Raw genomic sequence first — 144179 nt, forward strand, 5'->3', positions numbered from 1 at the left:
GACCTTCCCTGGTGAAGTCATGCCGGCTGTCTCGGATCACACACTCATTCCTCATGTGATCAAGCATGTCATCCAGAATGATCTGTTCCATTATCTTCCCAGGTATAGAGGTGAGACTCACCGGCCTGTAGTTCCCCGGGTCCTCCTTGCTCCCTTTCTTGTAAATGGGAGTGACATGACCCTTCCTCCAGTCACCTGGGACCTCACATCTTTCCTGTATTGAGACTCCACATCTGAACAGAATACTCCAAATGAGGCATCGCCAGTGCACAGTAGAGGTGCAGGATCACCTCCCTTGACCTGCTGGCCAAGCTTCTTTACATGCAGACCAGGATATACTTAGCTCTCTGGACTGCAAGGACACATTGCTGGCTCTCGTCCAGCTTACCATGCACCATTATCTCTCAGTCCTTTTCAGCAGGGCTGTGCTCCATCCTTATATCCCCCAGCTTGCCACTGCTGAAGGCTTTTTGAGAACTGTTCTACCTTGAGTCATAGAATCACCAAGGTTGGAAAAGACTCACAGAGTCACCCAGTCATTTATGCAGCTCCTCAGAGTCCTGCACAGAGGAGAGTAGCTTAGCTCCATGCACAGTGTAATAACGCCAGCGTCAGACCTGACATTCCCTGTATCCAGTCAGGCCATGCATAGGGACTGTGATGAGCTCTTATCTCACACTCTCAAAGGTGGCTGACAAGAAGGATTTGAGGCCTAACTGCACTGCAAAACTCCTTAATTTATAATTGTGTTCTCTTCCCTAAATCCATGCCTTACAGTGGCAGAAAAACAGAAGTGCAGAAAGGCAAACATTGTGAGAAATTTAAATAATAGAATAGTTCATTTAGCTGAAGTCACTGAGGACACATTCACTTGTACCTTGCTAAGGTATGTACTGCTATGCAGAGCAATTTGGTACAAGTGGTTTCAGAGAGCTCAGAGATTAGTCCCTACATTGGGGCTCAACATGATGATAAAATACTTTTTTATTTTACTATCAAAGCAGAAAAGAAAAAAAAATATTTCACAACAACAAAACATTTATATGAAGCTATTTACACTGTTGTAAGAATTTCATAGCCGTTACACTATTATGAAGCTCAGGGAGAGCTGGGCATGGAGATGTAAGGTGGTTTAGACCAGAAAAACAGGGCAACTCTGGGAATACTGGGCAAAAACAATAGATAACTAATGGTACTGTCCTAATGGTATGAGTTGAGAAAAATCTGAAAGTATTTGTTAGCTCTATTTATTTTACCAAAAGAGGACAGTCAGTATTATATATTTAGGTAGGGAAAAACAACAACAACAACAAAAACAATAAAACCATAAGACCCTAATTTCTACACAAGTTGCTTTGAGACAAATAAGTAAATGCCAATTATCTTTTAATGTAATTACATTGATTAGAAACAGAAACAGCGCCAAATATAAATCCTTCACATAGGCAAACCCATACTCCTGTACTGATAAGAGGGCTTTCAATGCATTTCTTTGTGTATGAACATGATCTTTAGATTATAATCCAAATCTATTTTCTTTCTGTTAAGAGATCAGTGCCAGATACCCAGTGTCAGAGGGTTTCACTGTACTCTCTGAAACTGAACATTTTGACTATTTCTAATATGCAAGTTATATGAGAAACTAAAACAGAGAAGTAAATTAACAATAATCAATCATTCTGTATTAATCGCAGGACCCATATACACACAAAAACACAGTAAAGCTACAAGGAAACTGTTTTTCAAACAAATTATTTGAACTTTCAGTTATTCACTGCTTATCACTGCAACTAAAAGACATCATATCAATTTCAGAAGTCATCAGGTAGTGAATTCGAACTACTTCCCAGAGAATGTTTTTTAGCATATGAGAATAAAATATGGACCTCAAAAATAGGCACAGTGTTAACTGCTACTCCTTTTCCTTGCTTGTTTCAAATATTTCTGAGAAGTTTAATTTCAGGACAGGAAAAGATTCACTTCAGACTAAACGAATCCCTTTTGGCATTTAAATTCAGCAGCTTAAGCACTTCCTATAATTAAGTCCAAAGAAATACTTATTTTAGGCTTAAATAAATCCCCTTGGAGCTGTCAATGAATGCTAATTTCTCTGGGCTCCAGAGACATGGAGAGACCCAGGGATTTCTCTTAAGTGCCTCATTACCCATTAGCCTGCAAAACACGTTTATTTTCAACACCTGTAACATGATACTAAGTTTTAAGAGACTGAAAAATCAGTCGAGAATATAGCAGGAATGTCGCCTTATGAAATTTAATATGAAACTAACTTCAGTCCCTGGGCTTTTCTTTTCCTGACAGAGTGCAAGCTAACATGAAACACCATACAGGAAGCCTTCTTCTTTCTAAGTACACTATCCCCACCCCCACCTTTGAAAACAATATACAAAAAGGGACTCTTCTGCTGCCTTCAAGCGGTGTCTAATTACCAGCTGGAAACTCCATTCATCACCCAGGTGTTAGAAAACACATCCTGCTAATGGAGGGACATTGCACTTCACTGAACTTGCCTTCCAGGGGATTGGTCTGTTCAAGGCCAAGCCTGGGGAAACCAGTTTACAGCCATGTAGAGGAGGTCTATAGCTTTATTTATAACAGCCCTCCCTTAATTCCTGTTCTTCCTCCACTATCCCCAAAGAGATTTAACAAAGTTATTTGCAGCAAGAAACAAATGTCAGCCACCTGTCCAGCAATTCTTTTGGTATAGAAAGTCATTGCTGGATCTCATCTGCAAAAGTGAAATACTGTATGTGTGCATGAGGAGCCATCATGTATTAATGTAGAAAATGCAGAAAACAAGAGAAATGGAAGAAAAATAATTCAAAAGCAATTCTACAACTGGAAGTTTAAAAAAAAAAAAAAGTTTAATAATCTTCGTTTGAGACAGCACTGCAACTCATCTATTTTTATATTTTTTCTCTCCTTTCCCTTTCCCTTTCCCTTTCCCTCTCCCTCTCCCTCTCCCTCTCCCTTACCCATTTTTTTTTCCCTTTTTCTTCCACCCCCTTTCCTCTTCCCCTTCCCCTTTCCTTATATTTTTATTTTTATTTTTATTTTTATTTTTAATTTATTTGGGAATGGAGAATAATGGATTAAACAGACACAAAATAATGTGCACTTAGATAGTTCAAGCATCTGTGTATAATGCTCATACAAACATTCCTATATGTATTCCTGACTTTTCAATTGAGTTTTTCAACAGTTTTTAGAGTACTGACAAATACAGATCTTTCACCCAACTGGTTTGATCTTTGACCTTGCTAGAGCTTAATTTTAGTCAGTTTTTAAAAGCTTAGTGCTCTAATTCCACAAAGTGTCTGTCAAGATGCCTGCCCTGTTGGGCAAAATACCCTGGGTGTAATTATAGTTAAGTTTGAGATCAGATCAGAAATGCACTTTTGAAATTATTTTTCTTGATTATTACACAGTCATCTCCTCACAAGTCTTAAATAGTTCTCACTGGATTTGTTTTGCCAAAATTAAAATGGAAGATATCTTTCAAGAGGAAACATGATTTTCTCTAGCCACTTATGGACATTCATCCCATGGGACCAACCCAGTTAGTGAAATCTCCTAAAATGCATAGAGTGTTGACATACTAAGTCCTTAGCCTCAGTTGTTTCCCTCTCTAGATCACGATGCCTACTCATACTGGTGTTGATGTGATATGTGAGCAACTGCGGAGTAGCAAATACTCCTTAGACCAGTTCTGTTTAGTGTCTCTGCCTCTTGTTTATCTTTGAGTTGACAGAGATCTTACTGTATCAATGGCTTACAAGTAGTCCAATTAGTATGAAAAACAGAAATTTAATTTCACAAAGCAATTCATTCTTCCTGAAATAAACAGGTAAATTTAATTTCAAAATGGAGAGTTAAGAAAAAACAACCAACCAACCATGTTGAAGAAAGGTCAAATCACATTCTTACAGTGTAAGATACATTTACTTAATGTCATATTAGACAGTCCAGAAAGTTAGCATACAGAGTAAGAAAATTGTCTAGGTTTCTGATGGAGGAAAAGATTATGTAGAAATCACAGGAAGTTATTAATGTGACTGTTCTTACCTATTTATCTTAGAATGAATTTTATCTGATCAAAAATATATGAGAATAGTATAGCAATATATTAGCTGGTGTGTATAATAAAAATAGCGCTACTATCTGTGTAGCTGGAGAACAGCAAGATGTTTGTTTAAACAGAGTACTATGTTCACAGAAAGACATGATCTTTTACTTGCTTTGCTACCTGGACTAAAAATGGGCAACTCTTGTCAGCAAATTGAGAAGATATTTTTGCCTCCTGTTGTTTCTGCTTGAACCTGACAACTAAATATATCTGACTGGATGGGAATAACAAGAGATATACTCATTGTGGCACTGTGCCATAGCAATAGAGCTCATGGGTATCTAAAACAAATTTCCACTGTCCTTACACTTCAGCCACAACCCTAAAGAGCAGGAGATCATCATTATCCACACATATAGAAATTCCTAATTTTCATTTCCTGACAAGTTTCTAAATATTTTGGGAACTATCTCCTTGAGGTCTCCTAATCTTCTCTCTAAGAAGGCATATTCTTCACTTGCATTTGTATTAATTGGAAGATCCTCTAATCATTAATTGTATTCAAATTGAGTCATTGAAGGAAACAACTGGTCCTGCTTTTTAATGTACATATTTTTTGAGATTAACTATTTTCAGCTGCTGCATTTGGGAGCACGGTGGACATGACTAGATTTATTAAAACGGTGTATTTTAAATTGTTCCATCCACCATATATTGCAAGTATCTCAACCACCTCAAAAATATCCAGTTTAATTTTCACCTCTTTCTAATATTTTACCCTGTTCCTAGCTTTTCTTTTGTCCATTAATGATTTATATATTACTGATCTCTTTCTTTGTGAGACTTTGATATTTACTTTCAATTTTCCTTATAGTCAGCCAGATATTTTTTCCTGATCTTTTTTTCAAAAAATATTTAGTGCTTCTGAATGCTACAGTTTTTCAGAAGTTTAATCTGAGAAAGTTCTTGTAAACTATTCTACTTACCAAAGAAAATGTTTAATAAACTCACATTTTTCTTCTTATTTTCCGAGTAACTGCACGCTACATTTTAATTTACTGATAGTATGTGTGTTTTCTTGTCACCGGTTTTCCCAGGCCTTTACTTACTTTGTATGAAAGGCTTTTCCAACCACATTATCTACAAACTTCCACGATGAAAGATAATCATTATTTCAGTTCCCTTGGAAGGAATAATGACCCTCTTCATTATTTCAGTTCCCTTGGAAGGAATAATGACCCTCTCAATCATTTGCTGATAAGATATGATATTATATCTTTTATTCCCCATTTTTTTCCCTTTCCTCCATCAAGAAATAAAATTCCTCCTTCGAGAAATAAAATAAAATAAAATTGCCTCCCTCATGAAATAAAAGATATTTTATAATTATTTCACAATTCCACTGAATATTATATGAGTAACTACTTCTCTTGGGGTTTTGTCTGTGTCTTTACATTTTGACCATTCCAGAAGACGAGGCTTTATTTAGTGACTATCAGAGGGAAATCATGTTAGTCACTTCTTCAAGATATTCATACTTTCAACTGATGATATCCTGTAGCTCTGAGTTCCATTATTATTATTATTATTACTATTACTATTACTATTGTTATTATTGAAATTATTATATTACTGGGTCTGCATTACAGAATATCATTAAATTCTTGTTAGAAATAATTTTAAGAAAGTAAGTTTGAGATGAGTTTAGAAATCATGTCTGCCTAACTTTGACATGGCATGATCCTCATATCTGACTACAATAGACAACACAACCTTTTAAGACAGCATATGTCTTGGGCTTTACTACTACCAACTTTGTAAAATTTTCCTGACACCTAACCTGATCATTTGCTTAGAACTCTACCCAAAAAATAGTAACCTACTATCCCTCTTATCTAACATAGTCATTGGGAAATAAATTATTCTTTGGATCATTCTTTTGCATATTTGAAGGATGTTATCACAACCTCTGTAAATCTACTGTTCTTTACAGTAAGCAACTCAATTTCTTCCATTCATTCTTCACACATAATAATTTTTACACTCGTGAATATCTCTGTAGGCCACATATTGTGATTCTGAGGTACCCAGTCTTGAAATCCATATTCCAGTTGAAACTTTCATATTGCACTGTAGGGCAGATGGAACTTTACCTGTATTGAAGACTTTATTTCTATTGACACATGTGAATTTGACTTTTTTTTTTTTTTTTTTTTTTTTTTTTTTTTTTTTTTTTTTTATATATATATATATATAATAATGCAGTACAGTGAAATTCTGGTCTGATGTAATCTCGAAGTTTTTCATAGGGATTGTTCTAAAATAGTTTTTCTCAGCAGCATTTGTTCAGTTAATTACTTTATGATTGTTAGATATTAGTCTCAATTCTCAACTAATTTCCATTAACAGTATTTTGTACTCTGGTCCAATTATTCAGTTTGACAATGATTGTTGGTCACGTTCCCATTCACTTAGAATTTTAAAGACCTCTATTGTATCTATCTTGTACTTGGTTCTTGCTAAAGTTTTCTTTTCTTTTTACAACTTCATATGCATGTCAGTCCTTGTCACTGATAATCCAGTTGACCTTCAGTGTACTTTTTATAGTTCCACTATATAATCTGTTCAGTGGAATAATAAGATGTCACAAGGCTAATATACATGGGTTTCAGGCACTGTATTATTTTTAATCAAAACTGTAGTTTTGTCTTTTTCTGGAGAGCATTTTATAAAGTAAGTGCAAACATCAGAATCAATCTATAGGAGAAACAACATTGTTAGAGAATACATATTTTAAAAACATAGTATTTCAATATTGTTTAATTATAGCAATTTCATCATGATCAACACCTTCAGTTTGAAAAGAGGACAGCAGCATTCTATAATTGACACATTTTTTTGCATATTTGCTCTCATCTGAATTCCTGATTTATTATGTAGAACATAAAACACCTTTTGTTCTGAAGAATCTTTACACACATTTTGTAGTTTTGAAAGTGGAAAGTTATTTAAATTGCTTCTGTAATCATCAGTTCAGATCTCACAGAATAAAAACAGTTCTACCTGCAAATTCATTCATTTTTGCTTTTTTACACCTTATTATGTACAAAATTTAGAACTCAATGAAACCATCAGCTTCATTTAACAATTTTTTCTCTGCATTTCAGTGCTTTTTAGAAAGACTTCAGCTTTGTTGGTTACTTGTTCTGGACAGGTTGTTGAATCCTAATGGGACACTTCACAAAATCTTCAGACTTCTGATGTGGAACTGTTTGAAGAGCAAGGCCTTTACAATAAAACACTTAGTACCCTGTGGCAATTTAGTCATTATGTACATCATACACTATTTTGGTATCTTGGCAGTTATTCACAGTGATGAAATTTCAAGCAACAGGAAATAACTTCAGCTGAGCTCAGGATATTTTGTGTTTTAATTGGACAGTAATATTGGCAATAAAACATCATGAAAACTCAAAATATGGATTATTGTGTAATTTTTATTATTTAATTAAGCAAAATCTTAAAAGTGCTTATATAATGTTTGATCAAACAAAAATAACATAGTACAAAAATAACATAGTACAAAAATATGATAAACTCATAAACTGAGCAGAGAATTGAGCAATATGTTTGTGTGTGCATACCTACAACCAAATGCACAAAAATGAAGGTGTTTTTTTTTAATTCGGGGGAAAAAAAAGACATTGTCAACGGTTTACGTGCTGGTTTGGCCGAATTCCATGACCAGCGGGGCGGAGGGATTTCACAAAATCTACGCCTCTAGAAAAGGGGAACAGGGGACCCCTAAATAATTAAAAATAGTGGCAATGACCTGAGGAGAAACAAACTAATTTACTAAATATATTATCGGAATGCAAGATAACACACCATAATACAATATAATCAGAATTGAAGCTAATAAATCAAATATAATGAGAGAGAGAATGTCCGAAAGGTGCATAGGCCTCACCATAAAGCTGAGGTGAGATGCACAGTCCAGTTGAGCAGTAGGTATCTCTGATGAAGAAGAGCGGACGAAGAAAGAGCGCATCAGGTGACTTTGCCAGGAGTTATATCTCCTCTCTGACCGGAAGGTCCCCTGGGGAATGCAGTTCTCTTCTGGGCAGGTACCCAGAACTTGAGCATTAACAGTTAAAGTCCCAGTGCTCCACATGATGCTATGATGTGGAATACCAAAAACCAAAAATCACAAAAACATGACAGACATCAAGGAAACAATAATTGTCTTTTTTTTCATAAACTTTTAAAAAGAAACTTTAATACAAAGTGCTGAAAGACTTGGCATTATTTGTTGCCTTATAGCTTATTGGTGCAAAATAAATATAAAAATAAATATAAATTTAACAAATGATCTAGAGATGAACAGAGATACTTTTTTATTTTTTCTTCCTTAGGCAAAAACATTAGAAGTTGGGCCTTCAGGGGTAGCACTCACATTTGTTTAAATGTGTAAGATTGGACGTCGCCATCTGCAACGATAACATTGTACTCAATGGCTCATCAGAACAGGAATACAGTTTGTCTTATCACTAGAACTAATTTCTGAGGCTGTTCTGTTCAGTTGCCTGTTTCTCTCCGCTGATGATAAGGAAAACTATTATGATGACTTCGGACTGAAATGTTTAATTTCTACAAGTCTAAAATAATGAGAGAAATGTTCCACTCACAACTTTGAAGTTCTAAAGATATTATTCCTGTATGCCAGAGTAAAATTAGTTGTCCTGACAGAGTATTTGATTAGTCTTGGTCTTGTAATGTTTTTGAGAAAGTACATGACAAGAAGCATGTGAATAGATACAGAAACTTCTCTTACAACTTAAATTTGATGGAATTATTTGGGTTTCCTTCTACACCTAAAAATGTCCCCCTAAAACAACAAGCTAATTTCCATTCCACTTGCTGCTCATCCTAGTGTCAGAGAAGGGAGGATACTGTCTACCAGGAAAAATTTTAAGTGCTACTAAGATATTTTGTTACAGTTAAAATGATTTTATAGTTATAATAAATCTTACCTACCTTAGGAAAACACAACATGTAATGAGATTATCAGAGCTAACCATCCTTTTCTCGCTTCAAGGGGGCAAGGAAAAGTACTGTCCTTTCACAGAGATTTGTTCCTCAAAATGAATTTTCTCTTAGTTTAAAATTTAATAAAATTTTGTTTCACCTTTATCATAATGGTGTGTTTCAGGTTTGCTTCCCTTATTGCAACGCTGTTTGAGGTACATATTTCTAAAAATTTTCATAAGGATTGGATAGTAATGATAACTTGCTCGTGAATTTCAAATAAGATTAAAATCTAAGCAGCAACAATTTCAAGCATAAACCTCAGCAACTTAAACCTAGATGCATTTTTTTTTTCTGTGGCCCTCTGTTAGAATTTCAAGAAGGTCACTATGGAATAAAATAATTAAATTCAGTAGCTGAAAAGTCACATGACCAGCCCAGAGATACAGTGAAGCAAAGAAGGAAGATAATATATTTTTCTCATTTTAATTGCTTCACAATTTAACTATAATTTTATAACTATCACTGCCATGTTTATAATGCTTCTTATCCAATCTGCTGAAGCATATGAACTGGTGTATCTCTCAGGGATATTTTCAAGAATTAATATAAATTGAATTGTTTGACTACACTGCTGTGCACATGGAAAAAAAAAATCTTTAACTTTTAATTAATCTTTAATCTGTTTATTTCAATAAACATTTATATAATTAATCTGTTAATCTTTAACAGTTAATATTTTCTACTAAATTTTCGTAAAGTTTTAGTAAGTCGGTAGATTTTATATACGGGAAATATGATGAAAAGCACTGCATAAGTACTGTTTCTATCTTACTGTGAAGAGAATTGGTCAGAATTTTGCCTCTTCATAAAATGGTAGTCATAATAGGTCCTATGTAAAACAGTTTTGAAGAGGAATGTAAGCCTTGACTCGCTGAAAAGGAAAATCCTACCACTACAATAACATTAAGTCAACTATCAATGTTTCCGTAAGTAGCTGCATTCACAGTGTTGTCTAATTTACCTTTTGAACTGTATTTGTAACATTTAAAACCATTTAATAGTTAATGTTCTCTCCTTTATATGTCCTGCTGTGTGGTAATTAAGCTGCAAATTTTAGCACCTGTGCATGCTGTTTTGTTTCACATCACAGTTTCCAGATGGCATGGAGCAAATGATACAGCAACTCAGTCTCATTTACAATGGAGAAACACCTTGGAATTCACTGTGCAATGTCTCATCATATTGTCACTAGCTGCCCTCAGTAAAAGAAATACCTTCAATAACATGAAGCAGAAATCACAATTGCTAGCTAACAGGTTAGGAATATCCCTTTCCTTTTACAGAAGTGCAGAGGCAAAAAAAGTTTCCCACCTCTTTGCTTACCCCTGTGAGTTAATCACTGTGAATCAAAAAAAGTATCACAAGATTATGGCCAAAAATTCCAAACTCAACTGTCATTTCTTCCCTCTTAGCTGGAAAGAGACAGATATACATCTCTTTGCTTAGTTACGTCTATTAAGTAAAATGAGTTAGGTTTTCTTTATTTATAAATTTATTTTTAGTGTTCCATTGTTTAGCATGCTTGTGTTTATAGTTCCCCCAAGGAAGCCCAGGCCTTATTTATTATTAAAACAATGACAGTGCTGTCATTAAGCATTTTAGTACAGGGCAGAAGAACACAGTGATCCTCACACCATCTAAGATTCAATCCAATAAGTCTCTAAATATGATTAAGACAATGACTTCCATCATCCTGTACCTACATACATTGTATATACAAAACAATACTATCTTTTATTTTATCTTCCGTAATTAGATGTGTATTTTCCTTTCAGTGAAATTCCTATCTTCCCAAAAATGCTTCTTTCACCACTAGAGGGCCAGTAAATATTAGATTTCTTTTACTTGACGATTATACACTAACACTGGAAAAATACGGAGCAAGTAAAGAACAAGTACTATTTCTGTCAGTTTGGCATTGCTTTCTTTTTCTTGCCTGTCACTGGAAGGTGCTCAGATAACCTAAATGAATTCTTATGAAACATAGATATGAAGTGCACAATTCTGCTGAGGGAATCAGAAATGCCAGAATAAATATGTAAGAATCTGATCTAGGCAGTTTATTGAACAAACACTTTCTCCACACACAATGTTATGTTAAATTTGGTGCTTTTATGAATGACTACACGTGCACACATGCATTTGAACTCAACTGCAAGTTTCTGTGAAGATTTAAGAAAGCTTGCACTAGATTTTCTGAGATGACTATTACTTAGAGTGTATTCACAGCCTTTCTACCAAAAAATGGTAAAGACATTCCTATGGTATTAAATTAGCTGAAAATAACATTTCTTTAGGTTATTTTTATACTTTTCTATTTAGAGCAAGGCTGCTTTATAACAATTCAGACAGAATAAATTTCTTGCTTGAGGCCATTAAAAACTGATTCAATGCAGAAGGATGCCTGATAGAGCTTTATGAATTTACCTCAGTAATATCTGCTGTAACAATTTTCAAGTACTGGCTAAAGTGAATTCCTGTGTATTTCCACTTAAACCATCTGCCAATCTTAATACTTACTCCTGAAGGAGGAAAACTTCCAGTGCTGTTTTTCATTTAATTTGCAAGGACATCCTGTTTAGGTACTTACCAAAAGAATGGAAGAATGGATGCCAAATACCACAAGCCTCTGTATAGGAAACTTAATGTGTCAAACTAAAGTAAGAAGCTAAATTTTAAAGAGTAAAAATAGATAATAAAAAAGCTGTAGCATTCTTTCTTTATATTTATAAAATCTATGTTGTTCCTTTTAAAAGAAATATATTTATGCATGTTTCAACAGTAACTAAACTGTACTCTGTTTCATACACATTAAAGGATTTTGCTAAAAGTTGCTAAACTTCATTAGATTGATGACTAAGAACAAAATAAACAAACAAACAAACAAAACCAAAAAAAAAAACAAAAACAGAGAACTAAGCTATATACAGAAAACATGACTGACACCAGTTTGCTTAGCTTCCTAAAATGTCACTGACCACAGGCATGGAATCAATTCAGAAGCGTTCTCATAATCAGGTACGTATTTAGAGATAGTACCATTGTATTTGAGCCATAGATTTTTTTGTGTGTCTCCAGCTTCTAGCTGTCTGGATGAAACATAAGAGATTTCCCTGTACCTACCTTTCCCAAAGTGCTTATGTTGGGGGGAGAAGTGAGAGAAAAGAGGGCACATTCACGGCATCAAATAAAGCATAACTACATAACTATTGCGTGGGTAGCCATTTTAAAGTCCTGATGGAAAGAAGATGAGCGTTTGCCCTGGGCTGTTTGTGTTCATTTCTTCTTCCAGAAGGAGTACCTAACTACTATTCTGAGTGCAAAGCAGGGATTGCAGTGGGAAGAGCTTCTGTGCAAAATTAGATTGGTGAGAAAAACAAGAGAGCTGACTCATTGCCCAGTGGTTAATACACCTGCATAACCCTGTAAGTAGTAGGAGGTTTTAGGTTTCTCTATTTCCTGATTTAGAGATCTTACACTTTATTCATTAAAGAATCATTGGAATGCCTTAACCTTAATAGCAAGAACTAGAATGCAGGAAGTAAACAGAGAAAAAGACAAGCAGGGACCTGCCCCAGAGTACTAATAAAAACTGCCATAGTCTTTCCACCAGGTCGCTGAGGAGGCTGAATTCCTTCAGCTCCGCTGGCTGCACAAAATAAAATTTCCATACTGGGCAGAAAAATACAACCCAGTTCTATCTGAGTTTTGTGGTTAGCATGCTATCAATTCTATCTGCTTCCAAGTCTCCTTTTACAAGCAAAGATCTTACTGACACTAGGCATAGAAGTCACCCTTCTAGAATGTGAAATGATCCATGTTAGCTACTCATCTGGGTTTCTTTAATTGGTAATGAATGGGATTTTGAGCAGAAATTCATCTTAGGTTAGCTACATAAGCAAAGTTCAGTAGTTCATACCATGAAATGACCTATTTCCTTCTGCTGAATAAAAAGTAGGCTAGATGGCTACTTGGAAATATCTGCATTACAGATACACAAAATCAATATAGAAACAACGCCTTCTGTTTCAGGGGGAAGTTATCCTGCATAGAGTAGTGTATTGAGACATTCATTTTGTTCATTTTAGCTGAACAGAAAAACAATCAGTGAAGTTCTAAACTTTTTTTTTTTTCACCAATCATGTAAAAACTCTGAGAACATATCCTGAATTTTATCTTCATAGTAATTAAAACTTGACTCAGTGGAACAGACAGTTTTGAAATATTTTTCTGCTAACAAGGAACAGAGTTAGACTAGAGACAGTCTAGTTACTGTAACTAATAAGATGTAGACCAATTGCTTTAAAAAACAGATTACATTAACAGTATTAATGTGAAGCTATGGCAAGATGCAGTCAGGTAAGCGGCTGGAAAAGGGAAGGAGAAAATCCGTGCCAAAGAATCCACCAAAAATTGGCATCTGAAATTACTGTTGCATGACAGAGGGGCAGGGTGGAAATGATTTTACAGTATTAAATTTTCTGGCCCTACATCAGTCTCGGCCTTCTAGTGCCTTTCTGCTCCTAGACAGGCAGCTTGCATAAAGTTAAGCTTTATGCCTTGCTGGGAGTATTGACCTTGTTTACTTCTCCTCCTGGTCTCCAGATCCAAAGCAAGAAAATATTAGATTGCCTGCCAAGAGCCCATATGGGGCTAAAGAGTAATTGGTTGGACTCATTTACTAATGAAGACCAAACCAATTTCAAACCTGGAAAAAAAAATGCATTTTTAATATATTGGTGGAGCATATTTCAAGAAGTTATATAAGACAGAGAAACTGTTGCTAAAACAATGGCAAAAAAAAAAAAAAAAAAAAAAAAGAGAGACAAAGAGAGAGAAAGAAAAACAGTGAAAAGATCCACAAGAAGGGAAAGGAAGGGCAAACGGAGAAGAGCAAAGGGAGAAAGAAAAAAAAAAATTAAGTTGTGACTCAGGTGAAGGACTGTCAGGAAATTCAGTTAAGGATGACATTCTATTACAAGCTCACACTGCTGTTCCTTTATCAAGTTTTTCATAGGCATTGGAGAGAGCCATATAGTCTGAATTGTCTTGGTTTTGTCCATCAGAGTTCCAACCAATGAAATGTGTCTTTCCTCCATTTGAAGATATCCCATTGATGAACTCCTGGTGTATAATGGCTCATGTTGCATTAACTGTAGGTCAAGCCAGTTTGTCACAATACCAGAACATTAGCCACTTAGTGAAACCTAGCAGCATGAAACTAAGAGGGATTTTATATATTTTTCCTGTTCATTTTTTAAAAAGGAGATTTACTACGGAAACATTTTACTAAGAAATTCTATCTGATCTGGCACTCCTAACTATTCAGCAGAGATCTCTCCCGACAAAGCAATGCTCATTTGCTCAGATGCCTAAGCTGTCATGAAGTTATTTTTAAAATCAGTAACTGTAGTACAAGGGAGTCAGTTTGACAGGGGCATCAGTTCACAGTCATGAAAGACCAACTCATCTGTAGTCTATCACCTGATGCTTTGGAGACAGAAAACTGGTTTAACACTCCTTTGACAAGGAAACAAACTAGCCCAGTGTTAGAGCCAAATGATGCTTGGCTAAGAAGCTTATCAGAGTAGAAACTTGCATCCAGTGATGGATGCATAAGAAATTAAGATCAGAAATGCCTCAATCCAAGTAAATTCCAGTAATCTTGAAAAATCATTATCATCTCAGAGCAACCAGAAACACTGTGCCAGTATACCACCACTTAGCTTTACATCAGCTCCTACCCTTTCCCCCCTCCCTTTTCCTTCTCTCTTATTCTGTTAAGACTGTTAAAGCTCAAAGAATGAATCTGTAACTGTGGAGGCATTCCTACGCATCCTGAATTTTGTTCCTATCAATTGGTTCTTTATGCCTCTCAGTAGAGGCCGGATGTTTGCAGTTGCTGGCAGCTGTTGTTCAGAACCCAGCAAACAGCTGATAGACTGGCAGTGTACATTGAAAGAGTGCAGCCCAGAGCCTGGGAAAGGTCCTAATGCTGAATACTCTCAGCTCTGATGGGTAATTAGCTTAGTAAATGGAAGATTAGAGATCTAGCACCAAAGATGGTGCATCTGTCTTCTTTTTCAAAAGTCATTTAAAATTAGAAACGGTAATTCTTTCACAAGTAATATAAAGAATTTTGTGAAAGGAACTTCTTGGCTTTCTTTACTGAAGAAATTATACTACAGTTGGGGCTTGAGTTCTTTTTTTCTTCTATGATAAATTAGTATGTTGTTTTGTTTTTAAAAAAAGGTTAAAAATTATAATCATATATTCTTGTCTCTGGAACCTGTGGGTGCTGTGAAAGTTGAAGCATAACTCTCTCTCAGTGAATCATCTTTAAGGGTGTGCATGTTGTGGTGAAGCACGTGGGGGTGGTGTCTTCAAGCAATAAAACTTTCACTTCTGCATCTGACCTGAGAAAAAAAGTGAGAAAAAAAAAATAATATTTGTAAAAGTATCTTTAGACTCCTGTTTTCACTGTTCTTTATTTTCTGTAGAATTTCCCATATTTCTGGTTTAGACAGGCAAAAACCCAAAGCCTGATGAGATTAAATGAAGTTTTATGAGTCCTAAGAGAACTTCTTCTGTAATATTTAATAATCATCTGTATGTGTGTGAGAGAGAAAGAGAAAGAGAGAGGGAGCACTTCACATCCTCTTCAATGTCCTGCAATTAAAATGAACTTCATTCAGCATCATGAAGTCCTTGGAAATTCTAATCTAAGCACAGCAAGAAAACATTCTGTCATCCAACCCTGACATGAGCTCCCTCTATATTCTGGCAATATTTTCATGAGTTTCTGGAAAAAAAATCAAAATCACTATGTGCTTCACAGATGTGGTAGGGAGAAAAGTTCATGCTTTCAACAAAATTAACAGAAAAAAAAATAATGCTTTATCATAAGTAGAAGTCCTTATTCAAAATTGAAGGGTTTTAGTGGAACATGAATTTTATACATCCTTTACAACACAAAGCATCTGGCACAATCTACAGTTCGATAAGTGCTCTGTCTGTATTTGGACCTTTGAGGCATATTACCCCCATACACAACATCTGTCCTAGTGGAAACTTCTAATGGAATAAAAGCAGGATTCGGGCTTGGGTAGAAAAAGTTTAAAGGAAGCAGTTTCAAAGGTATAAGAATCAACAGAAAGCCTGGATGAGCTTTCTCCTGTTTTATCTTAATATCCATTTACAATGACATGCGATGCTACATGAACTGCCTTAGAGGAAAAAAGTAAAAATCTTGAAGTAGAAATTCAGGTTTAGAAGAAAAGACATTAGAAACAGATGGCAGAAAAAAATAGCATTAGCAGTAATTAATTTTCACTATTCATGGGCAAATCTGCAACTTGCAAGGGAGAATCTACTGGCTTCTATACGTGGAAATCAGCTGCACATCTGAGATGGAAGAATGCATAGGTAACTACTAATTTGAAAGAGTGAGCTAAAATGTTACTTCTATAAATTGATTTTTTGGTATGGAAAACATTCATATTTCTACTTATCTCTGTTCATTCTGTCAAAAATACGTACGTAGAGCAAATTAAACACAGGACAACTGTAGGATACAGTCTGCATAAAGTCTCTTCTTGTGGCTGGAAAGAGAAAGGTAGAGCATTATGTCTTTCACTATTCATTTTCCATTTTATTCACAGTTTATTAATAATTCAAATTATTCATTTCTATTAACCACTAAAAATTACCAGTATACAGAACTAAGTTTAAAGCAAAGACAACCTTAAAGAGATTTATCATGTCAGAGAGTACCAAAAGCTACTCTGCCTTCATGTTAGGATTTCAAAGTCAGTCTTAAAAATAGTTTTTCAATTGTAAAAAGCAGTCAAGAAAAAGCAAAAGTGATAACAGAAATAAGATTGTTTCCTTTCTTTCATGCTCATTGCCTCAGTACAGAAGAGTTACAAAACACTATACCAGCTGTTTAAAGTACACAGCTTTATTAGCCCGCTTGGGAAAGAATTCAGCAGTCAAGATTGCACTACTGAGAATGTTTGCCTTTTAACTAGAGTCTGCCTGGTCACCCTGGAAATGTTGCAGTATCTAAGATGAAAGAAAGAAATTGAGAAAAGAGTTTGATCCTTTTCTAAATCGGACATCAGATACCCAATTTCACGCGTAAAATGAAAATTTGTGTATCTGAACCAACGGAGTCCAGCATGGACTAATTTATCTCATCCTAAAGCAAAAAAATACTGGGGGGGAAAAAAAAAAAAAAAAAAAAAAAATTTTACCTATTTCTCTCATCTGTATCCTGTTTCAAATGTAAACATAAACATCATGTTCATTTAGATGAATTTAGATGAGTTCTAGCAACAAGAACTTCACAGTTTACTCTACCCATCCTGTTTACATATTAGTGTGAAAGAACAAAAAAACATCTGTCATGAAAATGACATGACAGGAAAGGAAATACTCACTTCTCCTTAACAGTCCTGAAAGACAGGTCTCTGCATCAGTGCTTGGACTAGTGAGGTTTGTTTTCAAAAATCAATTACTCCCAGCAATATTTCCCAGGCAGGAGAAACTTGCATGGTAATGGTTTCTGCTGTATTGATTCATGCATTTATTCCAGGAATCTGCCTTCTAACCAAAAAAAAACAAAAAACAAAAAAAAAAACAAACTCAAAAAAAACCAACCTGTAAATAGCTAAATATGTCTATGATAACTCCAAGTTTGATTTTTCCATCATTCAGTTCACACCACCCTCCTGCATCTCTTGCATCTAAAGCAGAAGTGGAGGAAGATGCAGAAAATATTTTTTAAAAGACGGACTTAAAAGACAAATGAGTTCCAGGAAAGTAGGTATAGTAATATAGTAATATATAATATATAATAATAATATAAGAGTAATACAGTAATTACATAATATAGTAACATAATATAGTAATAACTTTTTAGTGTACTTAGATTCACAAGTCAGACTGATTTTGATATTTGATTAATAGCTGTCTCTAAACAACGTATGATTAAAATCACAAATGCCTCCATTCCAAATTTCTTTTTAAACAAAAATAAGAAAAATAAAGTCCTCCTGAAAGGCCACAAAAATACTGACCATTATTAGTTTAAGTCACTGGACACCAGGGACAATGCTGATTGGAAAAAGAGAATCAATTCATCTCTGCTTACAGGCTTAAGTGCATGAAATAAAGAAACAGAGACATTTTTATGTTATTGCCTGAATGATACTATCTTTTTGTGGTGTTTCTGATTAATTTCTAAATAATTTTGCTATGAACTGTGCTACTGGGAATGAGATCCTACAGACTATTTTAGAAACATACGCAGTGGCTAGACCTCCTAAAGAGTTAAACCAAATACTTCAATAAACGAGTAAACAAGAAATAGGAAAGGAGTCCTCTATTCTCGAGTGTACTTCTCTATAACACAAAATAGGAAGAATGCTTTTTTTTTTTTTTTTTTTTTTTTTTTTTGGAGATAACTTGGAATAAGAAGACTGAGAACAATCCAGAGTAATATACTCAAAATGAATAAACAAACAAATGAACAGTGTATTTACTACTAGATTTGAAAAAATGCACAAAACTCAGTTACTGCCCTAAGAAAAATAATGTATGGAGAAAACAAAATTACATGATTTTTGTCTAAATTGCAAAAGGTGTTTCATGTGATTTAACATTAATATCTATTAACGTAATAGGTAAATATTTTTTGTTTTACATAATCCTATTTAGATTGGAAATACTCTTTAGACTTTCCTTGGAATATTCTTTCAAAAGTTTTAATCTGCAGGTGGTCCAGAAAAAAAGTGGTTATTACTACAAATTATAACTTTTAATGAAACAGCCTACAGCAATCTAATATTATGATGGGAATATATTTTTCAAACAACACGTCACTTGAAGGTTATATTTTTATGTGCTAAGGTACATCTCCATATGCTATCACATCAGTTGGCTGTTCTAGCCAGCAATTTCTGCTGTATAATAAACTATCTCTAAAAGCTTAGGGAATATAATATAATATCAGTGGTGCAAATAAAGACCCCACAGTCAGGACACTCAAAAATTTATAGTTACATAACCACACACTCTGCTTTTATTTATTTATTTGTTTAGAAGCAGAGTATCACAGTATTAAAATAAAATGAGGACATGGTTATAAATAAAGAAACAAATCAGCAAGACTTGGTTAAAGAGAAAATCTTTAGATATTATAATAACATTTATATTTCTATTTCTATACTTTCACCATTCTTATTCCAAATCCCTCTTAACTTCTGAAGATATCTGTTCTACGATTTCCACTGAAGTAACCTCAAATGGCTAGTTTCATTGTGATTGTCTGAGAACAAAGATTAAACACTACGCAATAATAAACTCCTTTTTGTCTATGGACAATATCTCTTCAAGATAAGTAAACTTCCCCATCAGACAACTTAATCCATAGTCTATGATAGCAAAGGAGAACTTCAGCATTGTTGCTAAAATTTCTGTAGAGTCAGACACAGGGAACGCTAGAAGGAATCAGGTCTATGTCACAGGCAAACGTAGTTCAATTTACTGTTAACTTTGATCTGTAGTTACCATTATAATCCTTTCACTTCAGTTAATTGATTCCTTAAGATTTTTACCACTTGAGCTCAAATTTTCTAAAATTTATTTTCCTTATACCTGATCATGCTGTAATGATTCTCATAAACTTTTTAACACTTATCTTTATTATGTCATTATCTTTTAAAGTGTAGTTTTGCACATAATATTCTCTATATGTAAAGCTACCAACTTAATCATAGAATGGCCTGGGTTGAAAAGGACCACAAAGATCATCTAGTTTCAACTCGCCTGGTAGGGGCAGGGTCGCCAATCAGTCTGCCCAGAGCCATATCCAGCCTGGCCTTGAATGCCCCCAGGGATGGGGCATCCACAACCTCCTTGGGCAACTTTTTCCAGTGCATCACCACCCTCAGAGTGAAAAACTTCCTCCTAATATCTAACCTAAACCTCTCCTCTTAGTTTAAAACCATTTCCTCTTGTCCTGTCACTATCCACCCTCATAAACGGTCTTTCCTCCTCCTATTTATACACTTCCTTCAAGTACTGGAAGGCCACAATGAGGTCTCCCCAGAGCCTTCTCTTCTCTGAGCTAAATAAGCCCAGTTCCCTCATTCTTTCTTCGTAAGAGAGGTGCTCCAGCCCTCTGATCATCTTTGTGGCCCACCTTTGGACTCATTCCAAGAGTTCTGTAATTTTCTTATGCTGGGGAGGCCTGGATGCAATACTCCAGATGGTGCCTCACAAGAGATGAGACGGACAATCACCTCCCTCTCCCTGCTGACTACTTCTCTTTTAATGCAGCCCATTTTCTATGTCTGAGGAAGCCAGCCCTTCATTCTTATTTATCAGAGGGGGAACACTCTCCTTGGCCTGGCTCTTCCTGCCTACATACCTGTAGAACCCCTTCTTGTTATCTTTCACATCCCTCACCAAGTTCAGCTCCATCTAAGCCTTGCCTTTCCTAATCCTATCTACACACACAGACAACAGCCCTGTATCCTTCCCAGGCTACATAACCCTGCTTCCACTTCCTGTACGTTTCCCGCTTTTCTCTCAGTTTAAGCTGCAGGTCCTTGCTCAGCCACATCAGTCGCCTGCCTCCCCTGCTCAATTTCTTCTGCTGGGGGATGGAGAGCTGCTACCCTCTCAGAGGGGTGTCCTTTAAGAGCTGCCAGCTCTATTCTGTACCAGTGCCCTTAAAGACAGTTTCCTTGGAGATCCCATTCAGCAGTTTCTTGAGAAGCTGGAATTTCGCTCTTCTGAAGCTCAGGGTCCTAGCACTGCTTTTTGTCAGGCCTACATTCTTCAGGATCACAAACTCCATCCGGGCATGGTCACTGCAGCCCAGGTTGCCTTCAATCTGAACCTCTCTCATGCTCTCCTCCACAATGGTTAGCACTGGGTCCAGTAAGGCTTCACCTCAGGTTGGTCCATCTAATACCTGGACTAGGAAGTTATCCTCAGCAGACTCCAGGAATCTCCTGGATTGTCTTCCACCTGCTGTGCCACTATCCTATCAGATATCAAGGTGGTTGAAATCCCCCATCAGGCCAAGAGCCTGTGAGAGGAGCACTTCCTGCAGCTGAAGCAAGACGGCCTCACCAACAGGCTCCCCCTTATCAGGTGGCCTGTAGCAGACCCCAACCACTAGATGCCCTTTATTCGGCCAATCCTTGATTTTAACCCACAGGCTCTCGACCTGATTGTGACCGTTCCTCAGACACAGCTCTTCATAATCTATCGACTTCCTAATATTGAGGGCAGCTCTCTCACCCCTCCTACCCTGCCTATTCTTAGGCACTATGAGCTAGACTTTTTAATTCCTTGAACTGGAACAAACATGACATTTTTGCTGTCAGGTCTTAGAAGAAGGAATTAGTATAAACAATCAAATAGGGTTGAAATTAAGAATTAATCTAAACTGTGTATCTTGTTCCTTATTATATTATACAGACTAAATTATTTTACAGTGATTTCATATACTGCAAATATGCTTTTTCTTATATCTTGCATTTTTAGGAATGAAATTCCATCAGTAATCTAATTTATCCACCCTAAGTATTATCAGATTTCCTGTTTCTGCTGACTACTCCAAGAAGAATATAGATGTACCAGTGATGATACTCTGAAAAACATTCACTATTTAGGTGTGAATACATTGTGTCTCTAAAATTTAATGTCACCAGTTCAAATTGGAAGTCTGAAAAGTGTTTCTGGGTAGAAATTTAAAGCACAAAATCACAGAATCCTGGGTGTTGGAAGGGATCTCTGGAGATCATCTGGTCCAATCGCCTGCTAAAACAGCTTTCCTGCAGCAGGTCAAACAAGGAAGTGCCCACGCATGTCTCTTCCAGGGAAAGAGATTCCACATAATCTCTGGGGATCTTGTTCTAGTGTTCCATCCCTCTCACAGAAAAGAAATTCCTCCTTGTGCTGGTGTGGAACTTCTTTGTCTTGCTTGTCCAGGACTGACTTGTCCTGCTTAAAGTGCAGGTGTAGGTGTGCCTGCTAAGGGTTACCCAAATCTTCCCCTAGTATTTCCTAAAGGCTGAATCCACCCTTGTGTGTGGCATATGATGTGGTACTCTCAATATATCAATATGATATGGATAAAGAGATCTTATACTCAACCACTGGAGATAGTGGTCTTTGACATGGACCTCAAATGCAGTCATAGGAAGAAATATTTTTAAAGGTGACATTCAAGACAGCAGAATCCCAGAAATTAAGGATAGAATGGAGAGATTATGTCAATGCTATTAGATTAAAAACTCCCATAGCATTTCAATCTTTGCTAAAATAAAAATTTTTAAGTGGTACTTTCATTATGCTATCTCAGGAAAATCTGGAGCTGGACCCATTCATCTAGATACCACTTGTGTGGATCTTGTTTCTTGGAGAAAAAAAGATAATTTAATAAGAGGTATACATACTCTGTAACTCATTTGGCTACCTCTCTCAGTTAAGTTCAGCTGTTCACATCTGAAGACAAGATGTTGTTGTACTTTTGTTTCAGAAAAGCCCCAAAATGTGTGGATCTTCCATAGGTCTTGTACTGTCCCTGCCAGCCTTATGCAGCTATCCTCTGTGTTGGTGAACTGGCAAGTGAATCATGCCCTAGATTTCCACTTAAAATAATGCCAGGTTAAACTTTGAGCTGACCACTAATTTTTAGATTCCTAAACATAGATAAGTTTATAGTGATGTTGACTCTAAACATTACTGAAGTTTATCTGAAAATAGAAATTCTTTGGTTTGGAAGAATCCTCACAACATTGATAAAGGTAAATGACAACTTTCAAAATAATATTTATTTTATATCTTATATTTATTAAATATGCATATTTATGTATATCTGTATAAAATATATAGCATTAACTGATATCCTTACAGGTTTTGGACAAATTATAAGTGGCTGAAATATTTCATAGATGTGTCTATGTTTTCTAGTATTCTCTTCTTCCTATTTTTTTTTTCTTTTTTAATATATCCATTCAGAATATGAGCTCAGGCTTATATTCAGGCTGTAAATATTTATCACTAAGTATATCATATAACAACAATTTCAAAGATGGCTCTTTCTGGGTTAGGACATAACTAACTGGAGTTTCCAGTATAAAGTGTTGACAATCCTTTTTTTCACTTCCCACTAGTTTGAAAATGGTCAGCTGGTTGATGGTCAGCCCTGTTCAACTAAGAACTGACATAAAACAGCATTACAGATCCTGAAAATGTTTTTACACTGTTTGCAACTGTAAGCACAATCTCTCTCGTAAACCTTCATGCAGAACAAAGCTGCTGTGGCTGCTGCCTTTATTCAGTTCAAACTCTGATGTACCAGACTTGGCATAGGCCTATCTATTGTTAACATCAAAGACTTTCAAATAAAACAGCATTAGTATTGTTTGGGATTTTCATGAGCATTGCACATAAATACACATCTCTGATGCTGTTATAGTTGCAATATAATTGAGCATTAATGATTGCTCTGAACTACAGAATCCTGATACAAAGCTGATTTTTGAATCTTCCTTGTTAAAATCCCAGACTTTGGAAAGTGTGTTGGTGCCCACCTTTGATTTTGGATCACATTTAAAAGAAAAAAAAAAAAAAAAAAAAAGAATTGTAACTGAATTTTGCACATTACCCTAACATCTTCTATATGCAGCTCACTATTTGTCTCACCCTCCCTCTACTCTCGCCTTCCAGACTGTAGGATAGATTATGTGATAGTTTCTTTCTCAGATACAGACAGGCATCCATCCAGACATTCTGAGGGAGATCATTACTTGAATTGAAATTGTCCAGAGTGGACTTTCAAATCTCTACGTGAGGTTAAGTTGCTTAAAGTAAAAAGTTCAGATACATTTGGTCACTTAGAAGTCTTCTTCTAAATCTGCCTATCAGAAACCATCTTATATGTTTTTATATTAAGGTTGTTCGAGCAAATTTTTCTTAACTTCTGATTATAGTTCAGAACTTCCTGAAATCACTTACCTTTCTAAAACGTACTGGCCTTTTGAAGAGCTAATATTAAAGGCTATTGCACAGAGTACATGCACTACAGCCTACGAGAAATCATTACATTTAGACATCAGTTTTGAAAGACTAAAAAAACAAATTTCTTTTGTAAGATACCTTTTATTTTAATTTCTGTCTCTTCTTCCCAGTTTGAATTTATGAAGATGAAGGACAGATGAGATATGACAAACTCAGCAGATCTACAATTCTTAGAACTTACTGTTCTGGTGAAGTTTTATGCCACTAGGTCTTTCCAGATCTAACTACTGTTGTAGCCTTTGTTCTAGTGAAGACAGTTTCTTTTGAGAACACATTTACCACTGAGAATAAAAACAGCTAGTACCATAAGATAACAAGAAAAAGAAGAACATTCATATTAAAAAAGATAAAATAATCCAAAATAGCTATCAGAGAACTGAAAACATACTGAGTGCCCTTCCTCACCTTGAGAAATCTGAGGCAGGTGGTTTGATTTTAATGATAAGTAGGTTTTTCCCTAATCATGATGAACTGCTTTTGGCAAAATTTTACTACGTTATACTGTATATTTGCCAGTAAGACGCCCAGGTACACTGTGCTGTGGCAGATACATCAAATAATCTCGAGTATCTTTGAGATATTATAATTCTGGGCGATTTTTTTGCCATCATATTCTTATTACATGTTAATCTAGAATCATATGTTTGCAAAATAACACAGAATTGACTTTGAAAAGAAGAAACAAACAAACAGATTTATGCAACATTTTAAGTATTTTTGTCTTTTTCTTCTTACACTGATTGCATATTTTCAATTAAAATTAATAGAAATGCTAGTTTAATTAAAAAAAAAAAAGTTCTCTGGATACAAACAGATACACATAGAAATAGTTACTCTGTAAGAAGCTTGGCATACAGTTTTGTTTTTTTTTCTTGAATGTGTTCTTAATCCACCTTGTTTGCACTAGAATTTATTTAAAAGTATTTACTGCATGGATATCCTTACTGCATTTCTTATGCATGGCAGATGAATAAATGCTGATGCATGATATTCATTTTGTAAATGGAATGGATGCTACAATCTATATCATACTTCTATGCCCGTGCTACATATACTTTAGTTGCCTTGTATAGACAATTGCAAGTATGCTGACACTTTTAAAACTTTTTGGTGAATCAAGAATTGCTGAATTCAAATATAATTTCTAACTGTATTTGTTGACACAAAATGATTATATACAAATTTCATTTATTGATTCAGCACAGAAAATTCTGAGAAACAAATATAGTAACCTCACTGCTTTATAAAACATTATTATTGGACCATGGTAGTTCCATATATGACAGCTATTAAACTGCATGCCTGTTTCAAGTCCAATTCTGACCAAAAAAAGAAAAAAAAAAGAAAAAAAAACATTTAAACCCTAAAGTAAATGTGGGCCTTCAGTAAATCTTCTGAGAAGCACTGTGTATACAGGAAACATTGAAATTTATATGCAGTATGGATTTTTAAGAAAGCCAAATAGGCAAAGAATGACAAATAAATATTTAGACAGATTATGTCATAATCTGATCATTTCCTGTTACCAAGGAAGAGGCAGTAACCAAAATATTTCACCCTTCTGTCCATTACTGTACATCTGCTATACAGTTTTTTCCACACTAAGTTCTCTTCAAGCAAAGACTGAGTTAACATATCTTCTTCCCTAGAACACACCATCAATAACAGATGTTTGAAAATTCACATTATGTTATTCTGAGATTTTTTTTAATAACTTAGACGAAATCAAATGTGGGCTATATATATAGCCATAAGGTAATGTACATTTCTTCTGAGAATATAAAATGTTGATTTAAATGACCAAAAAAAAAAAAGCTTATCATTTTAATATTAGAAATATATTTCCCTTATTTGTAATAGATTTCATCTTGTTTAAAAAACACACAGCTAATCCCTGCAAACATATCTGTGTCACGTCACAAAACTAAATTGCCAGTATCTGTTGAGAAACCTTATCCAACAGTTGTGAATTTAGACAATGCCAAATAGATTTTGTAGTCATTGCATTAAAAAAAAATAATAATAAATATGACACAATACAAAGCTAAATGCTAAACAGAAGGTGCATCATTATCAGGTTACTGTTTGAAAGAATGTATTTTATATTATCTTTTAAAATATAAAATAAATCAGGATGCATAAAAAATCTAAAACTAAAAGTCCCCATTCTTCCTAAAATCTGTACCTTTTTTATTTCATTTTTTTTCTTTCTCTGTTCTGTAATTCTGTTTGTTTAGTGTTTGGTTTTTTTTTCCTAGAAGTGAGATGTGTTTTATCTAAGGAGATATATTATTTTAAATGGGAAAAATCTATTCTATGAGAGAATAGATTTTTGCATCAAAAGCAGTAATCATTAAAGAAAGTAAACAAATGTCATTTTTACAGGTGCATTCTCCCCTGCTACCTTCAATTTTCCTGAAAAATTGATACTTAAAATAATAGCTAATAAACTAAGAAGGAAAAATAAAAATAAAAATAGCTATCTGTTTCAAAAGTGAAATAAGTATGTCTGGCTTGCAATTCAATGAAGTCTGAAATAAAAAAAAAAAAAAAAAGATAGAAAAAAAGCTTGTAAAGAATAGGAAGCAACTTAGACAAAGGTATGTCGTTAAAATATTTTTTCTCTGCAAAGAAAGAAGTACAAAATGCTAAAGCAAACAAAACCTATAAATCAGATGATAAAAAATGCACATTATAAAATAACTACTTCCTGCTTGGGAAGGAGGAATAGCTAAAATAACATGCGCTCTGCTTTCACTACGTGTAGCATGAATGACTTCAAAGAAATAGCTTAAAAGCTTAAAAGGAAGCATCTGATTGCATTTGTCAGAATTAGTTTCAACTTTGTGGATGGAGATATGCCACATATACAATTCATTTTTGATTCCAGACAGAAAGGAAATAGCTAGAATGTTCTTCTTTACCTGTTTGTTGACTCTGGAATAAGCCAATAATCCTCCTTTCATCTCTGTGATTCTATTAACTCCTCTCTCTGCTTTGCAAACAGAAGTCACGTGAATTGTAAAAGCTTAAACTGAAATAATGTTTTTAAAAATACACCTTTATCACTTTCTCTTCTAAGGCAAATCACAGACTATTTGGACTGGAATTCAGAAGTCTGTGAACAAATATAAATAAGAATGCCAAAAACTCCATTACATAATAGTATGTAAAGGAAACTTTCCTTAGCATTATTTTATTTCTGATGCCTGAAGTAACTAGGCATTTCTTGCATGTCTATTTTCATGCGTATTACTATTTTTCTTCATTACTATCTCTCCTTCAATCTTTTGTTTTACATCCTGTCCAGCTGTGCAGATACTTCAAAGTATCGATCTGTTTTGTGGAAACTCAGACATAGTACTCCCTGACAATCAAAATATCTACCCTTTATCTAATTTGCATCATCATCAGAAATTCCTTGCCTTAAAACTGAACTTTTTCCTTTAAAGTTAGAAAATGTGTTGTTGATCTTGGTGTATGTTTATGGCAGTGTGTATGTGTATGTCTAAATATAGAGAGGTCATCTATTAAAGAAAAAAGGCCTTCTGAGCTTTTCCAGTTGACCTTTATAGACTTTGAAATCTATAAATGACTACTGTTAAAATTATACACTGGAAATACTAAGCCATATCTTGTCTTCATAGCTGACAGTCTGACTAAAATTAAACTGTTTTATTACACTTATCTGTACTTTCTTTCCTCAGAAAGGGCTAGACACTGTTCTTCAGATAGGATAAACTGTCAAAGGCAAAAGATACAGACATTTTGGATTTTCCTGAAAGTTTGATCCTAAATCTGTTCCATTATAGCTTAATGGGCTCTTTTAAAATATATCAGCATATCCGTAACCTCTATTGGTCCTGTGATTTTTATTTTTATTTTTATTTTTTTTTATTTATTTATCTATGGGTCAAGTTGAGATAAATCTAGGTCTTCCTGTAATAAACTGTACAGCAAAAATCCCATGGAATCTCCAATAGTGTCACTGTTCTTCATTACTACATCCATAAATCAAAATGCACCTCTTCCACACGCAGCCTTTGGAAATTAGAAAATTTTACTATAAACTTTGTCAATAGAAATTAAATATTTAGGAGGGAAAATGTGGAAAATAAGTTGTGTTCTTTCTGCACATCTTCAGAAATTATTGCATTTTCTAGGTTGTCTCAATATGTTTTAAGACATATCCTGATCAAATGAACAGGAAGACCATTTGCCAAGTAGTCTCTGGCTTTCTGATCATGCACAGAGCAGTTCCATTGAACACGTAGAGAACATATGCAAGAAGTAGCCGCATGACCTGAAAAATGCCTGAAGAAAATAGAGATGGAGAGGAGGCTGCTCTTGCTGCCAGAACAGTCTCATCCATCTCAGAGTTTTGCTGACAACTCCTACTATGGTGCATAAACTGTACAAAGCAAGCCAGAGTAGACTCTCAGGTAAGCTCTCAGGTAGACCAACTATGCCTGAGTCATATGCTGATGCTATATGCCATAAAGCATATTCCCTATGTATTCTGGTGATTTTTGTTAAGCATGCTAGTAACTCAAAAACAAACAAAAAATAGATTGGAGAAATATGTCTTTTAGAAGATTCTAAGCTCCAAAATTAACAAACTAATATTTAGTTTGTGAGAATTACATTAAATACATCTTTTAAGAATGCTGAACGATCATAATTTTCTGCACTATGTTCTTTATAATTCTAAACTGTGTTACTTTTCTTCAGCGATACAGTCTCCTGCAGCAGCAGTTTGGAAATAAGTGAGATGTAATCACGGACAGATGTGTCCCAGATATGTGTATTTTTGTTCAGTATTTTCAGTTGAGTGTTTGTATAATAGTTAGGGCACAGCGTAGCTTTCTTTTGGAGTATTTGGTTATCTTGTAGTCTTTCAATCAGCTGTGCTGAGACAAGTAGGTATAATTGCAAAAAGTGTACTTACAGAAAGTTTTTTTCCACTAAAAAGTCAATGGAACCTAAAAATGTGTATGATTATTTATAAGCCATCATATGTCATACAGACAGTATTTATGGGTTGTTTGAATGGTTAAAATAAGCAGCAACAGACTGCAAGAATATTAAAAATAAAATAAGTAAGTAAGTAAATAAATAAATAAAAAACAACAAATCTACCCAGCACACAGCATTCCTGTGCAAAGCAAATTGTTTTTTTTTCTCATTTTTGTTTACAACCAGCTCTTCATAGACTAAACTCCAGTAAGTTGTGGAGATTCTAATGTCCTCTCTCTATACACAAACAGTGCATTCACTATAAACACAATGAGGGTGGTAGGAAATAGAACCCCACAATAAGACCTGAACAACTGACCCCTCACATGAAGAAGTGGTTGATAAAGCAAACCAGTGAGAGTGACAAAAGGTAACGCAAGTTTAAATCACTAATGATTTAAGCAAGAAAATATCATCTTACTCTCTGATTTCTGCAATATGGATGCCTACAAAGATTTCATTTTCAACCAAAAACAGAAGCTCATTTAGAAGTGAATTCTGTAAGAAAGATTTTCTGTTTGCACATGTAATTGATAAGTGCCCTACCATACAAAACAGAATCACTTTGGTTTTAACTTAGGTTTCAGTGTTTACAAAGTTTCCAGACTATTTCCTATGAATTACAAAAGCTGTTTTATGTTCCATGACTTTCTATTGCACAAGTTTTATGAGAGGTGAGTACACAGTAACATGACTTAAAATCTTTCCAAAATGTATTAATATGCAAGACATTACTGATATGTTTTTAAATTTTCCAATTTGCAGGCAAATAAAAGAAACACATAAAAGTCACAAAATATCTATTGCTTTATAGCAGTATATACCTCTCAGATATACATAAGTTTCAGTATGTTTTACTTAAAAGTTTAGGAGTTATGTAGCCATTTAAGGCCATGTTCCAATTATAAGAATTAAATAAGATGTTAGCAGTATTTGCTTTGCTGAGTAATCAGAATTTCAGTGGTGCTATGCTAGTCACAAATAACTAACAGTCACACTAATAACAGCAGGTTTTAATTCAAAATATTTGTTTTAGTAAAAAAAGTCAGAAATATTAATTAAAATTTACAGAGAAAGGAAGATGTCAAACATTCTATCATATGACAGATTATATACCTATAGTGACAAGACTGTCTTTATTAGGAAACACATCGTAAAAATATAAAGTTGTTGTTTCTAATCTAAACCATCTCCCTAATCACTTTGTTTCCTTTGCACATTGATGTAAGAAATCCCATTAGAAGTCAGCATGTTATTTATATTACTGACTAGAACAGCTGTGAAGTTACAGAACCATTCTTTTATGCAATCAAAACTTAATGAGAATTTTCTTCAACAAAAGCAGACTATTACTGGAATATATACTTCTTAAAGATGGTAGAAATTAACATTTTCCAAGTCTGGTTGTTTTCCTCTCCTATATTAGAATAAAATGTTAGTTAAACAGAATAAGTAAGATTTCATACACTGCAGAAGAATCTTGGTGTGCAAGTCAGAGTTCATAATAAGATAATTATATTTTTTGGCTGTATCCATGTGGAAGCAAGGCCTACAGGGCCACACAGCCTGTATCATCACATCTTCCCTAACAGAGTGAACTGAAGAAAAATAAGACAAAAACAGTTATGTCTAAAATTGCCAATGCATAGTAAGCAGACTTTTCATATTCAGAGAGAAAATTTAGTCCTTGAGTTGGCAAAGGAATAAAACCACCTGACTATGATTCCTGTGTTAGTTACATGACAAGGTGTTCATCTATCTTCCACGGAAGAAGGAACACATCTCCTAGCTTTATGTCCACCTATATCCTTATACATCCAAGAAAACACGAGTAACTGATCAACACATCATTGCATGTGATTGGCTTTACCAAAAAGGCTCACTAATTTATTTGATTTTTTTTCACTGATCAAAATTAATCAGTTTCTGATGAAATATATTGAAGAAAATTGTTTTATTTTAACCAGGTAAAATTAGTAATTGAAGATTCATTTTTTGTTTGTTTTCTTGGAATCTTCTCTAAATCATTAGGAAAACAACAGTGAGGATCTTCACTACTAATCAATTTAGACGTACCCTGGCTGGACAAAATGGTTAAAACAATTGAAAATGGCAGACTTGCTTACAGTGAAAAATGGGTACCTGAAGAATCTTAATGTTTCTGTGATCAAGCATAAGATATTAAAGGAGAAGATTTTTGAAACAGTTATAAACAGGGATGTTTTGTGGAATAAGCCTGACAGTGACTAATCTATCCTACAAAATCCATAACTGAAGCATTATTTTTCAAATTAATATATTTTTTTTTCTCATCTAAGACTATTTAGATGTTGTTTTGAGAATACAAAGAACTAGAGATGGGAAAGATCCATACTTCGTTCATTTTAAGAAATATATTCTTGTTTTTTATATTCCTTTTTTTTTTTTTTTTCAATTTCTAAAAAGTAAAAAATGCAATCAAAAAGCAGTGTTAAATTGGTAAAGGTTTATTGTTCAGTTAACATTGTCATATACAACATATTTTTATACAAAGGGAAATATAGCCAGGGGAAGCCTCCTCAAAATAAAATATTGGAAACAAACTTTTTTTTTTCCTATTCTTTAGGGTATTCCCCTAATAATTACATATATGTATCACTTAAGTCTTTGTGAAAGCAAAATACTTCAGAGCTTTACACTCTAGTCACTCCAAATTTTGTGAAGTAAAAATGATTCATTTTAAAAAACCTTTCTTAAAAGCAAACGATTTCAATATTCAATGCAAATTAAAAAAAGGAGATTCTTTCTAATTTTGCATCTTTGAAATAAATATTGTTAATCTTTATAATTGTCTTTATAGATAACATTTTCATCCACGTAAAATTTGTGTTGCTCAAGCCTTTGTGTCCTTAATTCCGACTATAGCTTTGAGAGGACAGATGGATAAGAAGAGCAAAATTCTAAAGATGAATTTTCTTTATAATTATCTTATCCCTTTGTTCATCATAGTTAAATTTTGAATGCAGAGTTGAATTTTTCATGCATCTGCTAAAATATCTGATAGATATTTGGAGGGTAATTATTTAATGTTATGACTCAACATTACTGTTTTTATTATTACTATCCTTTTAACATTTAGCAGTTCAGCTTCATTATTACTATGTAAAATTTAGACAAATCAGATCTAATTTTGAAGGCCTTTACACTTCAGCACATTAGTGAAGATAATTACATCAACAGTGACAGGAAATAAATGTATAACATTTAAAATCAATGAACTGAATTATGTAATTGCTTTGTGTTCCTCATGTTTTCCTAATTATGTGCATTTTTACTAATCCTTACTAAATATTATGTTTTATTAATGCAGCATAGATATGTTGCTATTAACATAATGTATAAGAAATACTAACCTCTATATTACTTGTGATAGTTTTCCAATAATTTAAAAAGAGTAAAAACTAAATAAATAACTAAAGCATAAACAAACAAACAAAACAAAACCAAGACAACATGATTTCAGGATTTGAGAAGAATAATTTCCCATATTAATGTTCCCATTCTATTCTGGTGGAAATACTATGGAATAAACATCACTATATTTCAGTATTTGTAGGTACTCTTTTTCTAGATATCATCCAGATTTACCTTCAGGTAAATCATACCTGAAGTTGTTTCTAATCTAAACCATCTTACTTTAGAAAAGTAAGTTTAAAAGGCACATTTGTTTACTAACAATGAGGAAATGAAGTGACAGTCTTGCAAAAATAAAAACAGAAACTTCTGAGGAACCTTGATCCTAAAACAGCAATTAAGCTATTTAAATAGCCATTTAGAAGATGTGAAATGCAACACAGATGAATATGAGAATAGATAAGACCAAATGAGAGTAAATCTAAACTATTTACATTCATTTTATTACATAGTTGAGTCGATCAATTCTGCAAATAATTCACTCTGTATACTCTGTGTTTATGTAAGAGAAAAACATCCTTGCCTGCAACAATTTATAATCATTGGTTACTGCAATCCCGGTGTACAGTAGAAAGACTTCTGAAATCAGTTAAAACTTATGAAAAGGCACAGGAATAAGAACAGAATCAAGGCTCACATTAAGCAAAACATAAAGGTATATATTTGTGAAATTTATAAGGTATTATTTTCAGAGACAATAACTGTTAAAAACTCTGCATATTTATATGATTTAAATAATGCTTCTCTACTGTCTTTATTTTAAAGGAATACGAATATTATCTTTACACATATAAATTTTAGATTTTTAACTTAAATAGACCTTAACGACTTATCTCTAGCCTTATATGTTCTTTCAGTTTGTTGTCATACAGAGGCACAAAAAAGGGATCCTTTTAAAATAAGGACAGCAGCTAATATTATCTGCAACTGTGAAAAGTATGTTTACTATTTTCTGTTCCAGACTTAACCAAGACCACTGTATTAAACCCTGAACAATTCATTGGTAAATTGTGCCTTAAATCATATCTGAAATTGCAGAAAGTTGCATGAATCTTTCAGTGTTTCTTACATTCTGTAATAAATACAGACTAGAAATATGGGATATAGAGCATGTGGGCTATTCCTACAAACAAAATTATCATGATTAAATTCAGACACAGAGTTGCATTGCCTTTAAGACTGCCTACAATCATGGTATAAGCTGTGAGATTAGGCCTACTTTTTTTTTTTTTTTTTTGGCTAGAAAGCAGTGTTTCCATTCTGTAAGTCACTTCCGACAACATTTGATAACAGCATACTCTTTTTTTCCATACTTTTAAGTATTTTGAATAAACTTAGTACTCTTTTCCTAAGACCTTATTCTTTCCATTGCTAAATATGATCACTGAGGAAAACTAGCTATCTGCTTATGGTACACTTAAGACAAAGTATGTGTGGTTTGTTAGACTAAGTAAACCCCAAATGTTTGCAGATTCTGGCTTTGAGCCATGTTATTTTATAGCCAAACAAGATAACCACAGATGTTCCCAGACTCATGAAAATTGAGCTGTAGAGCAGATCAAATCCAGAAGACATGTTCCTCATCCCCTACACTGTGCAAGATCTGATTTAGCACATAGTTAAGCAGTAGAACTTGAATTTGCTCCTAGTGGCCAGGAGCTACTAGTTGGCTACAAAAACTACAAAGATTGCTCCTACAGTAATGACTCCTATTTTAGAATGTTGGCCCACAATGTCAGAGGCAGATGTTGGTGGTACAGCAGTAGAAGCTAAACCTTCCTACCAATATCTGTTACATTTTGTTGCCACGCGACCAGTGGCAGCAGAGAGGTAGCCTCACAAATTGGAGTCTGACACAGAAGCATGTATGAAGCAAAGATTTGGAACTGAATTTCTCCACGTAAAAAAAAGAAAAAAAGAAAAAAAAAAAAAGGCATTCATTGACATGCATTGGTGTTTGCTGAATGTTTATGGAGAACAAACATTGGGTGTGAGCATAGTGAGATGGTGGATGGTTCCTTTCAATAGCATGTCATGACAGTGACATGAAAGGTGAGCCACATTCCAGATGGCCACACACAGCTCTCACACTGTGAAATGGAGAGCATCTTGATCAGCTCATTTGCATGAACTGGTGGATTATGTTCAGAGAACTGTGTATGGAGCTGAATACTGGCTTCAATGCATTGGAAATGATGGTGGCAATGCAGGTATATTGTAAAGTTTGCACCAGGTGTAACCCACAGATGCTCACACAAGAACAGAAAAAAACACTTTATGCAAGGTTGTTAGGACATATTAAACCAATATGTTAAGCCAATTTGGGGATAGTAAAAGGGTGATCTTTCTGGATTTCCTGGAACCCAGACAAACCACCAACTCCAACCGCTACATTGCAACACTGATGAAGGTGAAGGCTCCAAATTCCAGAGTCGGGACAAAGACAACCTTTCTCTTGCAACAAAATAATACCGGGCACTGTGCCAGCTTGAAGACTGTGGAACAGTCTTGGCTGAACACTTGTACCACATCCACTGTCTAGTCCTGACTGCCGTGTGTTCAGGCTAATTAAATATAGACTACATAGAAAACATTTTCCTAGCACTGAAGCCATCATAGTAGCTATGAAGAAGTGAGTCATCTCCACTGGTGCAGACGTTTATGAGTGCAATATGCAGGCTCATTTTTGTCACTGCTGAAAGGCAACACTATTCATGGTGACTACACAGAAAAACTCATTTTTGTAGCTGAGAATTTGCTCTATAAATAGTGTTATTATGCTCTTTGTGTCTGTTGTAGTATCCATGGTAATAAATAGAAGAAATTACTTTCAGAACAACCTATGTAATTAAAGAAAATCCTTATGTATAGGTTAACTTCTGATTTTTGAGAATGTATTCTCATTTCTGGAGGTTGAGAAGATAGGCTGCAAAGGTTATTTTATTTCACCTTTTCTCTCTTTAATGCCTGCTACCACATACAGAATGCTGTGGGACAGGAAATATGACCTGACCACTACAGTTTTTTACATTCTTAAGATAATCTAGCTTTTAAAATTTGTATGTAATATGTATATACTATATATATATTTGTATATAATACAATGCTGTACACATAAAATAGGTTTTTGTCTTCTCAGTTTAATGTAGTAATAAACAATAAAAAAAATAATGTGGGAAGGTGGTAACTTGTCACATTCCATTTGATATAATAATAATAAGAGGTGAAATAATGTACTTCTGCATAGGAAAGGGTCCCCACTGCTGGATGAAACTCCATGTTTTATAGCTGATATATTGTAACAGAAATAAAGTCCTTAGGAGAAAGCATAACTTATAAGTTTACACAGGTCAAGCTCAAAAGATAAATTTTATACGTTTTTTCTAGAGTATCTTGTTTCACTTACTATATGCACGCCAATGTGTGCTCTCAACTGAAAAGGAAATATAAAAAGTTGGTAATTTTCCTACTGTAAAATACTTTAAAGCATGATGTTACTGGCTTCCTGTGTTATTCAAATACTGAATTGTCACTGAAATCACGGGCAGAAAAAAATGTTGGCAGCTATAAACAACATACTTTATTTCTCTGATGCGTATTTCTAAATTATAAGCAAAAACTTGAAACTAAGCTTCTTCCAACCACGGAATTATGTTAGCAGGGTTTGTTTTATTTCTGCACAATTTTGAAGATGTTATCTAGAATTACCACCAAACTACGAATAAATAAATAAATAAATAAAATTGCTGTCCAAGGGATATGCCTTGTATTTATATACCACACAATTCTCAGTCTGGAGAAGAGGAGGCTCAGGGGAGACCTCATTGCACTGTACAGCTTCCTGAAGGGAGGTTGTGGTGCAAAAGGGTCTGGCCTCTTCTCCCAGGCAAATAGTAGGACCTGAGGAAACGGCCAGAAGTTATACCAGAGGAGGTTTAGGTTGGACATTAGGAGAAACTTTTTCTCTCAAAGGGTGGTCAGGCACTGGAATGGCCTGCCCAGGGAGGTGGTGGAGTCGCCATCCCTGGCAGTGTTCAAGAGGCGCCTGGATGAGGAGCTAAGAGATATGGTTTAGTAGCTTGTGGTACTAATAGGAATGGGAGGGTGGTTGGACTGGATGATCTTGCAGGTCATTTCCAACCTTGTGATTCTGTGATTCTGTGATTCTGTGATTCAAATACAGGCCTTCAAATTTATGTGCAATTGTGGACACAGGCATGAGTTGATGGTTGAACTAAATGACCTTTGTGGCCATGATCTTTGCGGTCTTTCCTAACATCTGAACTGGGATAACATTCCTCTATTTTTCAGTAGTTTAATATTTGTGAAATTTATAAAAGCAATTGCAACTCTGTGGAGTACAAAATTACAAAATGAATAGAATAGAATAGAATAGAATAGAATAGAATAGAATAGAATAGAATAGAATAGAATAGAATAGAATAGAATAGAATAGAATAGAAATTAGGGAAAAAGTCTATTAAAAAGATTTGTAACAAGATTTAGATTATTTTCAGTTCTGATTCTGGTCTACGGTAGTATATTACTATCTGATGTCTGTTTTCCAGCCGACTTTAAATGAAATACTGGTCTCAATCAATATCTAGTTTACAAAAACCACAGTCACATTTGGTATCCATTGATACTCTTGTCTACAGGTCCAGAAAAGTGGCTAAGCAGTAAGTTAACTTGAGGTTGGAATCAAACTCTAATTCTTGTAGACAAGCTGTCAAACTGGGATCCACAAAACTGGCAGGAAAACTATGGAGCCTCAGCAATGTTTATATGATGAAAATCAAGTAACCAATTTTGTCAAGAACTGTACATATGCTTTTGTTTCTTACCTCCAAATATTAGTAAAAAAAGCAAAAATGTTTCTGAATTATCTTTCTAAGTAGATACATGCCACCCTTTTATATGTTCCACAATCTCTGGGCTCATCTAGAAATGGTATGGCTGGGAGTTATTTCAGCTACAGAAATCTAATCTCCATGTTGTGGAAACTTTGCATTATCCCCAGGAAATCTACCCTAGGTTTTTGTTTTGTTTTGGTTTGGTTTTTTGGGGATGGGTTGTTTTTTTTTGCTTTTCTGTTTGAATTTTTCTCATTATGTCTTGGCCAGATAGTCCTTACAGCAATTTAAATCCATTATTTTTTCTTCTTACCTGCAGTGAATGTGCAAACATATACTTTTTTCTCTGTAAAATCCTTTCACATGACTTTATGTTCAAATGAGTTCCACTACATCCTTCAAATCATTTTTCAAAGCCTCTTGCCATGTATTTGTTCATTCCTAAATACAGAAAATTTCTCATTTCTTTATGAGATATAACACAGAATCACGAGTTGTGTAAAGTTTATCAAAGGTAGAGATTGGAAGAGACTACTGAAGATCAGGTTGGAAAAGACCTCCAAGATCATTCAGTCCAACTGTCCACCTATCACCAACATTTCCCACTCAACCACATCTCTAAGCAGCCCGTTCCAATGCCTGACCGCTCTGTTGGAGAAGTATTTCCTAACATCCAACTGAATTTTCCCTGGCTCAACTTGAGGCCATTCCCTCTTGTCATATTGATAGTTACACAGGAGAAGACACCAGCATCCATCTTACTACAACCTCCTTTGAAGTAGTTGTAGGGAGTCATAAGATCACCCTTGAGAGCCTCCTCTTCTCCAGATGACACTATCTCAGCTCTCTCAGCCCCTCTTCATAAGGGTTGTGCCACTTGACGGGAAACACAGGAAAGCATTCAGGCAGATCTTGAAGTTCTCCAGAGGAGGAGACTTCACAATCTCTCCAGGCATCCTGTTCTAGTGCTCTGTGACAGGAATATTTTCCCTCATGTTTCTATGGAATTTTCTGTGTTTTAATTTGTGTCCATTGACCTTTATTCTGTTGCTGAGTACCACAGAAAGAAGCATGGAACCATCCTCTTTATTCATGCACATTGATGAGATCCCTCCTGAATCCCAGGTCTCTCAGCCTTTCCTCATAAAGTCTAGTACCCTAATCATCTGTGGCTCTTTGCTGGACTTTCACTAAACATTCCCTGTTTTCTTGAATTGAAGAGCCCAGAACTGGACACAGTACTCTAGATGTGGCCTCACCAGGTGTCTCACTCCAATTATCAGTGAGAGAGGAGATTCTTTGATATACCTAGGTGTGACCGAGACACAAGCGAGGTCAAATGTTGTCTGCCCAGTTTATTATCAATTAAAGTAGTGGAGAATAGAAAGGCTGGTGATTATTACAAATTAGGGTGATGGGGAAGGGAAGACAGGCAATAGGAAAGATAGAGCAAGAATCGTGTAAAGCGGGGATAGTCCAAGTATCCTTTTACCAAGGATCCAGTGGTGTCCTTTGTGTACCATTCTGATGGTCCAAGGCAGATGCAGAAGAAAAGGTGCAGAAAGAAGTAGTGGTAGAATGGCTGGCCTTAGGCAGCCAGCAGGCAAGAAGTAATCAACTGACAGTGGGTGCAGGAGAAACAGACAGGTCTCAGGTAGCAGCTCCAGGAGAATCAAGAACGTGCACAAGAGCTTCTTTACGGTGAGGGTGACGGAGCACTGGAACAGGCTGCCCAGGGGGGTTGTGGAATCTCCTTCTCTGGAGATGTTCAAATCTCGCCTGCACGCCTACCTGTGCGACCTGCTTTAGGGAACCTGCTTTGGCAGGGGGATTGGTCTCGATGATCTCTAGAGGTCCCTTCCAACCCCTACAATTCTGTAATTCTGTGATTCTGTGAATCAGGCAGCAGGCAAATACCACACCATGAAGTGTCTGAAATCAGGTACAACCCTCCTTAGTTGTAGATGCCTTGTTTTATCCTCATCTTCTGTCTGTGCGGGATTCCTGTGCACTTAGGTTAGAGTCATGTGCAGCACCTGTGGGCGTACAGGTTCTCTGGATGGTTATCTCCCTTGAGATATGCCTACACAAAGCTGCTCATCGGCCATTCAGCAGCTGCTTACCTCTCGTTGTCCCTGCCTTGCAAGTCTTCAGACAAAATATTTCCTGGACTTGTCCATCTGTTGAAGTTGTCCAACAGCAAGGTTTGAGACAAGGCTGCAGACTGTCTTGGACTTGTCCAAGACTTGCCTGGACTTGTTCATCTGCCTAACAGCAAGCTTTGAGACAAAGGTGCAAAAATAGTCTCTCACACCAGGGCAGAGTAAAGAGAGAAGATCGTATCTGTTGACCCACTGACCATGCTCTTTTTAATGCACCCCAGGATATCATTGTCCTTGGCCTCCAGGGCACACTGATGCCTCATGGCCAACCTGCTCTCCACCAGAACACCCATGCTCTTCTCCACCGAACTCATCTCCAGCAGGTCATCCCCTAACCTTTACTGATGCATACAGTTATTCCTCCCCAGGTGCAAGACTCTGCACTTGCCCTTGTTAAGCCTCATCATGTCTCCTCTCCATCCAACTTTCCAGCCTGCCCAGGTCTTCTTGAATTGTAGAACAGCCTTCTGGTGTGTCAGCTACACCTCCCAGCTTTGTATTATTAGCAAACTTGCCTAGGATGCATTCTATTCCTACATCTAGGCCATTGTTGAAGATATTGAACAGGATTGGACTCAGGACCAACCACTGAGGAACACTGCTAGGTACAGGCCTCCAACTAGACGCTTCATAGAATCACAGAATGGCCAGGGTTGGAAGGGACCTCAAAGATCATGATTATCCAACCCCCCTGCCACATACAGGGCCACCAACCTCCACATTTAATGCTAGATCAGGCCCCATCCAATCTGGCCTTGCACACTTCCAAGGACTGGGCATCCACAACATCTCCGGGCAGCCTATTCCAGTACCTCACCACTCTCTGATCACAACTCTTTGTGCTCTGCTAGTCAGCTAATTCACAATCCACCTCACTGTTCACTCATCTATCCCATACTTCCTGAGCTTACCTACAAAGCTGTTATGAGAAATAATGACAAAAGTTTTGCTGAAGGCATGGTACACAATATCAGCTACTCTCCCCTCATCAACCCAGACAGTTATGACATCACTGAAGTCTACCAGACTGGTCAAGATCAATTTCCTCTTGGTGAATCCATATTGACTATTTGTTATAGCCTTCTGCTCTTCCAGTTACTCGGAGGTAACATGCAAAATAAGTTGTTTCACCGCCTTCCCAGATTTAGGGATGCAGTTGACTGGCCTGTATTTTACTGGGTCCTTCTTTTTCCCCTTTTAAAGAGTGGAGTGACACAGGCTTTCCTCCAGTTTTCACCTCTTCTGCTCTCTATGACCTTTCAAGGATGACTTAGAGTGGCTTGGCAATCACTTCTGCCAGCTCCCTCAGCAATTATGGGTGCATTACCTCAGGGCCCATGCATTTGTGTGCATCAAATTTGCCTACATGATCTCTGACCAGATCCTCCTCTACCAAGGGGAAGTCTTTTTTTCTTCAGACTTTTTCTCTTGCTTTCAGAGATACAGGATTCTGAAATCCCAAATCTGGGACTCCTGAGGGCCAATCTTAGCAGTAAAGACTGAAGCAAAGACAGCATTCAGTAACTGCCTTCTCAGTATTTGCGGTTACCAATGAAGACAGCAATGGGCCCACATTTTCCTAGTCTTCCTTTCATTATTGTCATACTTAAGGAAGCCTTTCTTGTGTCCCTTGAACTTCCTCACCAGACTTAATTCCAAGTGGGCCTTAGCCTTCCTTGTGATGACCCTGCATGTCCTGATAGTCTTCCTATATTCCTTTCAGGTCGCTAGATCCTTTTTCTCCATTCCATAGACTTTCTTCTTCTATTTGAGATTTTTCCGTGAGCTCCTTGCTCATCTATTGTAGGTTTTCTGTCACCTAAAGAAATCACACTGATTTCTTTAGGGATTCACCAATCTTGAACTTGGAGGAAGTTGTTCTTGAATGTCAACTGTCTTGTGTCCCCTTACCTTACAGTGCTCTAACCCCTGGCATACCTCTAGGTAGGTCCTTGGTTCTCCTGCTGAATTTCAGGATTGAAATTCTGTTTATTGCCCTCTTTCTTCCATTCAGGATCCTGAACTTCACTCTGTGAAGTAGATGGAACTGTGAAGACTCAACTTTATACATTCTCCAGTTTAAACAATAAACCATTGATAAGCATGCTGGCTTCCATACACATCTGTATCACCTTATGGTAATAGGTTTCCTTACCCTACTTATAAGAATATGTGAAACTGAGTAATTTATTCAAGATATGTGACATTCTCTGCTTCTATTTAGAGTGCCTGTTAATCTATCATAGAAAATTAAATGAATCTAGTTTGTGATGATTTGTTTTGGAAAATCATCCTATATTTTACACTCTTTTCTGTAATATTCACAAATTTTGATTACTTGTTATCTGAAGGTTGAAATTATACTAGTTGGCAATTAATTTCTAACCTAACGCCCTGATCAGATGTGAAATTCTACACTTAGAAAACATCAACTCTTCTGCAAATGTTAAAATCTAAAAGATTATTTTGAAAATGATTAGGAGCAACAGCATGAACTCCATCTCCATTTCTTAACCAGAATTTATTTTAAAAAATGTAAGCAAGAAATTAGACAATTTAGTCCTTCTATATCTAAACTACTGAGATAGAAAAATGGAGACACAAAATATAAGTTTTGAAAGTATTTTCTCTAGAAAACTGAATAAGAGTAGTTAAGGATTCTTAATTCAAATAATTTATAAGTTCACATAAGCTACTATTAGGACACATAGTGCTGATATTTTGCACACACAAAAAAATTGCTAGAAATTCAAGGTTAGCATGAACAGTACCAAATACCTGCTACAGTGAAGTGCAAATATTTGTCTAAGATATGGGGAAGCAATGTGCATGCTGCACAAAGTAACACAGACTGATAGATAGTTTTGTCTGGACAATAAAATAAATAAAGGAGAAAATAATCTTTTTCTGTATTTCTTCGTTAATATTAGAATTTCATAAATAATTTATCTAAAACTAGAAAGTATTTGATCTAGTTGCACATTCTTTAGTATCCAACTAAATTAGTACACTTCTGCAAAACATTAAAGAATATCTAGAAAACAGTGTGTAATTACCTCAGAAGTCCTCTGAGTGTTGTTTGCAATAAATCACGTAATGTTTAGCATGTTTCCACCAGTTACTTAAACACTTGGCTAAAAATAATGAAGAAATAAAAGGGAGAGGATGAGTAGAGGGATCTGGAGAGAAAGGAGAAAGGAAAAACATTGAAAAAAATTTTTTAAAAAAGCTTTACATTGAATTGAAGATAGAACAATTTACCAGTGACAGTTCAAGGATCTACAAACAGCTGGAGGATATATATGTTGTAAGATCACGTTCATTCTAAGTGAGTAGTATGAAAACATCAGCAGAAAGAGCTTCCAGAGCCTGGAACCGTAGTCATTTTCCTCTAACAAATTTCCACACAATTAGGCAAGTTGTAAAATACATAAAGATTTGTAACCAGTTTGCTGGCTAAAGATCTTTGTTTGTGAATAGATGGGAAAGGCTGGGTCATTTTAAGAATTATTTTCTGCTCATATTCTTAAAGTACCATGTATGAATCACATTAAAAACGGGCTATATTGAATTACAAAATAAGTCGCTATAGAATTCCCTTACCAACTTTCAATTTATTAACATTTTTATAATATGAAATGTTATAATGATCTCGGTGGCTGCAAAGTGAAATTATACAAACATTGGATTTGTATATAGAACCTATTTTAAAATATAATGTATGATAAATAAACTGTAAGGGTTCTGGACACGACATTGTGATTATTAAGTATCTACGTTCAAAATTTATTTGGACTTCAGACAGCAGAACCACCTCACTCACAACTAAATACTAATCCTAATATTCCCTCATCTATTTCTTTTACACAAAACAAGTTACTTCTGGGGATACCTGGTTTCAGAATGGCCCATCTATATCTCTTTTTTCCATCATACTCTGCTGCCCAGACTGTTATGAATGCACTGATCTTTTTCGCTCTTTTTTTTCACTGAAGTTCTTTTTGTGTGGCTATACAGTGAAAACTTCTATAGGTACAGATACATAACAGTAAAGCACATGGTTTTATCCTGACCACTGAATTTATGACCCTCTAATTCTCTTTCTTTTTGTCTATTTGTGTCTTTTGCAGGTTCTTCTAGTTTTTCTTTTTCTGTCTCATCATTTCTCAAACTTTTTATACCTCTATGCTACCTCTACACTAATGAGAAAATACATGAAGAAAGATAAATATATCTCTTTCTTTAAATTACTTTAGAAATACTATGTGAAGACAATTTAAAATAGCTTGCTTAAATGTCACGTTTAAATTGAGGCAATGAATTCCCTTTAAACATCGGCTGAAAATCCTTGGAGCAGTAAGAATATTTTTGCTGTGCAGGAGGTAGTGAAATTACACCTGAACCAGTGTAACTACCTGATATTCATAAGATTGTTATGATTGCTCCTGAGTTTTATATTCATTAGAGGAAAATAAGTCCTCTCCAGATAAATACTAATGTCAATAAATGAAGGTTAGGAATTTCTCAAAACTTCCCAAGAGTACTTAACTCTACAGGGAACCAATAGGAAAACACTTTGTACTGCTACTAATCCAGGCTTCCTCTCCTGAACAAAGTTATGTTTGTTCCTTTTTTTAAAATCTTTCTCCATTTTTTTTTTCAACGAGTTAGAGGAATTAACCCTGTTTTAATAATTAATTGGTATTAATCCAGTTCCAAATGGCTCCAAAAGGGACAAGCTGCTGGCCAAATCTGAGCCAATGAGTTGCACCTCTGTGGTAAAGTATTTAAGAAACGATAAAAACACTGAACAGCAGCTCTGAGAGAGAAGGGGAAAAAATATGGAGATAAACAGTCATGAAGACACCAAGCTCAGTGAAGAAGAAGAAGAGATGTTCTGGGCACCAGAGCAGAACATTCCTGTGGGACTGTGATGAAATAGATTGAGCCCCTTCATCCTGTGGTGTATCATATCAGAGCAGAGATCAACACTACAGTCTGTGGAGGACTCCATACCAGAGAATGCAGACCTGCTTAGAAGTAAACTTCAGTTTATAGAGACCAGCTCATACTGAAGCAGGGGAGGAGCATTATAAGGAAGGAATAGTAGAGGCAACCCCATTCCACAACCACAGCCCCATTCCACTGTCCTCATTCCTCTGAATCACTTAAGGAAGAAGACATAGAAAATTCAAGATTGAAGTTGAGCCTAAGAGGCAGACGGAAGAAGGTAGGTTTAGTTTGTTTTACTTTGTTTTCAGTTCTCGTTGCTGTAGTAGTTTGTTATCAATGAGCAATAAATTAAATTAATCTCGCCTTCCCAAGTTAAGTTTATTTTGCCCATTACTGTAAGTAGTTAGTGATCTCCCTGACATTTTTTCAATCCATGAGATATTTAATTGTAATTTTTACACTTGTCTGCTGAGGAAGGGGAGTGAGAGGGTAGCACAGTGGGCAGCTGGCAGCCAGACAAGGTCAACACGCAATGACAATTGTCAATGGACTTGTAACAGTACATAAAGTATATATACACTGTAGTATGTATTCCAAACTACCTGATGGCCAAGCTTATTTAAGCAGCCTGAAGTTCCTTTGTCAGAAGCTGATAGGACCTGCTGGTAAGCCTGGTCCCATTTCCACTTATATCATCTTACATTTACTCTTTGTTGAAGTAGCAACTTCCTGCTTTGATTATGTCCCTTATATGGAGAAGATTCTGCTCTTAACATCTTTAAAAAGATCTTGTTTCTCTTCATGTGTTTAAACTTGTCTTCAGTCTTCATGTATACAAAAGACATTATTAGAACTCTGAGTCACTGAAGCCAATACCGTCATGTAGACAAGTAGTATTAGCAGTTCTCTTGTATTTCCTTACTTGTTTCTTGCTGTGTTTTCTCTCTGTATAGTACTTAGTATATTGACATCAGTTGCTACAAAAGAGATTCTTATCAAACCAGTAATAAAACACATAACTGCAGTTGCAAAAATATCGAACTTTTGAGGAATAAACTCAAAACAGTGAAAATGAGAGATAGCGAGATTGTTGCCCACATCCCTCTTCACTGCAGGGGAGTTGAACAAGATAACCTTTAAAGGTCCCTTTCAACTGTAAGGATTCCATGGTTCCATGAAAACACATGACTATGGTTTCATTTTGGACACAGATTTAACCAAAAATAAAAGAAATAAGTTTAAAAACTTTATAATACTGCTGACTTCAATCTCACATCAATTAGTTGCTTTAGACCTATTTTACGGTCTTATTGTCTTCCCTTTCCCTGTTCTTCATTTCATTTTTGTCCCTTTCAAAATGATTTTCCCTTCCCTTTTCGATATATTATGTTCTTTTTTCCCTCCACTATAAAGATATTTTAACCTACTCAGGCTAAGAACAGTACATTTAGTCTGTAATTTTATTTTCAGAGTTTTATACAAGTAACCTGTTTTTCTAATTTTTAAGCACGTTGTAGGTAATGTATTTCATATCTTTTTTGAAACATTAATTCAGAAGGTATTGTCTTCTAGAGAGAATCAAAGTTAGACCCTTTAAACAGGAAATAAAAATCCCATCTGTTTCATACAGGGGGTGTACAAGACATTCATGCACAGAACACTCATTTATTAGTCTTATATATGCACTCATTTAGGTTAAGAGATACTTGAAAGATTTTAAAGCATTCTGTAACCCAAACATGAGTAAAAATGAGTTTCAAATGAGATTTGTGGTGTTTATATAGTGTGATCTACTGTTTAATGCAATGTAAGAATATAGACAATTCTTACATCCTTACTTCTCCTTTGGGATTAACAAGGCTAAACCACGAAGATTTTCACAAATAAGTTTACTGAATGGAATATATACAGTTATTATTCTAATGTAAATAAACAGGCTATGATTTGGAACCATACAATGGCCGTAATTGTACAAGCCATTTACTGCTAAAGTCAATTTGAGTCATAACAGTGGTAAGCAACCATCTAAGTCTTGAACATGTCAGTAAGCTAATAAATTACATCAGTATGGAGAGAGGAAGAACTCTGTTTTTTATGGGCATCTGTTCAGCACCAGGGAATAGCTAGGTTCAATATTTGCCAACATTGATCAAACAAGTAAACTTTTTTTTTTTTTTTTTTTTTTTCCTTAAAAGTTCTTCTAAATCTTTTTAGAAATTGAGTAAAATAGTTTTTCATTTGACTTTTTCTTCTCAGTGTTTTGAAAGCATGCATACACTGAAGTGCTGAGAATTCAGTTCATATCCTAATCCTGCAGCCATTCATTTAAAGAGCCAAAGCATGCTTTGTTCCATCCTGACTACAACATATCATTACAGTAAAACCACTAATTTTAAAAGCTCCAGGATTTTATTCTTTTTATGTCAGTTAGACATCCTGAGCAACTGAATGGCACAGGACTGAGATTTTAAAGACTGTCCTTCACTGTAAACATATGACTTGCTTCACTGACTTCAGTAGCAGCTCCTCTTATTCTTTGTCCTTTTACTACAAATATTTAACTTCCTATTGCACAGGCAACAGCACAACCTGATAAATAGATGGAGCTTGGAGACCACTAATATACAATCATATATTTGCTGAATATATTCTGAATAATTCTTAGAATTAAACACTGATATACAAGTTTGAAATGTGATCTAATTAATAAATGTAATCTAATTAGGGCCGCTTGTAGAGGCCTAGAAGTTAAGAAAACCTAAGTTACTCATCTAAATGATCCCACTATATTCAAGATAATATAAAAATTAATTGGATTTAACCAATTCAATAATGGAACAGAACAGAAACTTTTAATCTGGTCTCCTCTTACTACAGAGAGGAAGCACAGAAATTGGCAAGTCTATATAGATAAGAAAGCACTAAAAATGAAGCTGCTTTTTTTTTTTTTTTTTCTTAAATTTACAGTAATGATATCCTTCTCTCATTAAGTACATCTACTCATGTTTCAGGATATTAAAAAAAAAGTCTATTTTGAGTAAAAAATATTAAAGGATAAATGTATATAGCTATTGAATTCTGAGAGAACTTTGCCCTTATTGCCATAAATTCTCAGTTCGCTTTCCTCTTAATTCTTATTAGCTTTATATTTGATTGTCATAATGTAGTCTGCTCTGCACAAGTATTTCTAGGAATTATTATGACATTATCATAAAGTCTCATAGTGATGAGATATTTTTGCATACCATAGGAGATGTGTGAGATATAAAAAGATAAATTGCATTATATTTTTTATTTGTGCAAATAAGTCAAAGAATATCAGGACCTACAGAAGTCTGTCTGACTGTAGGTAAATAAATAATAAAAATACAGCGTAGCGCTCAAAAATACTGTATTTTATAATTAATGGAATAAGACTCATGTGGCAAATTAAGACCTACTAATTTATTTTCTTTTTTGAGTAATATTTATTGACATTTTATGTACACAGAATCACACAGAATAGTGTGTTGCATAAAAAGACATCCAGACAGGTCTTGAGTATCTCCAGAGAAGGAGATTCCACAACCACTCTGAGAAGCTTATTCCAGGGCTCTGTTACTCTGAGAGTAAAGAAGTTCTTCCTTGTGTTTGTATGGAATTTCCTGTGTTCCAGTTTCTGCCCATTATCTCTTGTACTATTGCTACATGCCACTGAAAAGACTCTGTTTCCATTGACTTGATTCCTGCACTTCAGATAAACAGTTACGAGACCACCTCTCAGCAATCACTTCTCCAATCTGATCTATCCCAGGTCTTTCAGCCTTACCTCATAAGGAAATGCTGCTCTCCAAGCTCTTAATCATCTTTACAGCCCTATGCTTTTTTTGAACTGTGGAGATCAGAACTGAACACAATACTCCAGATGCAGCCTCACCAGGGTAGAGTAAACTGAGAAGATCACATCCATTGACCCACTGGCCTCCCTCTTTGTAATCACCCCAGGATATCATTGTCCTTGGCCTCCAGGGCACACTGATGCCTCATGGCCAACCTGCTCTCCTCCAGGACACCCATGCCCTTCTCTGCAGAGCTTATCTCCAGCAGGTCATCCCCTAACCTTTACTGATGCATACAGTTATTCCTCCCCAGGTGCAAGACTCTGCACTTGCCTTTGATGAACCTCATATGGTTTTTTCCACCCAACTTTCCAGCCTGTCCAGGTCTCACTGAATGTCAGCACAGCCTTCAGGTGCATTAGCTACTCCTCCCACCTTTGTATCATCAGTAAACTTACTGAGGATGCATTCTATCCCTTCATCTAAGTCACTGATCAAGATGTTAAAGAAGCGAGGACCCAGCACTGACCCCTGCTTCGGAGCTGTTCCAGTCAGAACTGCAGTGACTGACCGCGAGGTACAGGGGTGTTTCGGTCGGTTCCCTCATTCAGGGATCCCCGAGACAACTGAGCGGCCTGCTCTCGGCTGGGCAGCTCTCACAAGAGTGGCTGAGGCAGCGAAGGCATTGCCAGGGCAACAGTTCTGCATCCACCCCCTCGCCTAGAAAAAGCCTCCGGGAGGGAAGCAACATGTCCAGAGACAAAGAGGAGTTGGGGTGTGAGAATCACCTGGGCTGTTTTAATGAGGATAAACTGTAAGCTACCCATTCACGGAACTACACAGCTAGGAGGGTTGTTATCACTGTGAAATGAGTGATAAGTGCAGGGCCTCCTGTTAACGACCTGGCAATAGGGCGAGGACAGATCCAGCACAACCGGCAGCAGGGCAGGGCTGATCAGTCACACCCCATTAAGGCTATCTAGTGCTGTTAGTGTGCCTGCTGGTTTGCAATGGCTGCACCCCGGTGGAAGGCTACCGCCACAAAAATTGTGGAGACCCAGACAGAGGTCCCATGCTCATGCAGAAGGAAGACTGCAGCCAAGAAGAATGTGGAGACTCAGTCTGAGGTCCTGTGCATACATGAAAGGAGAGCTGATGCTGAGACAAGTGTGGAGACTCAGACTGAGCCCCCAACACAAGATGCTAGTACGCAGATCACTGGCTGTCAAGAGTGCCAGAGCCTGGCCTTTGCAGTGCCAGGTGATGGAGGCGGCACTTGCATAAGATGTGACCAGCTCAATGACTTACTCAGCCTTGTGGTCAACTGGAAGGAGGAGGTGGAGAGGCTGAGGACCATAAAGGAGTGTGAGAGGGAGACTGATTGATGGTGCCAGTCTCTATCGGCCCTGAGATCTTGGCAGCCAGCTGAGGCTCCACATGGAGCATGTCACCCCCTGCTGCCTTGCAAACACGTGGGAGAAAGGAACTGGCAGGCAGACAGTGCTGCAGTAAGCCTCCTGTCCTCTCCTCCCCCTAGCAACAATTTGAGAAAGGAGAAGGAGTGGAAACGGGTACTGACTCAGCAAAGTGGGCATTCCCCATCCTGACCATCCTCAGCTCTCCAGGTGCCTCTGTGCAATAGGTTTGAGGCCCTGGAATGCGAGGGAGAGGTGAATGAGGGTGTGGAGGGAGATCTACCCATGAGGTTGCCTCAGGTGAAGCAATCAGCCCCACACCTCAAGACTGCCTCCACCTGAAGGACAGAAGGGTGGTTGTCATAGAGGATTCCCTCCTGAGAGGAATGGAAGGTCCTATATGTCAGCCTGACCCTACCTGTAGGGAGGTGTGCTGCCTTCCTGGGGCACAGGTCAGGGACATTTCTAGGAAACTTCCTGGACTGATTACCCTTCTGATTATTACCCCTTATTGATAGTTCAGGCTGGCAGTGACAAAGTTGCTGAGAAAAATCTCAGGACTATTAAGAAAGACTTCAGGGGAGTGGGGTGCGTAGTTTATGGAGAGGGCATGCAGGTGGTATTTTCTTCTATACCTTCAGTGACAGAGTAGGATACTGAGAGGATCCAAAAAAACGCCTCAAAAATAATAAGTGGCTTAGAATTTGGTGCAAACACAGGAATTTTGGTTTTTTTTGATCACGGGGCAATTTACTCGGCAGCTGGCATGATGGCTGCAGATGGAAGTAGCCTGTCTCCGAGGAGTAAGAGGATCGTAGCTGGGGAAATGGTGAGACTCATTGAAAGGTCTTTAAACTAGGTGTGCAGGGGGAAGGAAACAAAATGAGGGCTGCTGGGGTTGAGCAGGTCGTTCAAGGGCTCATACCAAAATTGATTTGTGAAGAAGGTGGAGTACAAAGGGATGGACTAAGGCAGGGGGATGTGAGACAGCATGTGATCTGAGACAGCCAGCACAGCTTCACCAGGGGAAGGTCATGCTTAACCAATGTGGTGGCCTTCTATGATGGAGTGACGGCACTGGTGGACAAGGGAAAGGCGACTGATGTGATTTATCTGGACTTGAGCAAGGCCTTTGGCCTGGTCCCCCCCACACATCTTTATCTCCAAATTGGAGGGATGTGGACTTGATGGGTGGACCACTGGATGGATAAGAAATTGGTTGAAAGGCCATAGACAGCAGGTGGTCATCAATGACTCTATGTCTAGGTGGAGGCTGGTAATGAGTGGTATCCCCCAGGGGTCTGTCTTGGGACCAGTGCTCTTTAACATCTTTATCAATGACATCAACAATGGAATCGAGTGCACCCTCAGCAAGTTTTCTGATGACACCAAGCTGAGTGGTGCAGTTGACATGGTGGAAGGAAAGGATGACAATTCAGGATTGTCATCCTTTCAGGAAGGAAAGGATGACAATAAGGATTTCAGCAGGTTTGAAAGGTGGGCCCAGGTGAACCTGATGAGGTTCAACACAATGAAGTGCAAGGTTTTACACTTGGGACAGAGGAATCCCAGGCATCTATACAGACTGGAAGGAGAGGTCCTTGAGAGCAGCTCTGAAGAAAAGGACCTGGGGGTCCTGATGGATGAAATGCTTAACATGAGCCAGCAGTGTGCTCTTGCAGCTCGGAAAGCAAATGGTATCCTGGGCTCCATCAGAATAGAGGTGGCCAGCAGGGACAGGGAGGTGATTGTCCCCCTCTACTCAGCTCTTGTGAGATCCCATCTGGAGTACTCTGTCCAGGTCTGGAGCCCCCCGTACAAGAAAGATAGGGATTTGTTGAAGAGGGTCCAGAGGAGAGCCACAGAGATTATTAGAGGACTGGAGCACCTAACCTACAACGACAGGCTGAGGGAGCTGGGCTTGTTCAGCCTGGAGAAAAGAAGGCTGCAGGGTGACCTCATTGCAGCCTTTCAATACATAAAGGGAGCCTACAAACAGGAGGGGAATCAACTCTTTGAAAGGGTTGATAGCTGCAGGACAAAGGGGAAATGGTTTTAAGTTGAGGGAGGATAGATTTAGGTTGGATGTCAGGGGGAAATTCTTTACAGAGAGAGTGGTGAGGTGCTGGAACAGGCTGCCCAGAGAGGTTGTGGATGCCCCGTCCCTGGAGGTGTTCAAGGCCAGATTGTATGGGGCCCTGGGCAGCCTGGTCTACTATTAAATGTGGAGGTTGGTGGCCCTGCATGTGGAGGGGAGTTGGAGCTTCATGGTCCTTGAGGTCCCTTCCAGCCCTGGCTGTTCTGTTATTCTGTGGTTCTGATCATTATATACATGCCTCCATCCAGACTCTACACCACTGAGCACATCCTTTTAATCTCTGACAGTCAGTTCTCTATCCACCGTGCTGTCCACTTATTTGTCACCCACTTCCTAAGCTTTATTTTAGATATTTACTTATTTAAAAAATAAAAATAAAGTAGTCTCTTATATCCCTGAAAATCTATTACGTCATTCATTGGTATTTTAGTCTAGAAAAGACAAAATCCATTTGACCTTCTTTCGAAGTCATCTTCAAATAGACCATAATCATTTAAAAATATGCATGGCTATGTTGTGTATCTATTTGTGATGAGGACGCTCAAAAGGCATCTTACTGATGTCTACAAATACCTGAAGGGTGGGTACTTACAGAAGTGAGATGGATTATTTTCAGTGGTGTCCTTTGCCAGGACAAGATGCAATAGGCACAAACTGGGCCATGAGGTTCAGATTCTGGCTGAGCACTAGGAATTACTTCTTTGTGGTGTGGGTGATAGAGTATTGGAATAAGATGTGGAGTTTCCTCCCTGGAAATCTTCAGAAGCTGCCTGAATGTGGTCCTGTGCAAACTACTGTGGTTGCCCTGCTTGAGCAGGGGTCTTGAATCAGATAATCTCAAGAGTTCTTTTCCAGCTTCAACCATTTTATGATTCTGTGATCAATGCAAATTGTGAAGGCTTATGTTATGGAAACAAAAAGCAAGCAATCTTGTGTCAAATTAGGATTATTTCAATTCATTACTATCTGGATAATCCTGGTTAATTATCAAATAGGACAAATTAAACTAATCATACTTTTCTGTGAGGTGAGCACATTTGCAGTACTGCCTCAGTGGGGTTTGGATGTCAGTCTGCATAAGAAGCGCAATGTTGATGTGACCCATAAGGTAACCTGTATGACATCTAGCCTTTCCCATTTTTCATCTCCTTGTAGTAATCCCTCATCTGACTAATCCATCTCTACAGAAAACAAATTTCAGGGCTGAATGTATTTAAACAATAAATGTCAACATACCACTCAACAAGACAGCAATACGTTTCTAAGTCTTTTACCCCTTCCAAATCCCTGTGTATAACTTCAGTTTTTAGTCCCAAAACCTGTACATGAACAGAGAAATCTAGACCTTTATTATGACATTTTGAGAATTACATGAGAGTGCTTAGAGAGTGTGAATACGAGAATAGGAATTGAGCCTTCGTTTCAACAGATTCTCAGTGTATCTTTCCATACACTGTAAGAGGTATCTTCAACAGCCTAAGATAATATCAAGGTGATACTCTGAATGCCGTATTAATGACTATTTATGAGGTGTGAATTGAATCAAGAAACATAACTAAAGAGTCCTCCATTTAAGTTAAGACACATAACCATGTAAATATCACAGTCTTAACAATCCTGATAGAAAGCCTTATGTAAACGTTGTGGTTGTCTTAAGCAAGGAACAATAAGAACACAACATATATCTATAGCAGCAAGTTCAGATAAAATTTAGTATTATTTCTCTGTTGCACAAAGCAAAACCTTCAGTCAATTAAAATGCAGATTTATTTTTCATTTCAGTCAAAACACCGATACTGGCACAGTCTGTGTTAAAGAAAAGCTTAGACATTCCACTCCAGCAAAGGGCCATGGCAGTAACCTTGGTGGCAAAGAAGAAGAGACAGTCTTTACTCTAAACAGTTTATAAATAAATAAAGGGCTAAGAGGGAAAAGAATTAACATAAAAGACAGAAGGTTCATTAATGTTTTGCAGCTGTCATATTAGTTCTTCTCTATTTGTTTTTCTTTGTCTTTGCTGGGAGATGAGAGCGGGTTGTGGGACCAATGAAAGGGGAAAAAGATGAAAAGAAAGCATATATGCAGGCCAGCTCAAGTGAGGTTGAAGTGATGCAACTGTGAGGGAAGAGGCAGAAGGGGTTTGGAGCAAACAGACAAGATAAACTACAAATTAGAATATGCACATAATGCAATACATTGGTATCTTCAAAGTACATGAAAAGTATATCTGATATAACATCAGGCTTTTCTTCCATGTCAGAGTGTATACTTTAGAAAAAGCACTTATAGAGGGAAAATATAAGTAAATACTTGAGAGCACGTTGAGAAGAGATTCTGTGACTGTCAGATCTTTGTATTGTCAGTTTCTTTTTTGACCATCATACTTAGACTACTAATACTTAGAAAACACAACGTGCCACAAACATCCACTCCACTGTAACATATAAAAATCAGGTTATTCCACATTTTTCTTCAAAGAAATTAACTTCCAGGTGTGAGGAATTCTTAAGTACTGAAAACATGAATTACATGTTTGCAACAGAAGCACTTAAACTAGTCTCTGATGAAACTGACAGATGGAGAGGTAAAGCAAAAGAGCAGGTTGTCCTGTGAATCAGCCAAACTGTGATTCCAAAATTTTCGCCTTGAGAAGAATTTTGATATTTTCCAGGATAATAAATTAAAACATATTAACAGCTATGAGGAAACTGGGACAAAGTTATGGATGCTATCAAAAAAGTTGTAATGTCCCTTACTGTTGTCAGATTTTCTTGCCAGAAACATATACTTGGAATAGTTATGTACATTTTCTGCTGTCACTGTTATTTCTCTAACCATCTCAAAACACCTCCAAGGGTGTGATTGTGTAATAGTGTTTGCTGAAGGCAACATAGTTCTGAACTGTCATCATCATCACAGAAGGCCCTATTTAGCTCTGCAGAAGGTCACCATTATCAAGAAGATATAAAAGGGAATGTGTGAAAAACAAAGATGATAGAGATAACCAGACAAGAAAGGAGCATTGGAGTTTCCTCAAGAGTTAAGAAAATGTAATACAGTGAATATCTATATGTTTTTTATCAACACAGAAGACAAGAAAGAACATAAAACAGACTGACATAACAAGGTTGTTGGCAGATACTGTCCAATCCAGTAGCCTGAGGGAAGTGAGGGTGCTGCAGATTCATCCTTGCATGTCCAGTTCACAGTGATTTTGTCAAGGCATTCCCTGTTGGTACATGCACACAAAGCAGATGTATACACCACATGTATACATACATATATACACATAGAATCATTAAGCTTTGACAACCTAGGCCAACCATCCACCTATCATCAATGTTGCCCACTGAAGTATGACCCTAAGTACCACATCTACATGTTTCTTGAACACCTCCAGGGATAATGACTCAACAACTTCTCTGGGTAGCCTGTCCTAGCACACTGCTACTCTTTCAGAGAAGAAGTATTTCCTAATATCAAACCTGAATCTCCCCTAGCACAACTTGAGGCTATTTCCTCTATCTTATTGCTAGTTACCTGGGAGAAGAGGCCAACCCCCACCTCACTACCTCTTTTCAGAGAGCAACAAGGTCTCCCCTGAGCTTCCTCTCCTCCAAACTAAACAATCCCAGTTTCCTCAGCTGCTCACACAGAATCACAGAATCAAACAGAATGATCAGGGTTGGAAGGGACCTCAAGGATCATGAATCTCCAACCCCCCTACCACATGCAGGGCCACCAACCTCCCCATTTAATACTAAACCAGGCTGCCCAGGGCCCCTTCCAATCTGGCCTTGAACACCAGCCTGTAGTTCCCCTGGTCCTCCTTGCTCCCTTTCTTGTAAATGGGAGAGACGTGACCATTCCTCATGCTCCTCGTAAGACTTGTGCTCCATTTACTAGCTTCACTGCTCTTCTCTGGACATGCCCTAGGGCCTCAGTGTCCTTCTTGTAGTGAGGGGCTCAAAATTGAACACAGTACTCAAGGTGAGGCCTCACCAGTGCTGAATACAGAGGGATGGTCACTTCCCTGCTCCTGCTGATGACAATATTTCTGATACAAGCCAGGTTGCCATTGGCCATCTTGGCCACCTGGGCACATTTCTGGCTCCTGTCTAGCTAAGCATTTACCAATACCCACAGGTCTGTTTCTTCCACACTTTCTTCTACCCACTCTGCCCCAAATCTGTAGCATTGCATGGGATTGTTGTGGCCAAAATGTAGGACCCAGCACTTAGTCTTGTTGAACTTTATCCCACTGGCCTCAGCCCACTGATCTAGACCCTTTTGTACAGCCTCAGGTACATGAACATTTCTCCCCAGTTTGGTGTCATCTGCAGTGTTACTGAGGGTGCACTCAATCCCCTCATCCAGATCATCAGTAAAGATATTACACATATCAGGTCCCCAGGGAGTCGCACCTTAAAGGTAAAGAGGTCCAGGAAGCCTGGACGCTCCTCAAGATGGAGATCTTAAAGGTGCAAGAACAGGCTGTCCCTGAATGCCATGAGGTAAGTTGTAGGGGAAGAAAACCAGTGGGGATGAGCCGAGAACTATTGTTGAGACTCCGGAAGAAAAAGAGAGTCTGTGTCTTCTGGAAGAAGGGACAGACTACTTGAGGAGATTACAAGGAAGTTGCTAAGGTATGCAGGGAGGAAGTTAGGAGGGCACTTTTGCCCAACTTGAACTCAGATTGGCCACTGCAGTAAAAGAGAATAAGAACCAGGGAGAACTTCTATCCTTTACTTGATGCAGTGGGGAATGTGACCACTAAGGATAAGGAGAAGGCTGATGTCCTCAACGCCTTCTTTACATCTGCCTTTAATAGTCAGATTAGTTACCCTCAGGGCACTTTATGCCCTGATCTGTAAGTCTGGGATGTTATGCAGAAAACACCCCCGGCAATTCAAGTGAAGACAGTTAGCCAGCTCCTCCTCCATCTGGACTGTCACAAGTCCATAGGACTGGACAGGCTTCATCCGCTTCATCCTAGGGTGCTGAGAGAGCAGGCGGGGGTGATTGCCGAGCCGCTCTTGGCCATCTACCAGCACTCCTGGCTATCTGAAGAGGTCCCAGAGGACTGAAGGCTTGCCAATGTGACTCCCATGTACAAGAAGGGCCATAAGGAGGATTCAGGGAACTATAGGACTGACCTCAATACTAGGGAAAGTTATGGAACAAATCATCTTGGGTGAGATCACATGGCATGTGCATGGCATCCAGGGGATCAGACCCAGCCAGGGTTCATGAAAGGCAGGTTGTGCTTGAGCAACCTCATCTCCTTCTACGACTGGGTGACCAGACTGATAGATGATGGAAAGGCTGTTGTAGTCTACCTAGACTTCAGCAAAACCTTTGACACAGTATTCTGGGGAAATTGGCTGCCCATGGCCTAGACAGCTGTACTCTTCTTTGGGTAAGGAACTGGCTACAGGGCCGTGCCCAGTGGGTAGTGGTAAATGGAGCTAAGTCTAGCTGGTGACCTGTTACAAGTGGTGTCCCCCAGAGGTCGGTACTGGGGCCCATCCTGTTTAATATCTTTATTGATGACCTAGATGAAGGAATTGAGTGTACCCTCAGTAAGTTTGCAGATGACACCTACTTGGAAGGTAGTGTCCATCTGCCTGAGGGTATGGAAGCCCTTCAGAGGGATTTAGATAAGCTGGACCCCTGGGCTGACGTGAATGGGATGAGGTTCAACAAGGCCAAGTGCCAAGTCCTGCACTTTGAGCACAAAAACCCCATGCAGCGCTATGAGCCTGGGGACAAGTGGCTGGATGAGTGCAAAGAAGAAAGGGACCTAGGGGTGTTGGTTGATGCTTTGCTGAACATGAGCTGACAGTGTGCCCAGGTGGCCAGGAGGGCCAACAGCATCCTGACCTGCATTAGAAATCATGTGGCCAGCAGGAGCAGGGAGGTGATCATCCTTCTGTACTCAGCTCTGGTGAGGCCACACCTTGAGAACTGTGTTCAGTTTTGGGTCCCTTACTACAAAAAAGACATTGAGACCCTGGAATGTGTCCAGAGAAGGGCAATGAAACTGATGAAGGGTCTGGAGCACAAGTCTGATGAGGAGCAGCTGAAAGAACTGGGATTGTTTAGTCTGAAGAAGAGGAGGCTCAGATAAGACCTCATTGCGCTCTACAACTTCCTGAATGGAGATTGTGATGAAGAGGGATTTGGCCTCTTCTCCCAGACAACAAACAGGACATGAGGAAATGGCCGCAAGTTGTACAAGAGGAGGTTTAGGTTAGACATAAGGAAGAACTTTTTCTCTCAGAGACTTGTCAGGCACTGGAATGGCTGCCCAGAGAGGTGGTGGAGTCGCCATCCCTGGCAGTGTTCAAGAGGCGTCTGGTGAGGAGCTACAAGATGTAGTTTAGAGGCTTGTGGTAGCAATGGTAGTGGGAGGATGATTGAACTAGATGATCTTGCAGGTCATTTCCAACCTTGTGATTCTATGGTACTGTGATTCTGTATTAAATAGGACAGGCTCCAGTACTGATCCCTGGGGAACACCACTTCCAACTGGTCACCAGTTGGATTTAACTCCATTCACCACCACTCTCTGGGCCTCACCCTCAGCCAATTTGTCACCCAGCAAATATTGCTCACCTGTCTAAGTCACAGGCTGCCAGCTTCTCCAGGATAATACTGAGGGAGACAGCATTGAAGGCTTTGCTAAAGTCTAAGTAACTATATCAACAACCTTATCCTCATTCACTAAGTGAGTCACTGGGTCATAGAAAGAGATCACGTTGGTCAGGCAGGATAGGACTTTGATGAATCCATGCTAGCTGGGCCTGATCCTCATGTTGTCCCACACATGCCAAGTGATTACACTCAAGATGACCTGTTCCATAACATTCCCTAGCGCCAAAGTCATCTGACAGTCCTGCAGTTCCCCAAATCCAAACCTCAGCCTTTTTTTTATCCTTAGTAGTTGTGTTCCCCATCGCATCCAATAAATGGTGAAGATTCTCCTTGGCCTTCCTCTTACTGTTAATATATTTGTGAAAAAGTTTTTTGTTCTTTTACTACAGTGGCCACGTTGAGCTCATGCTGGGCTTTTGCCTTTCTAATTTTCTCCCCGCACATCCTAATAACTTCTTTGTATTCTCCCAAAGCTGCCCATCCCTTCCTCCACAGAAGATAGCCTCTTTATCTGCTGGAGTTTCAGCAAAAGTTCCCTGCTCAGCCACACCGATCTTCTTTGCTGCCAGGCACGGGGACAACCTCCTCCTGGCCTTTAAGACTTCCTTCTTGAGGAGCATTCAGACTTCCTGGACCCCTCTGCATTTCAGGTCTGACTCCCAAGGAGACCTCCCTACCGGTGTTCTGAGCAGTTCAGAATTTACAGAATTCCTTTACAGAATTCCATAGTAGCAGTTTTGTTGAGTCCTCTCCTGACTTAACCGAGGATTGAGAGCTGTACCACTTCATGATCACTCTGCCCAAGACGGTTCCTAGTCACCACATCTCCCACCACTCCTTCTCTGTGAACAGCAGATCTAGTGGAGCAACTCCCCTGGTAGGCTCTTTCACCACCTGTGTCAGGAAGTGCTGTATTATATTTCCAGCATATATCAGGGAAGTTGAAGTCCCTAAGAGAACAAGGGCTGCATATAAGCATGCATATACTTATATCCACATATGCATGACCAGTCACACAGATCACCAGCAGATGTACTCAGCAGTCATGTGGAGAGAAATGATAATAACAGCCTCATTCTTCCCTCACCAGTGAAGAGGTTGGAGATCTACTGGAAGAAAATATATGTGTATATATAAGCATATATAAACACAGAGAACTATGTATGTATAAATATTCACACAAACACAGATAAATATCATGTGGATCCCTCCAGCAGTTGAGCTCTGACTCCATCTGCCCAGTAGCTACCCCTGGATCTGTGTCTGTCCAGGTTATGGCACCTGGACACAGGAACCCCAAATTCACCCATATCAGTTGTTAGTACAGTTCTACACAAACACATATGCACACACACCTGGCTTGGACTATCTTGGTTCTGAATATCCAACCCTACCATGACCTTGCCCTTTGCGACACACACATCCCAGCTTCCAGGCCACTTTACCTACTCCACTAGTGGTTTGTCTTGATCTTTGCTAGTGTTCTCTCTCACTCACATAACCAAACTTGCTCCAGGTGCTGTCAGCATATAGACATGTTTCCCCTGTAACCCATGATCCCACCCTAGTTTCTTGCATTTGATTTCAATAACTCCAGTCCCTGTACCAAGGACACATGGGAAAACCAACTGATAGTCAGGACAAAAACTAGAAACGGATAAGAACACAGGATAGACTATGTCAATCAGGCATAAGGAATAGCCAGAAAACTGTACTGAACAACTATTTACATAAGTTGCTCTGAAGTAATGTCTCTTATTTATTTCCATGAAAACTACAACATGCAAAGAACACAAAAAATGCTATTTGATAGAACACATTCTCAGCTACAAAACACTATTTTTTCAACATAGTCACCATCATTAACTGTGTATTTTTGCCAGCAACGAACAAGAGCCTGCATGCTACATCTGCAAAAATCTACATTATTTAGGGTGATCCAGTTTCACAGCAGCTATGATGGTGTTGCTGCTAAAATGCACAACCTACCCCTCACTGTGCTGACATCCACTGTTTGGTTTCCACAGATATTCAGCAAACACTGATGAATGTCAGTGGCTACAATTTTTCCACATGGAGGAATTTATTTATTTATTATAAAATGTAATGGAATGTCATCAGGAGCATGCAGTCTCTACTGCCATACCACCAGCATCTTCCTCTGATGTCAAATACCAATATCTGTTCCTCCCCAAGTCATCTAAAACTATTCCTTTTCCCACCCTTTGTTCTTTCCCTAACCATGCCATAGAAAGATCCAAAATACTCTTCTTCTCTATGTCATTACAAGTTCCATATCCCCAAGAAGCACGCTACTCGGTTCAAAATGTGCTCCACCATCATCTCATCTATGTGGATTTTACTGCTGGACAATGGAGCTGAGGACCTCCTGTAGCAGATCTGAGAGTGACCTGGACAGATTTTTGTTTCCTTTGAGTCTAAGTCAGATTTCCACCTGACTTTGGACTTCTGTATTCTTCTGTGCTCATGGAGATGGACCACTGACAGGCTGATGGCTCTTGGAATGGGCCTGGGATCCTCTGCCTGCCACTGTGTTCCTTTCTAGGTGTTCAGTATATGCTGTGTCGTAATTATAAAAAATACATAAATGAAGTAATCATATAATGTAATCACTGGAAATATGCAACTTGTTTCCTGTCTGAAAGATACAGTATACATGTACAGTTCCTGAAACATGTTTTCTTCCTGCTTCTGTGTAAGAGGGCATTGCTTCAGACTCCCCCTTTTCAGCCCTGTATACAGCTCAATTAGATGAGCTGCTAAAAATGTTTTACTAATGTTTAGCCTTTGCTTCACTTAGTTCTGTTTTACATTGCTGCTGTTCACACTGGACATGGTAAATTATTTATTCCTGTCCCCTATTTTTGTCCCTTTTAGCCTGCTGTCATAGCTCCCTTCCATCTTAGCTCTAGACTAAACAAGACTAATTCCTTTATTTTTTCTTCAAAGGTTATGTTTTCTAAACCTGTAATCACTCCACTTTCTTTTGGACTTAATCCAATAGTTTTGTATCCTTCTTGGCCAAACAGAATTTAAGATCTACTTCATATATAATTTAAACAATGCATACTATGTTTATATTTCATTATTGTGTTTGTCTTTCCTGTATGCAATCTATGCAATAAACAAATTTTGTCAACTATGTTCAGTTTGTGATCTTTTATAGCTCACAGTTCCTTTCTAACAGCATGTCTGTTCTTCCTGTTATCCTCTATTTATGAAATGAAATTACAAAATATTTGATAAAACATTTCCAAAAGGTTTCAAAGAAGAAATCATCAATTGCAATTATTATTTGATGTTTCTCCTTGTTCTTGTCACTGTATTTAAAATCTTACAAAATACTGTGCTTATAATCATTAAATACAAAACTGATTTCAAAATTATTTTTCTAAGTGGATAAGCTTTCCTCCTCTCCATTTCCATTAAAATGTGGCTTGGAAAAAAACCAAAATCTATTTAAAAATTGTACACTATATTATATCTTTAGTCTCTTTCAAGTTATAAAAATTTTATTGTCTTTGAGGGAATATCTACAGATTCTAATTTTGTGCATCTAATTCGTGTAAAGAAACATTTACTGTCCTGCTCTGTAAAGAGAGTAAAGAGAGCAGATCCAAAACAATGACTTTCATATTGAGGATTAATTTTCCAAGATTTACTTTGTAATGATTGGAAAGGAAAGGACTTCTACAGCAACATAAAACATCTAAGTTTAGGTTCCTAATCAGGTTGTGAGGTTTACATTTCTTTTAACCAACCATATTGGTGAATATTGGTGAGGATGGAGATGATAATAAAAATCGTAATAAAATTAGCATTTTTTAATTATTCTCTTGGAGCTGCTTCCAGACGGACCGCAGCAATTAGTGTTTCTTTGCAAGATTAAACTTCTCCATTGCTTAAGCACTACTGTTTTACTTTAAGAAATTCAGCATTCAGGGTTTATTTCCAAATCAGTTTACTATAAAGAGGACTGTCACTAAATATTATTCTAAGTAAAAATCTGAAGACTAGAGTTATGAAGGATGTTCCCTTTCATAAGTGTCTTCATTGACTAAAGGGTAGTATAATGTTGGTGCTGGCACACAGAAAAGATAGAACTATGAGTCATTATCTTTAAACATTTTCTTCAAATAAGAAACATTTTTTCCATCATTTAAGAAACAAATTGTAGGGCATGCTTTTAAATGTTTACTTTAGATGTTCGGAATTGAATAGCAGGATCCAGTCTCCCCTAAACAATATGCAGTTAAGTTCTTAACTGAATTTAGAGGCTAAAAAGGTAATGACACTACTAATAAATGCCATATTAGATACATTTATTTCAATTTCTCTGTGCATTTTTGAGTGCTCCAGTACCCAGTTTAGTGATGCTAGAAGGCAATATGGCACCTTAGAATCATAGTATCATAGAACCACAAGGTTGGAAATGACCTACAAGATCATCTATTCCAACCGTCTCCTCATCACCATTGCCACCACTAGCACTAAACCATATCACACAGTATGTCATCCAGACACCTCTTGAACACTGCCAGGGACGGTGACTCCACCACCTACCTGGGCAGGCCATTCCAGTGCCTGACAAGTCTCTGAGAGAAAAAGTTCTTGCTTATATCCAACCTGAACCTCCTCTGATATAACTTGCGGCCATTTCCCTTGTCCTGCTCATTGCCTGGGAGAAGAGGCCAAATCCCTCTTCACCACAACCTCCCTTCAGGAGGTTGTAGAGTGCAATGAGGTCAAAGTACTTGAGGTGCAGCCTCACCAGTGCTGAGTACAGGGCGATGATTACCTCCCTGCTCCTGCTGGCCACATGATTTCTAATGCAGGTCAGGATGCTGTTGGCCCTCCTGGCCACCTGGGCACACTGTCAGCTCATGTTCAGCAAAGCATCAACCAACACCCCTAGGTCCCTTTCTTCTTTGCACTCATCCAGCCACTTGTCCCCAGGCTCATAGCGCTGCATGGGGTTTTTGTGCTCAAAGTGCAGGACTTGGCACTTGGCCTTGTTGAACCTCATCCCATTCACCTCAGCCCAGAGATCCAGCTTATCTAAATCCCTCTGAAGGGCCTCCTTACCCTCAGGCAGATCCACACCACCTCCCAAGTAGGTGTCATCTGCAAACTTACTGAGGGTACACTCAATCCCCTCATCTAGGTCATCAATAAAGATATTAAACAGGATGGGCCCCAGTACCGACCTCTGGGGGACACCATTTGTAACAGGTCGCCAGCTGGACTTCACTCCATTCACCATGACCCGCTAGGCACGGCCCTGTAGCCAGTTCCTTACCCAAAGAAGTGTATATCTGTCTAGGCCATGGGCAGCCAGTTTCCCCAGAAGAAGCCTGTGAGGGACCGTGTCAAAGGTTTTGCTGAAGTCTAGGAAGACTACATCAACAGCCCTTCCCTCATCTACCAGTCTGGTCACCCAGTCGTAGAAGGAGATGAGGTTGCTCAAGCACGACCTGCCTTTCACAAACCCGTGCTGGCTGGCTCTGATGCCCTGGACACTGCGTACATGCTGTGCAATCTCATCCAAGATGATTTGCTCCATAACCGTCCCTGGTACTGAGGTCAGGCTAACAGGCGTATAGTTCTCCAGATCCTCCTTATGGCCCTTCTTGTACATGGGAGTCACATCAGCAAGCCTCCAATCCTCTGGGACCTCACCAGTTAACCAGGAATGCTGATAGATGGCCGAGAGGAGCTCGGCAATCACCCCTGCCAGCTCCCTCAGCACCCTAGGATGCAGCCCATCCGGTCCCATGGACCTGTGACAGTCCAGATGGAGGAGGAGCTCTCTGACTGTCTCCACCGGAATCGCTGGGGGCATATTCTGTGCAGTGTCCCAGACTTCCAGATCGGGGCAAAAAAAGCCCAGAGGATAACTGATCTGGCTGTTAAAGGCAGATGTAAAGAAGGCATTGAGGACCCCAGCCCTCTCCTTGTCCTCAGTGACCACATTCCCTGCTGCATCAAGTATAGGATGAGAATTATCTTTGGTTCTTCTTTTGCCATTGATATGTTTATAAAAGGATTTTTTATTATCTTTTACTGCAGAGGCCAACCTGAGCTCAAGTTGGGCTTTCGCCTTCCTAACTTCCTCCTTGCATACCTTAGCTACTTCTTTATAATCTCCCCAAGCAGCCTGTCCCTTCTTCCAGAGGATGTAGACTATTTTTCTCCCTGAGTCTCAATAGTAGTTCCTGGCTCATCCACACCGGTCGTCTTCCCCTGCGGCTCGCCTTACAGCACTCAGGGACAGCCTGTTCTTGTGCCTTTAAGATTTCGGTCTTGAGGAGCATCCAGGCTTCCTGGGCCCCTTTGCCCTTGAGAAGTGACTCCCAAGGGAGACACGCTACACCCTGAACAGATCAAAGTCCGCCCTCTGGAAGTTCAAGAAGGTAGTTCTGCTGGCCGCTCTTTTGACATCCCCAAGAATGGAGAATTCTACAATTCTGTGGTCAGTTCTACAATTCTGCATAACAGAACAATTGAAGCTTTTCTCTGGGAGCTTAGCTAACTTTGGTCCAAAAAAAAAAAAAAAAAAAAGTTATTCTAGCTACACTGTGTACCCTATAAACAAAATAAACAAATGCAGTAATTTTGCCAAGATAAATAAGTTGGCCTAGTATTTCTCACAAGTAGAATCTCCATCACACAGAAATAACTTACAAAATAATTTTGTTTTGGGCAATGTGTTTTATGCAATTGTTCAACAGGATATGTTTGCATAAATTATTCAGTTTATTCTGTCATCCTCAAGAGAAATTGCTACTTAGAAGTGTTTTGTATCCAACTGAAGTCTAATTCTAAAATACTTGTTTAGTAAATCTGATCTTATACATCTGACTTGTCTTTTCACCATTTGCAAAGTCCTTAGAGGAATTTGCCATTTTCATCTCATAAAATGTCACCTGGGAGAGCATCACATTCTCTCCATGTTTTCTTAACTCAGGAAAAGATTTATTTAATCAGAAAGAGTAATTACTCCTAATTGTTTATGAAAAAGAAAACGATTGTCTATGGCTGTTGCAGCATAATATTTGAGACACCACAGTTATTTTTCATCCTAACTAGTGAAAACTGCGATATCACAAAGAAACCATAATATTTAACCATTTCCAAGGACTAAATATTCTTTGAGAATGGCAATATACCTGAAACTGGTAAGGGATCTGGAGCACAAGTCTAATGAAGAGTGGCTGAGGAAGCTGGGATTGTTCAGTCTGGAGAAGAGGCTCAGGGGAGACCTCAATACACTCTACAATTTCCTGGAGGGAAGTTTTGATGAGGAGGGGGTCAGCCTCTACTCCCAGGCAACAAACATGACCCAAGGAAATGGCCGCAAATTGCTCCAGGATAGATTTAGATGAGATATAAGGAAAAACTTTTTCTCTCAAAGAGGGTTCAGGCACTGGAATGGCCTGCCCAGGGAGGTGGTGGAATTGCTGTCCTTGGCAGTGCTCAAGAGGCGTCTGCATGAGGTGCTATGAGATATAGTTCAGTAGCTTGTGATAGTAATGGTGACAGGAGGACCGTTGGACTAGATCATCTTGTAGGTCATTTCCAACCTTGTGATTCCATGATTCTATGATTCTGTGATAATTAGAATGGGCGAGAATATGGAGAATATCAGATATAGAAACTAAGCTTTTGAAAAAAGCTATTTTTACGTTTCTTCATAGTATCCACCTTAAGATTTAACCTAGGATTCCCTGATGTTATAATATTTTATAATGTTTTTCTGATGGATTCAAATAAATGTTGGTTGGAAAAGATCCCTGAAAGTCACTAAGTACAACTCCCATTGAGTGAAATTGGGTAATGCCAAAAATACATCAGGCTAGCAATTAGATTTTATTTATTTATTTTTATTTTTAACTAATGAATTAAAACTAATTATCAATTCAGACTTCTAAAAATTTCATCAAATTTGATAGCAGCTTAACTTGACACCTAATATTTGCAAATATTACTGTCTCTGCATATTTAAAATATTATTTCTCAAGTTTTCAATGAATTTTTTGTTCTCCAATTGCTCACTGGATTCTTTGTAACAAAACTTTATTTTCAGTCAATCTAATTTTAAACTTAGGTCATATTTTTCTTTATCACTATAATTTTACTTGCATCTTCTCCTAACTCAATATATAAAGTGTCTCATAGCTGGATGATATTTCTTTCTAAGAAAAATCCAGCAGAAAAATTTGGATGGGAAATTCTGTGAATCTAAAGAGAATTTTGTGCAAAAAATGGAAATTACACTCTGCACGTCAAGACAGAGCAACAAAAATCTTACGGCAAAATGTTTCAGTCTGTCTTTCATTAGAATAACTTTGCAATACTTTTCTAGTTAATAGTAGACAATGTGAAATGTTTGTAACCAGGGAGATCTTTGAAATTCAAAGTTCATCTTTGCACTACACTAATAGAGTAGGGTTTTTTACGGTAATTTGCTTCTTAAAGACTACACATTATGTTATAATGTAAAGAACTAAACTGAATTTGAATGCTTGCTAAAATTGCTACAATATTTATGAAGTATTTCATATAATAGAGTTGAGTTCTCTGCTGGATCCCCTTTCATTGTATCTCCAAAGACAGCAGAGCAGGTGTCAACGGTTTAAGGGCTGGTTCGGCCCTGTTCCGTGACGAGCAGGGCGGAGGGATCCGCGGATCTGTGCCTGTGGAAAAAAGAAAACAGGGGACCCCAAAATAATTAAAAACAGTGGCAATGATCTGAGGAGAAACAAACTAATTTACTAAATATATTTTCGGAAAGCAAGATAACACACCATAATATGGTATAATCAGAATTGAAGCTAATAATCAATTGAAGCTAATAAATCAAATATAATGAGAGAGACAATGTCCAAAAGGTGGATAGGCCTCACCACAACGCTGAGGTGAGATGTGCAGTACAGTTGAGCAGCAGGGAGATGGGAGCAGCGCCCACGATGAAGGGCAGGCGAGAAAGAGCACATCAGGTGACCTTGCCAGGAATTATATCTCCTCTCCCTGACCGCAAAGTCCCCTGGGGAATGTAGTTCTTCTTCTCTTCTGGGCAAGTACCCAGGACTTGAGCACTAACAGTTAAAGTCCCAGTGCCCCACATGATGTTATGATGTGGAATACCGAAAACCAAAAATCACAAAACCATGACAGCATGGTTGCATTTCTTGGATCCTCCCTTCCAAATACATCTCACATTTGGCTTGATTTTAAGAATGGTAACACGGCAGTTTGACTGCTCATATTCAAAAGGCTGAGATTATTCTTATGTAGGGAATTGTCAACTGTTTACGGGCTGGTTCGGCCCGGTTCCGTGACCAGCAGGGCGGAGGGATCTGCAGATCTGCGCCTCCAGGAAAGGGGAAACAGGGGACCCCAAAATACTTGAAAACAACAGCAATAATCTGAGGTGGAACAAATGATTTACTAAATATAGTATTAGCAAAATACAGTGAGAGAGAGAGAGAGTCTGTCTGGATGGTAGATAGACCTCACCACAATGCTGAGGTGAGAAGTGCAGTCCAGTTGAGTAACTGAAGAAAAGCAGATGGCGAAGTGCAGACTGTGAAGCGCAGACAGCGAAGAGCAGGCGAAGAAGAACTCAGGTGACCTTGCACAGAGTTATATGTCCTTGCTGACCACAAAGCCTCCTGGGGAAATGTAGTTCTTCTCCATCGGACGAACATTCAGCAGAAGCCAACCCCCCTCCCCAGTGCATTACATGATGTTATGGTGTGGAATACTGATGACCAAAAATCATAAAACCATTACAGGAATGAATAATCTTAATGTAATATTAATGAATGATCAGAAAAGAGTGTTTCTTCAAAGAAGAATTCAAATGCCAAGGGAAAATAAGACTGTGACAACACTTCTAATTTATTATCTTGTATTTTAAAACAGCAAGTAGTGTGATATGTTATAGCTATATTCCTAAGAATCCCCAAAAATGCAAAGGGAAGAATAAAGAGTGGCTACATAAATATCAGACAATCATTATTTTTGTCTGCTTGTTAGATTAACATTATTTTAACCTCACTTTTCCTCCTGTGTAGGGTGATATAAATGATTGCTTTTTATTTATAGATTACATTTTCTTCTCATCTGTTTCTACTCTTAACAAAATAACACTCCCCTCTAGCATACAGATTAAATCATTTTAAGTTGCAGCATAAATAAATGCCTAGAAGTTGTCAACTGAAAATCTTAGTTATTTCATAAAGCTGCAGGTGCTAGAAGTGGTGTAATGAAGTACAGACAGCTGCAGCCATAGGCTCCAGCCAACTGGAATATGTCTTCAGAGTGACACAGAGCGTAACTTCACTGTGTTTACTTCCAAGAATGTTATCACTGTAGTTTTAAAAACAGAATAAATCAAGAGACATGTTCACAAAATATAGCAAAAGTCTTATTAACGTTATTGTAACCCTATATATTTTCCTCATTACAACCTGAAATATGTTGATGTAGCCATTCATATTCATCTATGAAGTAACTGATAATTACCCTGTCAGAAAGAAAAATGAGAAAAAAAGGTATTGGAAGGCTGAAAATAATCAAACAAGTGACCCATCAAGTTATGACCAAATAGAATATTTAAAATTTAAAATGTTCAAGTACAGCTGAATCCTAAAGAAATAGCAAAGAATAACAGATGAGGCATTATCATCTAAAAACCTTTTCCTTAAAAAAAAAAAGCATATTAAACTATGGGTTTTTTTTTATGTTTGCAACAGCATCCCTTTGTTAAGGAGAAGGAAAATAAATAGCTTTGAATTACAGATATTGAGTACTCCAGGTTTTGTTCTCTTTACCAGAGATTTCATGAAATATATGATTTTATTTTTATTATAGTGAATAAAAACAGCTGTAATAGTTACCACAGATATAATTAATAGCAATTAGCTGTAAGACAGTAATTTTTTTGAAGAGAACAAATCTTCACAAAAACTTCTCTGTTTTTATTTGTTTGGTTGGTTTTTTAATTGCATCCTAACCAATATCCATTAAAAAATAATTCTGCAGTCACACTTTTCAATTCAATCTTCTCATAAAGGACCTGATCATGTAAATTGCTGGGCATTCACCTTTTCACTGCTGGATAATCTGAGTGATCATAGCTGCAAATGATTAGTGAAGGACTTCTAAAGCATTTACTATTAATCTGGTATTCACTAAATTCTGTCAAGGAACAAATGGTGATTTATCTCTTATCTTTTCTGAATTTGTAAAAGATAATAGTTGCTGTTTCTTCTGCTAGATAAGAGATTCTTAAATTTATAAGATCCTTATTTGTTGCTAGAAAAATGCAATCAATATACCTAAACTCATCTTTATTTAATTTCAACCAATGTAAGCCACCACTTTTATTCTGCACAGTTCCAGCTTGATGCTTAAGTCTTTGTGATGGAGCAAGTAAAAGAATGTGTGGCCATTTTCCCCTCACCTGCTGTGGACATTTTCTGTGGATTTTGTTTCTACAGAATATTCCACATGAAGGGATTATATTCCATGGTCCTGGCAATGGTGATGCAATCAGAATTTTGACTTTAGTGTGCAATGGTGGGGAAAGGAAGGAAGGAGCTACTATAAACTGTGTGTGGTTTCTAAGTTGGAAATGGAAATATTGCAGAATCAAAGTGAAACTCTTGAAACTTCAATTCCAGGGTATAGTGCTGTGTAGACATCTTTGAATCCAAACAGAAATCTTCTGTGATTTCTCACAAGAACAAATTCACATGGAATAGAATTTTTCAGCAAAGTTTGTAGAAATTTGTGCACAGTCAAAACCAAACTTCATTCAAGAATAAAAGAACGAAATATGCAAAGACACATGAGGATTTTCTTCCTCTTACGAAGAGTTTAGGCACTGCCAGCATTGACTTTATGTAAATCCTAAAAGTAAGTGACAAGTCTTGGCCAAACAACCATTATTAACTATAACACATTGTTATATAAAGAGTTATAACTGTATTTTGGCCAGATGGGAGTTTGGAAGATAAGATATAGAAGGAAGAATTTGTACTGATGGACATCTAAGGTTTCACAGCTGTCCCTTTGCAGCCATTCAGAACATCACAAAGCACCCTCCCAAATTTCACATTACTAACAGGGATAAATAGCTACCCACTTACAATATATACTTTGGTAAGATAAACAGTAATTAATGTTACCATAGATTTTTAATTGCATATTTCTGTTCCCATTTATGAACTAACAAAATAAACTTTTGAGCAACCTATGTATTTCCTACATTCACAGGCCTTAGCACTATAAGTAGTAAAAGCTCTACGCACTATTAGATGCTTCAGTTGAAGGTGCATTTTCTAAACATGCACACATACATTTAGACATGCAGGTTACATATAAATCAGGAAAAATCTGTTTATTTGCCTATCTGAGAATCAGAATATTATCAGTAGATTTGGGGTTTCTTCCTTGGAGGAACAAGAAATATATATTTCTATGCGTATAGTATGTCCTGAAAAATTTTTTTCTCCAGATATAGAGAGCTAACATCTGGTTTTGGTAGTAGGTGCAGTAGCAGATGTTAATACTGAAATTTTTGTTATGTCCATGCATATCCAGATATTTTTGAATGTTTATGAGGCAGCGCATGGTAGAAAGATCTGGTTGGCTGGTTGCTGTTTCTTTGAATTTTCTATTACTTTATATTTTACCAAGTATGAAAGAGGAATCCTGCCAGTTGTAAAAAATACTCACAAGCACACTATTTAAGCATAAATCTGACTCATAAACCCTCCTATGACTTGCTACTAAGCCTAAAGATGTCAAGGTCTCTAGGTCAAAAGACAGCAGTGGCTGCCCCATGCAGTGGGTCATATTGCTCCTAAAGCCAGAGGAGGACCTCTAAGGCCCATACCTTCCATTGCACGGCCTCCTGCCAAGCCATCAGGCTGCTGATCCTGTAGCTTGAAAAATAACTTGAAATATTTCTTGCAGTGGATACATCTCAGGAAATCACAGTTCCCTGCAGCTAAACACTCATCAGTCTGTTTCAGCTGGTCCCAGTGCCTCATTTTCATGGGAGAGGGGACGAGAACTAATTTTTATATCACGTTTTCTGAGGAAGTAAAATTTTATTTTATTTCATTTCCAATATCCCATAGATTTTTTATCACGCATTTTAAACAATCACATGAAAAACTGACAAAACACTATCAACTGAGAATGTATTCATTTTACTAGTAAGTACATGCTTTTTTTTTTTTTTTTTTTTTTTTTTTAATCTGTCAGGTTTGTAGAATATATTACACTCAATACATCTTTTTAACCTGATAAATACAGGACTTCGGGTAAATGACCCCCATTTAAAAGAATGTATATCTATTGTCTTGTCATTATGTTCACATATACTGTGACACTTCATACACTTCTTGCTATGCACTTGGCTAGTTTTACTCTGCTCTTCACTGAATTTCCTTACGGAAACCCCCTTTTAGGAAACCAAAACTTGAAACAGTCCTGAAGGAAGCAATGTGGGAGAGCAATCTGCCCTTGAGCTACACAGGGTTATAACATTACTTTCGCTTGGAAAAAACTCATTTCCTCTTCTGATTGCCACTTTATCCTGCTATTTTATATCATGTTCTTGTATGGTAGGTTTTGTTATATGTATGTGAAATGCTGTTTAAAAAAAAAAAAAAGAGTTTAAAAAAACTATTATCAGTCACACTAGAAAAGCTGGTCAAATTTCTTTCTGTGTGTATATACATATTTGTATCAGAACTCTTCCTTTGAAGAGCACTGAAGTGTGTATGCGTGACCACGTGCATGTAACAACTAGAAGGTTTTTCATCATTAATTACACCTATAAACAATTCAGAGATGCCTGGAGGATAACAAGAATTAGATGAAATAGATGAAAAGAATAAAGGAAAACAGCAGCGAGAAAGAAACCTTTGTAATGCTCTCTCACTCATTTTTTATGTATTATAGCTCTAATTACTTCCCTGATGATAAAAATGAGAAATGGAGAAGAAAAAAATATGCACACAGTAGGAGAGGATGGTCATGAGGTACATACAAACATAACCAGAGTATTTATGGAACAGTTTAATAATCAATCCTGTGATAGCTGGAGCAATGCAGATGCCCATCCTTGAATGAGAGGGTACACAATAGGCTGATGCATATGTCTGGCCCACTAAGAAATGCCCCTTCCACAGGGGGCATGCTCTGCCATAACTGGTCAGATCAACACCTGAGTGATGGCTTACAGGGGTTGCTTCTGAACCAGGGAAACTCCAGGATAATAGACCAGCCCACCATGAGCCATTAGCTTCTACAAGAGAGATTTACAAGGTTTACTCAGTCAAACCTAATTGTACAAAGGCAGCATGAGGCAGTGCTAATAATCAGGATGTAAAAGAAGGCACAGAGAGGGCACGGTACCTTGTGTCAGGGTTTGAAAGAGAAGGGCTGCACACTCTGCTAATTGACCCTGCAAGCTCCAGTAATAGTTTGGTGGACACTCTGTCCAGATGGGCACTCAGAGTAAAGGCTGCCTCTCCATCTGGAGTGTATCTTTCACCTAACCCAGAGCTGTCTGACATTTGTAGCCAAGCAGCTGCTGACAGGGGAAGCTGCACTGTAGACCTCAAATTGTCTATTATACTATTGACCTCCATAAGTCACAGTGGGACAAACTGCATGCCTGGAATGTTGTGATAGATGGTTACATGCTCTTCAAGACAGATAGGGAAGGAGAGAAGGAATGAACTGCCTTAACTATATGGAGCTGGACAACAGTGATGAAATCATGGAAAGAATAAAATGGTTGATATTATAATCAAGATCAATCACCCATCAAGAAGGGAAATACATGAAATGTTCTGTAGACAACTAGAAGTCTCTTGTTCTAATGGGGGATTTCAATTTCCCATATATCTACTAGAAGTACAATATAGCACAGAGGAAATACGCCAGAAGAATCTTGCAGTTTGTGGAGGACAACTTTCTGGCACAGGTGGTGAGGGAGCTAACATATGGCAGTGCCCCACCTGTTATTTGCAAACACAGAAGATCTCATAGAAGATGTGTTGGCTGGAGTTTGTCTCAGGCAGAGTAATCACAGGATACATTTTCATCTTTGGTGAAGGAGTCATGGAAGGCTGGAACTTCTTCAAGAATGAAACCTTAAATGTTCAGGAGCAGGCCATCCCAATGCCGAAAGCTGAGCTGGCAGGGTAAAAGACCCTGTTCTGCAGCACAGTTGTAGAATTCACAGTTCAAGCTGTGAATTCAACTCTGATGAAGTAGCACTATTAAGCACCAGCAAGTCAGGCTGGTAGCAACGTCTTGTGGATTTTTTATTTTTTTTTATTGGTTAGAAACAGAAATATTGAGATAAAAGCAGACTGACTCCTGTTCTTACCCCTGCAATCAGAATAGTTCCAAATAATGTTTACCAATAAGGCGATGAGTGCTTTGTATATAAAGATATATATATATATATAAACTGGGAACAGTGCCCCACGTGTTGTTTACAAACAGGGAAGAACTTGAAGGTGATGTGATAGAGATTTTCTCAGGCAGAACAAACAAAAAATGACGTTTTTTTTTTAATCTTTGGCAAAGGAGTCAAAGAAGACTGGAACTTCTTCAAGAAGTCTGATCTTCTTGGCTGACCAGAGAGCTTCATTTGGAATAGAGTTATTAGCTCAGGAAGAATGGGGAGGCAGCACATGAGAGCAATGGAGATGCTGTCAAGGTGTGCAGGAAGAAAATTATAAAGGCTAAAGTCCAACTGGAACTCAGTTTGTCTAGTGCAGTAAAAGACAATAAAAAAGCTTTTATGAATACATCAAAAGAAAAAGGAGGATGAAAGTGAATCTGCACTCTTTATTAGATGTGAGGGAAAATGTAGTGATGGAAGACGAGGATAAGGCTGCGTTACTTAATTCTTTCTATTCTTTCTGTCTTCATTAGTAAGTCCAGTTGTTTCCAGGATGCCTAGGCCCCTGAATTGGAAAGTGACAAAAAGATGAAACACCTATAATCCAATGGGAACCTGTGGGTGACCTGCTGTATCATCTGAATGTTCATAAGTCTATGGGGCCAGACAGGATTCATCCAAAGGCTGCTGAGAGTGCTCACCACACCACTTCGAATAATCTACCAGCATTCCCGGTTAACTGTGGATGTCCCAGCTGACTGGACACTAATGAATGTGACTCCAATCCATAAGTAGGAATGAAGATTCAGAGCATTATAGTCCTGTCAGTCTGACCTTCGTCCCAGGGAAAGTTATTGCAAGTCATCACACAGAACATATGGAGCAACTGAGTAATCAGAAGAGGCATAGGTATATGAATATCAGAACCTGCTCATAGCCTGGACAATTGAGCAGCTTGTTGAAGTTGGCTGGGTAACTTGCTTCAACGAGTCATCAGGAATTTTAACTAGCTGCTGGTCAATGACTGGGTATGCCAATTTTGTTTAACATTTTTATCAGTAAGATAGATGAAGGGATCAAGTGTTTACTCAGTATTGAAAGACAAATCCAAGTTAAGTGTGGCTTGTTGATCTCCTTCTCCTAGGAAGACTTTGCAGAGATATCCGAATAAGCTAGAGCCAATGACATTCAACAAGGCTAAGTGTATAGGGTCACAGCAGTCAAGGAAAAATGTGCATCAGCACCCAAAGCCAAATTCAAAATGAGACATAGTGTAAGTGACAAGTGCTGTAGTAAAAATTCCCAAAGAAACCAATGATTTCTGAATTAAACAAGGTGAGTAAAAGAAAGTAGTCCTGAATATTACAACAGCAAATCAGAAATCTCCCCATACAAGAACAACAAAAATAAAAATAAACTACTTTAACTCATTTTAATTTATTTACTTTTTAATCTTATTCATTTATTTTTCAGAGAAATTTTGCTGGTAACTGAATTTGAGGTCATAGTGATCTTTTTTTTTTTTTCACGGGGTATAGCTGGAAGGGAAACTACAATCTGTCAAATGATAAATAAGCAATTATTTTTAATCAGAAAATGCTACATGATCTTCCTTTATACGAACATTCCATATAACACTCATACTAATTGCGGAACTTAGTAGAACTCCATGAAGTCTCCAACATTTTTTCTTTTTTTTCCTTGAAAAGCTGTGATTACAAAAGATGATTGCTCAATTTGGAATTTGGCCTAGGAAAAGGCAGAGTGAATTTCATTAGAAGGCAATTTATTTTTTGCAAAATCATTTTGTACAAATTCATTTTTCTATGGTCTTACTGCAAGTATTGTTGATAATGTTCCCTTAATCTATCAGTTAATTGTATGCACTTAAAAATAGGAAAAAAAGCAAGACAAGACAAACATTTTGGCTTCCTAGTAGCAATCCTCAGTTTCCACCGGCTATAAAAGATTGTTCTTCCCAGTCCATCCTTTATAATGCTTACATATCAATTGGTTCATATATGACTTATAAAAATATTTTTGTATTGAGGTGATTAACTTTTCTTCAGAAAAAGAGGCATTACTGAATAAATGTCCCTCATTAGATTGCACTGTTATTATTATCTTTATTTACTACCTCGAGGAAAAAAAGCCTGACTAGCCCAGTTTTCTTCTGGGTTATGGAAAGTATTCTCAGTGGAGAATAATACCAAAATGTTTATCTGTACAATACCTCAGTGCAATTAAAAGATGTTCATTCTAACTTCATCCCTACTTTCAGATCTAACCTCCCAGAAAGTTAAATGAAACATTTCTGGTAATTTCTGTCACAAAGCTGGAATTTCCATAATCTTTTTTTTTTTTTTTTTTTTTTTTTTTAACTTATTCACTACTTTTGAATTGAAACTTTCCTTTGCTGGAAATGTTTGCTTGTTGCCTTTGTTTTCATGTTTCCACAAACTTCTGCTAGAGAGGAGCAGACCTTTTTCTTCTTGTGAGTAGTTTTGTCCTGATGCTTCATATCACAGCTGCTCTTTGCTGGTGGTCTTTGCTGCTGCTTCTCCCTTATTTGTTTTTGGTTTCTGGAACTCCACCAACAAAGTGGGGAAAAGTTAAATGTCTATCCTTCTTTATTTTTTTTTTTCTTTTTTTGTATTATTTTGGTTTTGGTTACATAATCATTGTTCAAACTAAGTACCTTACCGATGAGTAAGAATGAACTTTAACATATATGCATCTCATGCAGCATATCAGGATTTGTGTTTTTTTGTTTTTTGTTTTTTGTTTTTGGAAGTATTTGCAATTAGATATAGCCTAGTGCATTATAAAAAAAGTTATTCTTCAGAAACACATTTTTATGAAAAATGGATTCAGGTAGAATAAGGAAATCAGACTCAAACCTGCATTAATTTGGGGTATGGCTTAGAGTTTGACTTTGAGGCAAAATTAAGGTTGTATTTCAGGCCTGCCTTCATGCATAGCAGTGGCAAACTCACATACACTTTCTTCCTTCTTGGAGCAAAATCTGATGAACACATTTTGGTTGCATCCAAATTGGAGCTGTAAAAGAGGCCCCTTCTAATTTTGGATTTGACCTGGGATAAAAGCCGCAGTGATGGGTTTAGAACTGAGTGTTTATGTCTGATCCTTTCTCCCTGATATTTGAAAGATTTGAATACAAGGTTCTGGGTTTGGCCCATCTGCATCCGGGAACAATAGTGAACCTTGCCAGTGGCAAGGCAAGTCTCTCCTCAGCCCACTTCAATTCAAACAGAATATATCCAGTAAATTAAAACCACTAAGAAACAGGAAATATTTTTAGTAAAGATATAATAGACACAGAAACATCCTGTGCCGGATCTCCAGCTAGCACAAGGGAGCATGTGAAGATCCACATCATCATTTATAGAAAATGACAGTAATCATACCACCACCTGAGTCTATCATAGAACCTTAATGGAATGAAATTGTCGACTCAAAGGTCATTAAAAATTATGGCCTCTGATTGAGATCTGAGTGCAGAAATGTTCTTGTTAGAATTGAAGTGGTCAAAACATATGCAGGGATTCTCATTTTTAGATGAAAAATGAAGAAATACAAATATTCATGTTTAAATTCTTTAGTGAAACTTTCTAAACTGTTCATCTATATAAAATTCTTTCAGTCAAAGAGAAAATAATTTTTCTTTCTTTTTTCTTTTTTTCTTCCTTTAACATATCTATATCCATTATAACTGTCCCAATATTTATTTTGAAAAATTAAGGGAAATCCAGAGCTGCAGAAAAACTGTCTATGGCCAAAGAACTAAACCTAGTTTCTGATTCTGCTAGAAATTTATTCAGCTTGCACTCTACAACATAGTGCTTAATTTCTCTGTACCTGTTTATATTTAATTCATTTTTACTTTTTAATGCTATTACAATTCCACTTAAAAGTAAATGTTTCCTAGGTTAAAGCAATAGTTTTCAGTGATAAGATAGTGCTGAGACACTTTGCTGAGATAGCTTGAGTCCAGGATAAAGTTTATTCTTAAAGCCAGGAGTTGCCAGCAGTTCAAGCATCTTCTTTGTCTTGGATTTGGAAGAAAGTTGAAGTGGTTATACATAAAGGGACTTCAATCTTGGTCTACAAGGCAATGAAGAAATACAGTATTTAATGTAATTGTGAGGCATCTTAACAAACTTTTACAAAGCTGAATGGCCTCCACAGTATTTTCCCTTCTTTACTGACTTACTGAAACTAGCTCAGCCCTCGCCACACCAGACTCTGTTCACTATTGCCAGGCTTCGCAGTGACAGCCTGTCCCCATCATCCTTCATGACCACTGTGATCATACTGCATGTAGAAACTGTCTATCCACTTCCCCTTATTCCTCTGTGTGTTTCTGGATTCAGATCTCTCACCCAAACCACTTTTCCATCTCATCATCTAGTGCTTTCTGGCCTTGGTGGTTCTTAGACAAGTAAGTTTCGAGAGAACCAGACTCCCTTCATGTCCTCATTTCATTTTATAGCTCATGGTTATACAGCTGTTCTCTCTGAGTACAAATTTTTGAAAGAACAATCTAATCTCTTCCCCATTCTCCTTTTCTCTCCTTTGTCTCAGGTTCTCTTTGTCCTGCACTGGCCACAGGATGCCATTATAATATTGAATTACTCTTGATTGCATAAGGAGAAAGGTTGTTTGTTTGTTTGTTTGTTTTCTCTGCATTCCATTGTCATAGGAGACAAAGCCATTGAGGAAGCAGGAGAAAAAACTTCTCCTCTCACTTCAGGCCTATGTCACTGCACACTGGACATGAAAATTCAGGAGACCCTTGCTCATCCCCAGGATGTACACTAATTGTACTGTAAATGTATGTATGTACTGTACTACATTCACAGAGTGAAAACCAGTATGGATTTTAGGTTAGTAAATTAGTTCCCTGACAATACTAATCATATATTTTTAATGGTAGATTCTCAGTAACAAATCATAAGGATACAAGAACATAGCAAAGCAAAGATTATCGATTTCGGGGGTAAATATGCCTATTTAAGAATTGTAGTTAGGAGTGGAGGGAGGAGAGGGGAGTTAATTAGACTTGTAGGAACAAGTAATTTACCCCATGTGATCCTCAGAAGTAAATGCTGTTGTTTCTGTTATTTCCCCAAGAGACTGATCTTAAATAATAAGTACAGAAATGTTTGTTTAAGTGTTGACACTGGAAAAATGAGAGCCATCTAAAAGCAGAGCTTTCTGACAGAAAGTCATATACAAAGACACTAAGTAAGAAGATCTGTTCAGAAAATATTTTGTTTGAGAGGTGATGTCGTCACTGTTTACAAATACCAGAAGTGCAGGAGTTAAGCAGATGAGGAAAGGCTCTTCTCAGTGGTGTGCTGCAACTAGACAAGAGGTAACAGGCAAAAACTTGAACACAGGAAGTTCTGTACAAAGATGAGTAAGAACTCCATTACCGTGAGAGTGCCAGAGCACTGGGACAAGCTACCCAGAGATGTTGTGGAGTCTCCATTTCTGGAGATATTCAAGACTTATCTGAAAGCTATCCTGTCAACTTACTGTAGGGAGTCTGCTTTAGCAGGGGATTGATACCCAGAGGTTCCTTCCAACCCCTGTGGTTCTTTGATTCTGTGATTATACATATTTGTAGCTCAGTGAAAGACATTTGGAAAGGTAGGCAGAATAATGTGATCTTTGTGGCTAACTTCATGGAACAGATTCCCAGAATCCACTGGCAACAGAATAGCTTTTTGATGATGCGTCAACAAAAGTTCTGGGCTGAAAAATAAATTTTGATTACTCTTCATTATTCAGAAATTACCTACTGAAGCACTGGAACAATTGTTATTTCCATTTTGAAGACAACGCTTGTGTGAAAATATACAGACAACACAGATTTTGAAGTATAATGAAAATAACCACTTTAGCTCCCCATCAAGTTGAAATGTATATTGAAGATCTTCCAACCCTAAACAATATTTCATGCTAAACAGGAAATATGATATCGATTAATTTTTTAATCTCCTTGAGTTTTCGGGAATTTGATCCCGCAGTCTCTATCACAAGATTGTGCTGCAGTTACCTAACTGGGTAAGGACAATACCTCTGGGTTAGATTAAAACTAAATAAACACTTTAAAAATAAGAAGATAAATACATTATTATCAATTCCTACTTTTTGGTTTGTTAAAAACAATATTCATTTATCAAAGTTTTTCTTGTGTAGTATCCAGAAAGTGAAAACATTTTAGATGATGTCATCATTCTAGTCCTTCACAATTCACCACTTATATTAATTCACTTGGATTGAAACCTATTTGAGGAGACGAAAAAACATCAACTTTTGGCTAATCTTGGGTGGTCTCTTTACCCATGTTAGATTCACAACAGGTGACTTTTTAATTGTTTTCTTATGGCAAATCATTAATTCCAGGGGTTTTTGTTTTGCTCATGTTAGTTTTCTAAGTTAATGACTGTGTGACAACATGCTGAGTACAGGTGGCAAAAGGCAATGCTAAGAATGTATTATAGCCTGTGCAGAAAGCTACTGGTGTAGATCAAGCCATGCCTATATGGGTCCTCCCTGGGATCTGTGATTCAGAAAATGGAGAACCTCAGCCTCTCCAGATTCTGTATCTTCAAGGAAAACAAGAACAAAATAGGCAATCTAAAGTTGGAGTTCACTGTGGTTCTCATGAAGATCACTTTTGTTTTCTTGAGCACCGGGACATTTTCTTCAAGTGTACATCATCTACACCAAAGTGATCATCTGGATAAACCTAATAGTTGCATTCATATAGTGAGTTGAGGGGAATTCTAGTGAAGAACTGTGAAATTATTCTTTATCACACACACAAAAAAATCATATAAATTCTACCTTTCCTATCACCATCCCAGATTCTCTGCCATTTATTGTCCATCCTAACAAAGACAACAACTAAAAATCATTTGCAATATTTAGGTTAAAGTAAACTATCGTATCAGACATAAATACCTTCATACGTTCTGGCAAACCACTTCTGGCAATAAATGAAACAGGATGGAAGCAACAGCAAAATAATAAAAGCTAGACAGCACTGACTGCACTAAACTATGTGGCAAAAGCTACCAACAGAGTATCAGCTGTAGAAGGAGCAATTAACTTGCCCAATAGGTCTGATACTTGCATACCTCCTTTCCTGACAGAGAAAACATATGGTTGTAATTAGCTGGTGTAGAGGAAATACCATCTGAAACCCTTGTTTTCCAATTGGAATGACCTCTGCCCCATTATGAAGACAGTTGGAAGTATTTGCTCAATGTTAGTTGGCTACGTCTGTTGTGGGCGGGGGCAATTTGGAAAAATACTGGAGAATTTACCAAGTATGTTCAAGATACAAAACTATGCTATACCACATGACAAGCTGCATATAAGGCATGTTGGAGATAAAATAAAGCCCATAATACTGCCAAATCTACATTTATATTAAGGAAAAAAAAAAGTCCAAAATAAATGTTCTTACTTTATTTTAATTTGGAAGTGCTAGTGGCATAACGTGTTCTCAGTTATGGAGGTGTCACATGTGTGTACAGGAGGCTTAAGTTATCAACATGTTTGGCACATAAATACTCTTGTCACAGTGTACACCTTAAAATGCAGAGATACTGTGCTAGTGCAAGATTTAATCAGAACAGACAGCCTGTCATCTGCTCCATCTCCTGCCTCTTTCTTTGATCTGTATCAGACAATTTGGATACATGAATATAGAATATCTATTCTAGGCTTTTCAAATGATTATAGTCTGTTTAGCATTCTCTTTCCTGAATCATCTTCTTTTGAGATATTAAAAACAAATAATCCCTTGAATGAAAACATACTTTCTATAAATAATTGCCACATTCTGTAGCATCTATAAAATTATGACACGGAAGAAGAATGATAAATTTCTTTTTCAAATACTAGGTGTCATTTTAACATTTTTATGAAGTGGTTAGCATTATATATATAATTTCTAAATCTGAGAAAATGAAAAGGGACTTTTATTTAAATTTTTGAAAACAAGTTGTCTTAATTCTACTAAGTTCAACTAAACTTTTCCAGCATTATAATTATTATTTGAAAATCTTGTACATGTGGAATGACTATGTTCAAGTTAACTAAAAATACATGTTTAACAAACATGAAAAATTACTCCATGGGAGTTTTGCAGTCTGATCAGCTACTGATTATGTACAGATTAATAAAAAACAGAACAGCTACCATGTAAACATGTATGTACTTACTATATTTCAGATGGAAGAAAAAGGAATCCATAGGATCCATTATACTAATGAAATATAGTAATGGAATCTCATAGTCTAAAAGCACTCTGATCTTAGGTAGTACCTGCACATCTTTTTGACCAGGCTGTACAAATAGGAGATTGTTAATTTGGTATTTTTTTTGCCAACAGAATTTTTTTTTCCATCCTCTCATGTAACAACAAACAAGAACTAACATATAACTCAGCCTTTTCCATCTTAGAGTAAAAGTCCATGGTTCTTTACTCATCAACTCCACAGCTCCAGTGTTCTCATTCATACAAATGCATTAGAGATATACTAAAAGAATGACTTGTGGCATGTTTTAGCTTTGTTACCAATGAGGTGGAGGCCATTAAGCCTGGAAGAATTCCAGACACTGATAATCATTAAGTACTTCTGGGATTGTTTCATAACTTTGCAGCTGTATTGTTGGCTATGATTTGCAGTCAGAGAGATACTGCTTAGTCTGTTTTTGTTTTTCTGTTGGATGAGATAGGATGGATGTTTCTCAAACAACAACAACAACAACAAAAAAAAACAACAACAAAACAAACAAAAAATAAATAAACAAAACAAAAAAACTGTCAGGGGAGTGAGGGAGAGGGTTGCATCTTTCAGTCACAGCAATGTCAACACCACTTAGGACAAATTTCAGGCATTCACCATTCTGAGACTTCCAGCTGCCTGAACTGTGAGTTGTTAAGAGACCAGAGCGTGAGCCATAAAATGTGTCTGTGGGTGTTAGCTAACAATTTGCAGGTACATATCATCCCAGTAAAGCTTTCAAATTATGTGCAATTTATAAAGTATGTTTGAAACTCATAATGGTTATGTCTGAGCAAATTAGTATCTTTTTTTGGCTTCAGTTTTTAAGAATCTCATCAAGTTGAAGAGGGAGGAGACAAGAAAGCAAGGGTATTGTTTAAACATGCAAAAGTCAGACAAAAAGGTTTTTCCACTTAGTTTTTCATAAATGAATTAGAAAAGGAAGAAATATTCTTCCAAATACTTTAATTTCACATTCAGTAGTGCATCTGGAAGGAGCAAAGCAAGTAACACTTCTCTGAATAAAAGCTGAAATTAGGAATGAGTAATGATTTGAAGAACAATCTACAAAATGTTCACCAATTATGAAACCATCCTTTAGTGAGATTGGTGCCTGTATTATTTTTCTTACATCTCTCTTATTTCAATCCTTAAAATTGGTTCAAGTGCAAAAATGAGGACAAACAGTTCTAATTGTTAAACTTGTCATGGGTTTGCAGTTCTCTTTAAAAAAGCAAAAATAAAAATAATTAAAAAAAAAACAAAACAATTTAACTTGCTCCTTTCTCTTTATGAAATACCCATATTATGGAGGTGTTTTTACCAATTGTTATAAATTGCACAGCTGATAGAATTCTACAGTAGAGGAACCTTGAAACTCCAGAATCTTGACATTTAGTTCTGAAATAGTAATCGGTCAAGTCTATAGGGGTAATGTTTAGAACAATCTTTAAATTACTGATGGTAAGTGCTCTCCTTGGCATACTGGGTAGGATTCATTCCGCCTATAGAAAGGGCAGATACAATGCAAGTGACTGCATCCAGGCTAGTCACTCCTTGTCTGCATGTCTTGTGTACTAAGAATGTAAAGTTAGAAGAGGTATTGACCACAGCAAAAAAAAAACAAACAAGCACTTTTAAAATAACTAATTAAAGAGGCTGAACACTTTCTAGGCTTTAGAAAGGAATCAAATGGTAATGCTGGTAGGTACACTGCACTCTACAACTTCCTCATTGCACTCTACAACCTCCTGAAGGGAGGTTGTGTTGAAGAGGTATTTGGCCTCTTCTCCTGGGCAGCAAGCAGGACATAGGGAAATGGCCGCAGGTTGTATCAGAGGAGGTTTAGATTAGACATAAGGAAGAACTATTTCTCTCAGAGAGTGGTCAGGCACTGGAATGGTCTGCCTAGGGAGGTGGTGGAGTCGCTGTCCCTGGCAGTGTTCAAGAGGCGTTTGGATGAGGAGCTGTGAGATATGGTTTAGTGGGTTGTGATAGCAATGGTAATGGGAGGACGGTTGGACTAGATGATTTTATAGGTCATTTCCAACCTTGTGATTCTATGATTCTATGATTCTATGATACAGAATACATATAAAGACAAAATGAATTTGAGATTCTTGCAGAGCAAATATGACAGACTAGGCATGCTGGCAACTTGGACTAGAGAAAACTATATTCTTAAATTAGTGAAAACTTTTTTTTTTTAAATCTAGTTTTAGATTTATATATATACATGTAACTGACTGTCTGGACACTGTTCAGTATTAAATGACAATTATATCCAGTTTAATACTATTTTATCTTGTCATGACTAGAATTATGATAATTTAATTTCTAATTGTTAGCTACTTAGGCAAGCATAGTGGGTTGCCACCATTCCTTTCAGTGTAGTATTTAAGCAACTTAAAAAGGCCTAAATAGCAAAAGGTAGGTATGCATGCATTGATATGGAACCAGAGCGTACAGGAGTATGATGATGAACTACTCATTTTGAAACATATATAACATACATTTAAACTTTGAAGATAGCCCTAAAAAAGCAAATAAAAAGAACAGGAACAGGAATTTTTTTTTTTTTTTTTTTCCCCGAAATGTTGTGCAGTTTTCTTTCTGTCTGGATATTTTTGTTTTATTTGATTTCTATTTTATTAAAATTGTTAACCTCAGAACTCCACTGAGAAGTAACCTTTGCATTTCCGACGGGGCTTGGGGACATGGAATGGAAAAGCAATGGGTAATCAATGGGTAATCTTTCTTACAAACAGTTTTATAATAAAATGAAAACACAAATAATATGCATGGGAAGCAGCTATACACAGATTTTTACCTCATTCAACAAGAAGACTGACAGGTAGGATAGTCAACCTCACCGCAGGTGTCACTGAGTGCAGCCACTCAGGATTACCCATCTCTGTAAAGTACCTGAGACCTGTGAGTAAAAAGAGAAATGCAAATGCAAAGCTCTATTTTTACATTACTGCAGAAATCTAGAAGGAAGCTCCAGGACTGTTTATTAATAGAAAAAAAAAGAAAAAAAGAAAAAAAAAGGAAAAAAAGAAAAAAAAAAAAAAAAGGAAAAAAAGAATGAAAGAAGAACTTGAAAGAGAATAATTAAAAGCAACAGAAAAACCAACAAGAAAAGAAGAAAAAAAAACCTTCAAAATCATGCACACTAAGGACTGTACGGTTTTTCTGGTGGTAGTGGTAGTGGAGTTTATTTTTGTTTTTTGTTTTTTGTTTTTAAGATGGCTTCTAATTTTATGTGTTTCTCTGAGACAGTTACATATTCAAAGTTTATGGTCTAAGACAGTTTGTCAGATTTCAAGAGGATTTTTATTAGTCTTGTCTCTCTGAGATTTGTTGGAGGTTTAGTAAATCTATGACCTACATTATTGATCACTGTTCTCCAAATAATGCTCCTTTCACTGCATTGAATATGCAGTTATTTGAGGTTTTTTGTAGGTGATATCACATTCACATCCTTCTTTCTAAATTGAAGAGGTGAGGATTTGAAGGATGGACTGTTTGAAGAATTAGGAATTGGCTGGCTGGATGCAGCCAAAGGGGTGTTATCAATGGTTCTGAGTCAGGGTGTAGGTTGGTCACAAGCAGTGCCCCACAGGGGTTGGTCTTGGAACCAGTGCTCTTTAACATCTTCATTAATGACACAGACGATGGCATCAAGTGCACCCTCAGCAAGTTTGCAGATGACACCAAGCTGGGTGGTGCAGTCAACGCATTGGAGGGAAGGGAAGCCATCCAGAGGGACCTGGGCAGGCTGGAGAAGTGGGCCTATGTGAACCTAATGAGGTTCAACAAGGCCAAGTGCAGGGTGCTGCATTTGGGCTGGGGCAATCCCAGGTGGTTATACAGACTGGGAGAGAAAGTCCTTGGGAGCAGCCTTGCAGAGAAGGACTTGAGGGTCCTGGCAGACGAGAAGCTGGACGTGAGCCAGCTGTGTGCACTTGCAGCCCAGAAGGCCAACTGTGTTCTGGGCTGCATTAAAAAAGGGGTGGCCATCAGAGAGTGAGAGGTGATTGTCCGCCTCTACTCTGCTCTTGTGAGGCCCCATCTGCAATACTGCGGCCAGGCCTGGGGCCCCAGTACAAGAAAGATGCAGAGCTCTTGGAATGAGTCCAGCACCAAGGGGTGCTAAGATGATTAGAGGGCTGGAGCACCTCTCCTATGAGGAGAGGTTGAGGGAACTGGGCTTGTTTAGCTTGGAGAAGAGAAGGCTCTGGGGAGACTTCATTGTGGCCTTCCAGTACTTAAAGGGAGCGTTATAAACAGGAGGGAGAACGGCTGTTTACGAGGGTGGATAGTGATAGGACAAGGGGGAATGGTTGATCTGTTCTAGTGGTTGATGTCCTTGCCCATGGTGGGGGCATTGAAACTAGGTGATCTTTGAGGCTCTTTTCAACCCAGGCCATTCTATGATTCTGTGACTCTAGAGAGTAGGTTGAAGGCATGTTCCTGAATGCTTTTTGCGTCTACAGGTGTGGGCATAAAACAGATGAAATATAATTAAATATACTATGAAAAAGCTGAGCAATAAACCTGTGACCCTGCACATAGCGGGGGGTTTGAAATTAGATGATCTTTGAGGCCCTTTTCAACCCAGGCCATTCTATGATTCTATGATTCTACAGTTCTATTTCTCAAGGAAAAATAAATGCATTATTATTTTCAGATATTGTTACATCTGTTTAGACCTACTGCTTTGGTAAAATTTTATGCATTTGGTATTCTTGCTTATCTCTGCAAATTCATGGTAGCTATGACATTTTAAGTACAATATAATTATTTTATTTCTTTCTGTAAAGAAGGTGTAATTTTGTCATTATTCTTGCTGTTTGCTTTGTATGTTTTCTTCTGGATTAAAATCACTTATAGTATTCCTGCCCTACTTCAGCAGTAAAATGTCACTGGGATTTAATGGTCTATCTGCTTATAGCTACTTTTTTTTACATAAAGTAAACCAATATTTTTAATTCCCAAATCATAAAACATCATTTTTTCAACACAGAATCATAGAATCAGAAGGTAGGAAAGGACCCACAAGATCATCTAGTCCAACTGCACTCCCATCACCATTACCACCCACTAAGCTACTAAACCGTATCTCATAGCACCTCATCCAGACTCCTCACCCCCCACCTGGGATGGTGACTCCCCCGCCTTCCTGGGCAGGCTATTCCAGTGCCTGACCACTCTTTGAGAGAAAAAGTTCTTCCTTATATCTAATCTAAATCTCCCTTGGCACAGTTTGTGGCCATTTCCTCGGGTCCTGTTTGTTGCTTGGGAAAAGAGACCAACTCCCTCTTCTTCACAACCTCCCTTCAAGAAGTTGTAGACTATAGTGAGGTTTCCCCTGAGCCTCCTATTCTCCAGGCTGAACAGTCTGAGCTCCCTCAGCCACTCCTCTTAAGACTTGTGCTCCAGACCCCTCACCAGTCTTGTTGCCCTTCTCTGGACAACTTGCAGGGCCTCAATGTCTTTCAACATATTACGTTCAAAACTAAATGATTTCTCTATTGATTCTCTTTTTCTCTATTGCAATCATCAAGGCTATGTTTTTTAAGTGAAGAAAAACTGGAAAGCCCCTGATTTTGGTTAGTTTATTAGAAAGCTATTTTCTTGTCTTTTACTTTTAACAAAACATAATTATATTTTCAAATTTTGCCTTCTTTTCAGGAAAAAGGATCTCCAGAAATATCTGAAAAATAAATTACTCACTTTTCAGACAATTAACACAATGTTTTCTATAACAGAAAGAAGGTCTGTTGTGATTCAAAATAGTGTTACAGCTGACCAAAGGTGTTACTTGCTCTTGTTCCTTTCTCCAAGTCCACTTCCCTATTGAGATTTCTATCACAGATAACCAAGGCACAAATATTGACAGAGAGAAAAAAAACCAGCAAAAGATATTTATGACAGGAAATATAGTGAGATAAAAAGCTCTTATGTAATAGAAGAATGAAGAACCCCAACTTCATTTTTCATTACATGAAGCATCTCAGAATTGTTTTAAATGCAAGTTTTCTACTTACTGTCTCTAGTACTTTGTAAAGAAACCAAGTGTATCTTCAGATAGCTTCATATAACTTCCCCAACCTAGTCATGTCAGTTTTCCATCAAAAGTTTGCTTTCTAGTTAAGATTCAACAGGTTTCTTTTTTAAATACATACTAGGGAGAAAGAATAATTCTACAACCTTCTTTTTCAATCAATGGCAATTACTCAGCTTTTCACATCAGTTTTTTCCTTAAATCTGATTCCCCTAGTTCCCTTAACGTTTGAAAAAAGGGGTGTAAGCACTCTAAGAAAAATAAAATGTCAAATGCAGATTAAATAAATAAAAATAGCATAGGTATCCTATCTGCTGGTAAGAAAGGGTAGGAGTGTTGGATTACTTACGTGTGTGGCAAGTCATGTTATCAAAGTGAAGATTGGTAGCGTTTTATTAACCCTCTAGAAGGTTTTGATGTCAGGAAATTTGTTCTATTCTCAAAAATATGATTTTGCATCATTTAAACCATTGTTTTTTCATATGATACATAATTGCTAAAATCTGTTTTTTTATTTGTTTGTCTAACATTTTGGGGGGGATTTAGGGAAGCCACCAATAAAGATTTTTATTTGGACTACTGGAGGGTATGTTCTATATTTTCGTAGAGAATGCCAGACATTTGCTAGAGATAAATTTACCTACAATCTCAGAAAGTTCTGAATTCTATTGTGGCTTGTAACACAAATTCTTAATTTTCTCACATTAAACATAAAGATGAGCAAATAAAAGCTGTCTCACTAGGACATGAGGGACTGGGTCCCTTGGGATCACAGGAGTCAGACGGCAAGAAAGATCCAACTCTTATTTTAGAATAAATAGGATTACCTCTGACTATAGGCACATTCATAGAAATTCATAGAAATGAAACACTGCTTTATTTGTATATGTATTGCAATGTTAGCTAGGAAACATCAGTGAGAAAGGAAAACTGTAACTGAAAAGCACGTAGGGCAACTCATTTAAAAGAAGAACATAAACAAGAAAAGAAGGAAGACAAAAGAAGAAGAAAAGAAGGAAAAGAAAAGAAGAAGAAAAGGAGGAACCTCTGTCATTCACTTTTTATCCACAGTAAAAAATGACAGTTGAAGTTCCTAGGTAAACTGGTTGATACTTATTCCATTGAATGCAGTGTTCTTCAGTAGCTTTAGTTACAGAAGGAAAAGCTTGCATATAGAGACAATAGTAATTATTTATATTATGGAACAGTTAACCTGTTGTACAGTATCAAGGAACTTCTAAGTGGATGTAAACACATTTTTTGTCATTCTTCTAATTTAGCCTTTCATTTATCTGCTTGTATCCAAAATAGGTGTCACAAGACCAGGTCATCCACCAAAGGACTGTGAAACTGATTACTGCTGAATAACCAGTTCAATGTTGTTTTTATAATGACTGATAGTTAAAAAATAGAAAATTCAGAAGATGAGTACTTTCAAGTTTACCCTGCTGTTGTATTTTCATTGCAGCTTGCTAAATTCTATTGCACTGGAAGCTGATTCAGCACGGCACCAATTATTCTATGGCCAACACCTGAGAAATAAGGGAGCTCAGCCTTAAGGAGAGTCATGTCCCAGCTCTGTCTTGGAAAAAATCTGCTATTTATTTGTATAATCCTTTAGATTTTGTCACTTTTTTTAATCCCCTGCTATTCATTTCCTGTAGTCATCACACTGGCATTAAGTGAGCATAAAGACCTGTATTCACTCTGATCATCTTAAAAATTTAATTACCGCACCAAAATTAATCCAGGCTTTAGCAACCAAGAAATAAAGTGCCTGCTGGAGGTGGCAGTCTTGACTTTGTTAAGTAGCTTGAACTCAGCTGTCCCTGTAGATCTGCAAGCCAACAGAAAGTACACTGCAAGGCCTCAGGACTGCAAGTCGTCAAGTTTGCTTTATCCAAAATTTCCTGTCCTGACTGGAACTCTGCACTTGGCTTAGATGTAACAGCAGGTTTCTCTAATGGTGAGTTGGCTATGCCTAATTTGTATATTTTGCTTTTCATATGGAATAACCAAAAATTTATATACATAGAAATAACTGGTAGCTTTTCTGTACAAGAAAAGTTATTTATGAGTTTAACAGACATATAGTGAAACATGCAGAAAGATAGGCCTTGTATGAAAGCAGATACTTGAGAAACAGGGGCATAAGAAGTAGGGTAGAGTACAGGGAAACACAGATATGGGGTGATTAGGGTATGGGCTGACACTCTAAACCCTTTAGCTCTGAACCCTCCAACAGTCACTTAAAGAAACGCATATCTGGATCTGAACAAAACTGGCTTCATTTTATGTAATTACCATAATTGTTCCACAGAAAAAGGAGCAAGTATGTAATTACGTAAAATGCATCATATACAGTAAATGTATGCCATATTGAAAGATTCGTTACGGAACTGAAGACAGGTGAAGAAAGAGCAAACTATAAAGTATTATAAGTTAACAAGCATACAAAAAGTGGACCTTGGAGTGAGGAAGATGAAAACATCAACATCCGGGTCCTCCTGATGGAATACTTAGAATGTTGCTTGACTTCTTGTGTTCCACCGAAGTCCAAAATTATCGTTATACTAGGAGAAGAAAAGGGGAACTGTACACCAACAGAAGAACTAGAAGCTAAGAAGTGTACATATAATAATTTTAACTGTGTTGCTGTTATGAATGTATTATTATAAATATATTTTCTGTATATTAGGATTTGCTTTTTTCATGTAATATTTAGATCTGAACCAATAGTAATCCTGTAATAAGACTGTTAAGATTTCCATTATACAACTGCTTGGCTTTTTATGTTTCATCTTTTGTTCATAACAAGATTTTAAGCAACAGAACGCTCTCCAGGGCTTGAGCACAGGAGAGTAAATAGGAAGGTCATGGGACTTCTTTCTGGGAATGCTTTGGCGAGTGATGAGAAATGGCAATACCTATGGAGAGGTGACATCTAATAGGTGATGAGAACTGGCTGCCTTGCTGAGACTTAAAAGCACTATGTCATAAGAGACAAAGAAATAATTATTCTCTGGTTAATTAACAGTGCAGCTGCAAAAATAAATAAATAAATACATAAAATGGGGGGGAGGGTAGAGGAAGTGATTGTTAAATGCTAGTGCATCCATAAATGGCTTCCTTGAACATAATACAGTGGAGAATCTGAATGGCATGCCTTCGGCTTTTTCAAAGGCAAATTCCATAAGAAAAAAATTTGTCATTTTAAAGCTATTTGATCACATTAAAATCCTCTCTTCTTGGTACAACATGTTACCTTTTTGTTATGAATTTAGGGAGTACATTTTAATAGCTCAATGTGAATTTCATAAGAGGATCAAATGCCTAAATATTATTTTTAATGCTCACCAGCTCATTTCCTTTTTTCCTGCTGATATTAGTAAAAAGTCTGCCAAGAACACACTGGAAAATTGTAAGTACTCAAATAATGAACATCTCATCCAATGTTTTGTGGATAATTAGGGGATTACATGTCATCAAGACTAAGGTCACCTTTTATTAATCATAAATTGTTCGCTTGTGTAGACTTTTATTACCTCAGGCTCCCATTATTTTTGAAGTTTTTAAAAGCATATAAATATTGCTAACTTTTAACATTCGGTGCTCCAATATGAGCATAAAACAACCTTCCATCAGATCTTTCCAAAATTATTTCTTATCATTCATGATCAACAGTTTAATTCCATCAACACAAATACAGCTGGTGGTTGGATGCTCACTGCTAGTGGTTGGTTTACTTCCTATTTCAGTAGAAATAAGAAAAAAAATTAAAAAAGATACATTAAGTGAATTATTTACTAGAAAAGTTTCACATTTTTCTACGGAAAATAAAGAAAAAGATCTTGAGGGATCCTGGGGGATATTGTACCGACAAAGCATAAAATCAGGAAGTTTAATTTTAGGAAAGCCAAATTCCAGCTCTTCAGGGAGTTAGTCAACAAACCCCCCTGGGAATCTGTCCTCAAAGTCAAGTGTGAAGAACAGAGTCACCAGATCTTTAAGAAAGTTTTCCTTAGGGCACAAGAGTTCTCCATCCCCAGGTGGACCAAGTCAGGAAAGGAAAGCAAGAGACTGGCATGATTGAACTGGGACCTGCTCATCAAACAGGAGAACAAGAAGAAAATGCACAGGTAGTAGACAGGGACAGGTAACCTGGAATGAGTACAGGGATGATATTTGGCTGTGTAGAGATGGGGTTAGGAAGTCCAAGGCCCAACTGGAACGGGACTTGGCATGGGGAGCAAAGGATAAGTCTTCTGTAGGTTCACCAATTGGAAAAGGAAAGTCCAGGATGGTGTTTAATCCCTAATGAGCAACACAAACAAGCTAGTAACAAAAGACAAGGAGAAGGCTGAGTTATTCAACAACTTTTTTTGCCTGAGTCTTCACTGACAACTGCTCTACACAAGGTCTTTGAGCACGTTGCTCAGAAGGTAGGAACTGGGGGAGTGATGCCCCTCCCACTCTAAGTGATGATCAAGAAATGACTGCCTGAGGAACCTGAAAATCCATAAATGCATGGGTCCCAATGACATGCACCAAGATTCCTGAGGGAACTGGCTGACCAATTCCCTCACCAGTCACTAAGCCACACTCAATGATATTTGAAAAGTAATGCTGATCAGGTGAAAACCCTGGTGATTGGAAAAAGAGCTATGTCACATACATTTTTCAGAAGGGTGGAAATGACCCACAGAGCTACACATCTGTTAGCCTCACCTCTGTGCCAGGGAAGATCATGGAACATTTATTCCTGAAAGCTATACTAAGACATACAAAAGAGAGGGACACGAAACAGGACAACCCGCATGGCTTCACCAAGGTCAGATCCCGCCTGACCAACCTTGACACACTTTATGATGGCATAACTGCATCAGTTTACAAAGGAAGAGCCATTGATGTCATTTATCTGGACTTCAGTAAGGCCTTTAACATGATCCCCCATAACATTCTTCTCTTCAAATTGGAAAGATATGGGTTTGATGGGTGAACAGTTCGATGGACAAGGAACTAGTTACAAGATCATACCCAGAGAGTGGTGGTAAATGGCTCAGGGTCTGAATCAGTGATGAATGGTATCCCTCAGGGGTCAGTCAGTACTAGGGCAAATTCTCTTTAACATCTGCATCAGTGACACTGACTGTGGAATTGACCCTCAGCAAATTTGCAGATGACAGTAAGCTGTGTGGTGTCGTTGACACTCCTGAAGGATGGGACCATCCAGAGAGACCTAGACAGGCTTGAGAAGTGGGCTCAGGATAACCTCATGAGGCTTACTAACAAATCCTAGTACAAGGTCTTTCACCTGAGTTATGGCAACTCCTTCTGTCAGTACAGAAGTTGGGGGGATGTAAGGATGGAGAATAGCACTGCCAGAAAGGTCTTGGGGACAGTGGTGGATGGGAAGCTGGACTTGAGCCAGCAATGAACCCTCACAGCTCAGAAAGCAAACAATATCCTGGGCTGCATCAAAAGCAGCATGGTAAGCAGGTTGAGGGAAGTGACCCTCCCTCTACTCTGCAGAAGTGAGACCTCACCTGGAGTACTGCATCCACATATGGAGTCCTCAGTACAGAAGAGATGTGAACCTGCTAGAGCACATCCAGAGGAGGGCCACAAAACTGATCCAAATGATGGAATATGTCTCCTATGAGGTCAGGCTGAGAGAGCTGGGGCTGTTCAGCTTGGAGAAGAGAGGGCATCAGGGAGACCTGATAGCAGCCTCTCAGTATCTAAAGGGGAGGCTGTAAGAAAGAAGTGGACAGACTCTATAGCAGGGTCTGTGGTGACAGAACAAGGGGAAATGGTTTCAGATGAAAAGAGGGGAGATTTAGATTGGATATAAGCAAGAAGTTTTTTACAATAAGAGAGGTGAGGAGCAAATAAGAAGAGCAACAAAAAAGGTGAAAGGTCTAGAGGGGAAGATGTATGAGGATCAGCCTAAGATCATTCAGTTTGTTCAGCCCAAAGCAGATGAGCTGAGGGGAGGCCTTATGGCAGCTGCAGCTGCTTCACAGGGAGCGGAGGTGACAGCACTGAGCTCTGCTCTGTGGTGACAGCGGCAGCCCGAGGGAACAGCATGGAGCTGCGTCAGGGGAGGGTCAGCTTGGGTACTAGGAAATGGTTCTTCAGTGAGAGGGTGGTCTGGCATTGGAACAGGCTCCCCGGGGAAGTGGTCATGGCACCGAGCCTGGTGGAGCTCAAGAAGCATTTGGACAGCACTCAGACATATGGTTTAACTTTTAGGTAGCCTTGAGTGGAGCCAGGAATTGGACTTGATGATCCTAGTGGGTCCCTTCCAACTTGGAATTTTTTGTCATTCTGTGATTCATAAACTGCAGTCAGTGTTTTCAGAGTAACAAGGAGGGTAGAAAAAGGGGAGTAAAGTAAGAATTGTAAGGAGAAATGTGGTGAAAATATTGAGTAGGCTAAGTCCAATCTCAGTAGCTTCAGCATAGAAATCAATTGAGGAATAACAATTATTTGAAGCTCCTTTATGACCTGTAACATTTAGAATCAAAATTGTTTACTTTCCTGGGGTGGAGAGTAACAATTGTGCCTAGAAAGTCACATAACTTATCTCTGTGGCTTACTTCCAGTTTATTCCAACTCAGATCTTTGATCCCAGATCATCTTCATTATACTGACAACTTAACTCCTGGTCTCTCTTAGAAAGAAAAAACAGTAATTTTTTCTAGGATGAAAGAAAGTGTTATCTTGTTCTGGAAAAGACTAATTCCCAGACTACTTTTGAAAAGGGAAAGGGTGTTTACCACCTCTGCTACAGCACTCGTCATCCTAAGTGGATTTTTCACACTCCAGCACCCCAGCTGTTCTCATACCATTCTGTAAAACACACAATATATGCTCTACTTAATTACAGAACATTAATCTGGTGAACCCTCACATTGTTTCAGAAACTATAAAAAATAAATATCTAATCCTAATTCAAATGAATTATTATATCTTTGAGTTCCAGGCTGCTAGGTGGGCTCAAGAGAAGGCCAATGCAGGGTAATAAAGCCCATCAGTTCCACAGTTCTATAAGACCATCACTGAGCAGTGTGTATGTGTGTATGTTGTTTTGCAATTTCTGGCAAGATAAATTGAGATGATTCTCTGAGTGGCTCTCTTTCATATCTTAGATGTAGCCAAAACACTCTCAAAGCTAAGAACATGCAATATTTTTGATCTTTAGACTGTCAAAAAAAAAAAAAAACCACCTTTTCTTCATTATTTATAGCTTCTTATGGGTTTTTATATTAACTAGTTGCAGGAAAAAATGTATATATCTATATGACAAAAAAGTTTTAAGGATTGAGTTCAGTCGATCATCTGCATTCAAATGATCAAGGATGTACTCTATGTATAGGGTTTGCATGTCATCAGCAAAATCTTTTCTACAAAAAGCTAAAGAATTAGAGGAAACTTTCTTAGATCTGCCCATACTGTTTTCTTCTTGACTTTTGTGTAAAATAAATAAACAAATAAATAAAAGAGCAAAACCAATTCTACCTGTATTTGGCTAGTCTAATTGTTTATCTACAAATAGCTCAACAAATCAATGGTACATAGAACTGTTTTTTTATGGGAGTAAGTTTGCCTAGAAGTTCATGGAAATTTTATTAATATGCATTTTCCTAGCTTCAAAATAAAACCAGGATCTTAAAAAAATGTTAACTTCCTTTTATTAAACTTGATTTTTTTTAAAAAAAAAAAAAGTAATTTATAAAAATAAATACTCTTTATTAATTTTTTTAAAAGTTCTGTGTAAGTATAATTTAGGTTACTGTTTTACATCTGTAATTATAAGAGCTTTTTTTAATGGTACCACTGAAAAAAAGGTTTTTGTATACAAGTCAGCATATAAAAAAATATGATGAATGAGGGAAATGATAATATTGATATTACTGCTTCTCTGTCACGTATTATATTCTGTCAGTAACTGAATTTTTAGTCTTGATCTTGGTAAGACATACAAATTCCTCTTCTATGGATAAAACATGTTCAGTAAGGAACAAAGAGAAGCAAAACAGACAAATCCCATCACATAAAACATTTCCTCTTGCAACCTCATAGTCGATTCAACTAAACGCTGGCCATTCAATCACTTCTATTCAGTGAAGGTGCAAATGATAACAATATATGGATAAGAACCTACAATTAGTACACCAAGAAATTAGAAATGTAAGTCTAATTCAGCATGTTCCCTCTAATAGGTAACTCAAAAAGCTAGTTCAATTCATCCTAGAAGAGAGTTTTTAAGATGTAAGATCAACCCTTGCTTGTTTCTTTCCAGTCTTTACACAGCAAACATAAGCAGAAGAGATCTATCTTCAATGCTTAGGCATCTAAATAGGAAGAAAAAAAAAAAGAAGGAAAAAAAAAAGCCCATAGATTAAAACCCACTATGGAAACATGGACTTTTGTATATGGTCTAATTTAAGAATGACTTTTTAATATCAGCAAGTACGTGTAAGATTTCTCTAAGAGTTCCACACACACTTCCACTGTTTCTATAAATTACAAAGCACAAGTGGCAAAGGACTAGAAAGTAAAATTCAAACGCATGCTCATATGGCAGATGCTTCTTAGAGTTCCTGCAGTGGAAAGCAGTCAAAAACTTCACTTTATGTGTTATTTATGGCAGTTTTATGGCTGTTCTGTATTGCTGATGTGACACAAACTATTAAGAAAATATCACCATAACAGTTAAACAGGTAGTAGATATATAAGCCACAATACTAATAGTGGTAATTCATCCAGTTCACTGTCCAGCTTCCCTCTGTACTGCTTGCAGATGACTAAAAAGTGATTACCATTCTTATTTGTAATTGATTCAAAATGTTGTTTGAATGTGATTAAGGTGCATTTGACTGGATAGCTAGAATAGTTGTTTCTGAGCAAGAAAAATATCAAGCCTAGTCTGGTACTGGATTGGGTAATAATGTTACGTACATGCTTCCAAATCAATTATATAAAAAAGATCATGCCTTATATCCAATATTGTAATAAAATCTACAGATAAATAACTTCAAAATTATGCAGACTATATTTAGAACTAAGGCTCTAGTCTTTATCAGAAACACTGAATTTTGTCAATTTGAACATCTATTTACAAAAAAAAAAAAAGTAAAAGTTTTTTGAACAATGAACCTGTGGAACTTTTCTTGGCCTCATACTTGGCACTGTCAATAATCTGTTTCATTGATGAACATGACTAAGATCCTGCTTGCAGACTAATATACCATTCTTGAAGTAATATAAAAAAAATATATGTATTAGTTTTCAAGACATGAAAAAAGCAGTCCAGTAAAGAAAAAATGGCTTATTGACAAATCTCTCTTATAAAAGAATGTCTTTGAATTATCAACCTTCAGGTAAATATCATGATAAATTATTCAACCATGTAACTGAACTTATGTCGAACCAGTTTTCTTTTCCTGTCCTTTTATGCAGAAGCTCAAGAAACGATCAAAACTTCCTTGCTCATGAATAATGAATGCAGACTGTTTCTCAGTCCAGTAAACACTGCATTTTTGTAAAGAAAGAAAACAGCTGGTGCATGAAATCAAGCTTATTCATACATTTTAAGGAATCTTCTCTCAGGATACATCTTCAGATAAACACTGAACTACAATCTTCCCTCCCCTCCCCTCACTTCCTTATCCCCCCTCCATGATTATGAGACCTTTTAACCAATAAAGGCAGGAATATTTTTTTGTATGAGTGAAATAGTGTGTTTGGCCTAGCAGAAAGACTTCTTATTTCTCTGAACTCCCATAGGCTTGTGGAATAAAAGTGAGTCATGCATCAGTGGTTTTCTGTGGGCTCCCAGACCATATCAAACATCCTATGACATGCTCTACATTCAGTATATGGGAAATACAGTTATGCAACCCAGTGCCAGGATGGGAAAGTAGCTGGGAGAAGAGAATACAGGGGCTTAAAGATGCACACAGTAAATTTACGTTCCAGAAAGTGGTTAATGGTCAAGAAAATCAGGAGTTCACTGAGGCAAAAGAGAGAGGAATGTCCAACTTCTTTTGATTGATGGTGAGCAGAATGCCAAGGATCAAGAGAAAATAAGCACAAAAAGACATTTCAGTAGCAAAAACAAGGCATTAATAGTGAATATCATGCCTAACACTGATGATGATTTATAGTCTGGCTCACAGACAAAACCACCAACCTGGTACTGCTAATAACACAAGGCATGGAAAAATCCAAGGCCTTTTACAAAAATGATAGAGTACACAAGAGACGCAGTTTCTCTTGGAGGCTTGTTGCCTTTTCAGAATCTCCTGTAATCATTCAATTTTCAAGGCTATTAATCCTGAAGAAGCTCTAATATGTCAGTTTGAGTCTGAAACTGAAAATATTTCTGGTCAAGCAATACAGTTCTAGCTTCTTTCGTGAGGCAGAATAAATCTAACTTCATGATGTGAGGTAATTGGTTATGAGGCACTTACACCTATAGGAAAACATATATGTGACAGGTTTATGTTCTGACAGTAAATATATGACAAAATCTGTTTTTTTCAGGGAGCACATGGTTTACAAATGATAATTTATTTTCCTAATAAGGAATTGATTTCAGAAGAAATTTATTATCTATGTTTTTTCTTAATTGTGATAAAACATACACTATAAATGTTCTGCTCAGCATATCAGTTCTACCTTTGCTCAAGGAGATCTGAATAAGTGTCTCTCAGTTTAACACATATTTCAATTATCAGGTGACAGTCATTCTATTATACATTAACTTACATACGATAATTTATTAAAAAGTTACTTCAGAAAGAGACATTTAAAAAGACATTTCAAAATACTGATGATGATTAGGTAATTGACCTGAGAAGTTACTTTTGATGTTTTAGTACCTATTCTATATTAGACAAAGATATGAACAATTAGACAGCAGGACTTTCTTAGGATGCTCAAAGATTCAACCATTCCTTTTGACACTGTTCAACTTTAGATAAAATTATCCAAATGTTATTGAGATGCAGAACTAGAGCATCTCTACACCCTTCTAGCTAGGACACTCTCCCAGGAAATGGGAACATGTGAACCACTGCTCTCCCATAAATATTTAATTAATTATACACAGTGGAACAGTGTCAATGTGAGACACTGAGAAAGCCCTATTATGTTAGATTGAAGTTGAGGGCCAGTATTTAGAAGAGTGAGATGTGGATTTGAAACCATTCACTCAGAGTGAAGTGAATCTAGAATTTTCACATCCTGCATCCTGTTGTTGGAGTACTTGAGCATATGAGAGCTTCCTCTTCTTTCAGTTGTTTAAGTTTTTGATTGTTTTTTTTTTTCTTTTTAATGATGAAAACAACCACAGTTTATTCTGCAAGTCTAGGCTGGTTGAGAATAGGGAATTCAAAAGTCAGAATAGGACTTAGTGTGTTCTAAATACAAATTCCTGGTCTCCTTTCTGCACGTTTTTTTTTTTTTTTTTCTTCCCAAAACATTTACCTTAAATAATTTTGAACATATATACATATATTTAACTGAGTTATAAGTGTATGTGTGCTTAAGAAAAAGAGTGGTATAAATTTGTGATTTATCACCAGTTGACTGAAATGCACAGTTCTCAGTTCATGGTGTGGTAACTTTGTTTCAATACCACTCAAACATGAATATAAAAATATATTCTCCCTGCTTTCAGATGTGCAGAAATAGATATATGTATGCATTTACATTCAAATACATAAGTACATGAACATATAAAAATTTCCTAAGAAAAATGAGCCTCTCAAGCTCAGTAGTAAATGTGAACACTGATCATTTATTTGGGTTTTATGTGAATAATGTTCTTTTGGGCTTTTTATATTGGAGGAAAAAAAAAAAAAGTGTTTATATTGGCAATATTTTTTTGCAATTTTTGGGAATAGAAGAAGGGTCACGTCACTCCCATTTACAAGAAAGGGAGCAAGGAGGACCCCAGGAACTACAGTCTGGTGAGTCTCACCTCTGTGCCTAGGAAGATCATGGAACAGATCCTCCTGGATGACATGCTTGATCACATGAGGAATGAGCATGTGATCCAAGACAGCCAGCACAGCTTCACCAGGGGAAGGTCATGCTTAACCAATCTGGTGGCCTTCTATGATGGAGTGATGGCATTGGTGGACAAGGGAAAGGTGACCCATGTCATTTACCTGGAATTCAGCAAGGCCTTTGACACGGTCCCCCTCCACATCCTTATCTCCAAATTGGAGGGAAGTGGACTTGATGGGTGGCCCACTGGATGGATAAGAAATTGGTTGAAAGGCCTCAGACAGAAGGTGGTCATCAATGGCTCTATGTCCAGGTGGAGGCTGGTAATGAGTGGTGTCCCCCAGGGGTCTGTATTGGGACCAGTGCTCTTTAACATCTTTATCAATGACATCAACAACGGAATCGAGTGCACCCTCAGCAAGTTTGCTGATGACACCAAGCTGAGTGGTGCGGTTGACACGGTGGAAGGAAGGGATGACAATTCATAAGGATTTCAGCAGGTTTGAAAGGTGGGCCCAGGTGAACCTGATGAGGTTCAACACAACGAAGTGCAAGGTTTTACACTGGGGCCAGAGGAATCCCAGGCATCTATACAGACTGGAAGGAGAGGTCCTTGAGAGCAGCTCTGAAGAAAAGGACCTGGGGGTCCTGATGGATGAAATGCTTAACATGAGCCAGCAGTGTGCTCTTGCAGCTCGGAAAGCAAATGGTATCCTGGGCTCCATCAGAAGAGGGGTGGCCAGCAGGGACAGGGAGGTGATTGTCCCCCTCTACTCGGCTCTCGTGAGATCCCATCTGGAGTACTCTGTCCAGGTCTGGAGCCCCCGTACATGAAAGACAGAGAGCTCTTGGAGAGGGTCCAGAGGAGAGCCATGAAGATGATTAGAGGACTGGAGCACCTAACCTACAACGACAGGCTGAGGGAGCTGGGCTTGTTCAGCCTGGAGAAAAGAAGGCTGCGGGGTGACCTCATTGCAGCCTTTCAATACCAAAAATACCAGGAGGGAAATCAACTCTTTGAAAGGGTAGATAACAGCAGGACAAGGGGAAATGCATTTAAGTTGAGGGAGGATAGATTTAGATTAGATGTCAGGGTAAGTTCTTTACAGAGAGAGTGGTGATGTGCTGGAACAGGCTGCCCAGAGAGGTTGTGGATGCCCCGTCCCTGGAGGTGTTCAAGGCCAGATTGGATGGGGCCCTGGGCAGCTTGGTCTAGCATTAAATGGTAAGGTTGCTGGCCCTGTGTGTGGCAAGAGGTTTGAAGATTCATGATGCTTGAGGTCCCTTCCAACCCTGGCAATTCTATGATTCTATGATTCTGTGAAATTAGATAAAAGAAGGGGGAAGATTAGATGTCTGGAGGAAGTTTTTTACTGAGAGTGGTGAGATGCTGAAACAAGCTGCCCAGAGAAGTTGTGAATGACCAGTCCCTGGAGGCACTTAAGACCAGGTTGGATGGGGCCCTGGGCAATCTGATCTAGTGCTTGATCTAGATGCTGGAGGGGAGCTTGGAACTCGGTAAATCTTGAGGTCCCTTCCAACCCAAGCTATTTTATGATTCTATGATTCTTTGTAGCATAAGCGTAAACACAGATGTGCATTATGTGAATAAACCTATTAAAAACATTCAAATTATTTGTTGCAGAGTTAACTGAAGTTAATAAACTGCTCAAAGTTCATCAACATTTCTAATGCCATATTTTTGTTATTTTTATTTTAATGGTGTATTCCTTAAAGAAACACCTTCACCTGTGAGAATTCTCCTGTACGTTCAATTTAACTGAAACTAGCTGTAGTTTTTCGGGTTGTAAAATTGTGACTTAATTTACGTGATTTAAGGAGAGGAGGAAGGAACAGAAAAGGACAGATACAGAGACAGACAGAAAAGACAAAACAATTTCTCTTTTTAGCAAATCACATTTCCTTAGGAAATTCTCCAAAATCTTCAATAATACAATAGAAGTTTTCCATAGCAATAATTAGATCTGGTTTCACATCAACCTTTTCCTGTACAAGCATACAGTACTGTCCAATGCCCTCCCTCTTGACTATGGCAATGTCCACATAAAAGAGAGGTAGAAGGAAAAAAATATTTTTATCTTTAAGAAACATTTTAAAAGCAAGGGTCATCTAGATGACCCTTCTCATTGCAGGAGAGTTGGACTAAATGGCCATCAGAGGTCCCTTACAACTCTAAGGATTCTGTGATTCTATGATTCTATAACTCTTAGGAATGATTTATTGCCACAGTACTGAAATGCATAAGGATCAACACTTGTACAAACAGTTGTCTATACAGTTCATTGATTCTCAAGTGCATTTACAATATTCTCCTGAGCCTACCAAGAGCTTCATATGCTGTCACTACATGAAAATATGTTCTTTCAAATAATCACAGAGTTTCACCTTGACTGTCAAAATTATGACCATTGAGAAGAAGCCTGAATACAACGTGGACCAAACAAAGACTAATCTGAAAAATATTGCAAGAGCTCTGCAGACTATGATATATTGAAATTCCCATAATTTTTTAGCAATTTCCATTGCCACACAAAGCAGGAATGAATGGCCTTAACTAGGCTTTTACTCAGAAAGGATATAAATGATCCAATTACATTCACAAGAACTTATACATTATCACCTCTCTTGATAACGGTATCTAAACGACCTACCTGCCTACTTCTAAGCCTTTTTCAAGAGGGTTTTATTTTACAATTACCAACATATCTTAAGATGTGTTTTCCAAAATCCAGGATAATCCAAGAGCATGCGTGTGTACAGAGAGCATACATGTGCTACTTATGCTAATTGACCCTGATCCCTCACAATAAGGGCACTGAAAGAAGTTTTATTTCTTATGAATACTCCAACTTGCATGGCTTATTTGCTAACCATGGGAGGTGAGCATTTAATCTGTCAAACATTTGTAAAACACTAAAAGCAATGCAACCTTTGACCTGGGTCACCGAAACTGCACCCTCTTGTGATTTTTTTCTGTTCACCCAGCCTGTTTCATACATTTGTTCTTATGTCCATGCCTTATGAAGCATGCAGACAGGGTATGATCTTTGACATTCAGACACCTGTGTCCCATGCTTTTCTTGTGAAAGAAATAAATGACAGGCCTGGAGATTAAGACCAGACCCTTTTTTCTCTCTCTCCATCTCTTTCTGTTTCTTTTTTCTTCCCTTAGTTCAGGTGTTTAGTCAGATAAACTGAAGGAATTGTAGCTGTTTTAAGTTAGAAAGGCTTCCTTCTATTTTTACTAAACTTTCCTATTATGTTACTCCTAATGACCAACTATATTTTGCCCAAAGATCATTCAAGAAATCTGTGGTACAATCATCATTGATTTCACTAGGAATCCAATATGAGACATGGCACTGCTAATTCACAGTACTTTAAAGAGAATAACATTTCTAATGTTATAGTGTGATTTGTTCCTAATTCAATATAAGGATATTGTAATTTTGAGCTGTTCTTTGGCTCAAAACACATTTCTAAACAAATAACAAAGTCCAAAATATATCATTTTATATTTGCAGTATCCACTTGTGCTTATCACTAAGTTAAGTTAGCTCAACTAATATTAGAACAATCTTGTTTAATTTCAGTGTTTCAGACTGGGACATCTTGTCCACCTCTTGGTTCCCCTTTAGTCAGTGTAGGGAGAAAGGATCTTTCACTTGAATGAATCATTCCCTGAGAATGAGAGTCTTCACAGCAAGAGGGATTTTAATTTGGGCAACTTCAGGCTAAATTATGTGGTGTCACTGAGACACTTCCAGGTGTTGTCTCTGGAATCCACCTGCTTTTTTGGAAGAACACAGGTGTTTGTCATAGGTCATATCTGTTGGCTAAATGTTGATGTCTAGGTAACAAGAGTGCTATGTCTCAAGTGACATAACATGCTTACATGCTGTAAAATGAAGTATGTCTAGACAGCTCTCTTCTTTCCAGGTGATATTTCTGTGAAGTAAACTCTTACTGTGCTCTGCTAATACCATAGTTAATTTCACTAGAAACACTTTTAGGTCAGACAGAGAATTTCATTTTATGACTCTGGGCGAATGCAGTTGAGTAGAGGAGCTACTATTAATTTACAATAATAGTAAGTCTGTGCAACTCTGTTGACACTAATATTTTACTGGTTTAATGAAAAGCAAAAACTAAGTCTTCTATCTTCAACTTAGCTAAATATCACATTACTTGCTTTACTTTTACTGTTTGTTGAATTTGTGTTCGTTAGATGAATGCTGTCAAGTTAATGCAGAAGTAAACATCAATAATGAAATTTGTCTATCTCTGAACTACAGAAAGACATTTTAATTATGCAATTTACAGATCATCCTCTTCAAGTAATCAGTACTATGTTCAGCTTATTCAGGTGTATTGTTTATATTTTAGTAGATATCTAACGTTAAGATGAAAACCATGCCCAGTAAGATGCTAGAAGCATGCACACACACGAAAAAAAATGACTCTAATTCACTGAATATAAGTCAGTGTAATGCGATATGAAACAATTTTATGTTCACCTAATCAAGCCTGGTGAAGAGGGTGGACATATGGGTCAGATATACAGTGGCTGGTTTAAAGAAAAAAATAAGTGAAAATGAAAGTCTGTGAAGTATCCATAAGGGTCACAAGAAGTAGAAGAGGCTTTAGTCACAGGAAGCATATGGAAAAAAAAATAGATCTTTCAACAGAAGACTTGCTAGAAAAATGTAATGCATAGGCATGAGCTGGCAACAGAAGGGAATAACCATAGGTATTCCCACAGAAGTAGAAATGTATAGGCCACCGTTTTAACAAAAATGCTGATGTTAGTTTCCATGAGACCAAAGATAAAGCAAGAGTAAACTTGGAATTCCAAAATGCAGTGTATCTTAATGAACAGTTTGGCATGCAGAGTTAGCTTTCCATTACCCAAACTACTGGTGGACTTGAATAATTTAAATTTAGATTCCCTGGGTCAGAAATAAGTCAGCTTGCATCCATCCAGATTTACAGAACCCAGTGATTATGCCAAATCCAAGCAGGTTTCTGAAGTTAGGTCCGTATGGGGATTATATGTCATTATTAGGAGCCCTAGCACTCCAAGATATGGGAGACTTCATTAACTCAGTCAAAAATCAGTACGAATTCAGTGCTGTTGCAGTCAAACTTGCCTGAGGCCAAAACTAAACTAAATAGTTACTTTAGGGCTCTGGAGTGTACTGTATTGTTTGTTTACAGAACAGAGACTTTCTAGGTCAATTCATACTACATCAGTTTGTATATGAGACAGCTTGTTAATTTTTGGCATAAAGCTAGATGGATTGGTTTAGAGTTGACCAGTTAGAAGTACAAAGATATCCTGAACTGCTGCCCTAAGAGAAAGAACAAATAACAAATTATTCTAAGTTTTGAAAGAGAAGGGAACCCAGAGGGGTCATGGAGTCCTCAAAGTAGGATACATTCAAAACCCAAATGAACATGGCCCTGGGCAACCTGGTCTGACTCTGCTTGGGCAGGAAAGTAGGACTGGATGATCTCCAGAGGTTCCTTCTGATCTCCACTATTCTAGGTAGTCTTCTCATAGGTAAGCCAATTCTTTGGATTTTTGTGATCTCTAACCTGCTTACTTTCTATCATAATCTACTCTTCCCTCTAAAAAATCTTTTACGAATTACTGTATTCCACCTCTCCTTTCTGCTTCTATCCCACCACAACTATACCCAATTAACATTTGACCACCTTCTTAAAATGGGTATTTTGCTGTCTGTACTCAGACTTCTTGTTGTTGTGATATAGTATGGTGAACATTTATATATATTTATTTTTCTTTAATTTAAAATAGTAGATTCCACAATGTAAAAAAGGATGTTAAGATGCTTGAAAGTGTTCAGCGGTGGGCAGCAAAGCTAGAAAAAGGACTGGAAAGTATATCTTTCAATGAGAGTCCTAAGGACACTTGGGTTGTCTGAGGTCTTTCTGACTGAGGTCATGGGTTGTTTAATTCTTTGATGCTGATGAAAAAAAAATCAATAAATTCAATTTTTTTGTTTAGATTTTATTAGTAATATTTTAAGTGGAGTTATACTTTTTTCAAGTATAATTGTTTTAAATCATTTTGAGTAGATAGCAAATTTGATCAAAGAAAAAAAGCATTCCTCATGGGATGTTTCAAATAGATCACAGAATATAATTTTGCATTAATAGATGAAATTATTTGAAGTTATGTTTGCAATTGCTTTCTGCATCTATATAATCAAATTTAAATTAATTAAAAAATTTACATTGATATGCAAATTCTCTTAAAGGTGAGCTTTTAAGAATGTAATAGAGATGACAAAGCAATAATTATTCTTAATAATTATTATGTTTTTACCTTAATGATGAAAGATTACTGAAAGATCATCTCTGATTTTGACTCTTTATTACAGAAAGTGTAAATCAGAATAGTCTGCAAACTTGACCACAGTGTTTCATTCAATTACTCGATTCCAAACAACTTCAGTTTGAAACATCTAATCATTTCCTTATATAAAAAATTACAATATCACAGTATGCAGATATCTGATAATACAAAAGTTATTATATTTGTTCATTTCTAAACTATTTTAAAAAATACAAAACTGTGGATGTATTCTTAAAATAAACCAGATTTCATGTGTGGTCAAAAGGTGACTCACCTTTGCAGTAGTCATGAAATTATTTTATACAGATTCTTGTACTACTAGCATCACAAAAGTGTCAAAATTTCTTTTTCACTGCTTTTTCTGAGATATGTCCTGAAGAATATGTATTTACATTAGAAAAGACTGGTCATGGTGAGCGCTACTGTAGTCCTTTGTTTTGCAGGAACTCATCCCAAAATCTGGGATAGCCACTGAGAATATATTTTTTACTCCACATCTTATCACTTTTGTAGAGTTTTGTTGTTTTATTTTATGTGTGTCTTTCTAAAACCACAGCCCAGAGATATTAGATTATTTTAAGAGAAAATAGTCTGCGTTCAATTCATCATGAAGTAGAATGTTAAGCTGTACTTAAGAAGGCAGGTTTGAAACGGTCATGAAAATCCAACCTGGTAAAAAGATGTCCTATTACAAGCTGGAGAAGTAGCCGGTGTTCCAGTACACTCATCAGTTTTGCAATAACATAATGTTTTTTTGTTTTGTTGAATAAAATGGTCATTTATTTTAATGATAAATGCTTCAGAAATAGGTCACCAGTATTTCAAAGAGAATTAACGCAGTTATGAAAGACATAGTTTGCATGCAGTTGGCAGCTGTTTTATTCAGAATGTTTTTAATCTCTTAACACAGAAATGTGCTTCCCATAGTTAGCAGTTGTACTATTGGCAAAGGATGATGAAATAAAATCCAGATTCAATTCATTCTCCACACTGATGTTCTTTATCATAAAAATCAATTACTTCACTTGTTTCATTGTAGTCTTGATAAAAATCCAGGCCTCATTTCACCCATGCTACAGGCAAGTAAAGTGTTTTCCTCTAATGGAAATGATTTCTTTTTTTCTACCTTTGATCTTTGTAGTCAACCAAACATATGAGGCCACAAACTCAGAGGTTACTTAAATCATGTCTTGTGATTTTTGCTTTGTAATAATATCCACAGGCAAAGTTGGGCTTTTTTTTTTTTTTTTTTCAGTTTTTCGTCTACCCAATTTTCTTTATTGCCAACTTTTATGAGTTTGAGTGAAAGTTGTACAGCAGTTTTATGATAAAGCCCTGCTGAACAGAGAGAGATCATTATCATGAAAATTTGGCATGATTCAACAAGGCTAATGGAACTGCAGTCATAACCATGGGCAAATAACAAGGATAATCCCTGATGTAGAAGATAGCAGGTGAATAGGATGGGCAAGCAGGGTGTGGCACAACAGTGGCACCAGTTTGTGCAGCAGTCAAGAGAGCAGGAGAGTGCAAAAGGAGGGCAGGAGGCAGCCTGCTTTCACTTTCCTGGCAGCAGCAGGGTGCAGCCTTCTATTGAAACAGTCATGGTGACCACATAGTACAATAGCTGGACTCAGGTAGAAACCCAGACTAGTAGGCGACAACTTTTCCAGACACATGCGTGCACCCAGACAGATCTCCCAAGGACAGAAAGAGCTGCCCAAAGCTTCAGTGATGGGGAACTCCAGAATCTAGAAGTCCCCAAGGGGTCTGAGGGCTGAGGAGGGTGTCTTGGGTGCAAGCGTTCTCAGATGGATGAGTTTTTCAAGAATGAGGCTAAGTTGTGTGAGGAAATTAGCATGCAGCACAGTATACAGGAATCTGAGAGAGATACTGACGCATGGTATTATACTGTGACATGGCCAGAATGACAGCCCTGTCTTAGATCCCTACAAGGAGAAGCTTGCTTCCAACCTTGAACAGATGAACAGCAATGACATGCAAGATAAGGAAGATTGAGTCTATGCCTCTGCCAGGAAGAGAAGTCTCCCTCTTGCCCCTGCAGTGTCCCTAAACAACAGGTACAAAGTTTTGGGAATGGAAAGACAAGAGAGTGTGGATAATGATTCAGATCCAGAAAGGCACAACCACATTAAGATGGTCTAAACAAGTATCCAAGTTAGAAACAGTGCAGCCAAGAAAAGATAAAGGGCTTTAGTAGCTGAGGACTCTGTAGGGAAAGACATTGAGGCACTGATTTGCCACCCAAGTAATCTCTCCAGAGAGGTATTCTGCCTGCATTTGTGACACAAGGAAGAAGCTATTAGGTATGATAAAATCAAAGGACTACTATCCACTAGGACTGGAACCCAGAAAGAATGGTAAGAAATTAGGTGAGGGACTGGCTACACAGGCAGTGCCACACTCAGGGTTTTAGACCTGAGTGTCTATGATCTTGGACACATCTTTGAGATACTGAGTATGTTGACAACAGATGGGACACAGATGACCAGGTGGGACAACAGTGTTCCAGGCAGCAAGAATGGCTGGATTGATTAGGAGAGTTCTATGGGGATGTACTTCTGAGTGAGAGAGAAGAGATGGGAAAGGGGAACTCTAGGAAGCAGAAGGAAAAACCTCAGAATTCTCCCAAAGGAGCTTGGGAAGGCTCTTCTACGAAGATAAAAGGGACAATACCTCAGCTGAAGTGCCTCTACACCAATGCATGCAGATAAGAAATAAGCAGGAGGAGTTGGAAGTTGCCATACAATTAGAAAACTATGTACTAATTGCTATTACAGAAATGTTATGGGGCAAACTGTAGAACTGGAACACTATTATCATGGATTACAAGATTTTTTATGACATAGGTAGGGAAGGATGGGCAAGTAAGTTGCCCTTTATGCTAAGAAATAAATAGATTTTGAAGAGCTGCTTCTGAGAATCATAGAATCATAGAATCACTAAGGTTGGAAAAGACCTAAAAGATCACCCAGTCCAACCGTCCACCTACCCCCAATAGCTCCCACTAAACCATGTCCCTCAACACAACATCCAGTCTTTCCTTGAACACCCCCAGGGTCGGTGACTCCACCACCTCCCTGGGCAGTCCATTCCAGTGCCTGACCACCCTTTCTGAAAAGTAATACTTCCTCATGTCCAGCCTGAATCTCCCCTGGCGTAGCTTGAAACCATTCCCCCTGGTCCTATCACTAATGACACGAGAGAAGAGGCCGACCCCCAGCTCACTACAACCTCCCTTCAGGAAGTTATAGAGAGCAATAAGGTCTCCCCTGAGCCTCCTCTTCTCCAGGCTGAACATTCCCAGCTCCTTCAGCCTCTCCTCATATGGCCTGTGTTCCAGACCCCTCACCAGCTTTGTTGCCCTTCTTTGAACACGTTCCAGGGCCTCAATATCTTTCTTGCAGTGAGGGGCCCAAAACTGGACACAGTACTCAAGGTGCGGCCTCACTAGTGCTGAATATAGGGGAACAATCACTTCTCTGCTCCTGCTGGCAACACTGTTTCTGATGCAAGCCAGGATGCCATTGGCCTTCTTGGCCACCTGGGCACACTGTCGGCTCATGTTCAGCCGAGCATCAATCAATACCCCCAGGTCCATTTCCTCTACGCAGTCCTCCAGCCACACCGCCCCAAGCCTGTAGCGTCGCCTGGGGTTGTTGTGGCCGAAGTGCAGGACCCGGCATTTGGCCTTGTTGAAACTCATCCCATTGGCTCCAGCCCAGCTCTCCAGCCTGTCCAGATCCCTCTGTAGGGCCTCGCTACCCCCAGGCAGATCCACACTTCCAGCCAATTTGGTGTCATCTGCGAATTTACTGAGGGTGCACTCGATGCCCTCATCCAGGTCATCAATAAAGATATTGAAGAGGACAGGCCCCAGCACCGACCCCTGGGGAACACCACTCACGACCGGTCGCCAGCTGGATTTGACTCCATTCACCACCACTCTCTGTGCCCGGCCCTCCAGCCAGCTCCTTACCCAGCCAAGAGTGTACCCATCCAAGCCTCGGGCTGCCAGCTTCTGCAGGAGAATGCTGTGGGAGACAGTGTCAAAGGCTTTGCTGAAGTCTAGGTAGACCACATCAACAGCCTTTCCTTCATCCACCAGATGGGTCACTAGATCATAGAAGGAGATCAGGTTGGTCAAACAGGATCTGCCCTTCGTGAACCCATGCTGGCTAGGCCTGATCCCCCGGTCACCCTGCACATGCCGCATGATCTCCCTCAAGACGATCTGCTCCATAACCTTCCCTGGCACCGAGGTCAGGCTAACAGGCCTGTAGTTCCCCGGATCCTCCTTACGACCTTTCTTATAAATGGGAGTCACGTTGGCAAGCCTCCAGTCTTCTGGGACCTCACCAGTCAACAAGGAGCGCTGACAGATGATGGAAAGCGGCTCGGCTATCACCACCGCCAGTTCCCTCAGCACTCTCGGGTGGATCTCATCTGGCCCCATCGACTTGTGACAGTCCAGCTGGAGCAGTAGGTCTCTGACTGTTTCTTTCAGAATCACAGGGGGGTTAGTGTGCTCCCCAACCGAGATTACCAGGTCAGAGAGAGGGGTATCCTGAGGATAACTGGTCTGACTTTTAAAGACAGACGTAAAGAAGGCATTCAGAACCTCCGCCTTTTCCTTATCCTCAGTGGTCACATTCCCAGCCTCATCCAGCAAAGAGTGGATATTCTCCTTTGTCCTCCTCTTACTGTTAATGTATTTATAAAAGAGTTTCTTATTCCTTTTCACACCAGCGGCTAGGTTAAAAGAAAAAGCCAGGCTGAAATCTTGTGATCTAAAATCAGAAATCAGACCAGTAAAGGACATCTGGTAGTTGAGGTCTACTACAGGCCACTTGATCAAGAGGGTCTTGAGGTCTGCTTGCTTTAGCTCCAAGAAGTATTGTTTTCACAGGTACTCATATGCTGATGGGATGGCTTTCAACCATCTGAATGTCAGCTAGGAAAGCAACATGGCAGGCTGCAAGCAATCCCAGAGACTCCTGAAGCACACTGACGATAACTTTCTCATCCTGGTGTTAGACAAACCAACCAGAGATGAGTGTTAATCAGTACAGATGAGCTCAATACAGCAATTAAGACTGGGTGCCATTTGGGCTGTAGTGACCATGTTCTGGTCGAGTTTGTGATCTGAAAAAACTCAGGGCTGGCAAAAAGTCAGAACTTCAGAAGAGTGAACTTACAGCTGTTTAATGAATTACTGTATGAGATTGCCTCAGAAACTGTCCTTAAGGACCAAGGAACAGAGCAGAGCTGGTGAGTCCTTAAGGACACCTTTCTGAGACTATGAGATGTCTCCCTCTTCCAATATTAGAAATCAAGCAGAAGAGGCAGGAAACAAGTATGGCTGAGCCAAGTTGAAATGCTGGTCAAATAAAGAGAAAAGAAGGGAAAGTACAGGCAGTGGAAGCAGGGATGAGTGGCCTGGGGTACAAACAAAGATACCATCTGGATATGTCAAGATGGGATCAGCAAAGCCAAGGCACAGATGGCAAGGTATGTGAAGAATTGCACGAAGGAATTCTACCAGTACAGTGGTCAGAAAATCAAAGCCAAGGAGAATGTATTTCTTTGATAAGTCAGAAGGGATAAATGACAACAACAGACCTGGAGAAGGCTGAGGTACTCAGTATGTTCACTGTCTCAGTTTTCCCATGTTTCTTAAATCCTTGAACATCTACATGAGGACTGGAACAGCAAAATCCTTCCCACTGTAAGCAAAAAGCAACATGTACAAGTCTATGGGGACAGACAACATGCATTCTAGGTTCATGAAGGAACTAGCAAATGTAGTTGCCAAGCCACACACATATTTTACAAGTCATGGCTGTCAGATGAAGTCCCTAGTGACTGGATAGAGGGAAATATCACTTTCATGTTTAAGGAAGGTAGAAAGGAAGATCTGGGGAATTACATGCCATTGAGCCTCGCGTGTATGTCTAGGAAGATTATGAAACAAATCATCCTGGTAGATAAGTTAAGGCACAGCAGGGCAAGAGAGGTAATTATCCTCCACTCTGCCCCCATGAGGACCCATCCTGGAGTACTTCATCTAAGTTTGGATCCCCCACCATAAGACAGATATGGGGCTGTTGGAGCATATTCAGAGGGTCACCAAGATGATCAGAAGGCTGGAGTACCCCTCCTATGAAGAATGTCTTAGGGAGCTGGGCTTTTTCAACTTGGAGAAGAGAAAGCTCCAGGGAGACCTGTACTTAAAGGGAACATATAAACAGGAAGAGGACTAAAATTTTAAGTGGGCTGATAGCGATAGAGCAAGAGGAAATGAGTTTAAACTAAAAGAGGGGAGATTTAGATTAGATATTAGCAAAAAATTATTTTCTTGGAGGGTGTTAAAGCACTGGAACAGGCCCAAAAAAGTTGTGGATGCCCCAGCCCTGGAGGAATTCAGGTTCAGTTTGGATAGAGCCTGGGCAATTTGTTGGCAACCCCCTTTAAGGCCCCTTACAATCTAAGCTATTCAGTGATTCTGTGTTTTCAAAATCAAGATATTAAAATACTTGCAGAAGATGGGATTTTAAATAGAGAAAATAAGAGTGTGGTTTAAAAAAATGTTTTGGATATCAAGAAACAAAACTTTTAGGTAAAACGTTCAATCATTTTCTTTCTGAATGTCAGGAAATTCTGAACTTAGCTGTAGAAGCTTGTGAAAGATACTCTGCCACAAAATGAATGAAAAATAGGTTTTAACTGTATCCTCATTACATTAATAACTTATAACTCTATCTTATCAATTACAAAAAATTATAATAAGTAGCCATATTTCTTAAACATTGCATAGATATCATGAACAACAAGCATAACACTTATGCAGTGATTCTCAGTTCCTGCAGTCTGGAAATAAGCACTGAGTTAAGGTGAAAATTAAGTTCATCTGAGTCTAGACAGAATCCAAGTTCTACCCAATTAAAAATGGGTTTCAAAAATACTTTTCTTTAGTGCTTTCTGCTGTTTTGCTTAGATCTCTCTAAGGATATTTTGCATACGAAGAAGTGGAAAACAGTAAGTCAGTCTCAAGGAAAATACACCGTTGCAGGAATATAATACATTCTGCACACCCAGCTGGTCTCAGAGAGCTTGCTAGCACCTCTCCTTTCCTGTTTGAGCAAGCAACATCTGTTTCCTAACTGAAAGAGCACAGAGAAAATGAGAACACATAGGCATGCAAAGAGACATGCAGGTGAAGGAAGTGATTTACTATATTTCAACCAGATTGTTTCTGCTGGAAAAAAAAACAAAAGCAGAGCCTAAACTTGCTTCTGTAAAATTATTTGTGTTTCACATTTTTATTCTTTTTCCCTTTTTTAAATTTAGTGGGATGGAGGAAAACATTGTTTTATTAAAATAAAATGCAAAAATACAGAGTAGAGAAAAATCTAATTAACTCAGTAAATGAAAACAGATCCCATTAAAGTTAATTAAGATATATATATATATATATTTTTTTTTTTTAAAGTAATTCTACCTGCTCTAAAAGATCTGCTGTTAGACTCCTTGTGAATATGAGGGGCTGAGAATTTGGGATTGTTCAGTGGAAAATATATATATGTATTAAATGATGGGAAAACTTATCAGAAAAAAGCCAGCTGCAGCAGAACTTACTGTAAGTTCCTATGTCCAAGGCACCACTTCTCAAACTCAAAACAAAGAGTAACGAAGTAAAATACTAAATTTTTAATGTACAAAATATTTGAAAATTAACAATTTCAAGAACCATGCAAAATAGAATTTGGATAAATAAATACAGGTAAAAGTACAGATTATTAGGAAGTCACACAACATATTTGATTTTTTGAGAGCATAAAAATAAAAACTGCTAAAGTAGCAGACATAACGAACACTTGCACTTCAAGAAGGTGTGTGACAGTACTAACTGGTGTGTTTTAGACAATGTGATATCGATGTACAAATCCCCAGATAGTTTAAAAATTGATTGGAAACTTGAGGCCATATGATGCACTATGATAGAATATCATCAAAAAGCTGACAAAAATGTTTTTAAAGAAAAAGTGCTAGCATCTAATCTACTGTTAAATAAATGGTTAACCTGGTGGGGAATGTGTAACAAGTTGTTAAAGTATGCATATGACATGCCTGTCAGGAAAAAAAAACAGTGATCAGGTAAAGCAAATTATCTTAAATCTTCAATGGAATAGGCTTCAAGCCTATCTATCTATTTCACAAGCAAAAATACAGGTACCCAAACAGGGAGAGCTGGTGTTGTAGTTCTGAGGTAATTTCTCAAACCCTTTAAAGACCCAGATTTGATGTCTCTACACCAAATGAACCATCATAGTGGAAGAGTATTTGTATGCTTCAGGTCCTGCTGTTAGGACGCCAGTGTGTCATGACACTCAGTTTCACATTCAGTACATAGATCTGAAGGCCTTCCAGAAGAAAATCTAATTTAAATGCCACCAAGTTCCAGATGAATCAACATTTTCTGAGGATAAATGTTTTACTAAAAACTTCAAAGCTGTTCTATTAGCTACTACTTGTCTGCCTAACGAGGACAGAAGGACTACATATATGCTTAAAGCTGAATTACTGCTTGAATCTTCAATATCAGTGAAATACCAGTTGGTTCACACATTATTGGTTTTAGCGAAAGAACAAAATCAGTCTTTCATAATCACCTCTTTGATCACTTAGCTTGAAAATACTTACTTTTCCTTGATATTTTGAGTATTCTTTAATTCTTTATTTTTTTTACTATTTTACTTCAGCATGTCCTCTCAAGTAGATTTGGTTTTTTTTGTTTGTTTGTTTGTTTTGTTTCTTGCCTTGTTTCAAAGAGCTCATTGCTGTCTTTGGTTAATCTCATCACACAGAGATGCAAATTGAAGAGCAGACTATCAGAACATCTCATTAATCTTTTCAGTTTTGTTCTAACTGAAATGTTAGTACTTCTTTCTAATACAATTTTCTCTTGTGGATAAAAAGTAACTTTTATTTCCTAGCAAACTTCTCAATTATCTTCTTTCTCAGTAACAACAAGCAGTATCACTGTGTGTTTTCCAAGCCCATAGCTTCATCAGCATCTTCATCACAGGCCTTTCTGAAAATTCTATACCCAGCATATGGCTGTCCTTGGAAATACTCTTCAGAAAGATTCTCAGCATAACTACTACTATAGAAGCTTCTCCATCTCCACAAAGTGCACCAACAATTGTGGTCCAGTAAAAATGTTGTTTTTTTGTTTTTGTTTTTGTTTTTTGCCATGACTGGTAAGACACTAATTTTTGTACTGACAAATAATTAAGGGTCTCAAAACTTGTCCTGTTTGTCTTGATAAAAACTTGCTTTTGTTTGTTCTGCCTATAATAAGTATTGCCCAGTGGTTAAATGACTACTGCCTATCCTGCTTTAGCACAGTTCTAGAAATACAAAGGTAAAGGGCTAACAAAGCTAAATAATCACTTAAAAAAATAGCAGCCTTTTATGTCAAATGGAGATGAGGCAACTGCTGTACAACTTTTAAAATTAAGTTGGGATCAATGGATAAAAACAATCTGTTAAGAAGATACATAAAAATAGTGTCAGGTAGATCCAGCACTACAGAGGGAAAGAGAAAGTGGAAAAGATTTCCAACAACAGCTATGAATTCCTCCTTGTGAAGAAGACAGGATATAGACATCTCACCTTCCTGCTTCAGGATTACTGATGCTGACATCCCTAGAATCCAGAGACTTTGGGAAGAAGAATATGGCAACAAATGAAAAGAGTAGGTACTAAAATGTTTTCTGATGCAACAGAAATTAATTTTAATTTGATGAGGCTTTTATGTATTAATTCAGACTGCTAGTGTAGCTGCTACTAATAATGTCTATTTTCTGTTCTGTCGCAATGTCAAAACTTATTTGGACTAACACTGAATGTATATGTCTGTATACCTAGTCAGTACCTCCTACCCATAACTAGCCCTTTTCAGTGTAATATAATATCCATCTGGAATGCTAACATAAGATGAAAATTGTTCTCCTTTCTTAAAGTATGGCTTGAATAACATCACCACTCCATGCGTTCCATAACTCATTCTTCACTCTCTCTGGCATCAAGAGTGATGATCTTGTCTTTGCTCCTCAAAGCCCTTCCTGTCTTAAACTTGCACTGCCAAATTCAGTACCAAGAAATAAAGGTTTATTCTGTATAGAATTCTACGATTTTTCATCTTCTCCTTAGCTGTAGGAAAAAATTATTTTTGTACTCATCATTCTTCATAATTTTTCATCAGACACAGCAAGAATATTGTCTAGCAATAAATAAATCTTCTTAATCCCTCTTTAAAATCTTTTTTTTTTTTTTTTTTTTTTTTTTTGTCTGAAGCATACTAAAACATGGAATTCAACAACAATCCCTTTCTACAAATGTTCCTGTAAAAACTCTGAATGGTTAACATAAAAACGTGATTGAAGTGAAAAATATTCAATTTGTATTATGCAAAAAATTGGATCAAGGCAAAAATGCTGTTCCAAGTCCCTCCTTAATTCCACTTATTTTGCAAAATACAGACCAATAAAGCAAGAAGGGCGTGTTCTCAATTATTTCTTCAGCAGGCTACAAACCTCTATAAAACAATATATGTTAAGCATTTTGATTTCTGGAAAACACTGTTTCTAGGTATTTTAATCTTAATTAAACTGTTTGTTCCATTTGAATTTGAAAATAACTTCTGAGAAGCTCTACATGTGGTATTGCATAGCATTCCTAAATTCCTTCAGGGGGTAATAGAAATTTCTCAGCAAGAAGAATTAGACAGGAGTCATACAGAGCCACACAGGTTCTTCACGCTATTAGACCAGCCTGCAATACAGATGACTGTAAATAATTAGCAGACAAGGAAGCAAGTCCAAAATTACAGCAGGAAGAAATTAACCCAATTTCCAGGTACCTTCCCCTTATGAAAGCAATAATCACTTCGTTATTTTGATATCTTATATTTCTTATTTGAAAGTTTCATGTAAATGCAAATTTGGGGAATTTAAAAAACATAATTCATTTTACTCATGTTTACCCATGCACTTAGTTGTACAGACTACAAATGGATTGATCAGATGTGGGTTATATTGGTCAGATACCTGAGTTAGTTCTCGCAGTTTGTCCTCTCAGACTATGTGATTCAGTTTGATGGTCAGCCCATAACTATTCATTAATAACAACTCTCTTCATTGCACAGAAGCCAGAAGTGAGCAAGATCTTTGGCACTTCCAAACATCATCTTAGCATCAAATATTTAAAGTAAGGACCTCTGTAAACATATGAAAACGCAAATGCGAGAGGGCTCATGTAGTTAATGTAATGCCTTGGTGAATGAGTGGATGTCCCTTTTTTATACACGTTCAAGGAGAGCAAGAACAGTAACTGAGGGCACTGACTGATATGCAAGGTAGGCTTCTCTTACCTTCTTTTCCTGCTGTGCATGTCATCTACCAGGCCAACTATGAGAAAGCATGAGCTCTACAGCTTTGCAAATAATTCCAACTGGTACTCTGTGATTACATGCATGCCCTACGCACTATAAAAAGGTAGAAGCACTTAATGCTCTGAACGTGCAAAAATATACTCTCCCACTTCAAATGTTCTAAAAGAAGCTTGAAATATTGCGTTTGCTTTGACCATCCCAAGTTCAGAATGTTTTTTTCCTACAGCGAACAGGAATAAGCTACAATCTGTATTTGGTAATATACTCTTTAGATCTTAATCATATATTTATAAAGACATTTCCTCTTTACAAATAAATGTAGAGTGAAACAGAATAAATATTCATTTAAAAACCAAATGTTTATGTTTAGGAAAATGCCTGTTTACCAAGAAGTCCTTAAACAGAATGATGTTCTCCAGCTGCAGGAAAGTTTTCCATTAAAGTGCTTTTATATTCTTTGCTTTCAGTGTTGTAGAAGAGTGACCCTTTGCTGGGTAGTGACTGAGTTAGCGTTTCAAGTTACATCAAATCTTTCCTTCTATCTGTAACAGGAAGACTGTGGTAGTGTAAATTAACTGGTTAGGTGATGAAAGGGCATGATAACAACACAAGGAATGCAAAACCTGTTGATCTCTATATGCAATATAATGATGGATGTTTCCTTTAGAAAAAGGTTTCTTTAATATATATGTGTATATATATATAGAGAGAGAGAGAGAGAGAGAGAAGAGTGCAGCAGCATGCGAGATAAGAAGCATAACTTCTTATAAGAAGCATTAACTTCTTAAAAGAAGCATTAACTTCTTAAGCATAACCTCCTAACTCTTTTGCCCCGATTTTCCTGACAGTAGTCTAAAAGCATTTCCAGAGCATTCCCTTGCTGACAGTAATACCCTAGGCTGATCCCTCATATTTTTGCATGGCTGCTTTCTAAAGAGGCTGCCTCATCACACAGTTGAATCACTCCCTACTGTGATCACCCTGAAGGAGGCTAATGTTCAAAAAGCACCATTGCTCAGCAAATTTGGGGAAGGAAACTAAAACACAGTCATAGATTCACAGGCATATGTTTGCCACCTCTCCTGCATAGGTTCACTTTAGGATCCAACTCTACATCCTCCACTTCCTTCATCTTTTTCTTAAACCTATCTCAGAATTAATCTCTTCCTTTGTGACCCATGATTAATACTCTAATCTCTTTTCAAACACAGTTTCTTCTTGACTAAGTGGTCTCCGTGGCCCTTTAAAAACTTACCTCCTTATCTGAGGACCACAGTCTGTTGTGAAAGACACCACTCATACATGATCCATCATGACGCCAACAGCTGGAATTCATTTGATGATTTAAATTATTTCTTGCTGATAAAATACTGAATGGAAACTTACTAAGATAATATTTGGCATATTTCCTTGAAACACAATGGTTCCATTCTTAAAACATGTGAGTTATTGATATTTTATAAGGAACTGGTTAGTGAGACCTTTCTACCACTCAGTACACACACAAGTCAGTTTCTCCAGTTCAAACCAAGATTAATAACATGCAGAAACCAATAATAAATACATGTCTTCTATCTCTGGCACCGCAGCAAAGTGAAGACAAGCATGTTACAGTTTCCAAACCAAAGTATGAGGAATTTAGGTATTTACTTTCATAGCTGAACTAAACTGAACTACATTTTGGGTTCTGATAAATTGATTTTTTAAGCTATGCTTTGAGTGGACAGGAAAATCATGCAATAATCAAAGTTGTAAAGATGAAAATACCTTTGTGAAATGCTGCTGATTGTTTTCTATGGAGAAATAAAATATCAAGCTACAAAATAAATCAGTCATTTGTGACTGTGTAAGAAACTCACATTTGCTACTTACATTTGGTTAAACGGTACTGTAATCTCTGTGAAAACTGTAAAGAGAATACTTACGGAAGTCATCCAGAATGGGCACTACTGGCTTTATATCTTAGAGTTTTTCATTTACCATGACAATTACAAAATAAATCCTTCAGGTCATGAACTAACTAACTTATTTTTTCTATTTAAACTCTGGTCATTTTAGCTCAAAGTTATTTAGATTTGTCCATCTCCTTCACATTACAAGTAATTCATTGCCTTAAATACAACATTTTTCAGACTATCCTTAGGGCCATTCAAATCTTACGATCAGAACTGTGAAGTGTTCCATTTTATACACTCTTTCTATTCTACCTACAATACAATTTTAGTAGTCATTTTTGCAAGTCAAGACACAATAACATACTTTTCTTTCTATCATCAGAATTTTTCACTCGCATTTAATATTTGTAATGAAATGCATTTTGATTCAATATATTTATGTCAAGGATTCTGTTTATATAAAAAAAAAAATTGCCCTTGAAATTGTGAAGGTAGTCACCTATTCAGTTCACACCAGGGTTGACAGTCTAGACCTAATTTAGACGGCTGAAATGGAGCTGAAGTTCCTTCACCCAATCCCCTAGGGTTAAAAAAAAAAAGAATCAGTTCAGACTCCTGAAGGATGCAGCTAGATAGTCCAAGAAGAAAAGACTCACCAAATGCCATTCCTTATATGGGCAAGGGAAGGGAGAATGATCAGTAATGTTCATTGTCTGAACACAGTTTTGGTCATTCTTTCCCCTCTCCTACCCCTCCATGAAATTAACACCAGTCAGCATCATCTCCTTCACAAAGCAAGAGTTTTCAGAACAGTCCGTCAGAAACCACAAAAAGAATTAGTTGTTAGGATGACCAAGCCAGAGGTACTTATTTTTCCAGCCATCCTCACAGGGAGCTCTCTGTTCCTTCTTTCTTTAGATGAGCCCTTCTCTGACCAAAGAGACTGAGCTACAAGTACTCTCCCTAAACTAACAAATCTGAATAGAGCAGGGTCAGGGAAAGGTGGGCGTAATAGGGGGTGGAGAGGCTTCAGGTTTCTCTTTTCAAAACAGTCACTTTAGACAGTTCCTGAAAGGGGAAGAAACTGTCACATGGAATAGTATTGGGTATTGCTGCTCAAGAAGCTGCAGAGAAAATACGTTGTTGAGGTTTAAGCAGCTGGAGCACAAGTGGGTTTGTTTTCTTTGCTTGATTTGTTTGTTTTTTCTACAGTCCCCTCTGTCACGACCTCCTCACTATGCAGCTACATGGTCTGTCTTTAAGATAGTTTTAGTCATATACAGAATCCTGTTTTAAGTGACCACCCAAGAGACTAGCAAAACTAATTCACCTCTAAGAGCTAGACTTTATGAAAAGATGAAAATATAGTGGCTGTGGAACCATCACAATTTGAAAATAATTGCCCAGTAAAAATCTAATTCAATATTTCAGTTAAAGTTTAAATGAACTGTGCATGACCATGTAACAAAAAGCTGGAAAGAGGTTTTTTCAAAAGGGAGCAGTAGAATTGACTTTCCAGAAAGCACTCTTTCCTAACAACAGAATCTTTTGTTATGCTATGATGAATCAGGTAGACTGAAACAGAGGCACACAAAATTGCTGGTTATTTTAATTCAAGATGAAGCCTATATATGATAGAAAATTAAATCAACATCAGCTATAAAACTACATTCTTAAATAGGTTAAATAAAGATATGAGGTTTCTATTCAGTACTTAAAATGTTCTATCACAGAATCACAGAAACACAGAATCACCAAAGTTGGAAACAACCTTCAAGATTATCCAGTCCAACCATTCGCCTATCACCAATAGCTCTCACTAAACCACGTCCCTCATCACAATATCCAAATGTTCCTTGAAGACCTCCAGGGTCGGTGACTCCACCACCTCCCTGGGCAGCCCATTCCAGCTCCTGACCATTCTTTCAGAAAAGTAGTATTTCCTAACATCCAGCCTAAATCTCCCCTGGCACAGCTTGAAGCCATTCCCTCTAGTTCTATCACCAGTTACACAAGAGAAGAGGCCAACCCCCAATTCACTACAACCTCCCTTCAGGTAGTTACAGAGAGCAATAAGGTCTCCCCTGAGACTCCTCTTCTCCAGACTGAACAATCCCAGCTCCTTTAGCCACTCCTCATAAGGCCTGTGCTCCAGACCCCTCACCAGCTTTGTCGCCTTTCTTTGAACCCACTCCAGGGCCTCAAAGTCACAGAATCACAGAATTGTAGGGGTTGGAAGGGACCTCCAGAGATCATCGAGTCCAACCCCCCTGCCAAAGCAGGTTCCCTACACCAGGTCGCACAGGTAGGCATCCAGGCAGGTCTTGAACATCTCCAGAGAAGGAGACTCCACCACCTCCCTGGGCAGCCTGTTCCAGTGCTCCGTCACCTCACTGTAAAGAAGTTCTTGCGCACATTTGTGTGGAACTTCCTATGCTGCAGTTTCCGGTCGTTTCCCCTTGTCCTGTCTCCACTCACCACTGAAAAGAGTCCGTCCTTGCCATTCTGCCCCCTAAACCGTAGATATTTATAGACCTGGATCAGGTCTCCTCTCAGTCTTCTTTTCTCAAGGCTAAACAGACCCAGTTCACTCAGCCTTTCTTCATAGGGAAGATGCTCCGTGTCCTTCACCATCTTTGTGGCCCTCCGCTGGACTCTTTCCAAGAGATCCCTGTCTTTCTTGCAGTGAGGGGCCCAAAACTGGACACAGTACTCAAGGTGTGGCCTCACCAGAGCTGAGTACAGGGGGACAGTCATTTCCCTGTTCCTGCTGACAACACTGTTCCTGATGCAAGCCAACATGCCATTGGCCTTCTTGGCCAGCTGGGCACACTGCTGGCTCACGTTCAGCCAAGCATCAATCAGCACCCCCAGGTCCATTTTCTCTACGCAGTCTTCCAGCCACTCTGCCTCAAGCCTGTAGCATTGCCTGGGTTTGTTATGGCCAAAGTGCAGGAGCTGGCATTTGGTCTTGTTGAAACTCATCCCATTGGCTTCAGCCCAGCCTGTCCAGATCCTTCTGTAGGGCCTCGCTACCCCCAGGCAGATTGACAATTCCAGCCAACTTGGTGAGCAAACTTACTGTGGGTGCGCTCAACACCCTCATCCAGGTCATCAATAAAGATATTGAAGAGATCTATCTTAGATCCATGCTGAGTTCTCCAGTGACAGTAGTGCAGAGCACAGGCTTGGTTCCTCTTAAGCAAATGTCTATATTAACATAAAAACTCCGAATCTTTAATTCTTGGATTTGAAAGATTACTAATTTAACATTATTTTTAAAAATTTAAAATTAATGCTGCCAGTTTATTATTTCGTTAGGGTAATAATCACTTTTTTAAAAAACTTCTAAAAAATATTTGTGTCAGTTCTAGAATATAAATATTTCTAATAATTTATTCAAAGAAAAGAAAAACATTCTCTGTATAGGCAGAGCTCATAAAATCTAAACTTTTACTACCCATCAGTTGCTTTTACATGATTTTTTTTTTTATTTTTAGAGAGCAACTCTATTTATTTTAGAGAGCAACATCTTTGTTGATTTATGTTAGCCCTTTTCTCTCTCCTCATCCACAGTGTCAGCAGTTGCTGGGAAAAAAAAAAAAAAAAAATCTGACAAACACCCTTTACTGTATTCCTTTCATTCTCCTTTTATACACTGCAAGTTGACATTTCAAGTGGACTTCTGCATTCCATGGGAGGAGCAGAAATTGTAGTCAAATCAGGGCAACTTTCTTCAGCTGCCTGGTCACTACAGTGTGAGGCTATCAAACTTGAAAGATCAGCTCCAATATGTGAAGTGCACCGTTAAGGTCTTGTACTAACAATTCTTGTAATGAAGAAGTAGTGACTAAAGCTGTGCTTAGCAACATTAAGCAAATTATCTGTGACTGTATCTCCAACCTTAAATGTAAAGACCCAGTACAATCAGTAAATCTCTGGTTCTCCCATGTTCCTGAGTAATCTATGCTGGAAATGGATAGATAGTTAGATAGATAGACAGACAGATAGATAGATAGATAGATAGATAGATAGATAGATAGATAGATAGATAGATAGATAAAAAGCTATAAGATCAGCCGCCTCTTCTTTTCACCAATAAATGTTTAATGTGCTCTTCTAATGTTCTCCTAAGTCATGTTTGTCTGCTTGCTGTTAGACTGAAGCACAAGTTTAGAGCTTTAGTTCCTTTTAAATAGGTTTTCTAAGAATTAGATCAATTACTGCCTTTGCATACTGCATGTTTACTTTAAATGCTTCACAGCCTAGACCCCAGAGAAAGCCAGCTCAGTTACTGTGGAGACCCAAATGCATGCAGGAAAGGGATTAGGTGCTGATTGATACAGACAGTCAATTAGTACTTCAAAGGGAACCTGACTCCTTGTTTTATATACACAGAACAGGGGATAAAAGGTCGTAGTTTGATGTTTTGTAATCTTTGTTACTTCAGTGTTGACCAGGACAGCATGATATTGTAGGGTTCTCGGAAGTTAAAAGAGTCTTGCATTGGTTCCTAATGGAATGGAAGCACTAAGAGAAACAATGACGTTGTGTGATCTGTACACACTAGCTTTTCTAAAGTTTTTAGGCTGCAGTGTCTCTCTGGGACTCTGTCTGTTCAAGTTTAAAGTTTTCTTAATCTCTGTGATGTGCTGATCAAAACTTGAACTGTCTGGTCAAATTATTTCCACAAAGCTTGCTCTATTTATGATTAATTAAAATTTCTTCTTGATTGCATAGTAGTTTTTTTAAATGTATAATCCCTTCATTGTGTAGTGATTGGGAGTATGGGTCCAATCCCTAAAATATAAAACAAATTATTTCAGTGCATGTTATGCTTATGTTGATATGTATTGAGTTCACTCATTTGATAAAGGAAACAATATAGGCTGATAAAAAGAAAAGCACTATATTGTAAAGGAAAAGTTTTCTTCATTGTGTTATACCAAACAAAAATATAAATGATGGATATAAGTATTTATGGATACAACTGTAAAGAATATCGTAAATTATTCATGTATTAATATTATTTGTAATTCATTCCAATGTTTTTTTTGTTTGTTTTTCTCTTCTCTTCCCCTCCTCTTTTTCTTCTCTTTCTTCACGCCTCCCTCTCCTTCAGATAGAAATCTTTAAATTCTTTCTTTACTTATGTTAATACTAAACAATATTAATATTAAACCTATCTGTATCACTTCAGAAATAAATATAAAGCAATTTCTGTTCAAATGGCAATGTGTGGAAAAAAAGATAATGTGGACTTGAGCAAGTTTGCTGACGACACCAAGCTGAGTGGTGCAGTTGATACGGTGGAAGGAAGGGATGCCATTCAGAGGGACCTCGACAGGCTGGAGGGCTGGGCTCGGGTGAACCTGATGAGGTTCAACACGGCAAAGTGCAAGGTTTTGCATTTGGGCCGGAAGAACCCCAGGCACCTGTACAGGCTGGGAGGAGCGGTCCTTGAGAGCAGCTCGGCAGAGAAGGACCTGGGGGTCCTGATGGACGAGAGACTGAACATGAGCCAGCAGTGCGCTCTGGCAGCTCGAAAGGCAAATGGGATCCTGGGCTCCATCAGGAGAGGGGTGGCCAGCAGGGACAGGGAGGTGATTGTCCCTCTCTACTCGGCTCTTGTGAGGCCCCACCTGGAGTACTGTGTCCAGGTGTGGAGCCCTCAGTACAAGAAAGACATAGAGATTTTGGAAAGGGTCCAGAGGAGGGCGACTAAGATGATCAGGGGGCTGGAGCACCTCCCCTATGAGGACAGGCTGAGGGAGTTGGGCTTGTTCAGCCTGGAGAAGAGAAGGCTGCGGGGTGACCTCATTGCAGCCTATCAATACCTGAAGGGAACCTACACCCAGGAGGGGAGTAAACTCTTCAAAAGGGCTGACAACAGCAGGACTAGGGGAAATGGTTTTAAGTTGAAGGAGGGAAGATTTAGGTTGGATGTTAGGGGGAAGTTCTTTACTAGGAGAGTGGTTAGGCCCTGGAACGGGCTGCCCAGGGAGGTTGTGGATGCCCCGTCCTTGGACGTGTTTAAGGCCAGGTTGGACGGGGTCCTGGGCAACCTGATCTGAATGTGTATGTTTGGTGGCCCTGCTAGGCAGGGGGGTTGGAACTACATGATCCTTGGGGTCCCTTCCAACCCGGGTGATTCTGTGATTCTGTGATTCTGTGATTTAAAGCCATGTAATTTTAAATGTTCAACTGAAGCATCTAGCTTGGTAGAGAGTGATAGACTGAACTCACCTAACTTCAGACAATTAAAGTTTAGATGCTTATACACGGATCAGTCATATTTTATGAAAAATTTTACAGGCACTGGAAGAAATTAGCACTTTAGAGAATTATTACACTGATTAATCTTAGATCTCTGCATTAGAGTGGGAGAAAATCAGTTCTGAAGAGCTAAGATATTTTATCAGATGAAATCTGCCATAATTTGATTACCATTAACTTCATATGTATAAATGAAGGAAACAGTGTAATTTATCCAAGTTGATTTTTTAACTGCCTTCCACAGAGGGCATTCTCTCTCTCTGAGCTGCTTATCAGAGAAGCCTGTAATGGACAAGGTTTTCATTTGCATTTGTTTCCTATTTTTTGTACTGGACACACGGCATTTTATTGCAACTAAAGATAAAGTAAAAATTATGTATAAGAACTGACTGCAGACTCTTCACATGATGTTACTAAAGTGTGATTAAACAAATAAGCATATTAAAAAAAGAAACAATATTTTTGTTCACTGTGTATCCATTGAATTAGAACAATTAAAGAAATAATATTTTTTTCATCAAATTTACAAGTTAGATCTTAAAATTTCATGGCCTTGCTATCATTTTGCTCTGAGCATACTAAGCAGTATTGATACTGTTCTGTTATGATGTATGAATACTCCTATGGGCTCTGTGCACTAAATATTATAGGACTTCTAGATGTTTTCTTCCTGTGAAATTCAGTAAAAAGCTTCTTCATTTTTGGTTCATAGTTAACCAGTGTGACATCTTAGCAGTTTCCACATCTTTGCATAAATGTTTTCCAGTCTAGCCCAGGGGAAACTATTCCGTAGTACAACAGGCAGAGTGATACTACAGCATAGATAATATTGCAAGATCTATACCCTAGAACACCAATAAGAGGAATAGAGGTTTTGATGCTTTCTGGTTTTCAGTTGCTGTGTCATATTGTGTGTGCATTATGTTACTGGGTTATGTTTCTATTGCTATGTAACTGTATAACTTGGAATTTTAATTGCACCCAAATCCTTCTGTTACATATATCCCATGCCAGTGCTGTGATAGCACTGTGATAGCATGTTCTAAAGAGTAGAAACAAATAAGCACCTTTTCACTGATGAAAAGCTAAACTGTACATCAGCACTCCTCTTGTGATGCTAAGATCAACTGACAGAGAATTCTACCTAGAAGATACAACTTACTGTAAAATATAGAAACAATTCTTCAGGTAAATAGTGCAAACAGATCTTAGAATAACTATAAAAGCTAAAGACTTAGTTCAGTGTATTTTTCTCCATCTGTAACCAACGTAATTTTCTTTCTCTTTCATTTATTTAGGACAGATTCATGTCTGCTGAAAAAAGATAATAAGGTGTGCCCAAATGTTTTACATTAGCAATGTTAGTTGTCTGTGGTTCTAAGAAGAAAGAGTAACTTGAAAGCACTTCCTGAGATATTAACCAAAAACAAATTAATTATTAAAAAAAAAAAAAGTTAGAAAGCTTTACTGCAGTTAAATTGAGTCCCAATTTATAGAAATTATTTCTAGAATTAGAGTATTATTTATAGAAACAGAGATATTTCAGAGACATAAAAGGAACATAAAGAGAGGAAATCATATCTGACACTTACTTAAAGAATTGGCTGAAAAAGCAAAATACTAAAAAATGAACAAATAATACAGCGAGATCAATACTGATTAGAGACAAAATCCGCTAGAACTTTTATCTGAGTTTCCCACATAGTTTTTATGGTATCTGTGCCACATGCCAATATGACAGCAGTGTCACAAGGCCTAAACTGGACAATACTACTCAGACACTTGTGCACTAGTGTCATCTCAATACCAGTCTTTCATCCTGCCTTGATGTACACAGACCAAAATGTTCCTCTTCTGTGCTTCTCAGCCCTGCTAATAATGTCTATACTGATAAAGTACTGCAGAAAAGGTAAAGAAGATGTCTGACTACTCACACTACCAATCTAGACTATTCATTCCAAGGAACACTTCCAAAAGGCAGCATGGACAACACTGAAGAGGTATGTGTCCTGTGAATAAGAAGCCCAGAGAATTTACAGTGCAACATAGCATAAACACAGTCAGTATATGCCTGAAGGATTCCAAGGAAGGATTCATCTTTCTGTTGGCAGGACACATTCCTCCCCATTCCTGGCTATAATTTTTTCATATAAACATAATGAATATTTGAGATCACAAGAGTTTCCTCACCTGAAAGGAGAGTAAGAATGCGTGGAAATGTTGGAGTGAAGAGGCTCGTATTGAAAGAAAATCAGAAAGGAGAAATGAGAACACCGTTTGTGCCTTGAACAGCACAGTCTACAGAGCTGCTTTGGGGTTAGATGAGTTCCAGAATAAGAAATTACCAAGGGAAGGGAAATTCCTCTCATATGTTGTCCTCTAAGATTTTTATGATTGCATGAACACAGGGCTTGAGTTTATAACTAAACTATTACACAAATGGTTTGGGTTGCCCAGCAAACTGATCTCTTCTACATGCTTAGACTTAATCTCTTATGTTTACTCTTTTCCATTTCTAGCTCTGGCTCTCATTTTCTGGATTAGCAGGGTACTAAAATAGTGGAGTTCTGATAGTTTCGAGAAAAAAATAATATTACATTAATCAGATATCTGATTAAATAAAATTATAAAATTATGCTTTTGTTTTCCCCCCCAAAAAAGAAAAAAATAGTCATGAAAATAAATGTCCACAAAAATAATTTCTATCTGCTAGAAAACTTATTCATTGGTATTGTCTGTTGTGTGTTAACTTTAAAACAGTTTACTACAGTCAACCACACTTCCAGCTTTTAGCAAGCACAATTTTACTGAAAAATACAAGGTTCAACGTGCAAAATATGTTTTAATCTAGTCAGCATGAAAAATGGGTTTGTTTTTCAAGCATAAACAGGTAAACTGTGTCATTCAGTTTACTTCCTTTGTGTGCTATGAATTCATAGTGTCCTTACCACTGCTGTAGACTGCTGGCTCCACACAGGCTAACAATGGAAATTAAGGAAGACACTGCAGTGACAACTCTGCTGGCTCTGCTTCAGACAATTTGGGCTTGAAAGGGCTTGTGGTTACATTTATGCACTGTTAACTGCCTGAGTCAGAGTTAGTTCTGTGATCTGAAATCTATTCTACATCCAAAGGTAGATATGACCTTAGACCTCTCAGTTTTGGTTGTTTTTACATTTAACACACAATTGTCCTGGCATTCATGAGATTCTTATCTAAACCACTCAGCACTGGAATTTCCTTCTTTTTTTTCTTTTTTTTTTCTTTTTTTTTTTTTTAATATATATTTCCTTTTGTTCTATTATTTTATTTTATTTTTCTAATTGTCAGATCTATACCAGCCTGTACTGCTGAATGTACAGAAGTATTCCCACAAGCAAGCCCCAGCAGGATTAAGAAACCATGTATTTCTCTTAGTTACTCAATTCTAGAAATGAATCAGTGAGCACTTTCATGTCCCATACAACAAAACTACTGGATCAGAATGCTCAAGAAACATATAATCAGATTTTAGTCCCAAGGCCATGTAAAGAATGAGTTTCTTTCACTTGGAGCTGGGACTAGAACTGTTAGCATTTGTTTGAAGTACTTGTCTGATGATATTTGCCGACTTAATATAAGCAAAAAATTTACTAGAAGGTAACTGTGGATGGGACCCCATAACACACAGGCAAGAGTCCAACCTGTATTGCAGCTGAACTCCTTTGTTTACATGTCTAGTTGTTCCCACTGTGTTGGCACCTATCTCTGTAATTTTAAATCTTTGCATATCACAGAATCACAGAATCACCCGGGTTGGAAGGGACCCCAAGGATCATGTAGTTCCAACCCCCCTGCCTAGCAGGGCCACCAAACATACACATTCAGATCAGGTTGCCCAGGACCCCGTCCAACCTGGCCTTAAACACGTCCAAGGACGGGGCATCCACAACCTCCCTGGGCAGCCCGTTCCAGGGCCTAACCACTCTCCTAGTAAAGAACTTCCCCCTAACATCCAACCTAAATCTTCCCTCCTTCAACTTAAAACCATTTCCCCTAGTCCTGCTGTTGTCAGCCCATATGTTGCATGAGAGTTAGGGATCCCACTGTGCTGTGCTCTGGGGTATATTCTTTTCGTATGTTCACAGTGGATGAGGTTGTTCATGCTGCACAAAAGCTAGCAGAAGTTTGTGGGATGTGTCAGTGACAGTGTCACAGAATGATAGATAGAACCTCATAATCAGCATACTCTTATACAAAAATCAATTCAGTTTGTCACAGATTGTTACACAGTGGTATGAACTTCCCTGGCTCCAAAAGGGGAAATGACTCTAAACCCTTTTTCTTTTTTTTTTTTTCCCCCTCTGGCTGGTCATGGCCACTGTTTCCCCTGGGGTGTGCATGTGATTACAATGAGAATTGCTATCTCATTCGACAGTGAGAGTATTTATTTCTTTAATCTCAGTCTAGCCCAGGCTCTGTGTCTTCAGAATAGTGCTCTAACCTATGCACCATATGCAAAAGATCAGGTACCACATGTTCTTTTCACTGGCCCTTGGATGAACACTCTGAACTGCCCTTAAGTGAATATGTTCTCCCAACTTTTCAATCTGTTTTCCAGCACTGAATAAAGAGGCAGGCACCTAAATCAGGGATTCTCCCACCTAAATGGGATAAATTCTGTAATACAGCCCTGGGTCTTTGTCAGACCCAGAAAAGTCAGTCAGATTGTGATGTGTTGCAATTCAAGAAAGATCTTATTCTCAAACATTTTTACAGTGCCTTGTAGATTCATTTTATCGCAAAAAAACTGCAAACTTGTCAACACCCCAACATATTGAGCTTTACATTCTGTGAGCATTTTTTACCATTGTCTCATTACTGTTAATGTAATTTGTTGTTCTTATGTAAGAAAATGATAATACATTTGAAGCTAGATGTTGGTCTCCTCTCCTCTCCTCTCCTCTCCTCTCCTCTCCTCTCCTCTCCTCTCCTCTCCTCTCCTCTCCTCTCCTCTCCTCCATTTTGCTGACTCATATCTTTGTTACTGAAAAACAGATTTTTTTTCCTCTTCTGTACTTGAAAAGCTGCTGTACTGTTAGTGAATAATTAGTGTTTCCAAAGGACTGAACTTAAATTTAACTACACTGATGCCTCTGATTGAATGAAAAGTGTGCAGCCTAATCTTATGCAATCTTTTTAACATTAAGAACATGTTTTTTACCTAGTTAGCATTTCAGTGAAGTAAATTTTGGAACAACTTTGTGACAATCTCTGTAAATCCTAGCAACCAGTTCTTAGTTAAGCAGATGCTTTCTCAGTGGGTTCTTTAAATCTTCCATAAACTTTTTATGTTCTTCTTCCATGGGTTTTCATATTTTTAAAGTTGAGAAATACTGGTACACATTTCTCACCTGCTTAGCATTCATTTCCGTTTCATAATCCCTTTACAAACAACAGGTTTATTGATTATAAAACCTCCTAGAAGGCATTCTTACCAGTGTGGGTCTTTCTTATGAAAACGGGGGGAAAAAATAAAAGAAAAAAAAACCTGAAAAATGGTGACTTGGAAATGAGCCACCTTTATTTTAAGTTGGTTTTTTTTTAGTCAGTTAGTTACCCCAGCAACCTAGGTTCTTGTTTTCTGGCAGAAGACAGATTTCTTTGGTTCCATCATGATGCAAAGCTGAAAGGAACAGAAAGACAAGCAATGAAAATTCACGATTTCATTATTTAAATATGTGAATGACCACAAGCTGCAGCCAAGGCATGGGTCTTATCCACAGTGTCCTTCAACACTTATTCAATCCCTTCAGTGCTGCAATACTTCATTTCCATTAATTAAATAATTACACCAAACTCTGTGTAAAGAAAGCATTCAGATGAATTCAGACTATTCCAAAATAGTCATTCAGTAAAGCTGAAGCTCATATTATTATGCCGTGAATTGACAAAGATTTTGTTTATTTCCTTTACCAGAGATTAACTCCCCACATTCCTCCTCCCTCTCCCACCAAAAAAAAAAAAAAAAAAAAAAAAAAAAAAAAAAAATTATATTTTACATAGGCAATAAATGAAAGTTAGTTCTCACAATCTTAGCTTTTACTTAACATTATAAGCATAACTTTATAATCTTGAAGGGCTAATACACATTAAAGAATAATTTCTATGAAGTTGTTGGATTAAAAAAAATGTTCTTGCTTACATAAGATGAAGTGCACTGTTATTAGTGAGAAAAAAAAAAAAACAGTAGTGTTTGAACAGTAGTGTTTGTAATAAGATTATATCTTGGCCATTATGACAATACAGAACTGCTGTTTATTATAATCCATGGTATGTGTAATCACAAAACACTTTACCTTCAGTTATTCACATCTCAGGAGAAAAAGAAGTACTTAAATCTGAGAGAAAAGCAGTAGTAATGAATTTACTGGATAATAGATTGCAAAGAGTTGACGGGAGAGAAAATGAATTCAAGTGAAATTATGGTTAAATTAGTACTTACAGACCAGAGTTTGCATAAAGAAGGCTAGAAGGCTGCAAAAACCAAATGTGCATTGCAATAGAATAAGCAATGACATTCAATGGAGTGGTCTGTATGACATGCAAAGATATCACATTATGCCTTTGACAACTGCTCTTCAGTCTCAAATATTCTTCTGCACTTCTATACACAGTACAAATATTTGGCAGCCAATATGTCATTGTGTAGCAGGTAAATTAGAGACAGGATATCAGACAGTGGAGATAACAATAGCATAAGTTGGAAAAACATAAACTGGATGGTTTATATACTCAGTTGCAGCCACCAGCTATTACAATCACAAAATGGGGGATAAACTGATATCTGCCTATGGAAGAAAATTCATTTTGTTTACTGCAAAACTTATTTTAATAAACCTAATTTTGGTGCTATATATGTCCATGAACACATGGAGATTTTGAGAGAAGTGGAGGGTGGAAAAACCTAAAATAAGACTATGTGTTGTACTTATAGACAATTCTCAAGTGCCTAGGGAATTCAGAATTGACATACACTCTGAGCCCTGCTGTAGTGCCACATGTGAACACCATTCTCTGGAGATCACTATTCTTTCACCTTTAGATGTCATATGAATTGCAAACATTTCTGTACTGTTTTATGTGAAATATACCAAGTTCATTGACAAAAAATATATATTCTTCTTCTGGAAAAGTTTCAGCTTTCATCTCTGTGAGGTCATTGTCAGCAACATTTGGAGGAGCTTGGAGCAAAGAGCACAGGTTCTTTCCAAAAAGGAAAGAGAGATTAATGATCACAGGAGAGATGTAAAGAGAGACATTCACCATGAAGATCGTGGGACATTTACAGGCTTTTTGTACTAAAGGAAAACAGGAGGGCTGGACAAGTTGATGATTTCAGTACAAGATCAAAATCTTACACTTTTTAATATAAATAAAATACAGTGTAAGATAACTAGGAAGAGTACAAGTATAATGAGGGTAGGTTTTAGAACTGATGGATGAGTCTTTCTGTCTTCAAGAGCCTCACTACGCTAAAGGATCACACATCAACTTAAAGTAAGTAAATTGCAATGGAAAAATCACCATGAAAATGGAATAGAAAGGTGAAAAAATGTAGAAACATAATTTACAAAAGTAGGCTGTTTCTGTTTTCCACCTGTTCATGCAGCCACTACGCAATTCATTCAAACTAAAGCTAAATTTTTAAAATATCTGATTTGGCTTCTATGGAACCAAAAAACCAAATGCCTTATATTCCCATAATCTCACAGTAACTTTTCATATTGACAGGGTAAAAATGCCTCCAAAACAAATTGTCTCAGAGGAAACAGAATCATCATGTCCATTGGTAAAAAGGATATGTGCATATGCATTCATCTCATTTTATTCTATCATATATTGATATTTTATTAGTAGAGTGTGTATATGCTTAGCATATCTTTAAGAAAAAATACTGTACATGAGATCAGAGATTAACTATTTGGCTACTTAGCTAGAATCATCTAGAGATTTGGTAACATTTTGCTTCATTATTCAAATCAGATAACTATTAGAACTTTCTGGCCTTAACCTATTAAGGCTTTAAAGCATGGCTTCTGGAATTTAATTTTAAATCCAGTGAAAACACACTGGAAGTGTACAACTCCAGTTGTTTTAAAAGGGATTTAAAAGGGATTGCATTTTAGGATCTACATTAGAGAATTAGCATGAGTTTAAAATGTTTCTATGGTGTGTACTCAGTATTTTGTTAGTTTTTTTTAAAAAGGTTGCTTAATCTTCGTTTAATAACTTTTTTGAGATCTGTAATTTAAATACATACTTTACTTTCCAAATATGAAACATGTAGTTCAGGTCTGTAAATTTACCTTAAAGAACTGGATTGAAAGAGACTGTGTTAGGGACTCAAATCCTTGATTTAGGTATTTGTTTTGCTTCAAAGCTGCTTTTGTACAATTAATGTAGTTGAGAGTTCAAAATGTGTTCAACTTCTCCCAAAATTCCTTCTTCTGTAAAAGTTCTCAAATAAACAAATCTTATAAAGTTTGATGTGATTTTTGATAAATTGTTCAAAAATAAGAAACAATAGGTAGAAATTATGAATTTCCACAAAATTAGCAGAATTTTAGTATATTCTTCAAGTATTTACTTTTCAGCATATTTATTGATGTTCCAGAAGAGAGTGTACTTCAGATAGAGCAGTTAAGTCCAAAGCTGTCTGAAAGTGTTACAAATGATCTCATGTTAAACAGTAGTAGAATGGCAAATGACATTAATCACAGAAGTCGTCTGGAAAAAGTGACTATAAATTATATGAATTTTGACATTAATTTGCTCTAACCTAGCCACTACTGCTTGAAAAAAGACAGTTATTAGAATATGACTTCTCAGGCTGAAGAAGAAGTGATGGGATAGTAAATGATAGTAAGCAATGCAAATTGGACAAGAGAGAGAACAGTTATTCACTATTTTATATATTTAAAGAAGAAGGAGAAGGAGAAGGAGAAGGAGTGGACAGGGACTGAATTATCAGTGCTAAACAAAATATGGAACAATTTTGTACAATGAATAGCCTGTGGGATTCTTTATTACAAGATGTTATGGAAACTAAAATTAGGAGTTTGAAAAAGAGTTTAATAATTCATAGAGGATGGATCCATCAATGGCTAGTACACCATGGTTCGGATACAACTCACAATCAGAAAGTTCCTAGGAAATTGATCGCCAGAAGCTAAGTTGAAACTGACCTTATAAATATGCTGTTTGTTACATTTTTCTCTTTTCCCTCAAAACTGATAGGAAAGACAACCTGTAGGAAAACAAACAAACAAAAAAAACCCACAATCTTCAGTCCCATCCATTAGATGCTTCTTGTTTCAGCTGATGTGGTTTCCCTTCACCCCCATTCTCTTTCCTTCCTTTTCAGCTGGTGAGTAGTCATGTCACTATTGTTCAGATTCTTCACATAATCTCATCTCCAATTGTATTTCCTAGAGATCCTTTAATCTCATCTTCAATTTGATTTACATTAAAACTGAAAATTTCCCTTACATATTTGGAGGAATATAAAAAACTTATTTATTTCTCTAGGTAAGGCATTATATAATTTTAATTTAATTTCTAAGTCTTGATTATAGTTGTTACAATGAAACCACCAAAACCTGTTCACTGTTACAGCTGTTTGCCTCCTGATAAAGCACATGGAGTTTCACTGGATAATGTTGCTTCTTACTCAAAAGTCATGTGTAGAGTTATTGTTCTTTTAAAAACAGCCTTCCTTCCAGGGTTAGATGCATTTGAAAAATGAACTGATTGATCCAGTGAGACAGTTATTGTTGACACAAAGTCAGCAGAAATCAGAGATCTTGTATGTGTGCATTCCTGTTTTGCATTTGCTGTGGAAAAAGTAGGTGTGAATGTGAGACCTATTAACAAAGATTTCCCTGTAAATATAATGTATTAATGTCAAAAAACTGGAGGGACATCAGTGTATAAAACCTCATGTACATATGTAAAGGAAGATGATTTCAAACCAGAGAAGGTTCAAAGAAGAACATGGAGTGATTAGTAAAGCCTGTTTTCCAAGAACAACAAAAGCTGTTTGTTTTAACATAACCTGCACTTAATTTCAGTATAACTTAAAATTTAATGTCAATCACAAAGTCTATGACTTACTTGAATCAAGTATGAGGAAGTTGGGCGTAAAATAGGATAGAAAGAGTGGATGATAAGATGGAGGACTAGGAAAAAATATGTAGATGAGACAATGAGGAAATTACTAAGATAACCTCTGCCACAGATGAGGAGTAGAGCAGGAGCATAAATATGAATGCAGGAGACAAGCTACAAATCTTGTTCCTTCTGTAAGGAGATGACTGAGCCTAATGCCAAGGAAGAGGTTCATCATTCTTCCATTTCTCTTTTTAGTGAGGACTGTTGCATGTTTCTCATTCATTATGTCCTACAAAGTAATCTCTGTTGGTGTGGAGGAAAAGATGGATTTTCTAAGCATTTTGCAGTTATATCCTAAATTAAAGGCTAATTATTCTAGCTTCACGTTCTGCTACACAGATTATGATTGATGAAGGTGACAATATTTATAGAGAAGTTCTCAACAATCAACTATGAATACTATAGCAGTTCATACCTCTCTAACACCAATATCCTCAATTCAGATACTTTAAAAAGGTGTTCCCTTCAGAGTAAGCTTTCTCTGTAAATGAAGGAAAAAATGGACATGTTATGGTTACGTCAACCTTAGATGAAAGCAGGTCACTGTGTGCCCTATATTCAGTTCATCTGAAGGCTTAAGAAAACAATGAAGGATGTTCCTGCTTTCCAAATATTAATAAAATGTAGTCTCCCTTATAAACAAACAAACAAACAGAAATATATGAATTTATAAATATGGGTTGCAATTTTGTCTTTTTGTCTTTCTGTGCAGATAGCAGGAAACATAAATTGGCTTATTTTCATTAGTGAACATCCATGGGTAGAAATTAATTGTTAAATAAACTATCAATGGATCAGTTTACATGTCAGTGTTTAAGAATACAGACTTCAAAACTGTCAAGGACAGTTATACAGCCATACATCATACAGCTGATCACCAATATCACTGATGTACTTTGCTTTCACATTATAACAAACTTCTCAGGGATGCAATTAGAGATGTTATATGAAAATTCTTAGCACTTTTAGCATTTATGACTTTCTAAGTATTTTTACAGTGGAAAAACACAAGAAAATCTTTCTAAATGAAAGACAAGGAAAAATTGTATAAATATTTCTGTACCTTAAAAATACTTTGTTTGAATTTTAAAAATTACTTATGCCCTTTTTGTCTATGAAAAGCCAGCATTTGCAGAACCTAATAGATTTTCTATTTCTCCACGTTTTAAGAAAATATTATGCAGTACAAATGCCTTATTCTGCATATTATTTATTGATTTAGGTACGTTTACTTCCTTTGAATACTTACTAAACAGAACTGTTGTTTTCTGAATTAATTTTGCTGTCTCAGCCACATTGAATCATAGACGCTTTTTTGGCTTCCATCTGAATGAACAATCTCCTAGTTAGACACACTGGATTTGGAGTTGGGTCAATAAAAGCTTTACTGTGTCCTTTCTCTTTCCTCACACAACTCACAAAAGAGAACTAAATTCCATTCATCCTTTCACTGGCCACTGTGGAATCTTTAGCAATGCGATTCTGGCTGGGATAGGAAACATGGCAAGAAATTGGAAGAAACACAAATAAGAATTCTTTATTCCCCATGCATGCTGCCCTGAAGATCTGTTGCCACTGGGGATGCATGTGAATTTCCTGCGCTTTAACTATTTGTCTTTGCCACTGAATTGCTTTGGAAGTATAGCACTTTAGATATCAAAAGAAGATTTAGCTTAATCCTGCTGAATCTGATGTGGTTAACTAAGTTATTTGCAAAAAGACTGTTTTGAGAGGTTCTTGGCAATATGAACATAAAGGTTCATTGAACAGGTCTCATGTGAGGAGTTCTTTTTCACTTCTGAGTAACACAAATGTTACCATAGATCAATAAAGTGCTTTTACTCTAATTTTTGTGGACAGATGCAAATTCAGATTTTCTGGTGTACCAAATAGTTATTTGCAACAATGCAGTTAAACATTGCATTTTTGTTGCTATTGCTGTTTGCTCTCTTTTCAATGCTAAATGCTGCTCTTGTAGATAACACCCTCAGAGTAAATACTGCTGATGATGAGAAAATATAATCATTTTAATTTGTAGACATTCTCAAGATAGTTTCTGGTTTGTTCTGTGTTTCTTCAAAACCTGCAGTATGTATTATCAGCTGTACTCTCCCATTCTTTCAGAATTTTTTCTTTCCCTCATTTCCATACTGATATCCAATGTGCATAAGTAGGAAGCATTTAAAAAAAAAAAAAAAATGTTCCTAGCATATAATAATATGTTTTTATATAATAATATATATATATATATATTATTATATAAAAACATATATAATATATTATTATATATTATATAAAAACATATATATTTTTACATTATATACATTTACATTATATAAAAACATATATAATATATATAATATATATTATATTATATATAATATAATATATATATATTATATTATATATAATATAATAATAAATTGTTTTCCTATAATCTTAAGCATGGTCATAATTCCTCCTCAAGGATTTACATGCATGTATGTGAGAAAAGCAGATCCTACTGAGCATGCCCAAATAGCCTTTTTAGGCTTAAATTCAGGATCCACCAAAGGCCAGACAGTTTTGTCCATATGTGACACAGTAGTCACCCAGAGATACTAGTGGTAGGAAATAGCATGACAAAAAACACCTTTTCCTAAGCTCTGATAGTACATCAGGAAAGTGAAGTTTTCTATAGACATATATTCTTTTTGTGCAGTTACAATCAAGAACAGTGTACATAGCAGTGCAATTGAATTATTCTGATCTACAAGACCTTAATGGCAAACTGCCTATTTAAAACAAGGTTGAGCAAGGACATTCTACTTGTGCATTGTATCCACAGAAAGACCTGGAACTTTCACAGAAGAAAAATAGTTTGGAATAGGCCTGTAGAGAAAGCTAGTCTAACTCCTTGATACAGCAGGTTCCCTAGAATATGTTTGCACTCAGAAGCATTCAGGAAGGTTTTAAATATCTTCACTTTCAGTATCTCTGGACAGCTTGTTCCAGTGTTCTGTGTGGACCTGGCAGTGTTTTTCGTTTTTTTTTTCCTTATGAAATATCTGGGTGGTTGAAGTCCACCATGAGAACCAGTGCCTGTGATCCTGAATCTATTTTCAGCTGTCTGTGGAAGACCTCACCAAATTCCTCTTACTGAACAGGTGGCCTGTAGTAAACACTCACAACTGTGTCACCCATATTAGACTTGTTCCTTAATATGCACCCATAAGTTCTCTACTCATTCACCATTCATCCCCAGGCACAACTTGACACACTCATATTGTTCTCTCACACGAAAAGCAACTCCACCACCTCACCTTGTTCATCTGTGTTTTGCAAAAAGGACATAACCATACATGAGAGCATTCCAGTCATGTGAGCTGTCTCACCACGTCTCCACGATTGCAATGAGATCATGATTCTGTGACCACACACAGATTTCCAGTTGTTCCTGTTTATTCCCCATGCTATGTGTGTTGTTATACAAGCAATCCAGAGAAGAAAAGGAAAAGAGGATGCAGGTTTCTCTAGAGAAGGGTGTAGGAGGATTGCCCATTGTTATACGCACCCTAAGGTGGCTGGCTTTCTGGCTTTTTATTCACTGAAAAGCTGTATCTGTTTACAACATCCCAACTTACATCTCTAATCCCCTAATCAGTAAACACATGAATCATTTTGAACATTTTCTTTCAGCTCGTTTGATATGAACTTTCTTGCAGTGGGATTTCAACCTCATCATGTAGAACACAAAGTGCTGTCTGCCTCACAGGAGTTCTGCTGGCTGACGACTATTTAATATGTAATTTTTCAATACAGTCTCAGGTTTTATTTCCTCTTTTTTTTTTTTTTTTAATATAAAGACTCAAGAAAATAGTTTTGAAACAGTTTAGAAAAGTATGAAGCAGTTTGAGAAAAATCTTTGTTAAGTATTAGTTCTAAATAACCGGGATTCAAATTCAATATAGATAAAGACCTAATTAGTACTATTAGAGATGTAGATTAGATTAATATATTGTTGGTATCCCATATATAGACTGAAAACCACATTCCAGAATAAATAAATAAAACATGGTGCAATGCAAATATTTTCTGTATAATAAAACCACAGAAAACAATATCTGAGACTGCATGGCCAGGATGTAACAAGAATCTAACACAAATGGATAACAAATAATCACCTTGAATTAAGTGATGATGAACAGATCACATTAAAGTTAGGTTGCAAGAGAATTAAAAGCAAAATTATTGTTAAGAAAGTGTATTTTAATAACTGCAAGAAAAACTGCACTTCATGCTGGAAATTTTGTACTACTCAGTTAAGGAAAAAATAAATTCCTATGTGTGATGTTTCACAGCAGTTTTTGAGATGTGAGTAAATATTATATTACCCATATGAGAAATCCATTTACCCATTTCTGACCTTTATCGTGTTAGTGTAAAAACAGAGGTAAACTGGGAGTGTATGAGCAGTAGCATGAACAGATTGACAGAGCAGAAAGTTTTGTCTTGAAGGTCAGAACACATAGGAGAAAGGTGAGACCTGCCAACTCTCAAGATGAGGTGGACCGAGGAAAGGAAATTAAAATAAATAGTAAAAGATTTTTTAGCCACACACACAGACACCCCCCCCCCCCCCCCCCCCCCAAAAAAAAAAAAAAAAAAAGCAAATAAAGAGCATGGTAAGTATAGATTAAACATAGTTTAGATATGGCCAAGATAGACCCTTTGACATATTTCCTTTTGAAGTTTGCATGATTTTTTTAGGTGGTGGTTGATTTTTTGTTTTTCTTTTTGTTTGACTGTGGGATTTTTTTATTTTTATTTTTTCTGATAACAGCAGCAAGCGTGGAACTTTACCAAAGATGATGTTGACCTCTTTACTAGAAATGCTTTAAAAAATAAAAAAAAAAACAATAAAAAAAAAAAACAAGTGTTTGGCTGAGAGGAAGAAAAGCTTTTCCCTAGTGACATATTTTAAATGAAAATTGTCTCCAAAGCATTAAGGTAGAAAAAGAGAACTTGATCTTATCTGAATCTATATAAAATAGTTCAGACATCAAAGGAGAGGAAAAATAAACGTCTCCATGGACTAGAAGGCCACAGAAAATTTCCAAAATGAGAAAGAATAAAACAGAAATATTATGTATATCTTATAAAACAGTAGTTTCTTTCTTTTCCTTTAAGCTATTGTATTATTCAGATATCTGTTCTGCAGAATATTTGCAGCTTGTTTTCAGGAGAGAAGACAGAAACAGATAGATAAAAAGTGTCCCGTGTCCTGCAGTGCCAACGTCAAAGACCTAAAATGTCCAACCCCAAGTAAAATAATTTTTATAATCAATGTAAGTAAAAATGCACTTCTATAAAGAAAATCTTCATGTAGCTATCTAAATAGGTCAGATGATCTGCTCTTTGAACACATCCATTTCTCTGTAATGTGAACCTAGTCTACCCTGCAAAGATTTGTGGATCAAACTTCTGTCGGTCTAAAATCAGAAGAGGCTAAATTCATCTAACAGAATATACCACTGAATTAGAGGAAGTGATTTCTTCTCAGATTCTAAGTGTGTTTTGAGCACAAAAGAGGACTTAAAGCAACCTGGTCTAAAAAGAGGTGTCTCTGCCTATATCACAGGAGTTGAAACCAGATGATTTTAAAGGTCCCTTCCAACCCAAACCATTCTGTGATTCTGTGAAAAAGACCAGGTTATTAATCAGGAACAAAGAGAAGTCAAAATCTTTAGAGAAAACGCTGGTAGAAATAACGCCAAGCAATCATCTAGCCCCTCCTCCTCATCACAATGTAGACTCTGGTTTATCTGAAATAACATTCAATAATCAATTAATTAACTGATTGATGTTTATCTCTTTTAAATTCCAGGTGTGTCACTACATAAATAAAGTTCTTTCCTTATGCTGTTGTCGTGTCTCCGATTGCACCTCTCCTAGCTTTTTAGTATCTAAAATACATGTATTATTATTAGGATATTGTTTGCCACACCATATAATCTATCAGAAACCAAACCCAGATATATTCCTCAGGATAGTCCGTTTTAGGAGTTTACAAACAAGACTGAATCAAGCTGAGTTATTCTCATTGCTCTTTCCTGAAAGGGTTGTCTTGATGCATTTCTCTTAAGACTTCTCCAGTTATTAAGTATTCCTGAGCATATTTATTACATTATATTAGGTAGTTTAAACTAAAATCAGCATCAAAATAAATAAATAAAAAATAATAATGATAATGTTATAGAGCCCTGAGGCTGCTTCACTAGCTGCCATGTTGTGTGGCCGTAGTGTAATTGCTCTATAGAGCAGAGCCTGAAACAGGGTAGATACAAGCAGTTTGTACCAATTTGAAGCCAGGAATCATTCCCTGAGTGGATACATTTAGCAGTGTAGGAAGAGCTTATGTCTCTCTAACACAGCTGCAAAGAGAGATAACTGGAACATTAAGCAAAAAGATCTAAGCAGAATCAATAAGGGTCTCCATTTGAAAAGCAGACAAGGGGGAGGATCTTCATAATTCCTAACTTAGATTCACATTTACATTGTTCACAGGTCACTGGGAAACAAGGAGGTTGGTTCACTTAATACATATTTTATATTCTGTTTTTGGCAACTTTCTACTCTTTTTGGTAGTGTTTCCACTTCTTACATTTCACCTCTCCTCATTCTATGCCCTCCCCACCCCATAAAATCTTTCATTTTTTTGAATTTAAGCTGAACGAAAAGCAAGAATTTGAGAATTTCTGATGCAGTTTGTTACTCTAGAGAAGTTGAACAGTAAATCCTAAGAAAAAAAAATTTCCTTGCTAGTGCTTCATTGCTTATATAGGCTCATAGAATTGTTTGAGTTGGAAGGGACTTTTAGCAGTCATCTGGTCCAACTCCCCTGCAATGAACAGAGGCAATGATTAAAACAGTCCTGACTCTCTTAGCAAAGAGAATTTCCTTCAAATTTAAACGTCTAATTCATTATGTTATTATAATGATCTGATTACATGCTTTAAAGGATTTGTGTAGCAACAGTTGACTTTCAAATATATTTAAAATATAAAACAAGAAGCTAAAATCAGAATTATTTGGACTGATTCTTATGTTACGTCAGTGCATGTTAGGACCAATCCCATGGAAGCAGTACAATTACAGTGAAATAAAATCAGTGAAACATAAACTTTGCAGTCAAGTTCCTTATGTTTTAAAGAGTACAACCTTTTGTCTTATAAGAGTTTGTACGTTACTGTGTGAACATTAAGGATTGTGTCTCACTACTTTGAAATAACCACATATTAAATTAGTGCAAATTCCTGTCTACTTTTTGGTCAGTGCAAGCACTC

This window comes from Lagopus muta, chromosome 1 (genome assembly GCF_023343835.1).
Source record: "Lagopus muta isolate bLagMut1 chromosome 1, bLagMut1 primary, whole genome shotgun sequence".
Classification (NCBI taxonomy): Eukaryota; Metazoa; Chordata; class Aves; order Galliformes; family Phasianidae; genus Lagopus; species Lagopus muta.